General features: G+C 38.9%; 13 protein-coding genes and 2 long non-coding RNA genes across 21 annotated transcripts; 7 read left to right on the top strand and 8 right to left on the bottom strand.

Annotated features, from left to right (window-relative positions):
- The first annotated feature begins 198 nt into the window (after positions 1–198).
- LOC110062538 (uncharacterized) lies at positions 199–5,770 on the top strand. Its single transcript, XM_020769468.2, has 8 exons — positions 199–444; positions 671–725; positions 1,952–1,997; positions 2,432–2,481; positions 3,060–3,105; positions 3,216–3,298; positions 3,724–3,796; positions 4,506–5,770. Exons 1-8 carry the CDS (start codon positions 351–353, stop codon positions 4,983–4,985), a joined length of 927 nt encoding a protein of 308 aa, XP_020625127.1. The 5' UTR covers positions 199–350; the 3' UTR covers positions 4,986–5,770.
- LOC110062540 (uncharacterized) lies at positions 4,982–9,142 on the bottom strand. The gene is made up of 4 exons (XM_020769469.2): positions 8,644–9,142; positions 7,541–7,645; positions 6,162–6,389; positions 4,982–5,489 (listed from the first exon to the last, which is right to left on the bottom strand). Exons 1-4 carry the CDS (start codon positions 8,974–8,976, stop codon positions 5,268–5,270), a joined length of 888 nt encoding a protein of 295 aa, XP_020625128.1. The 5' UTR covers positions 8,977–9,142; the 3' UTR covers positions 4,982–5,267.
- A 1,788-nt stretch (positions 9,143–10,930) lies between these two features.
- Positions 10,931–14,951, top strand: LOC110062506 (ADP-ribosylation factor 1-like 2). Its single transcript, XM_020769431.2, has 5 exons — positions 10,931–11,082; positions 11,171–11,350; positions 11,466–11,576; positions 11,701–11,825; positions 13,469–14,951. The coding sequence occupies exons 2-5, from the start codon at positions 11,203–11,205 to the stop codon at positions 13,631–13,633; spliced, it is 549 nt and encodes a 182-aa protein (XP_020625090.2). The 5' UTR covers positions 10,931–11,082; positions 11,171–11,202; the 3' UTR covers positions 13,634–14,951.
- Positions 14,952–16,795: 1,844 nt separating this feature from the next.
- LOC110062461 (ADP-ribosylation factor 1) lies at positions 16,796–21,097 on the top strand. Its single transcript, XM_020769386.2, has 5 exons — positions 16,796–16,901; positions 16,997–17,167; positions 17,291–17,401; positions 17,527–17,651; positions 19,792–21,097. Exons 2-5 carry the CDS (start codon positions 17,020–17,022, stop codon positions 19,951–19,953), a joined length of 546 nt encoding a protein of 181 aa, XP_020625045.1. The 5' UTR covers positions 16,796–16,901; positions 16,997–17,019; the 3' UTR covers positions 19,954–21,097.
- Positions 21,098–21,421: 324 nt separating this feature from the next.
- Positions 21,422–25,165, bottom strand: LOC110062507 (kelch-like protein 18). Its single transcript, XM_089285454.1, has 4 exons — positions 24,211–25,165; positions 23,436–23,596; positions 22,701–22,950; positions 21,422–22,337 (listed from the first exon to the last, which is right to left on the bottom strand). The coding sequence occupies exons 1-4, from the start codon at positions 25,163–25,165 to the stop codon at positions 21,940–21,942; spliced, it is 1,764 nt and encodes a 587-aa protein (XP_089141580.1). The 3' UTR covers positions 21,422–21,939.
- A 1,297-nt stretch (positions 25,166–26,462) lies between these two features.
- LOC110062553 (uncharacterized) lies at positions 26,463–35,238 on the bottom strand. Its single transcript, XM_089285453.1, has 8 exons — positions 34,847–35,238; positions 31,730–31,776; positions 31,460–31,646; positions 31,227–31,282; positions 30,446–30,553; positions 29,273–29,610; positions 28,344–28,541; positions 26,463–27,621 (listed from the first exon to the last, which is right to left on the bottom strand). Exons 1-8 carry the CDS (start codon positions 35,005–35,007, stop codon positions 26,932–26,934), a joined length of 1,785 nt encoding a protein of 594 aa, XP_089141579.1. The 5' UTR covers positions 35,008–35,238; the 3' UTR covers positions 26,463–26,931.
- A 1,462-nt stretch (positions 35,239–36,700) lies between these two features.
- Positions 36,701–45,340, bottom strand: LOC110062444 (uncharacterized). The gene is made up of 8 exons (XM_089285452.1): positions 44,718–45,340; positions 41,534–41,598; positions 41,259–41,448; positions 41,045–41,100; positions 40,358–40,465; positions 39,650–39,987; positions 38,917–39,114; positions 36,701–38,385 (listed from the first exon to the last, which is right to left on the bottom strand). The coding sequence occupies exons 1-8, from the start codon at positions 44,882–44,884 to the stop codon at positions 37,714–37,716; spliced, it is 1,794 nt and encodes a 597-aa protein (XP_089141578.1). The 5' UTR covers positions 44,885–45,340; the 3' UTR covers positions 36,701–37,713.
- A 3,898-nt stretch (positions 45,341–49,238) lies between these two features.
- On the top strand, positions 49,239–53,304 carry LOC110062551 (metabotropic glutamate receptor 2-like). Its single transcript, XM_020769479.2, has one exon. The coding sequence runs from the start codon at positions 49,475–49,477 to the stop codon at positions 52,685–52,687; it is 3,213 nt and encodes a 1,070-aa protein (XP_020625138.2). The 5' UTR covers positions 49,239–49,474; the 3' UTR covers positions 52,688–53,304.
- Positions 53,305–56,479: 3,175 nt separating this feature from the next.
- LOC110062508 (uncharacterized) lies at positions 56,480–59,698 on the top strand. Its single transcript, XM_020769434.2, has 3 exons — positions 56,480–56,600; positions 58,665–58,892; positions 59,202–59,698. The coding sequence occupies exons 1-3, from the start codon at positions 56,534–56,536 to the stop codon at positions 59,603–59,605; spliced, it is 699 nt and encodes a 232-aa protein (XP_020625093.2). The 5' UTR covers positions 56,480–56,533; the 3' UTR covers positions 59,606–59,698.
- A 4,629-nt stretch (positions 59,699–64,327) lies between these two features.
- Positions 64,328–66,274, top strand: LOC110062462 (uncharacterized). Its single transcript, XR_002298088.2, has 2 exons — positions 64,328–64,465; positions 65,424–66,274. It is a non-coding gene; the product is annotated as an uncharacterized LOC110062462 (long non-coding RNA).
- Positions 66,108–69,976, bottom strand: LOC149115968 (uncharacterized). Its single transcript, XR_016206174.1, has 2 exons — positions 69,588–69,976; positions 66,108–68,424 (listed from the first exon to the last, which is right to left on the bottom strand). It is a non-coding gene; the product is annotated as an uncharacterized LOC149115968 (long non-coding RNA).
- Positions 69,977–73,572: 3,596 nt separating this feature from the next.
- LOC110062511 (uncharacterized) lies at positions 73,573–102,871 on the bottom strand. 7 transcript variants are annotated; one of them, XM_089285445.1, is made up of 30 exons: positions 102,676–102,871; positions 101,331–101,507; positions 99,590–99,679; positions 92,843–92,948; positions 91,504–91,564; positions 91,156–91,373; positions 90,373–90,502; positions 89,635–89,781; positions 88,858–88,982; positions 88,544–88,606; positions 87,751–87,805; positions 87,022–87,051; positions 86,538–86,670; positions 86,051–86,123; positions 85,403–85,462; positions 84,618–84,678; positions 84,205–84,339; positions 83,123–83,354; positions 82,424–82,674; positions 81,423–81,607; positions 80,707–80,862; positions 80,001–80,141; positions 79,314–79,500; positions 78,607–78,728; positions 78,038–78,240; positions 77,668–77,708; positions 76,850–76,946; positions 76,133–76,290; positions 75,890–75,987; positions 73,573–75,359 (listed from the first exon to the last, which is right to left on the bottom strand). In XM_089285445.1, exons 4-30 carry the CDS (start codon positions 92,939–92,941, stop codon positions 75,165–75,167), a joined length of 3,456 nt encoding a protein of 1,151 aa, XP_089141571.1. In that variant the 5' UTR covers positions 92,942–92,948; positions 99,590–99,679; positions 101,331–101,507; positions 102,676–102,871; the 3' UTR covers positions 73,573–75,164. The 7 variants fall into 7 exon arrangements, with proteins under 7 accessions (XP_089141571.1, XP_089141572.1, XP_089141577.1 ...); XM_089285446.1 differs by lacking the exon at positions 102,676–102,871 and adding an exon at positions 102,077–102,532; XM_089285451.1 differs by lacking the exon at positions 80,001–80,141 and having other exon boundaries at positions 102,676–102,868.
- A 6,716-nt stretch (positions 102,872–109,587) lies between these two features.
- LOC110062449 (serine/threonine-protein kinase tousled-like 2) lies at positions 109,588–127,308 on the bottom strand. Its single transcript, XM_020769370.2, has 28 exons — positions 126,319–127,308; positions 126,087–126,199; positions 124,924–124,992; positions 124,262–124,337; positions 124,019–124,077; positions 123,549–123,608; positions 123,005–123,130; positions 122,717–122,743; positions 122,525–122,599; positions 122,006–122,044; positions 121,426–121,497; positions 120,830–120,906; positions 119,923–119,982; positions 119,620–119,708; positions 119,208–119,280; positions 118,761–118,827; positions 117,744–117,841; positions 116,906–116,987; positions 115,983–116,074; positions 115,322–115,367; positions 115,150–115,193; positions 114,906–114,987; positions 114,329–114,349; positions 113,736–113,802; positions 113,143–113,330; positions 112,128–112,181; positions 111,753–111,860; positions 109,588–111,406 (listed from the first exon to the last, which is right to left on the bottom strand). Exons 1-28 carry the CDS (start codon positions 126,413–126,415, stop codon positions 111,275–111,277), a joined length of 2,193 nt encoding a protein of 730 aa, XP_020625029.1. The 5' UTR covers positions 126,416–127,308; the 3' UTR covers positions 109,588–111,274.
- Positions 127,309–127,443: 135 nt separating this feature from the next.
- On the bottom strand, positions 127,444–132,948 carry LOC110062451 (estradiol 17-beta-dehydrogenase 8-like). The gene is made up of 8 exons (XM_020769372.2): positions 132,856–132,948; positions 131,687–132,003; positions 131,174–131,269; positions 130,579–130,664; positions 130,408–130,492; positions 129,699–129,741; positions 128,801–128,875; positions 127,444–127,770 (listed from the first exon to the last, which is right to left on the bottom strand). The coding sequence occupies exons 1-8, from the start codon at positions 132,902–132,904 to the stop codon at positions 127,754–127,756; spliced, it is 768 nt and encodes a 255-aa protein (XP_020625031.2). The 5' UTR covers positions 132,905–132,948; the 3' UTR covers positions 127,444–127,753.
- A 92-nt stretch (positions 132,949–133,040) lies between these two features.
- LOC110062450 (tubulin alpha-1C chain-like) lies at positions 133,041–139,425 on the top strand. The gene is made up of 6 exons (XM_020769371.2): positions 133,041–133,247; positions 133,461–133,683; positions 135,377–135,525; positions 135,853–136,245; positions 138,313–138,600; positions 138,955–139,425. The coding sequence occupies exons 1-6, from the start codon at positions 133,080–133,082 to the stop codon at positions 139,246–139,248; spliced, it is 1,515 nt and encodes a 504-aa protein (XP_020625030.1). The 5' UTR covers positions 133,041–133,079; the 3' UTR covers positions 139,249–139,425.
- The last annotated feature ends 1,067 nt before the right edge of the window (positions 139,426–140,492 follow it).

The raw sequence follows: 140,492 nt of genomic DNA, 5'->3' as shown, positions 1-140,492 counted from the left end.
CATGGAGGTAGTTTAAGTGAAAATTCTCAATAAAAATGGCTTACCTTATTCCATACGTGTGTTCTTTGCTCCTGGTGTGGTTATTTTGCCGATTTAACTTGATTTAAACGACGTTTTTGAATTCCGCTTTTCCCTTCATAAAGAGAGGACTTGAGAGAGAGCTTGATAGAGAAGAGCCCAAAAAAACGGCGGGAGCCGAATTTTTTGGCCGAGGAAGCCCGGGTACTAGAAGATAGGACAAGATGGCGGCGGCCAAAACGGTTTCAAAACCTTGTAGTTGAACAATACTTTTTTACGTTTTTATTCGGAAAAAGTGCGTCGAATTTCCTTTGCAAAACAACATTAGCACAATGTACCATCCTTCAAGAGGCGGAGTTCGTGGAGGACAAGACCAGTTCGATTGGGAAGATGTGAAAGCTGATAAGTACAGAGAAAGTTATTTAGGTGAATTGAAGATTTAGGGCTTTAATTGCTATTCTTTATTCAGTTCAAATTCTTATTTAATTATGGAATCTCGGAAAAAAAAAATGAACTTAGAACCCTTGGTATTTTTTCAGACAACTTCACAGTGTTAAATTTATTTTAATGTGGCTCACATTTATTGGTATCACGGCATCAGTTAAATACGTTTTCTAAAACATTACAAAATTATATTTTTATCTCACAAAAGGTCATTCAGTGAAGGCTCCTGTGGGAAGGTGGCAAAAAGGAAAGGATCTTCACTGGTAATGAAAACTAGCAACAGTCATAGTTAGCCCCAGTTACTTTCCTGTGTTGATCTCAGTCAAGTGATCAAACAAAAAACCAGTTCGAATTCAAGCCGATATCAACACTGTGAAGGCACGATGGTCTCATGGTTAGTGTGCTCGACTCTGGATTGAGTGGTGCAGGTTTGAGCCTTGGCCTGAGGACGTTGTGTTGTGTTCTTGGGTAAGACACTATTGCTTACTCTCACAGTGCGTCTCTCCACCCAGGTGTGAGGTCAAGATGGCTGGATATTGGCCAAGTTTTTTTTTTTTGCGTGTTTATGGACGGAGTCGAGGTCCATAAACGTGCAAAAAAAGAGCGAGGCCAGTGTCCAGTGATCTTGACAGAAAAAGCTTGGTCAATAAAGGATTTATTATATGGTTTTTGGGGAAATTTTTCTTGCTGGACACAGAGGGTAGTCCCGAGCGGGCAAGATAGCTCCATCTTGCCCGCTCATGTAGCCAATCACAGCGCAGGATTTGATTCATCTTGCCCGCTCATGGAGCTGGCCATATAATAAGAATAAGTACTGGCAAATGTAATACCCTGTGATGGACTAGTATCCCATTCACACTCCTAGTCACCTCATGCGACAGAAACTGAAGATAAGCCTAGGCCTGAGGGGTTACCTGGTGCATATACAGACTTTACCTTTACCTACAATTTACACTGTATAATAGTTGTGTAATTGGGAAGGTTTTTGAAGTTGTGTTTTAAATTTCGTGTCAAGATTGCTTTGGACCACACAGAGAGAATACTGGGCCTGGGTCATTTCTGTACAGACCTCACTACACTTGATCCACTAGACATGGCTCTCACCTTTGGTTAATAATAAGATTTATATCTTGCCATAGAAAATAGAGCCAATCAGAATACAGGAAGACTGTTGTATACTCCACGGTATTATCCCCAACCTGCCAATCGTACCCTCTACATATGTGTTGGCCACTCTATTTTCTATTGCATGGTATAAAATAGTTATGTAATGCTTTCTTGTGGTATGTCATGGATTATCCCACTTGTCGCTTGTATTTTCTTGGTATACACACTTGCCTTATGGCTCATTTGTATACTGCGAAAGTACAAGTGACTTGTGCAACAATCCCTCATATACCACAAGAACGTGTTTTATAACTAGAATGTATAGCCATGTTGGATAGAGTACGTACTGTAAATCACATTTCACTTTTGTTAATTTCTCTAGGTACACAAAAAGTGGCAAAGGAAGTTCAACAGTGTCAAAGCAACAGGTAATTTACATACTTTATAGGTCGGTACAGTATATTCACCTCAGTGATATAGCATTTGTATCCATACTTACATTTCACAATTTTAAAAAGACTAATTTCTTAAAAGTGGGCAGTGACCTATTCCACATGTCAGCCACAAAGAAGCTATTAGCTATTTAAGAATACTATTTAACAACTCTGCAGATTGTGAGCATTCGGAGCCATGCTTTTGCTAGCCTGCTTATCAGGCGTATAAAGGGGAGGGGGTGGAGGAGAAGAAGAGATTTCCCCCCCCTCCTCTGTTTTTTTTTTCCCCGAATTCTCTTCCTCCTCCCCCACCCCCTCCCCTTTATACGCCTGCTACGCAGGCTATACTTTTGCAGTAAAAGTCACAGTTTTGAAAGTTGAGATGAAGAAATGTAATTCATATTTTTGATGTCAAATCTGGTCCATAGGAAAAAGATGCCATAAAGAAAATGGAGGCTGAAGCATTGGCAATAGCATTGTAAGACAAATAATATATTATTTAACACCATTCATGTATATAGCAATATTATTATTGTCTCCCTTCCAAGTCATAACTTTACATGTTCAAGACTGATAAAGAGGTGTCAGTAGTTTTTTGGATTATCAGACTGAAAGATGATTGCTTTTACATGACTATAAATAGACTGACCTAAACACAAACAAGCAAGCAAACAAACAAACAAACAAGCAAACAGCATGGTTGAGAAAACTAACCATTTGTATTCATACTTCTCATGATATTCTCAACAACAAGGTTACAAGGTTCTTGATAGTTGTGATGCTACAAATGATGAACAAATGAAGTTGCTAGCATTACCTTTTTTCATCAACTTTGGCATTTCCTTATATGTGTGCAAAAGAAAAGTCTTCTTTACATTGTGTTAATGCACAAGTTTAAGACAAAGCCATACCATTCGCTTGTGACACCCCTCTCAGGTGTTACAGCTTATTGGGTTCAACAAAAAATAGATTCCCACACTGTTTGATATTGATTGTTTGATCACTTCATTTTGATGAACATGTTTTCTTGCTAATGCCTCACTTGTGTTTTTGCAGAGGGAAGGGATCTGGCAAGAAAGTTGCAACTGGAGTTACAAAACAGGTCTTGATCTACACACTCTGACCTAGAGTAGATGTTTTTTTTTTTAAATCTTTTCCATCAGTAAGGAATCAGCATGTAAAGCTAATTTGTATTTGCAATTTACATGTAAGGAATTGGCTGAAGTTTGCCGTAAAGGCCAAGTTGAGCGTGACTCCATGGACATTGAAAGAGTGGAAGGCATGGGATTCGGAAGGTGCATAATAATATTTTAATGTGTTCATGATTTCATTTTAATGTTCCTAAGCTTAAAGCTACTAGTATGAAACATCTGTAAGTATTATGTCCATGATTCACTTGAAGTTTCTAAAATAGCCAAGGATGCTTCATGTTTTGATTGCAGAATAGCCACAACCTTACAATTTACATATTGTGCTATAAACCATAGACTTAAATGAATGCTCTATGGATTCATTACTGTTGTCTTTATTATATGTACATGTACATTACTGGGTTTGGAAGACATTGGAAAAGATGCCATACAAGAGGAATCCTATTTTATTTTACTGCAACCAAAATTATATGAACAAATTGATGACTAATTAGATAGTAGAAACTGTTTGATCTAAAGTAAATGCTGCAACACTGTTATCTTCGCATTAATTTCCTTTTTCTGAACAGCTCAAGAGCTCGTCTCATGGATGGGCTGTCTGTGCCGGTAAAGGAAACTCTTGGAGCCACAGGCCCACAGCAGGTCAGAGGGTTTGAAACTATTTTCATATTTTCAGTTATTACGTCCCCACACCCTGTACCAGTTATGTTATTTTAAATCTTGTTAGTAGTTGCGCAATTGTAATGCAGATGAATGTGAAGAGATATTTTATTAAAAGATAATCAAATTTTTTTGGGAGATGTGTAGGACCTCACCATCTTTAGTGTGGAAATATCTTTGACTGAGAGTTTACTTATTCAGGTTATTTTCTTATATTTTATATAAGATTACAATTCTGTGTGAAAATAGCCTGGAAATGTCCTTTGAAACTGATCACTTGCTCTTTTTGTTGCATGTGATTGTCAATATGATGTCATGTTTAAGAGTACATGTATTTGCTCATAGAAGGCTTGAGTCAGGTTAGGCCCAATTCCCAGCATTTTTGGGAGCTCAGTTGTCATCCTCTAAAAGAGCTTAAAATTGAGTATGAGTCAAATAACAGTCTAATAGCCCTAATTGTCTTGCAAATTTTACCACTAAGCCTAAATTTTATCATGCAACATCCCAAAGAGGCAACAATGAAAAGAATTTAAATTTGAGAACAACATGAAGGTGCCTGAGGTGTGAGAAACTTTAATGTAAGCAAGACTTTTTGCAATGGGTAATTTTTGTTCATGCGAGGTAATTATGCATAAGAATTTTTTGTCATTTATTAGTTTATTACTGATACAAAAAGTTCTAATCTTGATAGGAAGGTGATGCAGATCCTGTCACTAAAAGCTTTCAGAAGACTCAACAACTTGAAAGGAGTTGTACAGAAGATGATAATTCCAGGGAAAAAACAAAGAAAAAGAAAGCTAAAAAAGAAAAGAAATCCAAAAAAGAAAAGAAACACAAGAAAAAAAGCCATGCTGATGACAATTCAACTTCAAAGGAGAGCAAAAACAGGAAAAGAAGGCATTATCATGAAGAGACTGACATGAAGGAGTATGATAAGACTTCTACACACACAAGGAAAAGAAAAACTGATCTTGACTCCAAACTTGATAAGAATTCTAAACATAAGAGACATGATTCTTCCTCTGAGAGTGAATCATCTGATGAAAAAGAAAAACAGTCCAGAAGGCGTCATGACTCGTCTGATCTTGACAGCCCAAGGACATCAAAACACGGAGGCAGGATGGACAATGAAAGACCACGACAAAGAAGACAACGTCATGACACCGATTGAAGTTTATGCTGATAAATCCATTTATTATAACTGAGAATATGCATCAAACTACATTGTATAAATAACCTTTTTAAGTCAGGGAAGACTACTTAATCACCAATGTAAAAGACTGTGTTCAAATCCAGATACATGTATACCCCTTTTAATACAGGCGTGCGGAAACAAATAATAACAGAGCGCATATTTTGCCATTTGGACTAGATGTTTTCACCAAAGAGGTGGAGGTCTTGGATAGTCAGTCCCTGCTGTACCACTGTTACAGTCTTGAGGAAACACTTCTGTTCACTTGTTCAGTCTCCACACAATTGGAAAAGCATCACTTGTGTAGAAAGGTTCACCAGGTTTTAATCCTCCAGTATAGTTTGGTGACGGCTCCCAAGGCCTCTCTGCAAATGTTGCATCTTCTCCCAGCCAGCGTGTGGCGACCACTTGTCTGCCAGCTGTGTCTACACTCTGCTTTGCTCCATGAAGGGTTCGCATGTGGAATGCTATACAATCTCCAGGCTGTTAAATCAAGGCAAGAATGAAAATGTAAATGTAAATGTAAACTATGAGATAGTTACCTACAATAACACTAGAGAATGATGACAGATGCTAGGAGTTTTCAAAATGCAGTTTACAGAGTATCTCAAGCCTGATACAATTGATTAGAATTTATTTTAGTCAAACTTTTTAAACATCAAATTTGGTCCAATTTTTGTCACTTTAATTCATGTTACGATTAATATCCATTCTCTGAGGTGGAACTTTGTTTGACTCAGAAACATCACTATGGCCTCAGGGTGGGCTACCTTTTTTCTAAAGAAATGAAAAAAAAGAAAAAAAGAAGGAAAAAGGAAAGAAACTGAATGTGCTTTGTGTGACTGTTGCTTTACTACCTTCAGCTAGAAGACATTAATTGACATTTATTGTATTTACCCATGAGGTAACAACTTAAGCAATCACGATGGCCATGCTGAGGACAATGCAAACAAGGATTTTAAAATTTATATTTTCCTTATAATCTCAAGATTGGCTAAATCCATCAAGTGTGTTATCGGCGTCAGAACGTTCCTCGTCAACATTCAAATCCCAGATAGAAATGCGAAAAAATTGGCTAAATTGTTGTCCAAAAATATTTGTTTAGTAATTGTTCTCATTGCCAAGCCAACCTTCCTGTTTTAAGTTAGTCATTACCTCCAGATCCCAAGCAGACAGCTGATATTTTTCTGGATGGGCATCAATATCAGGGATGTCTTCAAAAGCCTTGTCAGTATTCTCAATGTTTGGGTCTGTGTACTTATAGTTATTTGATGATGCAAACTTTCTTGGAATAAACCATTTTCCCCACTTGTGTGATCCACCAACATATTTCAGACATGATGCTTTAGACACAGGTGTTACAGGTATCCATAAAGAACAGTTCTGTCAACAGGGAAATGATATTTTATTTTAGTATATACCACACGAGTGAATAGTACTTTTCACATGCTCTGATTGGTTAACTTGGAGGTGATTAGCAAGTACTATTCATCTCCGAGCAGCCGGCGTGAGAGATTTTGAAATTTCCGACCGCTTGTCACACATAAAATAACATTTTGGTCCGCTAATTATTCAGCTTGTGTGGTATATACTAAAACAATTATTCACCTCAGTGTCAGTGAAAGTGATGGATATTAACCTTGCTGCTTCGCGGCTCAGTAAATATCCACCACTATTCACCGTCCACTTCGGTGAATAATTGTTAATTTTTTAATTTTCTTAAACTGGCCAAAAATGATCCACCAAAAAAAAAAGAATGATGCCAGAACAATTCTGTTGTTGCATACTAGTATCTTAGTGGTCAAGTTGGATACCCTTATCTTTTTCAAAAGAAGAGAGATGAACCTTCAATATATCAGAAAACGAACTCTTAAAATAATTTTATTAAAGTTTTTACTAATTAACATATGGAATTTCAATGAATTTAAACTGCTCAGTTGTCATTACTAAGTTTTACAATTTTTGTTACTTTGCCTTTCAAAAACTAAAACCCAGAAATCCATAGCCCAGCCTTTGTTTTCCATTTATATACAGTCAAACCTCAACTAACGGCCACCTCTCTACAATGGCTGTGTTTTTTTGGTCAGGGTGGACAGTCCATACATTCACTCTTATTTTAACCTCTCTACAATGGCCATTGCTCTACAACAGCAACGGCCATTAAAATAAGTCCTGACTACCAAAATGACCTCTTGCCAAGGGCCAATTAACCATTGACTGTTTCTGTTTAGTTTAGTTTTAGTGACATATTTTGATTGTGCTATGAACAGTTTATATTCTAAAATGAGCATTTTTTAAATTTTTTAAAACAGGTGTCATGTTACACCCCTACTTCCTCAGAATGGCCACCCCTCTACAGCGGCCACTTTTCTCTGTCCCCAAGGTGGCTGTTGTGGAGAGGTTCGACTGTATGTAGTAAGACCATGTGCTGATCTGGAAATAATTGGATAAAAAAAAATTTGAGGACAGCCAAAAGCTCGCTTGATAAAATATACGTGTTAACTGGAGTTGCATGTCATTTCATTTGATGTTACCTTCCATCCATCCATGGGATAATAAGCCTGGTCATGGTGCCATGGTGTTGCCTTATTTGTACCAGGATCTTTAGTGAAGACGTGTTCATGATAAAATACTGCATACTGTCAAACAGATTACATGTGAGATTTCAGTTATACAATTTTTTGAACCTCCTTATTTTTCATTCCCCCCCTTGCAGTACTCCTACTTATATTTCTCTCAATATATTTTGTCATCTGTGGGAAATTTTCATATTCTTTAAGCCATACGTACAATTTATTTTGTGTGTTCTACGAATGTGTCTATAAATTAAACTTTTGTCCTATTTTCAAGGTTTGCCATCTCTTTACTTCCCATCAGATAATGACATCTGCCATGGTTGCCATGGAAACACCAAGGGGCCTAGGACAAATGAATGGCAAAAAACATTTGTTTTATTCAACCTAGATTTAGAGAAATTACTGATCGGCAGTTTAGAGCTATTCGCCAATATCCCCAGGGGGGTACTCGCAATATACATGACAGGGGGTCCAACGGAGCTTCATATTGTGAACCCAAATAAAATACATGAGCCTGAAATTTTACACCAAAAAAAACCTGGCATCAAAATTTCCCACCTAAAAAGATACAAGACTTAAATACCTCAATACTGATGTATTACATTAAACAGACTTTTCTAATGCATGATTTTGCATCAACGATTGAAATCAGTATGTCATTTCATTTCATTTCATTTCATGTCTCTTCATTCTCCCTTGTGCTCCACATTTACACACAGGTCCTCATTGATATCACTACATCAGCGTGCTACTTTCATCCATAACATTCTGTTCCACTGCTCACAACAAAAATCTCGCTCTTAGATATGTAACCTGCCCCCCCCCCCCCCGCACCCCCAACTCCAGAAAAAAAAAAATACGCGTATTTTTTTAAGACCTAAAAAGATACGTGACAGATTTCTTGACCCAAAAAAATGCCGAGGGTGTAAATTTTCAACCCCAAAAATACGTCGGAACCACCGTCACGTATACTACGAGTAGCCCCCACCCCCGGCCAAAATCGTCTACCCAGATCGTTTCAACATGCCTCATCTTTTGCCCGGAGCGGGGCAAAAACATACCTCGGCTTCCATCAACTTTCCAGCTATTTCCCCAGCCGGAGATTTGTATACGAATTCTCTAAACTCGGGAATCTGACGCCAGTTGAAGTAATCATTGAAGTAGAACGACTGCGTTGATCCCTCGGTGGTTAGTCTTTCACTGAATTTGCTTGGATTTGCCTGGTTTTTGGCGATGCCTGTGGCCAACTTCTCGATCCATTCTCCGAAAACACCCCGCAGACAAACAACTCCCTGTTTCTGGAATGTCTCCAGTTCTCGTGCTGTGACAATATGTCTTGAAAATCCACCGGAATATTTGAAACAACGAGCCTGAAAACGAAAAATACGCCACATATTCTTCAGGCTAGAGTAGAGGTTAACACCAAAATATGTTGATGTCAAGGAAAGGAACAGGTGGCGATGGAAGGAACTGATGGCGATGAGAAAGGTCGCTGCCTGCCGGGACAGAGCTTCGTATCCCGATTCGGCTGTAAACAGAGGCTAGAAACTGAGTAAACAAAACAGGGTACCCAAGGGAGTGCACCCTCAACAGGATGACCACAGTAAACAACACGCAGACGTATGGTCAAAAATAGTGCCCTTAATAATTTTATCCGTTCAGTTCAATTAGGTTAATTGACACAGGTCAGGAAATTGTCAATAAAAAAAATTCCTCAATGTCAGGGAAAGTCAGGGAATTTTATTTTGAGTCTGGGAAAACTGACATTTTGAAGAATACCAGGGAAAATTGAAATTATACCAGTTCGTGTTGAAAACTCGTCAGTCTGAAATGGAGGAGGCCGGAAGCCGCTACCATACCTCACATATCAGTATTTATGTGTTCAGGGAAATTTTATTCCCGGATTTTATTTTTATTCGGGGAAAAGTCTGGGAATTTGAAAAGTGATGTAGCCACTGCATCTACATCTATAAATTAAACTGGGGACGGAGCAAAGCAAGCTTCTCTTCTCAAATGTTTTGACTGCTATGTCGGTTTTTTTACAGCACTTCAGAAAACAACTCATCATAATTTTCTCTGCAACGAGCAACGAGCAAACACACAAAGAGAAAAACGTCCTCGATAAAACTAAAACTGTTTTGAGTTGTTCAGGTTTACAGTAATACACAGGAACATTCAAGACTACGGTATGAGACCTTGTTCTTTACCCCCCCCCGGGGGGGGGTTACTTCCAGAAAAATTAAGTGGGGGTGTGCGGCCCGCTTCCCAAAACCGTTACCCTATTTATGACCAAAATCTGCGATATTCCCTACTCTATTTATGACCTGGCCAAACATTCGAAACACTATTTATGACCTGACCCATCAAAACCTTGTTTCAGACCTGCGTTATGATTGGTTTCCTAGTTCAGACCAATGTTAAGTTACCGTAAACATAATTTGTGAAGGGCTTTTGTTGTTTTTCTCTTCGATAATGATGAAAAAGTGGCTTCTTCTTAAAAACTTACCCATATGAAAGCTAGAGTGCAAAAACCATACCCTATTTATGACCAAAATCAGCTAAAATCTATACCCTATTTATGACCAAAACGGCTGAAAAACCATACCCTTTGGGGCCGCACATACCAATATAGCCCATATAAGGGAGTACCCCTCCCCCAGGGTTCTTTACTCTCGAAAAAACTTCACTAATGCCGGACAAAGGGTCGATACGGTATCTACTAAATATCGAGAATATCGAAGCCCGTTTACACCGATTACAAACGCCCTCAAAGTCACAACTGTAGCTGGAACACACACGAGAATCAGCAGCAAATACTGCGTTAAGCAATATTTAACATCCGGTGCTTCTTCTCGAACCGTTTTAGGGCCCCGTCCACACGTATCCGGATATTTTTGAATCCGCAACTTTTTCTTTCCGGATACGGCCTCCGTCCACACGCATCCGGCGAATTCGGCAGCGAATCCGAATATTTTTGCTACGTGTGGACAGGCAAATTTTTGAATCCGGAAAGAAAAATTTGCGGATTCGAAAATACTCCGGATACGTGTAGACGGGGCCTTAGTCTTTTAGCCCCATCGGTATTTTGTGCGAAGTGATCGAACAACATACCAGTACCCCTGCCCCACCCCCCAAGCTCCCTCCCAGGTCAGTTTCCATCTCTGAGTCAGCCTGCGAGCAGGCTCTTCGCGGTGAAAGAAAGTAACATTTCCAACCCGCAACCAAAACGTTTCACTTAAAAAGATGGATTTTACTTTCGCCAGTACATTCTAATTCAGAGTTCCTGCAAAAATCTGGGGTCGCACTATATTAAATCAACGGGGAATACAACAAGCCCCCCATCCTAGACAATGACGTGGCACATGTGACGCGCCCAATAGTAACGAGTTTCCTTCTTCAACAAAGTTAACGACGTGGTCGAATTTTCGCCGGGCAAATTTGTTGTCAGCTTGTCTTCAAATAATCTACTTAAACTTTGTCAGACCCATAACATTTAAAGGGTAAATGACTATTCTTAGGGAATATTGCTAAGTCAATTTTCGGGCTGTTTCGGCTCACTATTGCTCAATACTTTTTTCGTGTTTTTAGCTTTGGTTTCGGTAAGCGATTGACTTTGAAAGATGGGAGGTATTTTCGGCAAACTATTCAGTGGACTCTTTGGGAAGAAGGAGATGAGAATTCTCATGGTTGGTCTTGATGCTGCTGGGAAAACGACAATACTGTACAAACTGAAGCTCGGAGAAATCGTTACAACGATCCCTACAATTGGTATGTACCAAGCGACTTTGGCGAACGCCGCCATGACAGTTTGTTCTGTCGCGTGCATTTTAGTCATTTCCTCAATCAAAACGTCTTTGACATAATTTCAAACTTGCGCCCCTAGGTTTTAACGTGGAAACAGTGGAATACAAGAACATAAGCTTTACAGTTTGGGATGTCGGCGGTCAGGACAAAATCAGGCCACTTTGGCGACATTACTTCCAAAATACACAAGGTATGGTTGCCGGTTTTTGAATTGGAAATGTTCCGCAACGGTCCAGTTATCCATCGTTGTGCATTTAACGTTGTTCTAATTTTACTAGAATTTGGATGAATTCTTCTGATGTATCTGTTGTCAGGTCTGATTTTCGTCGTGGATAGCAATGATCGCGAGCGTGCCGGTGAGGCAAGAGAAGAACTGAACCGGATGTTGGGTGAAGACGAACTTAGAGATGCAACTCTTCTCGTCTTTGCTAACAAACAGGTATGAAAGGAAAATGATGACGGAGAACTGTAATTCTATCTGTGCTGTACATGTGTTAGTGTTTTATTTGATATTAAGTTAGTGCTCACAAAATACTGCCGTGAAGTAAGTGTAGCCCTATAAATCGAGATTTGCAACCAAGCGAGACAATTTCCGCCAGTAAGGTTAGGCCTATTTTACCAAGTTTTATGACATGATTTGTCTCTAGCGGTGGAGTGTGACATGTGAGTCGCATCCACTGTTCTTCTTCTTCCTCTTTGATTTGCCAAGCGTAGCACGACGTCATTTGCAGAAAAAAATGCCCATCTTGTCGTTTGATTTGACAATCACTTGTTCTTTTGGAACGACTTAGCACATGGAGTTTTCATTAATTTAGACGACTTAATCAATCTGGTGGCCGCTGAATTATCCTTCAATAATTTGAAATGTAGTGAAAGTAAGCTTAGAATTTTGCTGTCCTATGAGATGTACCTCTGGCCAGAGGATGTGCAAGGTGTTTGTAGTGCGCATTGATCGTCATCGTCATCATTGTCGTCATCACGATCACCATTGTGCTCTTTTTCCCAACTGGGAAACAGGGTCTGTAACTCTATCTCTCTCTCCATGTTTCTTGATCCTTGGTTCTTGGTCTTGGTAGTAGGTATTGATCAGTTAGTTGAAAAAAGTGATTGCTTACATCACATTACTCGGGTAAAATACTGCAGCTACTGTAAGCTTCCGAAAGTAATGACCCCTGAAAGTAATGTCAAAAAATTGTGGCTGCAAACAAATCCTGAAAATGGTGACCCCCCCCCCCCCCCCCGAGAGAACAGAGAAGAAAACATGCTAAACAAGTGCTCAAAACAAGATTTGATTTCAATTATGTTTCTTGTTATAGTGGTACCGATACTCAAAGTAGTCAGGAATTTATTCCAAACTTTTCATTTAGATGGTTCTATAGGGTTCAGATTTAAAATGATTGTACGTGTGTAACCTAAAAACTGTTCATTGTTCTTTACCAAGTGATTGCTCGCCAAAATCCAGCCGGTGATCACCTTTTTCTCAGCCGGTGCTTAGAGACAACCCTGGAGTAACATAGATTTTAACTGGAACAAAAATTGTATCTCACATCTCGTATCTTGATAACTGCTTTTACGAATTTCGACTCTCGTGTCATAACAAAGCTTAGTCACACCAATTTTACATAATGCTTTTTGCTCCCCAAGAATAATGACCTTGAAAGTAACGAGCCCCAAAGGTTACTAATTCTGAAAGTAACAACCCTCATTATTTTCAGAAGTTTATGGTAGTCATAAGAAGGAGAAATTCTGTTCACAAACCTTCCTAGTTTTCTGAGATTGTCAAGGGTCCAAGCAAAGCTAACCTTGGTTATACCATATGGGTGTTGTTTTGCATTTTGTCTTAGACCTCAAAAGTTGTAACCCTGGGTTAATAGTCCTTCAAAAGGCAGCTAAATCTGAAAATTATGGGATCACTACTTTCTGAACTTACCAGAGTGGTGTAAAGAAAAGCTTTCTGGACTAGAAGCTGTTGTTGCTCTAAGTTAATTAAGTGTCTCTACATACTGATCCATGCTATAAAACATCTCGTAGTAGTGTAATTGTGTTACTCCTTTGTTCTAAACAGTTCTTGTTGTCTTCCAGGATTTGCCCAATGCAATGAATGCTGCTGAAATAACAGATAAGCTAGGCCTACACAGCTTAAGAAATCGCTCATGGTACATACAAGCTACATGTGCTACAAGTGGAGATGGTTTATATGAAGGACTTGACTGGCTATCAAACCAGCTTAAAAATAGTCAGAAATGATGTGGCAGAATGAATGAAAACTCTATCACTAATCACGCATGGCAAAGACATTGAAGTAGGGATAATGATGAACAATCCACTGGCTAATCTCCTTTGATTGCATATTCCTAGTGTACTGTTTCCCTGCTTTATTTTCATAGAGAATATTGTTTTTGTTGGTGTCTTGTGTTGTCAATGATAACGTAATTGAGAACACAAAACATGTCAACCTGTAAGAAATGTTCCTCACATCATTTGTTGGTTTCATTGTTGTATAATAGCATTGCCGAAGTACAGCTGGACCCCTCTAATTTGAACTTGGTTATTTTGAATTCCTCGTTATTTCAAACCCAAAACCATTTCCCTTGGATTGGCCCTTCACTCATTAAATTTCAGCTATTTCAAACTCGCACTATTGCAAGCTATTTTTTGTCTCCCCTGAGAGTTCGAAATAGCGGGATTCAACTGTAACGATGGTTTTACTTCTATGAAATCATGAACAGTTTTCCATTAGTCTCTTGGGCGAGCAAATCACATGCTTATGCCCAAGTAATTTTTCATGTAAGGCAAATAGTCAAAAAATATATAACTAAAATATCAATTATTTTGCATGTAATTATTTTGAAAGGTAGAAATTTCAATTTTTAACTTTCGTATTTTCTTGCTCTGATTCTGTCATAGTATTGCATTATTCAGGTTGAGACGCAGGTGATAATTTGGAGTCTAAATCTGATGACTACATTTTCTTAACAAGGTTCATCTTATGATAACCAGTAGTTAATTGTCTTGCTTAACATTAGCCATTTAGGTTTAACAGTAACCAGGAACAGTGTCAGTCCACTTCTGTACATATGTTATTGGTGTTCATTCTTCTGTTTGTTTGTTTTTTTTTTTAAGTAGTGAAGTTTATCTGATGAACTAACTAAAGTTATTGTGATGCAAATTTCTGAAGTAACTCACAGCAGTGAAAAGTGCATTGGAATAATTATTGAACTTGGCATGCTGCATGGGTGGAAGGCTTAGAAACCTGTAGCTTGAGGCTTGAAGTAACTCGTATGGAGCATGTCTTGCATGCCCTGTGGTCTAGTGAGTGATTTTGGCAATGTGTGGTAAAAGCAGTCGGTGCTATTGTCAACAGTCATTTGTGAAGAAGTCTTCACTGCAATAATTGCTTTCTGAAGTCTTTTGTAACTTGTTCTTTGACTTCATCAAAAGTGGTTTTCTTGTCATCAGATCATTTGAATCACATTATTGTGATACCTGACCCGGGTTGTGTCCTGCTGTAAAGACTATACACACTGTAAGTGAATTCACCAGGAATAAAATTTGTATTAATGTTCGCAGTGGCTGCTATTTATTTACTTATCATAGACCTATGCACATATACACGATTGGATTTAGACTTTCTAAAAGTCCTTTCCAATATTTCTTCCCTGGCCCGTTAAATAAGTCAAGGATTAAGAAAAGGTTGACTTGTGGCAAGTCTAGATTAGATTAAGTCCTGCATATATGCTTTTTGTGAACATAGCCCAAAATGATTTAGAAGTAGTTATGCGGAATAGAAACACTTTTTCAAGGATTAACCCGTCTTCAGTTGTAACTGCATTTATCACTGAAGATGGTGATGGCTATGTTATTTAACTGCACCTTTTAATAATGTGAAAAAACCTAATAATTATTGATTACTGTTTTTGGCAATGACGATGAACCATTAAAAACTGAGTTTTCTTGTTATTGAATGGTTCGGTAATGAGTTGCACAGCAAAAAGCATTGATGTGAGATATGTCATTGGGACTGGCATTTAAGTTCTGTTTGCAGCTGCATGGGCTGAAGTCATGCAATGCTCTGCTGTTCTACATGTGGCTACTTCAGCCAACATACCTTCCTTCCCCATTAGTTGCCATATTTGTACTCGGACCAAGCAGTACCCATTTATTGTGATATGCTGGACCATGACAGGGTAGCTTGCATGATAAAAAAAAACCTCTGACTGGCCATTGATTGGTAGACAGTTTTGGCAGAAATTGAAGCAGGACTGTGATTGGTTCATTGTTATAAGCAGTCGTGTGGGGACGGGGAACGTGACTGCGGCCCAAGTGGCTGTGAAGGAGAATGGTGACTAGCCCGACCAATGTTTGATGCTGGCCCATAAGGGTAACAAAACAAATGAAATCCACTATCCATAGAACAACAAAGTGATAGTATTTGCTTTCCGTAACCCTTAACAGGGTTGCTACGGATCCGGAAATGGTCAGGGAAAACAAGTTTTTCAAGGTCGGGAAAGTCATGGAATATTGGAATTTTGTACAAAAGTCGGAAAATTGCAATAATAACACTGCTGAATTTAATACCATAATTTGAAGGTCTTGAGAGACCTTTCAGGTTACTGTCATCTGGCCAAATGTCAGTGTTAAGATGAAAAAGATGGCTGTAAGGAGAGGTGGAAAGCTGCTGCTATATCTGGCATGTATTTTATCTGCTCTAGGAAATTTTATTTTCATTGGGGGTAGACTGCTTTGGTAGGGTCAACTACAAAAACCTCGTGTACAAACACCTCATCCTGTGCCCTGTTCTTTAATAAAAAAAAATATATTTATATCTATATAATATAGAAAGTGGGATGGTGACTCCATCACCATCACCCTTGGCGTTAATGAAGTGCAAATTATTGGTTGAGCATCCAAACCTCAGGGTTGGCTATTCAGTAGTTTTGAAGGGGGGGGGGGGGGGGGGGGCGTTGGGTGGGTAATTTTACTTGTGAGAGTTTTTCAACTCCAGCGAGTGCTTCTAGTTTGTCAATCTGAGGACACAAACACTAAAACTGCAAGGCCAAAAGCAAACTTATGTGGAAAGACTCCAGTACTAGGTTTCTTTCATACATATTTTAGGCGCACCTCACGTTGCTCAATTGTTTTTTGCTGTTGTTGCTATGAACCTGTGAAGGATTTTTGTCTGCCCTATTTCTGACCTGTAACCCCACCCCACCCCCTTCTCGATCTTCACCAAAAAAGTTCCAAATCAAAGACAAAAAACACACACACAAAAAAAGAGACACTCGAACTGGTAGGGAGAAACCCATTCGGCAATGAAAATCACAAAACCAACGACTTGAAACAAGTAGTAATATCAATTGCCCACATTTCTTTTGATGGTCTAGTTCCCAGTCCTCAAAGACTTTTTAAAAGACTCGGGCAGTCCTGGTAACGAGATTGGTGGACGACGTGTCGAGTTTTTTAGTGGGCAGATTTGTTGTAAAGTTTGCCATTTGGAAAGACCTTTATTTTTAAGGTAAACGAAACCGTTAGATAGGAAAGTCCTCGCATTATACTAAGCTCCTTTTTCGGCTCATTGTTTCCTAACATCTTCTGGTGTTTGCTTTCAAGGAGCAATTATAAAGTTCTGAAACATGGGAAGTGCGTTTGCCAAACTTTTCAGTGGACTCTTCGGTAAGAAGGAGATGAGAATTCTCATGGTTGGTCTTGATGCTGCTGGGAAAACGACAATTCTGTACAAGCTGAAGCTCGGAGAAATCGTTACAACCATCCCTACAATTGGTATGTACAAAGCGACGCGGCGATCCACTTGTTGAGACGCCATGACAGTTTGTTGTATCATGTGTGTTTCATTCTTGCCTAACATGAATAAACTTTGACATAATTTCAAACTTGCGCCCCTAGGTTTTAACGTGGAAACAGTGGAATACAAGAACATAAGCTTTACAGTTTGGGATGTCGGCGGTCAGGACAAAATCAGGCCACTTTGGCGACATTACTTTCAAAATACACAAGGTATGGTTGCCGGTTGTTGAATTCGAAATGTTGTGCAATATCGTCGGCGGACCTCTCTTCTCGAGTTTGTCTTCGTTTGATTCTTCTAAAATTTGCGTTTATTTTTCTCGTTTGTGTTTTGTTAGGTCTGATTTTCGTGGTGGATAGTAATGATCGCGAGCGTGTCGGTGAAGCAAGAGAAGAACTGAACCGGATGTTGAATGAAGATGAACTAAGGGATGCTATTCTCCTTGTCTTCGCCAACAAACAGGTATAAAATAATGAATGCCTAGATCGTACAATCATCATGAAGTACTTAAAAGCGATTTAAAACGTGCCAACATGGTAACAAGGGTACATGCAAATGTGTGAAGTTTGATGGTATATAGGGCTGTTACATGAAAAATCAAAATCCCCCCCCCCTCCCGAAGCAACACCCCTTGATGAGAGCTAATCGTTAAGCACGTAATGACTGGTCCCAAGGGAACCAGTGGGTGCTTTCCACTGCCAAAAATTCCTGAAATATTGGTTGGAGATCAAATGGAAAGGTCCTTTTCTGTCTGGTCCATCTGGAATATTCGGTAACACGTCTGGATGTGGTCCACTTTCACCGGTCAGACCGGTCAGACTGAAATTTGCCATTCCTTTTTGAAACCCGTTCATTGCCCTACTTCTCTTCAGTAGATTTCACTTATGTAGGGATTTCTGGAAAGGAATAAAAAATGGTAGATAACCATACAGAGATTCCAACCCCTTTTGAAGGAAAATAGGGACTCTTAGCGCTGAAGGCGCCAGCCTCTAGGGGGGTCCAGGGCCATGTCCACCAGGAAAAATGGAGTAAGACTGCTGGCCTGATGAGTCTGCACAACACGCAGTGAGAGACTGGATGAGATAATATGAGAAGAAAGTGTAATACATCGCAAAAAAATACTTAAGATCAGCATTTTCCCCTTGTTTTCACAATTTTAAGATAAATCAGGAGAATTTGATAAGAATCGGGAGAGCAGGAGGCAACGCATCAAATCGGGAGTTTCCCAATCAAAGCGGGAGGGTTGGAATCTTTGACCATAATCCCTCTTGGTTGGCCCGGTGTGATCGAAAAATGTTGTTCCATTTTCCTCGGGTAGTTCCACTGGTCTCCTACCTTCAAACTTCAAATAACAGCAACTTAGTTTTGGCATTTGTTTCGTACATGTATGGGGCATGTATCAGAATTGTTGGCCTGTGCACATTTTCCATGATGAAGCAGCGGACCTAACAGACTATGTTGTCTTTTATTGCCACTACTGAGAAGTCATCAAGGCAAACAAGTAAATAAATGTTATTTGCTGTTCCACTTTTTAAAGTGATGATGGACCAATCAACATACAACTCAGGTTATCTGACTACAAATTGGCATAGCCCTCTACAGACTAAACATGTTTGTGTGGAGAACACGAAGGAAGACGGTCTTCGTCATGAAATCTTGTTCATTAGGATCAAAACTACCCCAGATGTATTCTAAGGGACTGTTTGAAAGTTTGTCTTGACAATAAAACCCTTCAACAACGTAAGTCTTCAGAACTTGCAGACAAATGAAAAATCAAAAAATGGAGAGAGAAACAGCTCAATGTAAAACGCAGACCGTATATCACTTAAATAATGCTCCGTTTAGCATGTTTACAGTTTGTTCTCATTCCATTAAAAAGTCTAGTCTGCAGTCCACATTTTACCCTTAATGTACACTTTAGGCCCAGTCTGTAGTCTGCAGTCCTTACCTTACACTGACAGAGAGACGAACACCATTGCTGATTTTGTAGTGATACTTCATGTATGTGACAGGAAATATAACAGGAAATATATAGCCTCAATCCTTCTGATTCATCATGACCTGTAGCTCTTTTTCATTAAGATAACTAAAACGATATTGATATTTAAACTTTTTTCTTGAACTTGCATAATTGAAATAATAGCAATAAAACTACAGTTGATTTACATCACGACAGTTCAATTAAATAGAATTGCAAGGACAATGCAACAAGTACCAATGGTATAAAAAGCCTTCTGTAGTTCTGTATGAAGTGTATAGTAGCGTCCAAGTGTATAGTGGCCTATTGGGTGCTAAAAATGCACCTCGACACACACAGATTTTCAAAATTTTCCAAGGCAAACACCCCTCCTACCCCAAGTGACTTTGTTTAGAGTTGGTATCACGACCGGTAACTGGCTTCCCACATTGGCTTTTTAGTCATCTTATAAATGTTTTGCCACTGTATTAAAGTTAACAAAATCTTAAGACTGATGAGGTTGGGTTAAAACTGTTGATCTCAGGGAGGCATGTACATGTAGTTAGATCTGATGTACAGTAAGCAGGAAACAAATTGTACAATCTTGTTACTTCTTTGTTGTAAACAGTTCTTGTTGTTTTCCAGGATTTACCCAATGCAATGAATGCTGCTGAAATAACAGATAAGCTAGGCCTACACAGCTTAAGAAGTCGCCAATGGTACATACAGGCTACATGTGCAACAAGCGGAGATGGTTTATATGAAGGACTCGACTGGCTATCAAACCAACTTAAAAATTCAAAATGAGGTGGTTAACCAACTCTCATGCAATAAGTACTGTATGGGAAATACATTTAACAGGGATAATCCAGGAGCACTGGATTAATCCTGGTTTTATTTTCATAGACTTTAATGCTATTTTCGTTTAGTTTCCTGTGTTTAACTGCATTTTTGTTCCACTGCAAGACAATTTCAACAGTATAAAGCAGTAGCAGATGGGCCCAGGCCCCTACCTTTTCAGCAAAAATGTAACTTGTTTGCCAGTATGGATCTGCTGCTGATGTAGAAAAATTAATGATAGCATTTTTTAATAATTGTTATATTTACCTCTATTAAATTCCTAGCACGTATGTAGTGTAAGGTCTGTCGACTTGGCAAGTCACATATTACTGGCTATGAAAGTTTTGGTAGTTGTTTTGAAAGGTCACAGTTGCAATCTTGACCTCACTTTGATCGTATTTTCTAGTCTTGATTTAATCGTGGCAAGCAATAACAGGAAAACAATTTCTGCTGGTTTTGGTAACATAGCAGGTTGCAATGAAAAAAGATTGTACCATCTTTTGTAGCTGAGAAGGGAGTGAAGAAAATTTCAGGAAAGGGCAATCTTTCAATCTCTATCAAACTGTCTCTTCAGTTCAGGTTCCATTGACTGGAAGCTTAACTGGAGAAATGGAGAAGACATGTCTTTCTTTCTCCTGGCCACAGGAAATTATAAGATTACAAAAGTGACGTCAAGTTTCTTTCATCAATTGTACTATTTTCTTCAAATGATATGCACAAGTCTGTGACCATTGTTGGAACAAACACAAGCTTTAATTTTTAACTGGTGAAGTGCAATACGAAGTTGTATGAGTTGCAGTGGGTAGTTTAGTTTATGTAGGAGTGCTTTTCAAATTGCTTGTATAACTAGATTCAAATAATAAAACTTGTGATGAAGAGAACCTTGGAACTGACCACTGTTAATTAATAGTAGGGCTTTTGAACAAACAGAAATTTTACAAAAACTTGTGCTCATGTACAAGTATGTGTGTAACTAGTGAAAATTCACTTAGAAAACTCTTTATAGTTGCTGAATGAAATTGCTCCAGGCAGTAACTAAGACTTTGCTTGTAACCTTCCTTCTCTAAAGACTGGCATAAGTGAATTCTAATAAAATGTATTGTTCTCTTTAGCAGTAAGCATGTTTTTCTTGTAACAGTCAGGGACAAGTTTGGCAAACAATTCTTTAAATTACTTGTATTCAATAGAGTTGACTGTGTGAGCACTACATGCCATATTTCCATTTGTCTACAGTGTTAAATGCACTTGGACCAGGGGTGGAAGTCAACGACTGGAAAAGCAATTGATGTCAATTGATAATTAGTTAATTTCATTTTGTATCGAATGGTATTCCCACAAAAGGCCGTTCATAGATTGCTATCTTCTGGCAAAACAAGTCATACCCAGACTTCTCGACATGAAGCATTTGCCACGCTGCATGATCAAAGACAATAAGTTAGTAAGGTCTATTTTTAATGAGGGTAGCAGAAAATAGCATAAAACACTGATATACCAGTGGCCTTGCTAACATTACAGACCAGGTAAGAATAAATATAATATGGTGATGAAGACAATGTTTTGTCAGTTCATAAATAAATAGTAAATGGCCAGTCAGAACATTTTATATACTCTTAGTTTGGAGTAACATAAAATAATATTATGTCTATATCTTCATCAAATTAATATGATGTCTGTTTGCCTGTAGAAAGTTCAAAAGAATCTTCTCAAAAGTAATTTACAGATGTCACTGAACTGATAGCTTCATGGTTAGTGCACTTGACTCTGGATAAAGCGGTCCTGGTTTGAGCCCTGGCTGGGGACAATGTTGTGTTCCTGGGCAAGACACTGTACTCTCACAGTGCCTCTCTCCACCCAGACTGGCAAATTTAATTCAGGGGTAGCCTTGTGATGGACTAGCATCCCATCCAGGAGGGAGTAGTATAATTTAATCAAAATGAAATCATGTAATCTGAATCAGTAACAACAACCAAATCGCCGTCGATTTGTTTTCATACTTGTAGATGATGTCCATCTTTTTTTCTGTGGATGAAAAACCTCCACACTGTTCAGATAGTCCATTCCATTACAGCCACCAATGGCATACAAAAGGCCATCAATAACTGCCATGCCAACTCCACTACGAGGCACTTTCATTGGTGCATCTATTGTCCATACATTAGTTTCAGGATTGTACACCTCAACACTTTCTAAACTCTGACCATTACATCCACCAACAGCAAACAAATAACTGTTCAGTACTGTCACACCGACCATTGAGCGTGGAGTCTTCATAGCCGACACCAACTGCCACTGATCTGTCTGATTGTTGTAACGCTCCACAGAAGAGAGGTCTGATACACCATCATAACCACCTATAAAAGCAACATGATTTATATTCTTGTTACTGTAAAATATGGACCAAGATTTTCCCTGTCAATTATTTACAGTCCAAGCTTGTTTTAAAAAGCTGGGTTTATTTTCCGATACAACCATTCATTACTTACTGTTTTTACTCAATTAAGCGCCACCACCGAATAACTTAAACCCAGCTGGTTTAACAATAAGCTGTTATTTGGCGACAGTATTTGGGGAATTTTCAGTGCAAAAAAAAAGCAAAAATGCACCTGAAGAGGAAATGTGCCGCCACATGCACTTTAAAACATGCAAACCTGAAAAAAGAGCACTGCATATGGCGTGAGGGTTGGTTCCTTGCCTTTGACCTGTATTGTACTTACCAACTGCATAAAGGTGACCATTCAGTGATGCCACCCCAAGCATGCTTCGTGCTGTGGTCATTTCACAGATCATGGTCCACTCTTCGGTGCGTGGATTATACCTTTCGACTGTGTTGACAGTTGTCTGTCCATTATACCCACCCACAGCATACAGCAAGCCATTGAGGACACCTATGCCTACACTACTCCTGTGTTCAATCATGCTTGTGGTAGCAGTCCATGTGTCTGAACTAGGATCATACTGCTCTACCTACAAAAAAGGAAAGCCTCTTAGCAAGCTCAACTGGTTCACAGTTTCTGTAGCCTGCAGTGCAGAGTGTTTTAGTGGCAATTTTGCAAAATGTGCAGAGTGGGGATGAGTGAGAGAGGGTGGATGGGGGTGGAGCCAGAGGGGGTGGGGAAGAAGGAAAATTTACCTTTTCCTTTACCTTGGCATATGTTTCCCTCACCCCAACCCTGCACTGTTTACCGAAGTCAAGATGGAGGCCTACATGTAAACACTCTGTGCTGATATTCTCCCAATACAGCTCCTAGACACATAGATAGAACATGTAATGAGTAAGTAGATGGCTTTTCTGGTGAGGTAGACACTGGATAGGTATGTAGGTAGGGAAAGAGAGAGAGGAGTGAGGCAGTCATGAGTGTGTGAGACAGGAAATGAAGGTCCAGTGAGAAATTTGAGTGAACTGTGGCACATCCAAAAGAGGAGTACATACCAGAAACTAGTGAACCTACTCGATTTAAAGCAGCAATACCATCTGATCCACCCACGACATAAAGGATGCCTTCTAATATAGCTGCACCCAGACCTCGACATGGTGTCATCATGGGTGATACTTCACACCACGTGTCTGATGCAGGGTTGTATTTTTCCACAGTATTAACTGTACATCGACCTAAGGTAAGAAAATATTGGTAAATAATGCCTTGTTCAAGACAAGTTCCTTTTTTTTCCTTAAAAAACAAAGAAAAAAAAGAAGACCACTAGTGCCCTTACTGTGAGCCCTGTGTGCTTTCAGAATTCCAGTCCTTGGAGCCCCCCCCCCCCCCCCCCTTCAGAATTCTGAGATGCTGCATGCCAGATTGTGAGAAATACTACTACTTCAGCAGAGTTGAACAGTGACACAACGGAAACACTGTCACATCTCCATTCATGGATACTTGTTGTAAATAAAAAATGCAAAAAAAAACTATGTGTCATCTCAAATGAAAATTGATCAAACAAAACACAACCAGACCGCAACTGTTAACACTCAACAACACTTTAACCCAAGCAAAGGTGTTTGTGAACACAAATTAAAAACTTGTCTTTTTAGCCCCTAGCCATTAAGCCTCCACCCAGAAGTCAAAAACACGGTCTATTTCTTTGTTCTTTAATACCATGTGTGAATGGGGGCTAATGGACTTTTGGTTGGGGGCTAAACAGCTACAGGCTAATTGCCTTGGGGACTGAGCAACCAGTAACCCCACTTGTGTTAACTTGTGACTCTGTTCGGCCGCATTTTCTTACCAGGATTTGTCTCTCCACCCAGCACATATATCCACTCTGCTTGGCCGTACAGCTTCCGTGGCCTCAGTCGATTGCGCTGACTCATATTACTACGCAGCTGAGGAGACACGTGGTACATCCTGGCCTCTTCAAAGAGATGACAGCTCCCAGCATTACTTGTAATGAACCCATCATCCAAGACTTTTGTCACCAGAAATTCCCAGGCCATCAGGGGAAATCGAATTTGTTCCGCTAGCATGGGAACTGTTTTCATCCTGTCTTCCAAGCTGTACTTCATCCACCGCAAAGCAGCTTCATAAACCTCTTCTTCATGACGTACGTGTAACGCATCTTCATTTAACAGTTCAAGAACTTCTTCCAAAGGACACTGATAGAACTCTTCCAATTGTGTGACCTGATTAAAATTCCGTATTGCATAATCGTAAGCTATTGTACTGAGCTCGAGGCAACCGTGATTGTATGCAAAACGCCTTATTCCAAGACAATTAGAAGGATGCAGCTCGTGTTCTAAAAAGTAACAACATTTTTCCACCAGAGTCTCAACTTGCAGCAAACTGGCGACTGTCAACAGTGATTGTACATTGTCAACCGTAATGTTGACCCTCGCAACATAAGCAAACTCCACAACCATTTGAAAGGCCAAAGGATCCAAATAATTTAAATTGACGACTTCCTGTTTGCTCTCTGCGAGGTCACTCGTGAACATGGCATTGAAATATGGACTTACGGCAGCTAAAACAACACGGTGAGCCTTGATCTCTCTTTCTGCAACCTTCAAGACTACATCACAGAGCTCTTCACGTCTTCGTAGGTTTTCTAAAGCTGCAAGTACTGATTGAGCGTGCTGGACTCGCATCAAAAGACTTCCAGTCTCGCTGCTGTCCGTGACAGTCCTTGAGCCGAGGGCATCGTTAGCAGCGAGGAAAGATCGTTTGATTTTACGTTTTAAGTCCATTTTAGCAAGAGAAATTGGCCACTAAATTGAAGAACAGTACAGTCCCTGTTCAAGATGTTACCCATGAATCTTTGCCATATGCCACAGGCAACCCAAGCTCGAATGCGGACTCATCCTTTCTTAACGGTCAGCGTTTGTACGGTAGGTACGTCCTGTATGCGGATACATAGTGTACCGGCACGAATCCAGTGAAATATGCCGGGGGGTGGGGGAGGGGAGGGGTATTCCCAGAAAAATTGGGTCGGGGTGTGAGCGCCGCTTCCCAAAACCCTTACCTTATTTATGACCAAAATCTGCGAATTTCGCTACCCAATTTATGACCTGACCAAAAATTTTGATATCCTATTAATGATCGTTGCGGCTGGCACAGTTGTCCTAAACATAGTTTATGAAGGACTTTTGTTGATGGTCTTATCGATGATGATGAAAAAGAAGCTTCTTCTAAAAAAACATACCCAGTTCAAGACAAGAGTGCAAAAACCATACACTATTTATGATCAAAATGGCCAATTAAAATCGGTACCCTATTATTGTTGACCAAAACGGCTGAAAAACTATACCCTTTGGAACCGCACAAACCTATATAGCCCATATAAGGGAGCACCCATACCCCCGGAGAAATATGTGTAGAAGCTGTGGTATGTGTAGACGTAGTTAGCGTACGGGAAAGAGGGAGGCAGTTGCCCCCTCCCTTATCAAGAAAAATGATTTTTTTTAACTTTCTGGAGTGTCAAGTGTAGATAGTTCGAACTTTACTATGATTAGGCTAAGTTCACCTTTACAACTTGGTAAGTAAGTACTTATACTTTTTTCGGAACAATCTTAACTTGGAAATTTAAGATGAAATGATAAGAAATGTTTTGAACGAAAATACAGCTGAAGAGATCTTTTACATAGACTAATCCCGTTAGTTAGCGATACACGTTTAGTAAAGTAAAGCCGAGATATGTGTACATATATCAAGAAGTGTTTTGGTAGCCACGTAGCAATGTAATGTGTCTATTTCTCGTTCTAAGAACCTGAAAAGGAGAAAGATATTGTACAAACTGCGTAGCCGCGTATCCAGGTTTTTAACGGGTACAACTTCGAGTGGCCGGGTATTCTGCACTTACTCCAGATAATAAACTTCTTATTAACCTCGAACGTTCGGTTTTTACGGGACCATCTCAAACTTCGGCCTTGCCGTATTGACTTCGCTATCGCTCGGTCAATACGGCAAGCTCTCGGTCTGAGATTTTCCTGTAAAGACCTCACTCTCGGTTAATAAGTAGTAAGTAGCACTACTCTTCATACTTGCTTCATGTCTTAAGTTTTCATCTTTTAATTTCCTAAATTTTGATACACTTTATGTGAGAAATATAATCGGTTTGATCGCACTATAAATACATGTCATAATAAATAAGTAGGATTTTAAGTTTTCGAGCTAAAGAATGCGTCCCCACTTTGTCATGTTTGTCGTTTTGAAACTGTAATTTACCATTATACATAAGAATTTTCTTTGGTCATCGTTATCATCATTTTATAGTTATTATCAGTCACTGACTGGGAAAAAATTGAATTGCCGCTTTGATCAGGGTGACCGGTTACACAACACATTTACAAATTGCCTTTTTGCAATACAATGTACTGCATTGAAAATGTGAAATATAATTAATATCGCTATTATTTCCGAAACAACGAAAAAATTGTCTTATTTCCTCTAGTTTCATTTCAAGATGCCATTCCGAGCCTTCGATCTCAATATTTACAGCTGCATTTCTCATTTGCTACAACTTGGAAGAAATTTCCTCATAGTTTTCTTGAATGAAGTTGTCTGTTTCACTATTCGCATCTGAGTCCTCGCTGTTAGTACTTTTCGTGGTACTCAGTTCCTGCGCAAGTGGACTTAGCGAGGATGTGGAGGTAGAAGCTTTCCTCTGTTCAGCGGCTTCTTGTGTTTCTAATTCCTTTTGGAGAAACAATGGAACCGAGTTGCATCTCGACCGCCAAGCTGACCCCTGAGCATGCGCAGATGACCGAAGCTGAATCTCCGGATTTGTAACAGTCAACCGCTGATTCATAACCACAGGCAAACTTAGAGTAGAAGCTCTGGGTTTTTCCCCTTTTAATCTTGCCACGCTTTTATGCAATAAATAAGGTGGCTGTGCTTTTGTAGCTTGATGTTCTATTACTTGAACAGCACTCAGCTCCGATCCTCTGCGATCATAACTGATAACCGTGAGAGTTGAGGAACATCTTGAGTCTTTCATTTCCGTCCCAGCACGAAGCTCTTTCGGAGGTGGTTTGCACAAGTGAAGAAACTTTTTGCACTTCGCGAAACATCCTGTCCATATCTGACGGCATTCTTTGTTCATCAATAAAAGGAAGAAGAACACAAGACAGAGGAAGCCAGGGGCTACAACATTGGTCAATGGCAGAATGGTGTTGTATCTCGGTGACTTGCAGTTCGTCGATGTCTAAAATTATGAATTAAAATTGAATAAGCGCAGGAAATGTCATCAGTGGCTGACCAATATGTGCTCGTTAGGGATGGGGGGAAGGAGGATCATTTACCTCAAAGTCCGTCATTGGCGACTGTAAAAATACAAGCAACTTTGCTAAGGTTAACGAAGTTGGACATGCACTCCCATGCACTCCCAAGGAGCTGGAAGCGGAGCCTACTTTGGCATTGGCTATCACAGATTTACTGGTAGCATTTACATCAAAACTGTACCGGTTATGGTATTTTACCCATTCAGCCACATTCATTCACTTTCAAAATAAGCTCCTGTTCCAGGTGATACGGTGTTCTGCTTTGCGTTTATCCAAGCTAGAAAAGCAGCGTACGTAGCTGGTGTAGATAGCAAAAGGCAGGGCGTAAAGGGAAATTTGGGCGTGAAACGCCAATTAATCATTTTCGCACTCTCGTTTTGGGCTGGAACTAGCTAGTTTGCAACTGGGCTAATGAGTGGAGGGGCCAATTCGTGGAGTCTTTTCAAACGCAAATAACATTCATCTCTTTTTCATGATATTCTACTCCATGAGCCTCCATTGCAAGCTAGTTCCAGTTCATTATCGAGAATACGAATATGGCCTAATGACCGACCGACTTCTATGTTTACCACGCAGGCTACTGTTGAATCGCAACTTTCATTATCAACAGAATTTTTTACGCTGATCTGTTTTAGAGTAATCTCACCTGTAGACAATAAAAGTAAACTTCAGCGTCATGCACAAACTGCCTGACACGGTATATCATCGTAGTGTTGACTGTCAAGACCACTCCCACCAACATCAACATTACAACAGCCATGCTCAAGAACTGTCGCTCAATTCGCCGCAAGGAAACTCTCTCCTCTCTGGCGCGGATTACACGTTTACTGTTGTTTAAACGAGCCTGTTGAAAATAAGTGATTAATAAACTGGTATTTTGAAAAAATCGATCAGCACATTGATCCTACCAAAGCTTGATGTACACATAATCACATTCAGTGCAAGCATAAGTACAAGAAACGTTCGTGTATAAATTAATTAGAACTGAGACGAGGTATAAGCGCATATACAGGGAAACGCATACATGAAGGCACAACAACAGCCAATCGTTTCTTTTTAAATTGTGCCAGCGTTCCTCCCTGTGTCGTTACTTTGCCCGTGTAAAACGGGAAATTCCACTGCAAAGACAGTCTTTTATCACGCCTTTCCCGTAACTCCTTAAGGATGGTTTACTCGTAGAACGCAAGCATAACTGAAATAATGATTACCTTGTACTAAAAAATTTTTGCACGTGTGAACATCTACGCGTACGTTGTAAACCAGCCTGGTTAGCTAATAATAAACGTGCACATTTTTTCTTAAGTTTTAATAACTGATTACAAACAGCCACTCAAAATCTTGACAAAGGATTCTAACTTGTAATGGCGACGAGCTGTTGCTGTGTTCTTTTATGGGGTCGCCGTGTATAATCAGCGTCAATGTGTTTGTGTCGTTCTATCGACTCATGTGTTAGGATATGACAGCGATGACCGGTGAGGGAAGGAAACGAAAAAGGCGTGTAAAAAGATCTATGCTGTGGAGGCTTGTGAACATGTTATCCAGGTATGTAGTTTAAAAACTATACTATTTTAATACCTTTCTAATATTCCACACAATAGACCACAACAAGCACAGTGACACTCCAAGCGAGATCTGCATGGGTAGCGTGACAGCAAAGTAAGCCATTTGAAGGCTTCCAGAACCTGCAGCCAAGTGATCTACAAAGAGAAACTTGTACCCAGGAGGCGCGATAAAGCGACAGCCAACCACAATGATTGCGGGCGCCAACCAGCACAGAACAGACTGTAAAAGGTGAAATTTGATTGGGTGTTTGAAGACGGCTCGTTTGTTGAGAACGATAACTGCATAAGTGTTGGCTATGAAACACATTGCCCAGAGAGAATTCGCCAGTCCAAAATAGTGAGACGTCGCACCTGTTGAAACAAAATATGTACTCGTCAATGCGTGGTGATTGTTTGAGAAAAGGTCACAAAACAGTGGCGTCGATCACTTTTTACATTTCGCCTCATTGGCATACGACTTAACACAGAAATGACATAATGCTAGATATGAACTGATTCCAAACAGTTGAAGAGCTTGTGAAACTTGCTACATGGTGATATGATTTACTCTTTGGTTTAAATATTAAAGAAGATAACCTCAAAATGTTTTGTGGCAAAAGCGATGAGTCCCAACATTCTTTGTAAAGTTTTGAGATTTTAAACCCACATCGTACAAATAGTATTGAATACATCGGGCTTCAACTTCTTGGGACAATTAAATGTGCTATGCCCTTTCAGTACTCAGAACTGATATTTTTGTAGCTCCATCAGAATTTTAATCACTTATGCTAATGAGGCAGATTTTGTAAACTTAGACTCCCTTGTACCCAGAGGTACTCAAAAAAGTTTTGATGGGGAGAAGATAACTAGGAGAGGGTGGTCGGGACGCATGGGACGCATTTAGGGTGGGCTATGGGAAAAGGGGCTCCCGATCCCAGATCCACCTCAGAAGGATCTAAGGAACCAAAATTGCTTAAATTTACGTTACGTTTATATATTGGTATGAGTGTACCTCCAATGTTGACCAAAAATTTGACTTACTTTAAAAGTGTGCTTTGTTTAAGTCAAAAACGCGATCAAGAAGAACCATCAAATGAGGTATACTGATATTTTGTAGACATGTTGCTATCCCATGAGATGCCCGTGTGGTCAGGGTTAATTCTAAACAAGTAGAACCGCTTGAAAACTGCAGTAAGTGTCACATTACCTTGCAGTACAGTCGCGAAAGAAGAATGACCTGTGGGTTGCCAATACAACTGTTTGCGACAGAAAACTTTGCCAAGTCCAATACGAACAGGAATCATCTTGCAGCAGGCTAAATGGAAGACAAATATTCGCACTTTAAAGTGAATTTTGTTCTTCACCTTCTTCATCTATTTTATATGTGCAAAGTGACACATAAGGTCTCTCCACTCTGCCGCCAACCGCTTCTGTCGACCGCTGCAATGCACACCTCGCTCCAGGCCTCCATCCAGCTATGTCATTCTCTTTTCCTTCTTTTGAAGGATTACTCTACATCTTGAGTCACGTTGGAGATTTCTCAGTCTACGGTTGACGTTTCAAGAGCTAGGTAGTGGAAGGCAACCCCGGCTCTCTAGTTTGCTCAATCTCTTGCTCTCACTAAGTTAGTAAGGAGCCAATTGTTTTCAATTTATTCATCTACATGCCAGTTGTACATTTGCAAAAGGTAGAGTTTTTATCCTAGTGACGTTAAAATCTGTTTGAGTATAAAAATAGCTATTACTAATTACTGCAGACTAATGTTTAAAGATAATTCAGCTTTTAAAACTGCCCAACGTCTCTTCCCAAAAAGGTAAGTAAGTAAGACTTTATTTTACGAGGGTAACATTTAACAGTAATAAAACTGGTAACCTAATGGCCCTCAAAAGTAAAAATTTGAAAAAGAAAGAAATAGTCACAATCGTAACAATATCGCTGTGTAGGCGTTCTCCACCTCAAACTTCAATAACAATGTAGTTCATACTCACCAAGGCAAATGCAGCAGACCATGATGTGAAAACGCAAAACGTGGGGAAACGCGCGGCTGTAAAGATAAGAAAAATATCAAACAGGTTGTAACTTAGTTAAATGAAATTCGGAGCGTCTCCGGGAATTTTCAATTTATTGGGTAGTCTTCGGAAAACTTCGCTAGATGTTCGTTTTGTTTAGCACGTGTGAGCTATCAAAAAATACTCTTCATATATTGAATAGCAACACTTACAGGTTTTTAATGTTTGCCCACGTGATAAATGTTATGATTGTAGCGATTAGCGCCAACCACAAACCAACCACAACTGTGCCATAGTAGATCTTTTGTGTCAAAGCAGACTGTGTGGTCCAGGAACACGGCGGCAGACATTGGCCGGTTTCGTTATTGGGGACTAGGGGAGAGTTACACTCGAGTGTGGCTGTTGACAAAAAGGAAAGTCTAGAATACTGATCATTTTATTTCATCTTATCAAATCATATGGCAAAACTGAACAAAACTGACCTTTATTTGTACTGCTGAATGTCAGATTTGTTCTTGTGGAAGTGGTTCTGCAGGAAAAAAAAAAAAAAAAACATTAAAAAAGAGGATTCACCCACTCTATTCCACCCACTTCAGCAATTCGTTTTCCTTATTTGCAGAAGGGGCGTTTCCGGGGATGGAGAATAGGAAACACGAGCAAAACGTCCTCCATACGCCTCTTTGATCCTATGCCTGCCACATGCAAGCATGAACTATTGTGTCACAGAACGCAAAATAACCTAAAATAGCTGTTCCGTCACGCATGTTACGAGACAGGCGGATTAACTAGCGTGAAATCCTCTGCGCAAAGGGATTGTTCGGTTTTTTTTTTATTTGAAGCTACCTTGAATATAAAATGAAGCAGCTTTTACGCACAACAGCCTGATGTTGGTGACATGATGATCTCATTTTCAAAGTATTTGTGAACAATAATTTTAACACCGGTAACCGGTGCGTCCGGTTTACTGAGATCACGCACGCGCAGCACGGATACACGTAGGCGAGTGGAATCATTCAAAGTGACCACGTTTTCTCTCCCCCACTTCCTAAAAATATACCTAGTTATAGACTACTGGACAGCCGCCAAAAACAATGGACAAAACACGATCAACAACAACAACAAAAAGAATTCTGCCAGCATATAACTAACTAGTGAAGTGTCCTTCGCAAACTGAGCTAGGATTCACAGTTGGGCAGTATAAAAATACCTCAAAAGAAGCCCACGTAGGCGAGTGGAATTAATCAACGTGATCGCTGTTTTGGCAGGGTTTTCGTTTCCTCTGCTCGTGTCCTTTAATAGACGGCTGAATTTAGACCATGTTTCTTAATTTAGAGTTCGCCATAAACGTGCAATAAAACGTTTTTGGATTGTCCAAGATAAATTATTGAATATTACTCATATTCTGAAACGCCAGACGAGTACGAATAGGACGCGAAACAAATTCAGAAAGACTATAAATCAAGGCAACACTCCGCAAAACCGTCTTATTATATTTTGCCTTCGAAGCTTGGCCAGTTATGAAATAAATCCCCATATCTATAGCGGAAGTCAATAAGACTTATCCCTCGTCTTTATATCGTAGACAAAATGTGTTTGCTTTTCATATAAGCGTATATTTCCTCAGACGTACAGTAAATACAAATCAAGAAATTAAACAGCAAGATGAGAAGATCTTTGGATTGGCCGAAACTGACAGAAAATTTGCACCCTTTAAATGCGATATTAAATGGTTTACAACAAAACTTTGCGTGTTGGTTTCGTTTATTTTGCTCACACGAAATAAAATCCGCTTGCTCAACCTCGCTAAAAGAACGGAGCTAGAAAGAGTGATCTATATAAGCTTATTCCAGACTCTAAGCTTCTGGCGAACGAAGGCAGGAGTTAAAAACAAGACAGCTAAGAGAGAAATCTTTATCTACGGTGAGACGATATTATCTTTCTCGTTTGCACCCTTTGGCCTTTTCGAGCTTTGTTTATTAGAATCATGATAAACGTGATAGAGGGAGGTCTTACTAATTAAGAATATAAATTTGCCGTGGCTTTGTTCGGAAGCTTCATAAAAACCCATAGCGGAAGTCAGTAAGACTTATTCCTCGTTTCATCGTAGAAAAAATGTGTTTGCTTTTCATATAACGATAAAACGTATATTTCCTGAGACAATCGCTAAGCGGAGTAAAGCAAAACCAAAGCAAAGAGAAAACCTCTCCAATACATTTCTGTTGCCTTGAAATTAGCACAAAAAAGGGAGTGAATTTTCAGAAATAGCTCTGTTTATGCAATCCCTTGCAGCAATAACAGTTACCCCAAACATTCAGAGCTCTACACCTCAATTTTTTTTTAACAAAATCCGATATTTTAGCAGTGTACACTTTCAATATGATATTCCTGACGTAAACTGTTGCTGTACATTCATGGGAGTTCTCCGCCCCTATCCAACCCTCCAACCCTCCAACCCCGCGAAAAAAGAACAAAATACTCAGGAAGTTATGTCTCAGTAGTAGTCTACACGTAGTACAGGCTTTATCAAGACAGGATGGTAGATCATCCTCTCTTGGGGCTTCATGTAGACTCCGCTACTGAAGCACCGCGGAAAACAGTGAACAAAACTCGAGCAAATTGCTATTTTTTTCCAGTCTGCTCGCATGATAGTGTAATTAGCAAAGCTAACATTCAATTTCGTCACTTTCTAAAAATACCTCAAAAGGTAGCCCTAAAAATTTAAAAGAACTTGAAAATATTTGTAGATAATATCGTTAATCGATTTCGAAGCAGACATGTCGGCTTCAACCGAGTAAACAGAGATGGGCCAAAATTGATCTGGTTTCTGTTTCATCCCTATGTCAATTTTTATTCTCTCATATGTCGAACTCTCGATCTTCCGATGCCTCGTCCGGTTTGGACCAAAAAAAGAAAAAAATATCATTAAAACGGCATGTCGTCTATATTCCTTATAACGGTATGCAAAAGCTTCAAGTATACAACATTCATTAATGCATGTAGTAGCTTCACACGCAAGAGTTTTAACTTTTTAAAAAGCTTCGATCATTAAACTTGAAATAATCAATTGTAATTGGACCGAGTGGAGTTCAATTCGGCCTGTAATCTTACACTTGTGCTAACTAAAATCAATCGAGCATAGAACTCAGTATGGGTAATCACTGAACGAATTGGACGACACTGAATAGATGTCTCTGATCTCCCTTATCTGCTCCAGGCTCTCAGACTGCAGTAACAAACGGGCTCCAACATGAACAAGGAAACCGTGCCTCGACAGATAAATAAAAAGTTTACGAAGTTTCATACGTGACCAACATCACAGCATGCGGTGTCGATATTGAACAAGAGATCGATGAGAGCGTCCGTAAAATGGCGCACATTCTGTGAGCCTGAACCAACAGGCTTTCGATTTTCACCCATCCTCAACACTTTTGCCTTGGGAGAGTACTAAATAAATTGACCGTAACGATAAAGCCATACAAATTCCAAAAAACCATTTCAAAACAATAAATATAGACAAACAGTGACTTCGGCATTAGGAACGCCAGCTATGCAAGGATGATATGTGTACGTAAACCGAAGGATTTTGTTCGTTTACTTACTCATTTAAGTTGGTGTGTGGAGGATGATCCGGCTGAAGAATGTAAAATATCGTTGGCAGTGATACGGTGGTTACAACAACCAAATGTCCGACGTAGTAGAGCAATTTTCTCCGGGAAAGCGTCACTGGTTTACAGTACGTTCCTTTCTCATTCGATTCCATGTTAATCAACGGATCAGAAGCCGCTACTGCTGTCAAATCTGCTTCTAAATTACGAGAGTATACGAAGACAAGACGGAGATGTTTTAGACGTAAAGGTCAAGTGTGAAATACGTGAAACTAAAGATGTTGACGACCTGATCATGACTGCCTATGTAATCTTATCCTATTTTTGATGACACATTTACACAAAGGTGTTCTGTTTAGACAGGGATGTCTGTTTTTGACAAGTAATGACAAGACATCCCGTGTGGCAAAAATTAAAGAGGAAACACTAGACTGAATCCTTACAAAGTTGTGACGCCAATCGACGAGAGAAAGACGAAATATATTGAATCAAAATGGAAAAGCGTTTATCAAAAATATTTTTACGGACAGGGTACTTCCGGTAAACCATTATCGTGCTAACCTTTTCGCGCGTACAAACACACACGCTTGCAATATCCCTTCCCCTGGACTCCCCAAGCAACTTGGTCAATCACTTCTTTTTCGACTGAATGATATCAGCCTTTTCTTAAAAGCAAGTAAACATTCTCTTGTACGGTCATTTACATGTTTAATTTGACCCGGTTTCAGTGTACACAGTTTGACTGAGAAATCATGTTATATCTGATCTGAAATAAGCCTGGCATTTTAATACACACGACACGGGGTGTAGTACATTTGTAATTCAGAACTTCTGTTTATACAATACTAGATGAATTCTCAGTGGTTTTCACTGATAAGAATTTTTTATTACTTTCTCTTAACTGGCAATAAGAAGAACAAATAAGAAGATTATCATTATCTTACGAAAATATGAATAAGAAATTAAGGAGGCTTGCATCTTCGAAAAGCACCATTTCACCCTAGTAACTTCATTTTCGTTTGACTTAAAAACCGCCCGGTAGATTTTTTTAAAATGGGTTTCTACAAGCAGCCAAACTACCATACTTCAAAATGCTATCCACACTACATGTACTAAAGCTGATGAAAATATTCTGATCAGATTCCGAGAAATGAAATCAGCTGCATCTCACTAAGCGTTGTTGAACTTTCCGGATGGCAAAAATCGAAGGTTCCCTCTGATCAAATTGTTGTTTTCAAAACTCTCATCTCAAGTATAGAAAACTACAGTAATCTCCTGAAGATCTTGATATGCCAAAGAAATACTTTGAATGCCATTAAAACCACAATACATTGGACCTTTCTTCGCTAGCTCGTGATCTTAGCTTGTTCCAACATTGCATGCTGAAATCATTTTAAATACACAATGCAAAGTGACTTTTGTCAGACATGTAACACTGAATTTGTCATTCAGTTTTAAAAGAACTGAAATTGTCCTCCATATAAAAATGATTTTTTCGCTAAAACTCGTTAACAAAGAGATTTCTGCCCAACTTTAGATTTTCCCTTGCGGTGGTTGACTCGATCGGGAGTCACGGTTTCTTGTTTGCAACGTGTCTAGACAAAGAAGAGGAAACGTTTCTTAGGCCACTGTACTTAGCCTGTGTTGTAAGGGTAAACGGAGAACGGGTTCTCCCTCTCTTCATCACTGCTCTCCCTCCCAGTGATCCCCCGTTATACGCTAACTGTACTCGGATGGTGCAGCCAAAGCTAACTTATAGTCTCGCTGTCCCGTTATATTATTTCTTTCTCCCGAGGAGCTTTCCCTAACTGCTTTCCTGTAGTAGAAGATAAGTGGAAGCTAACTAGATCGCGGTAGCATAGCGGACCCATTTTATTTTCTCAGTTATTGGTGTCACTGTCATTACAACGTATATACATAAGAACTTAAATGGTTGTACCAAAACGAACTGCAGGCTCCATTCGGCATGCATTATTTTCAGGAATCCTTAGTTATCGTTGTATAAGTATAAATCAAAATAACTTATTCACAAATGATGCAGTCGATACGACCTGATGAGTCTGTCATTTAACACGAAGGGTATCCGAGAACACGGGGGAAGGGTAAAATAAACACGAATCCTCACTAAGATAACCGAAGTTCGATACGGTATCATCGTAATAGTGAATGGTTGTTACGTATTTACATTCTTCATAACACAAACAAGCTTTCGTCTAGATTTTTGCACGTGGTTAACAATAAATTATCAGTTTTCTACGTTTTGCACTTTGATAAAACATGTTACTTTGGCCTATTGGACACTCACGGTTCTCAGACTGCGTTAAAATATTAAAAATATTATCAGCTACTTTGACCTTCGTACATTATCACATTACCCACTTTCATACGCGATAATACGAAGCAAATTTCACATATTCTTAAAGACAAAACTTCAATTTGTCCAACAAGGAAAGGTAGAAACTACAATTGTCCCGTCTTGTTAATCATTTTCCTTTCTTCACTTGACTCTCTCTGTAATTGGTGTCAGAGACAAAATCAACGAGATTTTACAATGTTCATAGTTACAGAAATATGTATTTTAAATATTGCTTAACGTCGTCAAGAAGACCATAAATAAACAATATGTTTCTTTAAGAATCAATGTGATTTCTCTCTGCACCGGCTTTTCTATCGATTACAAGATCGCACCCCTGCTTATCTATCGTCGCTTCATTAAAGTTTGTCTTCAGCACATCTCGTTTTCCACTCGAAAACCCTGTCTTCTTTTCTTGTTTCTAGTCAAACCTCCTTCCACTGAGGCACATTATATATTTCAGCGCCAGCGATCGTCGTTTTTACGTTTCAGCGGTGTATGCCACTAGCTACAGTTTGGTGGAATATCCTGAGATTTCCCGGATGTAGCTCACCCCATCCAGCCGTGATTCACTATAAACGTCCGAATCCTCTTCGCTGTAGTTGCTTCCAAAAGAACCAAACTCCTCTGGAACAAAGACTGGAAGTGTAGCCACCCATGTATTCACTTTGTTTTGATCATTCCTTTGTGGCATTGGCTCATTGAGAAGGAAAACAGGAACGGAATGGCATCTTCCTCGTGGATTGAAATCATTTGGAGGAGGTGTTACTAAAATTTCAATGTCTAAATTCGAGACGGTTATTGTCTGTTTTTTGACTGGTAAATTCAAAGTGGAAGCTCTAGGTCTCGTTGGTTTGACATCTAGATCCAATAGTGGACTATCATTTGGAAATAGAATGGATTGCCTTGGAAACAGCTCCGAATCTCGCCGATGATCAGACAGAACAGTCAGCGTCGAAGAACATCGTGAGCGGCTCGTGTCGGCCCGAATCTTCATTGGAGCAGGTTTGCAGAACTCAAATAGCTTGGTAAATTTACGGAAGCATCCAATCCAGATGTTACGGCAATCCTTGTTCATCAGTAAAAGGAAGAAGAATACAAGACAGACGATTGCTGGGGCTATGATCCTTATTAATGAACGCACTGTGTTGTATGTAGGAGGCTTGCAGTCCGTTGAGGCCTAAAAATGCAAAATAAGCTCACATCAATTAAGAACGTAGCTTCGAGAACCACATACTAGCCCTCTGTTGGCAAGAACCAAAATATCATAAAGTTTTTATCTATGATACCACGACGGCAACGGTAACGGGAACGTCCCTAAATGAAAGGTTTAATGAGCAGATCAATGGCTGTGCACGTGCGTTATAATTCTTGGTACATTAATTTCTTTGCCGTCCTCTGCAAAACAACAACGTGAAATGACCACATTCTGCATTGTCTAGAGAGCGTGAACCCCCGAAAGCTAAATTTTCAAATTTTTATTTCAAATTTATCGCTGTGTCCCAGACTCAGTTGCCTTTAACCTTAAGACTTCTGGGATCATTTGGCCACAAGAGAGAGATGTAATTGGTCGGTGGTTAGTTTTTAGTAACATGTCAAGATCCTGATGAGCTTTGGGGGAAAAAATCGAACGAGTGTGAAATCAATTCAGGATTAAACAGTCAAACTCTGCTAATTGAACTAAACGTAAAATCTTTTAGAGCTGTCTCACCTTCAGACAGTTAAAGTAGACTTCCGCATCGTGCACAAAATTCTTGACGCGATACAGTGTCACGGTGTTGATTGACAAGCCCACCCCCACCACCAGCAGTATTATAACAGCCATGCTCAAAAACTGCCGCTCAACTCGCCGCATGGAAATCCTCTCTTCCCTGGCTCGGATAACTCGTTTAGTGGAGTCTAAGCGAGCCTGTGCAGAGAAGAAGCGAAAAATTAGCTTAATCATATTCTGCAAAAGAGACTAATCCTGTATTGCTAAAAACTAACAGCTTAAGAGAAGGCTTGATTCTTCACACTGATAAGGACTTTTTTTAGCGCTCTTGGATTGTGGAGAAGGAAGAGAAAGGATGCGCGGCAAACTAAATTTATTCTCTGCTAACTAAAGGATTGTCATCGGTTTCATTATCGTGAAGCAACAAGGAGCATTTCGACTCCACCCTGGAAGGGATATTAGTCTATCCCACAAACGGAAATATTTTTCTTTTATCCCTTTTCTGCCTTTTGCTCCTTTTCTTTCGATACTGAGACTGGAAAAAGCTAGAAGCGCTACGTGGATTTGAATGGAACTAGTCTTTAGATCTTTTCATATTGTTGGGATATTATAGTATACTGACAAGTCATCCTCGATATCATCTCGAGCGCTCTGATTCATTGATTGGCTGTTTGCTGATTAATAGTTTACAGTATCCACCTTCACCATGGTAGGTGTACCATACAATTTGTACCTTTCTGAGGTACCACACAATCGACCAGAGCAAACACAGTGAAATCCCAAGCGTGACCTGCACTGGTAGAGTGACAGCAAAGTAACCCATTCGAATGCTTCCGACACCAGCCATCATAAGATCCACAAAGAGAAACTTGTATCCCGGTGGAGCGATGTAAAGACAGCTGGCCACGATGACTGCGGGCCCACACCAGCACAACACGGACTGCATCAAGTGAAATTTGATTGGGTGTTTGAAGACCGATCGGTTGTCATAAATGATAACTGCATATGTGTTCGCTATAAAACACATTGCCCAGAAGGAATGGGCCAGTCCAAAATAGTGAGACATCGCACCTGACATAAAAACAAATCCAAAAATTTGTCATACAGATTACAGTAAAACCCTGCGTGTAAGAACCTGCATTTTTTTTAAGTCTGGCAAAATAGGTTCTTGCATTTTGGGGTAGATATTGGCAATTCAGGTTAACTAGTTTCTTAATTGCTTGCTCAATTTTCTTTGAAGGATGTACAGTTGTTGATTCCCAGAAAAATAAATAAACTTGGGTTTGGTCCTTTAAATGTACAGTATTTATTCATAACTGTGTTGTGACAAGCCTAACACAACTGATTACAGAAAGTATATGTAGTGTGGTCTCTATAACAAGAGTTCACATTCTATTAGAAAATTGTTACTGAACATATTACCAGTGATTGTTAGAGTTACCTTGAATGATAGAAGCTAATGAAGAGGAACCGGTCGGTTGCCAAAACTTTTGACCACGACAAAAAGTCTTTTCAGGTCCCATGTGTATGGGGAGCATCCTGCAGTTGGCTATAAGACAAGAAAAGAAGATCTAAGTTTTTTTTCTTACTCTTTGTGTAATGTTTTCTAGTTCCCTGTACAAAGTGAGGGTTAAGGGGGTGGGGGAGGGCGGGGGGGGGGGGGGGGAGAGGAGAAGTGTGGACGAATTTGTAAAATCGTTTGAAGCTGCCTCACGCTTTTTTCATGTGCGCGTTTGTTTCAAAATCGTGTCGTTCCTTTCTGTGCCTGCCACGCTGGTCATTATGTATGAAAACTGTACGTAGTTACTGAGACTGATATGTTAAGCTAAGATTACCGGGAATAGGATGGCCAAAAACCACAATTAAAACGATTACAATGGATAGGCGATACAGCGACGTAAACGGCCAAGAAATCGACGAAAACTCACAGCAAAGAAGCCCCATGTGCGGGAAAACGCGCTTAAATTCCATGTATAGAAAAAAGAAAGCAAAACGAAAACAATTACTTTCGAAACTCAACTCTAACAATCAAGCACAGATAGAAGAATCAAGGTCAGAACATCAAATAACACTAGAAGCAATAGCGTAATAAACCCTAAGGGGTAAAGTGAAATGAAAAAAACCTTACCAAGGATAATGCAGCAGAAAATGATGTAAAAACGCAGAACATGTGGAAACTTGCGGCTGAAGAGGAACGAAAACAAAACAGAGAAAGTTTATATCGAGAAACAAGTGTTCGGAGATCTTCGGAAACTTCTCAAAGCTTACATGAGTCTTCGGAAAATCTCCGTGAAACTTTAATGTGCAATGAAATTTGATGAACATTACTTGGCGGTACTTACAGATTTTTAATGCTGGCCCAAGTGATGAACGTGATCACTGTTGCAATGAGGGCCATCCACAAACCAACCACAATAATATTGAAGTACACCCTCTGCCGCAAAGGTGACTGTATCGTCCAGGAACATGGCGGCCGACATTGGCCGGTTTCGTTATCGGGGACTAGGGGCGAGTTACACTTGATCGGAAAATCTGTTTTTGTGAAGAGGAAAAATGAGATTATAATCTTTATAGCATCAATTGATTAGATTCAGGGAGAAGTGATAGTGACGTTTACCGTTAATAGTAGCAGTCAGGTTTCTTCTCCTCCACGGATTAGACGAGTTGACAGATACTTCACTTCTGTAAAAGAAATCAACGCCAATAAAATTGTTCAGTATCAACAGAAACACGTATCAACTGGTCAGTTTGCTCCACCCCGCCCCCATTGTTGCTAAAGTTCTCTTCAACTCGGTCTTCACTACCAGATAGTATTACACAAAAGTATTGCTTAGGAACGTTCCCTTGAATCGTCGCACACTAGTGTTAAAAGTCTGCACCACATTGTACAGCATAATAAACAGTACCACACGAAAGTACTGCCCAGCAGCTTTTATTTGAATGGTCACACACTAGGGTTTCATCCACACACTTAAAAGTTGGAACCACCTTGTACAGCATAATAAACAGTACCACATGAAAATACTGCCCAGTAGCTTTCATTTGAATGGTCATACACTAGGATTTAATTTACACGGCAGGCTTAAAGTTAACACCACTTTGTACAGCATAATAATCAAGACCACATGAAAGTATTGCTCAATAGCTTTCATTTGAATTGTTACACCCTGGGGTTTAATTCACAGGCATAACCGTTGGAACCACCTTACACAGCACGATAATCGGTACCACATGAAAATACTGCTCAATAGCTTTCATCACACACTACGTCGCCGCATTTTAGACTCCAGGGGTGAAGACAATCGTTGTTATTGTTTTCCCAAAGGAAAGCCTAACTGATCCAAAGCTTAAAGGATATATAGATAACTTCTCCATGAATTTTACATGAAAAAATTCCGTTTTCGTTTTATTGTCATTAATTAAGTAACTTTCTCTTTAGTTTTTCCGGATGCCTTGACAACTTTATTTTTCGCCCGGTCATACATGACGCACATCCTGGAATACATGCCGGCATGATGTTTTTGGCAGATTTTCCTTCCCATTGGGTTTCTTTGACTTTACCGATAAACACAAAACGGAGATTGCTATCGTAAGGGATTACAAAGATAAACCCTGGATTAGTTGGTTTATTATGTTTGTTTTTTACGTTAACTAATATCGCAAAATTCGCATAACGAAATATTTATCCTAAGGAAGTCTGAATTACTGCATGTATACAAGTATCTGATCGGAAAAAAGTCATTTAAAAGACAGCTCAAGTAAATTTAATTTAATTCAAGTGAGAGAATATGAACGGAAACGCATCAGCTGATGCTTGATTGGTCAAGAGCTGTTATCTACAGATACAGGCAAACTCAAAAAGAAAAAAACACTAGCATTTGAAAAGAAGGAAAACCGACTTTGTAAATTTTTTATCTTTGATCTTAAGCCTGATGTAAAACAGTCCTTTCCATTGTGTTCTGAGCTGAGTCAGCCTTGCGCGAGAAGCCTCACGCGGGAAGTCTCGTGCAAAATTAAGAGCTCACCCCCCCTTTTTGATACATTATGTAATATGTTACGATTGGCTTCTTTCGTGTCGACATGGTATGCATTGATAAGAGAGAAACATTCAGTTAGCCAGTTATCCAGTATTGTTGCTAAATCTGTAAACTTTTGGCAGAAGTTATGAAAACGTTCGTGATTTATCAGACGTATGTGACCCGATTCGAAAAGTCTGGAAAAAATCGGACAATTAGTTCTGACACTAGACGTTTAGCTGCGCCCTCGGTAATGTCATTATCTAGTTAGGTCGTGCGTATGAAGCCTGGACCCAGCTGGGGTCACGTTCACGAGTTGACACCAATTGCTGAAAACGAGGTTTTAAGGTGGCACTATTCCAGGTTATGGAATATTGTGAAAAAGAAGTGAAATTCAAAACTATCTTTGCCTGAAGAGTGACGCGAAAGCTTTAACATATCCTCGAGAAAGCTAATACGACTAGGATAACTGTTTTTATTTACTTTGCCTTTTTGTTTGGTTATATTTTTTTACAATTATGCTTATAAAACGTTAATGAATTTTATTGTTACGTTGGATCATTACACTGATATAAAAACTACGTATTTTTTTCTCAGGAATTCAAACAAATTGACATTTGGTCACTAAGCTTAGTTTCCATACCGCGGAGCAAAGGTTGCCTTATTAAAGTCACAACTGTGGTTTTGTTTGAGGCTTACGGAGAGATTATGGCTCATCACCTGCTAAAAATACCCTTTTAACGATCTTTAAACAATAAAACAAACATTTGTAGATAACTAAGTCTACCAGCCGAGACTTGAATCACATTGCAGCAATATTTTTGTCATGTTATAAGGATCATAACGGTGTTTTACCCTTGCGGTCGTGAGTAGCTCACCGTGCGCCTTTCCACTATGCCACCCACTTGTCTCGGTTTAGCAACAAATTAGACAAAAGAAACTTCTTCAAAATTGTTCCCTAACTGATTTCTAATCTCTCAATCCCAGTAGCTTATAGCTGAAGAAATAGCGGACTTCTTGAAATGCAAGCTAAGATCCTGACATCTCTTTAAGTTGAAAAGCACGATGATTGTCATCGCATAATAAATTTAGTTGCCATGAGCTAATGCTTTCAGTACATTTTGTCTCATATTTTTAACAGAGGCCTCTCTTTCCTCCTGCATAATAAGCGTTTATAAAAGCCAATAAGGCTGTAACGGGGAAGGCTGTAACGCACTCTAGCAAATTCTCTCTGACATTCATAAACTCTTCTACCCTTATTTTACTTTTCAACCGAATAAGAAATTAAAAAGTCAATTAAAAAAGCTAAAGATATTCCCTCAAAAATCCCTCTGGTTATTAATAGTAGCCGCTTATGGAGTAGATATTTCTCTGGATGAAAGTGTCGAGTCCTATAGTAAAGCCGCAGAGGGTGCCCTCTATACACTCGTAGTCTGTAAGTAGGCTCTTCGCGAGAAAAGAAAGTAGGAAAAGATAAAGAATTCCCCTTTCCTCTCCTTGTTTCTTGCCAAGCGAAGAGCCAGCTTGGAGGCAATAAACACGGCACTCACAAGCCAGAGAGCCATATCATTGTGATGTAATCTTGCACCGGAGCTCTAGTTAGTGTAAAAAGCTGTTAAAGTTCTCATATCTTGTGGATAAACGGACTGACGGCAGTAAAAAGAGGGCAAATCCGCCCCATGTCATTCGTGCAGCCATATTCGGAGCAGAGTTTCCTAAAAACCTGGTGTTAGATGACAAACTGTTGCATTTTGAAAGGAATTAATTCTTTGTTCGTTTACTTACTCATTGAAGTTGGTGTGTGGAGGATGATCCGGCTGAAGAACGTAAAATATCGTTGGCAAAGTCACGGCTATTACAACAACCAAGTGTCCGACATAATAGAAGATTTTGCTTCGGGAAACCTTCAGAGGTTTACAGTACGTTTGCTTCTCCGTTGAGTTGGATTCCATGACGATCGCAATCAGTAGTGTTAGGTAACTGTTATTGTCTTGGCTCAGATACACTGCTTATAAATTTAGTGTGGCGCGCGGAGAGATTACAAACAAAGGTCAAGTATAAATACACGTTATGAAAACTATTTATAATAAACGAAAGCAGTGACCTCTGTGGCTACAAGTGAATGTAATTCTACTCCGCCATCCTTTGACATGTTGACTCAGGGTGTCTTATTAGATATGGGTGGGTTTGTGACAAATCATGACATAAGACATTTATTTTGCCTCCCGCTACCGAAAGAAAGAAACTCGTAGCAAATGGCAAATTTTCGGAGAGTTTTCAAACAGCAGCTCAAACTCAATCTTATTTTCATGTTCCCAAGTCGTAAATTAAGAGTATAAAAACATAGAGAGTAAGAAAAAAAGAAAAAAACCTTATTGACACCCCACTTCCGGCAAACCATTGTAGTGCTATTTTGAACAGTAATTGATACTAATTGGAGCAAAACGTCACTCACGCACGCTCTGCTCCGTTCCAGTCCACCCCACTCCTGAAGATATTTTGTAATGCTGTCAATTTGCTTTGAAATAAGCAAACTTAGAGCTCGATTTAAAGATTTCTCGGCATTTCATGTTTAAAAATAGTAATCTGCTTAGTGAGTAAACATCCTTTGGTTTCGACATTTGATTGTTGATGTTTTTCGCTTTGTCACGGCGTCCGCTCACTTCATGTGTACACAATCCATTTGATCAACACACGATGACGTAAGAATTATCTAAAACCCGGATGCTGGGATGAGCTACAATTGTAGCTCTCGGATCACGTACCACATTAAAATCACGTAAATAATGAATTAGGCTTTTAGTCTGAATTCCATCCACTCTCAAATAGCCACTTTTGACAAGATTCAGTGCACTCTCACTGAAAGATTTCGCTGTTAAAATGTGTGACTGACCGTTAATAAAGTATTTTCAAATGCAGTCATTTCCTGTTTGGGCGGGCAGGTTATTTCCTTCGCAAAAATTACATTGTGGCCGTGTTTTCATAATAAATTGTTGAAATTTTTTGTAGAACAAAAGAACTATTTTCTTAAAGTAAACGGATGATACTGCGAGTCACAACAATTTGCCAAAGTCAATAAACAAGTCAATTTGCCATTATATTGTTAATGAGGGAAATTTTCTTATTTCCGAAAACGCTTATACCACAAGATTACTTGAACCTCAAAGACGAAAACAACTTCAGAAACCTTTTCAGTCTCGATCAAAGCTCGACACATGTTTTTGTCACCTTTTTTTATAGCATAAATTAAAAAAAAAAAAAAATAGCGAACTACTAACGTTATTACTAAAAATAACGGACACGCACAATGCAACTAGCAGTAAGAACTGACGTTAATACATTACATTGCTAAAGCTTTGAAGCTACTCTACACAAAGGAAAAAGAATTACAACATGAAGTATAGAAACTGGAAAAAAAAATAAACGTGGAACCTCCGCTTTCACATAAATTCTGTTAGTTGATTGCCCCTCATTTTAATTTGAGCTCCTACAGTAGCGCAGCCTGAACATGAGAAACTGAACAATGAAGCTTCGCACTCTCATTTCACCGCCTTGGCGCCCGCACCTTTCACATAAGCACATATTACTAGGAGAAAATAGTTACTGATCATTTTTGAGAAAGGTTTTGGGAGGTTTACAATGTGTGCAAGGGAAGGCTAAGGACCCACATGGCTGTTATTTTGGAGAGTAGTGGAAAATGCGAACGATCGGGTTGTCTATGCCTGATCTCCTCCCCTGAACAAGAAAGCTAAAAGATAAAAAACCGTCGACAACGTCAAGTTTCAGTGTCGATCGACCACTTTGTCATATCACATTTAGAAATAAAAACAAAATGTTGCTGTGTAGAACTTTGAATTTAATTGCATTTGATAAAGTTTACAAAAAGTGCTCATGTGTGGTGTTTTTCCTAGGCGTTTCAGGAAAAACCCCTTCATCAGTCGCAAATATTAAGCGTTAGATAAAAACAGAACCATTTTCATCGATCACTTTGTTGAAATTAGCAATTTTTGAATCCAAATATTTGCAGCTTCAAACCATTTTTTTTTCGCACAAGCTGAGCTTGGCTTATAATAATTATGGAATCAAGGGGCCTTAAGCCGGTTCAATCAGGGTATGAATGGATGGTATCGGTATGCGATGCAGGAAATTGTTATTTGGCAACAACAGCGCACAGCAATACCAATTACCAACACAAAGCACCGCTCATTGAATAGTTCCCGGTAGTGGGACACCAAATGATCATATTGCTGACGTAAATCAAACATTTTTACGGAAATATAAGAATTTCACATGAAAAAAATAACTTGAGACAGTTTGTTTTTCACGGGCAACTGGCGTTGAAAATGGTGGTCACTTCAACAATGTCAGAGAGGGAAAATAGGTTAACGCCCGTTTGTGTTCTATGTTTGGGTCGCGGGTGAAATAAATTCAGATGAGTCTATTTTGAAAACACAAATTAATTTCCAGCGCGCTTCGTTTTTCTATCTTTTATTAGTATAAATCTACTGGCGTTCTTTCACTTGTGTCCGCAAGTCATTGTTCTCAGAAATGTTTAATACGGTTACCACTATCTGTAAAGCGAAATATAAAAATCTAAACTACACTGTTAACTACAAATGACACTCATTGTCCACTGCTTTCGGTGATTTTGTAAAACTTTACTCCTCTTTGCTGAAAAATTCCACATATTATGGCCCTGGGCTCAGACGTCTGAAAATCCACTTATCTGGATTTTGTGGTTTGTGCGTAGCACTGTTCACGGGGTGTAATTCATGAATGCAAAGTTTCTTATTCTTTAATTTATTGGGACTATTATTCTGTGAAATCTCTTTCATGCAATCTAAAAATAGCCCGAGAAAGAGATGGTGGAAATATACAGAACAAAAATGTATGAAGACTTATTGAAATATGAAAGTTATTAAAATTTAGAATAAGAGACTTCAGTAAACAATTGGTAGATAACAGCGAAATAGAGTGCTTTCATACAGCACATGGTTTTCTCCTTTTGTGGTGGTCTCAATCTGGTGGTGTAGATTAATTCCTTGTTAGTAAAATGGCCGCAAGATAGTGAAATAGCTCGTTTCCTTTCGCTTTTTTTTCGTTAATCGTCGCCGCTCTTCTGGGCTTGGTAAAGGATGATCTCCTTACCAGAAAAGGGAACGGTCGACGGCTAACACCGAAGGTATTCAAGATTTATTTTCCGCAGAAAACAGAAAAAAAAAACTTCAAAACACCGCACGAGTAAAAATAAAGTAAAATAAAGTTCAAATGCACGGACTGGAATGAAAATATGTCCACCAGATTATTCCCTATAACAAAGCAGTCGAAACCAATTAACAATATAGCGAGAAAGGCTTATTGTTTGCCATCCCATACATTACTTTTTAAAGTCGTTTTGTTTTCGACCAAACGGGAGTGAAACGGGCGCTGCATGTGTTATCTTCATGCTGTTTGCTACAATTACTCATTATTAGGTTTGCTGTCAAAATATAACCTGTTCTCAGTCGGTTTGAAAGAAAGATACTTATCAAGAACTGTCGCATGTTATCCATGGTTACTATCATAGAATTAAACGTGGTTTCTGTTCTTTTTTCTCTAATATAGATTACATCTTGCCTGAGATAAAAACACCTGTATAGAGAAGTCCCGGAGAAATTATTCTCTCATTCGTTAATTTAGCTGGCAACTAGCTTATCAAAGGGAACTTCAAAACAACTTTAACCTTTGTTAAATTTTTCATTGTGTACAAAATATAAATATTATAGGCGATCGGACTATTTTTGTTTTCCAATATGTCGAAACGCGGTCGGTTGGTTCAACTTAATTATTGGAAAAAGAAATCTGGCCTCCTTGCTGACTTGGGGCAGGTTTTTCATTGGCACGGAACCAAATTTCTGACCATTACTAAAACAGATTTCCTTTTTAATTGTAAATAATAAATTCGATTTTTTATTATTGAAATATTCTGATTGTTTGTATCCGCCTAACTATCTGTTTCTCTCATTATTTGGTGCCCGAATTTCAATCAGTTTTATTTACCTAGTAAGTGAATATTTCCACGAAGCGACGCGCTTTGTAGCAAATCAATGCGGCGTGGCGAGCAGCGACTGACAGATTGTTTGCCATTTGGAGTACTTAAAGAACTGTTTAAAACATGGTTCTTTTCCAACTGGAGAGTTCGCTGCGGGGCTGGTTTAATTAAACCACAACTTTGAAGTTTTAATTTACACATGAATACAGTAAAGTCGGGGCATTGTGAATGGCCTATCTTTGGAATCTTTTCCGACTTTGTTTCGAATTTGGACGTTCTCAGAACTGCACCAAGACATGAAAAAACAACACTAGATCATACTTCTTGTAGCTCATCGAACCCAAGTCTATCTCGATAAAGGAAATGATCTAAATGGCCGCTTCTACGGTTTGCTTAAGAAGTCCTTCATGATGCCAGGATTGATTTCTCGGAGTTGGTATCTGCAATCGCCTTCATTCTAAATTGTAAATTGAAAATCAATTTCCTCCTCCGTGCTACTCCAAGCAGTATCATGCGTCACTTGAATATTTTATTTAGTTTCGCCGATCTTCACACTTTTTATTATTTGGTAATCTTGACGCACCTGTTTGGGCGACCTCAACAAGTTGCAGGCTCGAAGCAAGCCAGGGTTTTCAAACCTGCAGACATACTGTTGGGTGGCCTCTTTCCAGTTCACAAGTCAGCTGTAAACGATGACTCTTGTGCACCGCTATTCAAGGAAGGCGTCGTTTTAACCGAAGCAATGATCTACGCTGTAAAGTATGTCAACGAAAACAAGCTACTCCCTCACGATATCTCTATGGGCTACGATATTCGCGACACTTGTAGCAAAGTGTTAACTGCCTTGAAAACATCTCTGTATTTTGTTAACGGAAGGAAAGTCTTGAGTGAACAAAACTGGAATTCCACAACCGGGAATATGATGATGCCGACAGCTGCGAATAAACAACCGATTACAGTTTTGGGCGCTGGAAACAGTGTCATCTCATCGGCAGTTAATAACATTCTAAGTATTTTTAGGGTGCCACAAATCGGCTATGCTTCGACTTCGCGACTTCTGAGCAACAAAAATCGTTATCCAACCTTTTTAAGAACGGTCCCCCCGGATTCGCATCAAGGAAGAGCGATAGCGAGGATCGTGTCACACTTTGGGTGGAATTATGTAGCCTTGTTAGCCTCAGACGACATTTACGGTCGGCCTTTGGCAGAGACATTCAAAACCGAAGCTAAAAAGTTTGGAGTTTGTTTGGCAGTTGATATTTTAATACCTTATGACCCGAGCGAGGAGACCATAAGGAAAACAGTGGGAAAACTTCGCCAGAACAAAAGTATTGAAGTTATTTTACTCTTTACTTCTGAACGTGAAGCTGGTGAAATACTTTACCAGGCTGCACAACAGGATGTTACTCAAAAGATATGGATCGGAAGTGATTCTTGGGCTGACTCGCCGAAAATTGCCGAAGATAACGCGGACATTGTCGAAGGCATGTTCCGAATAATCAATCAGCCGACGGTTGTACCTGATTTTATGGAATATTTTTACCAGCTTAACCCGTTCAACAATGATCATAGTTCTTGGTTTCTTGAGTTCTGGCAGGAAATATTTCAGTGTAACATGTCCGAGAAGAATTTTACCTCCCCGAACGGAGATCGCGCTCCGTTTATAGCGAAAACCTGCAGCGGAGAAGAACGACTTGCTGAAAAGCTCATCAAAACAGATGCAGTTTTTTCTCGCGTATCCTACGTGTTAGATGCAGTGCTCTCAGTTGTTTATTCGGTTCGAAAAATATGTGGCTCTGACTTTGCAACCAGAACGAATGGAGACATGTCACGCAGGGAAACTTGCATTAACAGAGTCACGCCTTCCTCAGTTTTGTCACAAATCTTTAACATTACGTTCACCAGCGTGACCAATAGAACTGTATCATTCGACAAAAATGGCGACGGTGTTGGACGCTATGACATCATTAACCTTCAAGGAAAAAATCGACATAACGCAACCTTTCTGAAGATTGGCGAATATGACGGCAAAACAGGGTTGTTAAAAATAGATAGTAACAGAATCCACTGGCCTGGAGGCGTCACGTCTCCTCCCATAGGCCGCTGCAGCTTGGAATGTCCACCTGGTACTTTTAAGATAGTTATGAAACCCCTATGTTGCTGGCAATGCAAGGTATGTCCAAGTGGTAGCATCAGCAATGCGTCAGGCGTCTCCACTTGTACCCAGTGCCACGCGGACACAATTCCAAACGACAATAAAACCAAGTGTATTTCTGTTCCAACAAGGTTTCTTCGCTGGGACAGCGTGTGGGCCTGGGTTCTGAGCGGTACAACGATTCTTTGCGTGCTGGCGTGTGTTTTCACTGCTGGTGTATTTCTTCGCCACAAAGAAACTCCCATTGTAAAGGCGGCCAACAGAGAAATAAGTTTTCTGTTACTGTTTGGGTTAATGATAGGATTTTTGGTTTCTTTTGCGTACATCGGGAAACCGACGGACACCAGTTGCAAAATACAGATTATTCTGTTCGGAGCGAGTTTTGCATTTTCGCTGTCGATAGTGTTAGCTAGAATTAACCGAACTATTGTCGTATTCAGATATAGTAAAGTCACACCAAAGAGTCAATCAAAATTTTTGAAGAAATACTTGAGTATGTTTCTATACAACAGAACCCAAATAATGCTTGCATTGTTTTTCACTGTTATCGAACTTCTACTATGTGTCGCATGGTTATTGTCAAGTCCACCGCGGATCACTGCTCGCCGGCTCACTCTGACAGAGAGACTGTTGATGTGTGAGACGAGGACAAGCTTTGGGCAAATCATCTCAAATGCGTTCATCATCTTCCTCAGCCTGCTTTGCACGTTTGTGGCTTTCAAGTCGAGGAAACTGCCTCAGAATTATAACGAAGCGAAGTTTATTAGTTTCGCCATGTTCGTATTTAACTTCATTTGGTTGACGTTTGTTGGTGCATTCTACGGAACTCCTGATGGCCATCACAATGTTATTATCAGCTGCTTTGCAATTCTAGCATCCAACTTTGCCATTTTGGCCCTGATATTTGGCCCCAAGCTGCACATTATTCTTTTTCGCCCAGCGTTGAACCAAATGACCGTATTTAGAGCTCTTACTGCGCAGTATACTTTCAGATCAAGCCGCAGAAGTTCAGCCATTACTTCCGATATGATGGGAAGCTCTTGCGTTCAGAAAGAAAATAAATGTGTGCAGACGTCTGTTACAATGACAGAGGAACATGCCAGCGAAAAAGTTGTCAATGGCCTTGCAATAGGTCGAGCTGATGCGTGCAAAGGGACTACTCTTAGGAGGGTAATGAGACCAGAAACTATAGAAAACAAAGCAGACTACACGGCGCGGTCTAAATGGGGAAAGGTTGGAGGTCTTATCGCGAAGACTGTGTCAGACTCCGCTCTTAATAAATTGGGGGAGAAAGCTAAAGCGCCAGGCTTAGACATCGAAAGAACCAGAAGAGCATCGACTATTGAAGAAACGAGCAAATTACTGACTGGAAAAGTAGAGAGAGAAAAAGGCTCACTAATTCGAAACTCAAGTTTGAATCACTTAAAATGCCGCCCGTTAACGCCTATAGAGGAATCAAAGGCCGTCCCAGAATGTGCGCTTTCTTCACAAATGAAAAATTCACTCACTCAGAGGACAGAACAGAATAATTTTCTATCCAAAGGCCAAAAACTGGAAAGCGAAGTTTAAGCGGAATATACCACTGTTAGGTAAAATGGATATTCAGAACTCGTTCTTTCTAAAATGTAATTGCGTCCAAGCGCTGTTTCCCGAGTGCTTGACAGGTTCACTTGCTCCTATTGATTGAAATTATGGAATGTTTGCTTTCATTGGTTCAAGCTGTTCAAGTGGTACAAGATTAATAACTTAACCACAGGCAGTTCTAATGAAAGAAAACTCAAACCAAATACCAATTATTTCTTTTGACTTTTTCTCGATGTATTATAAAGGGCCGACAGAAACGAAAATCGAAATGGTCAAGCTGTTCTCAGTGCTGTCAATTTTCTCTAGAGCCCAGTCCACGCCAGGGATCTAGAGGTGATATTTCAGATAAGTGTAAAGGGACTATCGGAGTACTAAGTTTTTGGATTCTATCATGTTACCCCGCGACATAAATCATAATTTTATTTATTTAATTTAAATTATTCAATTTTCACTGCGATTATATAACAAAGAAAAAAAATCATAAACGATATTACAAAATAATGATAATATTAATAATAATTGTAATAATCACATTAATAAAAAAATTATGCTCTGTTAATTAATAAATGAAATTGTAAATAAATCGAGCGACTTTAAACTGATCTTTTTTGTGTCCTTTTAGTAGCTAAGAGGACTCTAGGTCGTACAGAAAGCATATACTAACAATAATAAACAAACTCAGGTTGTAAGAACGAGCGCCAACTCAGGGGGAGGTCGGGAGCATTTTCTTAAAGAAAACGTTGACAAGTACAAATACCGTCTTATGGGGGAAGGGGGGGGGGGGTGGCTTGGAGATAACTACGTTAGTCAAGCACGAGTATAAAAGCATGTTGACTACATGAAGTGCTGTTACCAACTAATCGCAATGATAGTTAGAGCACAAGTACCATAAAAAGTTTGAGTTTTTGTAAATTAAAAAACAACAGTCGAGTCAGTGTTTTTCGAGTTCCATGAAGAAAGGAACCTAACGAAGTGCAGTTGTCCGATGCGCGCAAATGACAGGCATAATGTGTTAACTGTCCAATGAACGCTTTGAAATAGGGCCTGCTGATAACCAATCGGAATCGTAAATTTTGCGGCCCGGTAAGATTAATAGAGTTGATATACCCGGAATTAAAATATTTTTTGTTTACCACTTCCATGCATGTCGCAACTCAGTACGTGTAAATATTATGTTTCCTAGTTGTAACAATTACGAATTAACTGGAAAACTTCGTATCTAATTTGGATTCTTCCCTATTTTTAAATGCCCGTAGATATTTCCGTGTGATGTCTTAAACTGATGTTGGCTTAGGTTTTAATTACCCTGTATAAAAAAGGAAGAAAGAATATTGAATATTATATTATATATTGTAATGTGAAATATTAAGTAACTAATGTCGATAAACAATGGCGTACAGAGCACAAAGGATTCTGGGGACTCGGTGCGCTGAGAGGAACGATGTTACGACTGGTGGTTAGAATCTCTTTGCTTGTTTCCATGTACCTTGACTCAAAGAGGCATATATCTTAAAAAAGTTCCTAACTCAGTTGTTTTTCATCCCACACATGTGATCAGATGGAATACCAACACTTTGATGGTTTATTTTATTACGATTTATTTTATCAGACAGCTCGATCAATGCCGCTTTATTGTATTTATTTCGCCGGCATCACAGAGATTCTAAATTCTTTCATATTTTGAGTCCCGAGTTCTCGAACCTCATCAGATATTACACTGACTTTTCCATATTTAGTCCTACTTAAAATATTATTTGAATTCATCTCAGTTACTAAGCCTGGTCATGACTAATTACAGCGTGGGCTTCGGAAATTTTAAGTCAATTTCAATTACTAGCTACTAGTTTGAGGTTTTCATGTAAGTGTTGCTTGATAGTAACTTGATTGGTAACAAACACTGCAAAAGACGGTGAATATTTAACTGCGGTTTGAAAACCTGCTAAGATTTAAATAATACCTTTTGTTCGTTTGGAACCAACTTGACCCAAAAACAATACTGATATGAGAAGGTCATTATTTCCCTTGTTTTCGGGGTAACTTTAGCTCTAAAATCATTTTTTAGTCAGTACTGAAGTTTAGAGAGATAAATAATGATTCTAACACCGCTTAGGAAACTGAGCTTTGCAGTGTGCCAATTTTGAACTGAATTCATTAGTCAGCGAAGTGGGTCGCGAAAGATCGAAGTTAATGACACATTGGTGAAAATTCGCCACATTTGCACTGTTTTCTCTGTTTCATTCATCATGCCAAATTGGACAATATATAAGTTTTGAAAAAAGCTTCGCCTGCTTAAATCTGCGCAAAGTTATTCTCGTTCATTTGAATACAAAATATGAGATCCAAGGTACAAAAATATCATTTGCTTTTTGTTAAGGAAGCTTGATTTTAAGTAGTTAGGCAAGGCGTCTCTGAAAAAAGTGCATTACAACATTTCCGGGCGACAGTATTTCAGACGGGGATTATACAAAAATTAAATCGGAAGTATTCGTTAAGAAATATAGCTTTTAAAGGTATTGTTAAGTAAACGTAAATAGGTCTTCAAAATGTTTAAAATGTTACAATTTCAATGACAAAAATATCCATTTAAAAACCATCGAAGAACTTCTAGAAAGGTAGAAGTTGGAACGGACAACGAACAACAATTAAACCTTTCTCGGATGTTATACATTCGAAATTGTAAACAAACCTTGTCACGTGGCATTTTTTTAATGACCAATTAGGTTCTCTCGGTGTTTCGATAAAAAAATCATTCATCTGAATATCTCAGTCATTGGTCAAGCTGGCACGCTCAACAGACTCTTTTGGCTAATTTCAGTGCTTTCCTTGTAGCCGCGAGCGCTGTCACTATAATTGGCGCCAAGGAGACAATTTTCCCGCCTAAATCACACGCGTATGTCAGTTGAGGCAGCAAGCAGGCGACACCGGCGCCCTTTGTTGAAGATAAAAAGAATAAATAAAACTCGTCAAATAACTGCCTTTTTTCCCTTTTACCGCGTACGTTTGAAAATCATTCCTTAAGCAGTCGTTTTTAAAATGCTGTTTTTATTTGGAAAATTAAAACATGAATATAATATTTCCAATGGGAATTTTTACAAGTGCGTGGGCACTCGCACAGCAACAACTCGCTGACTGAAAGGGCTGGCATGTGTATTAATGCTAAAATATACATGAAAACCCGTCGACTTTCTTCGAAATTATAACCGCTATTTCGTCAGTGGGCTATTAGTAAAGTAGCTCGACGAAACGACTTCAAAGAAAATTAAATTATCGTCCAAAGGAAGTAATATAATTTTCAACCACCTCTAGGTACTCCCTGCTTGACGCCAGCTCCACAAGCTACTCTGTATTCGTGGAAAAGGTTTAATATTTATCTTTTTCCTGAAAGAAAAATTAATTATCCTTCCTCTATTAAATGTCTCTTTGCAAAAGGCGCCGGGCGGGCTGACTCAGAGCGACAAAAACACGTGTCGTCATCTTAACACTTTGTTGGAGTTTGGGTTAAATTATCACGTGGGCTGCATACAAACCATAACAACAGTGCTACCTACAGAAACTGGAGGCACTTTAGGTTCCTCGCTGGAGCTTTGGCTGTTCGGTTTCAGGCACGTTCCTGCTATTTTTCCAACTTGCGTCGTATCCTTTCTGAAACAGAGCTTGAAATTCGTTCGCGGACAAACACAGCCATCCTGACCCAATCATTGAGGAGTTCTATAATCTCGCATTTACGTAATTCAAAACTGTGATCACGTTTCACACGTTCTAGAATTTTCCCAGCGCAGCGCAGAGAAGGAAGTATTGTTTGCGGTCGTGTGTTATTGTTGGAACTGAAGAATGCGGGCACGAGGGTTCAACTGTAGAATCTTTTGGCTGCCGATAATAATGCTCCCCAGTGTGACAGGTTAGTGAACAATTAACTGCAAATTTTCTCACCTAGCTGGGAAGAGTGTCATAAAGAGGTTTTTACACTCAAATGAAATATTCAAATAGTTAATACTGATATTCAGTACAATTTCGCTTTCTTTAACTGACTTTGCGGTGACCGAGTAATAGTTTTCCCGGGAGCTTTTGACTCTATGACTCAGCCGATATATAAAATATACAGTTTATCTTTAATCAAGCGGTCTGTTTAGAATTTCTGTTTGTTTAGCCCAGTTAACTGAGCGGAATTACAAGGAATATAATCAAAACAAGATTATGAGTTTTTGAAGTGAAGAGTGCACCTCTCGAATTATGAATACCAACAACCGAGCCCTTTTCTTTATACTTATTCTGTCAGCCTGTAAGAGATGGGAGTTTGTGGTCACTCTTTCACACGGCCGAGCCTGTTGAATGCTTAAAAGATGCACTGTTAAATAGTATTTAAACAGTTGCCGCTTTTTTTATCAGAACCCGCATATTCATTGGTTAAATCAAACAATTCTGAGTGTAAGTAGTTCGTCAGTTTTTCAAAACCTGACCAGTAGTGTAGAAAAAGCCTGTAAAATTAATGTTCTGAACCTTGCCATCAATGGCTACCGCCTGACCAATCTGAATTGCTGATAGTTTTATTTAAGCTATGGTAACCACTTTTTCGTGACTGCCAGAGTCAACAATGACCCGTGTTACCGCCAAAAATACTACAACAAACAAAGAAGGATCGATGCCGTGACATTTTCCCTACCTCCTAATGCACAATGGCGACTTAACATTACTATCGGTTAGCAAAAATATTAAATTTCTGTTTTCCCATGTTAAATTCTGTTTTGTCTGTTAGAAAAAAAGTATTCAGATAAAGGCCAGAGAGAGCGATGCAGACGGACAGCTGCCAGCTCAAATTCTGCTCTCATGAAAGCAACCTGACAGAAATGGGATTTGTTTTTCCATTTAATAGCTTCCCTGCAGAAACCCTTCATGTTTTTATAAGTGCCATTTATAATTCTAGAGGGTCAGAAAACCTTTTAGCGTTTATCTTAACTAATATTTATCATTTTTATATTGTTTTTTATAAGTATTTCACCATGCTGTACACGTGCATTTTCATTAACATTGATACAAAAATAAACACTTTTATTACTGCTTTGAAGTCCTTCATTGATAATGTTAGTTGAAGCTGCCATTTTGATTCTACTTCAGTTGGTCAGCTTTCTTTCCAGTGAATTTAATTTCCGCAACAACCACGACTTTCTGCAGCTTGCAAAAAAACACTCTTTGTTTTACAAGAATCTTTTTTATAACAATATTGAGGCTAAATTTAGAACAAGGCTGAAATTTTGTTAAACTCAAGGGTATTTTTTACATACAATAAAATCGCGTATTTTTTGTTTTAAATGAACTGTTTATTTTACCATTGAAAAGCATGGTGCACAATGCTACACAATACGTGCAACATACAGTTTTTTTTCGATAGTTAAATTGCTGGTCAAATCCGTTTTATTTAACTAAAATACAAGTATTATGCTCGGTAATCTAAGAATGTACACAAGAACTATATTTTCAGCTTTAAGTCGGAAGAAAAATATGAATATTCAGCCTGAGCAGGAAAAATATACATTCTTATAAGAAAGAAAGAAATACATAAAGGCAAAACGGCTGGATCAGTGACAGAATTGAAAACATGGAAAATGAAAACTACACATTCGCGAACTGTTTGTATTTGGGCGTCTTCATAATTGAATTAGATTACAATCTAAGTTAGTCACGAAAGAACTTAAAGAGACTGCGCTTATGTTGGGCAACAATTCGTAGGCATATTTTACGTCCCAGGATAACAAAATGTTAAGAAAAGGAATTTTTCTATTGAAGTAAAAGTAACTAGTATCTTGATTTGCCTTTTTTCTTTTTGTTACACTCACTGCTGCTGGAATTTAAGTAAATAAGTAAGTAAGTTTAATTTTTAGGACACCGCTAACCCATTGGTCGAGCGACTGTTCGTAAAGTAAATTTGCTCTTGACTGTGACATATTTTGTTATTTCACTTCACTAGCTCACATATTATGTTTCTGCAACTCTCCGTCGTGCCCACAAGCTGTTTGTAAATCAAGTCAGCGGTGTTTCACCAAACTATTAAGAAAAGCAAGTGCCGATGGGAAAGTTTCGACCAGCGTTATATACGGTTGCAGTGAGGCGCTGAATTCAAGTGACGTGTGTTTGGAGTCTTCTCCAATGATATGCTGTGATAGGGAGCTGTGTAATATGCCTAACATGTTAAGAAGTAAGTATAGCTCGATAAAAATTGCACCAGTCTGAATCCACTATTATATTCTTTTAAAATACGGAGTTGACATTTGACGGAAGAAAATACCATAAGACTTCTTATAAGCCCTGGGCTTATTCCACTTCGTGGACCTTTAAACCTAGAGGCATTCTAAAAATTCATTTCTCCCAAAATTATTCCAAATAGATAAAAAAAAGTCCTTATTTTTTAACTCCTGAATAACTCCGAACCTGGAATATGCATAAAGAGTCTATAAATAACCCTCAATACTTAATGCATGGTGTTATGTTTTTTCTTCTATCCCAGAGGCCATCAAAACACATCAGCAAAGAACTCAAGTACATGCTACAGAGCATGCGCCAAAAGTTGACGAAAACGGCACCAAATGTACATTGTCGATGCCTGCGATGCGGGTGGCCAGCGTTGTTGCACCTAGTGTGTTGATTCTGACGGTAGTCTTCCTATCATTAGGAATGTGTTACAAAATGTCACGCTACGAGAAGATGAGAATCACGAAGATGGAAAACGGTGTTAAAACCAAGTCGCCAAGTGATAAGTTATTCCAAAAAGTACGAGAGTTGAAGGGGTGCGGGTTATTAGCGGGACATTCAGTGGAATCGAATGCTTCAAAAGTCCGCAGTACAGAAGTCGGCATCAACAGAAATTGTCCTGATTACCGCGGGTTACTTTCCAGTCCCCGCAGCGTGTGAAACGAACAGGGAGGCCTGGGTTCAAGTTTTGAAAATTATATCTATGCGGCTATAGCAAAACAATTACTGAAAAAAAAAAAAGAGAAATAAAAACATGGAAAATAAGACGCCATGTCTAAGGACGTCGGAAGAGTCAGATTGATAGGAGTAAGTCATCACTTCAATTCTTATTTATCGGTTTATAGCGCCGAATTGAGAACATAGTATTTATATTATGAAAAGTGCAGATATAAATTACGATTGAGAACATAGTATTTATATTATGAAAAGTGCAGATATAAATTACGGGTTCCAGTTACCAGTAAGACAATAACCAAGTTACGATGGCCTAAGAACAGGAGTTTATAAGACAATGATACAGTTACATAAGAATTGCGGAATAAGAACGCTATAAATATATTTGAATATGAACAGTCAAATTTATGTCACAAAATTGTAATTTTAATAAACTGAAGTAGGCTTGGAACGAAGACAAAATAAAAAAAATGCTTCTTTTACAAACACAGTTTGAACGATGTTTTGCTGTCATGCATGCTTGCAGAAATGTTTCCAAAATTAATTGACCACGAGCTTCCTGCAAAGATTCTTGGCATTTACAATGGAGCGTCCACACTACGCTGGAGAAATTTGAAAACGCAGCTTTATTTCTACTGTTAGGTCTACCGTTCACACATCTCCGTCACGGAAACGAAGGCTTCAAACCGGAGGAATTTGAAAACGCAGCTTTATTTCTACTGTTAGGTCTACCGTTCGCACTAATCCGTCACGGAAACGAAGGCTTCAAACCGGAGAAATTTGAAAACGCAGCTTTATTTCTACTGTTAGGTCTACCGTTCGCACTAATCCGTCACGGAAACGAAGGCTTCAAACCGGAAGAATTTGAAAACGCAGCTTTATTTCTACTGTTAGGTCTACCGTTCGCACTAATCCGTCACGGAAACGAAGGCTTCAAACCGGAGAAATTTGAAAACGCAACTTTATTTCTACTGTTAGGTCTACCGTTCGCACTAATCCGTCACGGAAACGAAGGCTTCAAACCGGAGGAATTTGAAAACGCCGGCTTTTATGTCCGTGTGGATGAAAAACTTGAAACTGGCGGAGCTTTTCGAAAACGATGGCTTCACGATAATTATGTGATTAATCCCAGGATCAATATTTTCCTGCCCGAGTTTTCCCGCAAACTGACAAATCCAAATATGACCGGTGGCTGTTGCGTTTTTAAATTCCTCCCGCGTAGTGTGGACGGGAAACATTTGATGCGTTTTCAGACTAAACCCTCCGTTTTCAAAGTTCTCTGGAGTAGTGAAGACGGGGCCTAAGGGAGCCACGAAGGAATTTCCGATAACATCAGACGCGTAATACGGAGGAAAACTCAAATACCAGTTTAGAAATAGAAAAACAAAAAACAAAAAACGTGCGGGGGCACCTGAAAGGAACAAGGATGGCTAAGATTTTGAAAGATTCAGACGGAACCTTAAAAAAAATTAGAAATCCAGAATGTGCCACGCATGCGCCGGGCAGTAGGTCATAAGAAGTTGCCACATTTTTGCTTTAATAAACTTGCGAAAATTTAACAGTGAAGACCGTCATATGGTCTCCAAATCGTTTGAATCGTCGAAGTCTTCCAAGTTCTAGCTCAAGAAATCTTAGAAGATCTTAAAACGCTGAAATGCGGATTCCCAAACCTCTAGGCTTCCAATTTACTGCCCACCGTGGCAAGATTTTTCCTATTGACCTTTGCGGTTCACTGATTGAAGTCAATTCTGAAGTAACTGTTAATTACCAAGGACCCAACAAGCGAGAAAACCAAACAATAACGGTAAATTTAGTAAAACGAAACGAGCATTACAAAGAAACACATTAATTTTAAATTCGGCTGAACTGTTTCTACTCTCTGGCGGGTATATTGGGTGAGTTGCGAAAAAAAAAAAAAATTGAAATAATACTGTTAAGTCGGCGAGAAGAGATTCCCTTCGTTCAGTGGTTGTAAAGAGTGTGTACAAGAGTTTTGACCGACCCCCACCTCTCTTAGTTTGTGACACATGCGATCACTACCAAATAAGGTAATGAACACGTGCGAGCGGGATGAGACAATCGGGACCTGACAAAATAGCGAGTGTTCTTTAGTTTGTTGTGAGTTAGAAGTCCTTTCAGTGAGTTGTTGTGCGGTGAATAAACCAGAAAACAAAGAAGAAGCTGTGAGTTCTGTGTACCTTTGGGAGAACGGCTCAAGTGTTTGACAATTTTCGTGATGTATGAACGGAGCTTTGAAAACACCACCACCAGTGACTAAGGTAAATAACGTAACGTAATTTTCGGAAGATATTAAACGGTTGCTATTCAATCACTGAAATGCTTAACTCAGCGTTCTTAGTTACAAACGCGCGGTAACTGATGACAATAATATTTTCGTATTAAGAATTTTTACATTTAGGACATTAGATGATTATCAATTCTCGAATAATTTACGCGGTATAGTTACAAACGGATCGCGCAAGGACTTGCTTTGATACATCGGGAAAAATGGATTTCCCTTTAGTTTTACCAAAATAATGGCTATTTTTTCTAAATGAAACAATCGTTAAATTACTTGAAGTTTAAAAGGAGGATTACAAGCTGACAACTCGCTCAATTAATAACCACAGGATATTTATAGTCCATTTCAGTTTTGCAGTCCTGGCTCTGTTTGACGAGGCTCCCAAGAGTAGAATCAGTTTTTCTAACGGATTATTTTAAAAAGGCTGTATCTACATTAAATTTATGCTTTTAAAGAAAAAACGTAACAATCGTAATGCAAAAATACCTGACGAATCTGCAGAATTCCGAAGTGAGGATTGATTTATTGTTTAGCTCTTATTAACCGAGCTGGAGGTCTGTATGGGAGAATCTTGACCGAGGTCTGTACACACGACAGAGGTCAAGATTCTCCCATACAGACCGACTTAGCTCGGTTAATAAGATGTTTATTATATGGCAAAGAAGAAAACTTTAATTCGTTTAATGTAACTGGTTTATACTAGCTGACATTTTGCTTGCGAACGGCGATGAGCTTAACTTAAACCTGCCGAAATTTGCTCGTCCTCTTTACTTTTGGCACTTCCATAAATGATTGAGAAGAAAATAAAAGAAAATGATGAACATTTTTGTATTTTATGTGTACCAATGTATTTGTTGTGCCTCTTTCCTGACTCTTACATTTTTAATTATTATAATTACGGTCACCCAACTAGTTTAGCTTTTTAGTTATTTTGGGTGTCCCACTACTGTATGTACTGTACTGTTTATTTATATATTTATAATTATAATCTTGTAAATTCTTTTAGTTGTTTACAGTAGTAGAAATAAACTGTTGTTGTTGTTCTCAAACCGGTCTAGATTCCGGTCTAGATGGGAAAATCTAGACCGCGGTCAATATCGATTTCAGCCAATCAAATTCGTGAATTCGGTAGTTCCCAGTCCTTGTGAGACACAGCCATGTATATATTATTTTTCATTACGCCTACGAACGAAATCTTTTATAAATGTTTTTGGGAAGGAAATCGAAATATAAAATATAACAGCTTGTTTTAAGAACATATTTAAGCTCTGTGTTCCCTGCTTCTTTTGACCAAAATCTCTCTCTAATAACCGTTAACACACGCGTTTCGTTATTAAATTTCACAGAGATTTTGTATACAAATTCGAACCCGTTCACACATTGAAGTTGCTCATCAACACCTTAATTGGAAACCTGTGCAATGAACTGTAAAAAGAGTGGATAGAATGTACCTATCGAACTGATCTCGCTCCCATAAAGACGACTGAAAAATAAGTCTGGGTGCATATAATGTCTAGCTATGTCCTCCATCTTGGCACCAAGCGCTGACATCCTGTGTTAATAACTCGTGACGTCAAATAAAGGTAAGAAAACAAATCAGTGGGAAATATAAATATTTTGCCTTCTCTGTCTATGAATGATTGAGAACGTTTTCTTGCTATTCGGACCGCAGTTAAAATCGACGCTTAACTATGCCCACCGATTCTAACATGTGGAATGTTTTATTCCCTTATTTTTCGAATCTTGCATCAAAGCTAGAAACATTTTAAACATCGCACGTTGCTTTGTAAGATTCACTAAGAAACTTCTTACGGTAATTGTAATTTCATTTTTATATTGAAAAGTTCAGTTTTTGGCAATCAAGTAGGAGAAAACACTTGCCATATTCCTACTGAATAACACATGATAGTTTATTTTCCGTCGACCCAACGAATATAATGTAACCTAAGAAATCTCATTAATGCACGTCAAAAAGATTATTTGACAATTCTATTCACAATTCAACTTCAAAGTGAATATAAAACATGCAATTAGAAATTAGTTTCCATTTGCAAATGCTTCCTAACATGGGAGACTTACGCTTTGATTTTTTTTCATCACGAGTGTCATGAAAAAAATGTTAACGACTTAAATAAAAGAAGAAATACTTGAAAGAATATTTTAGATCTAAAACAAAAAAGATAATTTTTGGTTTTTCTCAACAATAGGTCTTTTAAAATTAATTTATGTATGCGCGACCGTGAGGCGGTAAAAACCAGAGTCTTGCCGTCTGTTTTCATTATTGACTATTGGGATCTACGGTTACCTAGTACTTGTGAGATCCACCCCATGACGTCGCAAAACGTCACAAATGGTGAAATCTAATTGGTGTAGACTTGTGTTTCCACGTTGTTCTCAATAAGGACACCCGCATAGAGCTTAACTCTCATGCAAATCACACGCTTTGTATAAAACTCTTTCGGACGAACAGATATTAAAGCCAGATTTCTATCCGCGCATTGAAGAACGAAACATTTGTAGCGTTGACGTGAAAGACCGGAACGGTTGGTATATATTTTACTTGTAACATTACTTACCTAATATTTCAATATGCATTCAGAATGAGTAGAATTTCGTGGAAATCGTCCTTAACGAGGGAATGATAAGTGTTTCGTATTTGCAAATTTTATTTAACGTGACAACAGTGCTGTCAAATCAAGTTAAGAGCCGTGTCTATAAAGAAGGGCTGAAAATCGTGCATAAACATGAAATTTGAAAATCATTGAAATCGTCTAACTTTGAATATTCCGACGGACATCCTTAACCGCGTTATTGGTTAAGTAGCCACTTTGCCCTTAACGTGCTTATTTTCAAAATGAAAATTTAACTGAGGAAGAAGGAAAAAAAAGGAATATTTAAAAGGCATTTTTATTGATACTACTCAAGGACTGCACGAGTTAAGTTTTAAGCAGAGTAATGCGTGAAATATTATTAGAACGTCACGGAGCAATACGGTATGAAATGTATATATCTCAGTGAAATATTGACGGAGAAATAGACAATAATGGAAACTTATTTCATTTTGATGTTTACTATATGTTCATAAATACAAAGAAATACGATAATATTGTCTGGAGCGGCAATTCTTTGTTTTTGATGTTTACGAATGTGAATTCTTCAACCTACTAGGGTTCTTTTAATAACGCCTTAAATTGAAATCCAGCACCATACACTGCTGTTCTAAATTTAAATTTTTTTATGCCGTGAATTCCTTCCCTCACTGCATGTTTCAGTTTTGCAATCATCTTGTTTTGGGCAGCTGCTTGCACCTGTTGTTAAAACTTTCAAAGGCAAAGCGGATTTAACTACAATAGTCACATAATTCAAACAAAGGCAAACTAGGGTTGTTATCATAAGTGATTTATGAAGATTCTGGCATTAAAACAAAGCTAACGGTCTGTCAGTTTGCATTTTTGAAAAAAATTTTTACCTACAACCTTTGTTGTTCTTTTTCACTTTTAGATTCAAGCTCCTTGAAGAATTTAAGAGGCTCAAATTCAAACACAGTCTTCGCGATTTTCGCGGTCATACGGGGAATACTGGAGCCTGGGGCGACGGTCAAGATTTTATCGTTAGGTCTGGGGTTTGGAGTATTTTCTGTTGTCATGGTGATTGCAGTGGCGGTTCACCTGCTGTACTATGGAGAACAGAAATCAAAAGTAAGAGCTGTTTTACAAAGACACAGGAAACCTGCCAACATCGATTACCGTTTAGTTTGAAAGCTGGTCTCCGCACATCTAGATCTCGGGACTGTACATGCACATGTGCTAGTAGCAACATGAGCTAACATGCTTATCAGTATCTCAAAGGAACATGACTATAGTGCAGTGTGATAACTGAGTCACGTCTTAGTTAAGATAAGAAAGAACTATAGTTAACGATTAGCCTGTGAACAGGCTCCCGGTGAGTCCCCGCCCCGATCGCTTTGCTCTCCGAATTCTTCTGTTTCGCGCTCGCCGAAATTTTTTTCCATCCTTCCCGGGAGCCTGTTCGCCGGCTAGTGAAAGATCAACTGCTCGTATTTTCTCCTTAGAACAGTCAGTACATTGTCAGGAAGACAAGTGATGAGAACTAAGAAAACCATCAACTAGGGGATATTAGGGTGTTTAAGCAACCACGATGGCGACGTAGAGAACAACCTAAGCTGAGAAATGAATTTATATTTAGCCTATGAATCTCAAGATACTCTAGAGACATTCAGTTTGTGCATATAACTGTTAGAACTGTCTCAAAACTGAACACTGTGTAAGGACGTAAAAGGTATTCATATCGTCAAGTGAAGAAATAGAAAATAAAAATACACTGTGTGAGGCTGTCTGTAGTTGCTCTTGTTCTCTAGGCTACGCAGAATTTGATCTTGATCAGTTCACGTTGTTTTGCATAGAACGACAAATGAAATTATCAAAAATTATAACGCTCGAGCACAGCTACTGTTCTGTCGATTAAACCTTTTGTTTTGGGACGTTTTCGCTGTTGTGGCCACTGTGGTTTGCTTCACTAAACCATCAGCACTATTATGAAGAGAAATTTGTTAAGGCTTTCCTGGATAGACAGTTCAATTTGTTGTCTGAATGGACCTTTTAATCGAAGCCATGCTTTTTCGATTCTTTCATTCAAATAAAGAATAATCCGCTCAATTTAACAAGCTAAATTTAGTAAATATGCAAAATTTTATAAGAATTCGTTGGACACTCTTAAAAATATGGATAGCCAGACTTACTCATTTTTACAAAGAAATGTATGTGAGAAGCAATGCGTTGTAAAACATAAAGCTGTAAAATAATATAATCATGGTAAGAAAGTTTACATACACGTTTGGCATTGAGAAAAATATTGTCACTCAACAACGTTACTTCTTAGGACCGACTAAGGGTTCAACCCGGGGGGGGGACTCCCATATCAAAAGCACGGGGGTGCTCGTCGAAAATTTTGAAAAGAACCCCTAAGAGGTGCCAAGATCCTGTTTAGTGGGCGTGGCTTGAAATTTTTTTCACTCCTAAGAGATACCAATTCTAAAACAACACTTATAATCTGTCATATTTTTTCGGCTCAAAATCCTAACAGATACCGAAAAGCTCCCGCTGTGGAGTTTGAGGCTTAACACCCTAACAGGTACCAAAACTACTTTTTAACCCCTAAAAGGTCCGACGAGCACCCCCCGTCTTTATTATATGGGAACCTCCCCCCCCCCCAATTTAGTGCGTGCGACTAGTTTTCGCGAAGTGTACGACACGAATTGCTTCTTGTAAATCAAACTTAAAACTTTCTTACGAAGTTGTAGGTTTGATTTGCGGCGCAAAACAATTCGTGTCCATAAACTTGTAGTTTAAGCTCGTCGCATGCAGGAAAGCTGTATCATCGATCTAACAGTCAGTCCTTCCAAAAATGTAAAGGAGTTCCACGGAAAAACTTTGAAGTTATTTACATGAGGTCATGTAAACGCGGTTAGAAGGTAACTTCGGACGGCAATTCACATTCCGATTAAATTTTTTATCAGGAATTTCTCCTGATTTTATTACGAAAAAGATAACAGTGGCTTACATACGTAGCTGGGAGAATCAGAAGTATTCAAACCCTAAAGAACACGCTACAGAAATCTCGTCCTGGTTTGAGACAACTTGCCAGACTTGCTTGTTTCGACCTATGTGAATGCCGTGGTTTTTCTAGTTCTCACAGCTGACAAAGATGAACTTGTCGTCCTGTTTCTGCTGCAAAACGCGCAGTAACCATGATTGGTTCCATCCAATATGAAAAATGTTTGGACTTGTTACAAAAATATTCAATGTTAGCAAGAAGCAAGAACTAATGCAGCTTCCTTTCACAGTCTGCCATGGCTTCTAACCATGAGGCAGGAAAAACGGGTTTGAAAACCCTGAGATCCGCCAGTTTTCAACTCAGGTTAGGTTCTCAGAATATTCCCTTGTTTTACGTCTTAACTCCATGAAGAATATTTTTACCAATCCATTGGCAGAATAGTTATCGTTTTTGTGATCTTTACTTTTCATTTCGATGATGTTTCAAGACGCAAGCTCAAGGCTAAACTTCAGTCAGTTCTCTTAAGCTTGATAAGTGCAAAACCGCTTTATGTTTAGACTCAGCAAAGCAATTCAATAGTTTTTCCTTTCAGCCATGTTCACTGCGAAATAGCACGTTTTGGAAAGTGGCGTTTCAATTGCTCTAGGATTATCCCTCGCGGCAACGTAATGTTTGATGATTCCCGCTGTCAGACTAAATTGCAATCGGTGTTTGCAATTCTACTTTTCCTTTGTAAAACAGCTCTCACTGTCGAGTCTTTTTCTTCAAAATAGAGTAGATGAATTGCCACTGCAATCACCATGACAACAGAAAAGACTCCACACGCCAGAACCAATGACAAAATCTTAACAGTCGCCTCAGACTCCAGTGTTCCAAGGTTTATTGGGAGAGACTGGTCTCAAATAAACGCAAATGTCCCGTCAGCGTCCTGCGTGTAGGAAATAAAAATGAATCATTAAAACGGTGACAAAGAAGGTCAAAATGCATACTGTGTTTCCTTTTCTCGCGATATTGTATAAGTTATGAATTATGTACGAGAAAATCTTGAATGTGAACATTGTTTGATTTGTATGTGACTTCAAAGTCTTCAAATTAGAATGTTGAATTTGTTTTACACAAAGAACGTCAAAATCTGCGGAAGAAGCAATTGTAATTATAATTATATCATTCAACATATCGTGTATTAACGAGAAATTTGAGAAATTCAAATTTACAAAAGACAGGGCTGAATACCAGCTAAATTCTGCTTGAAGTGTCACTGGAAAGAATTTCCTTTTGCTCCTAAAATAGCGCAATTGTCTTTTAATAACAATATTGCGTGCAACCTGTTATTGCTAACAAAGTAAACACAAAAGAAATATGTGTTCATGATTTTCTATAACCTTGCGCGATGCAAATTTATTTCTGACACATTTCTGTTCTGAAAGTTCTAGCACTTTTTAGTGTATATGTTAATGTCGATCGCTTTCAAGATTTTTATGACTAAAAATGTGACAAACATGTAAATATTCCTTTTAGCTATAACCTATTTCAGTTTCTTTCCAAACGTTTGCCACTTGACGTATCGAAAAGACTTCAAAATTAAAAATGAAATGGGTAGAAATGATGTTGAATAATATTCTTGGCAAAATTGGTCAATACACAATCTCTCGCGATCGTTACAATTGGAAAACACCGTCAGGCAAACAGTACCATGATATTTAGGAGTTATTTACTAATCTCAGCATACTACGAAATACTAGAAATTCATAAAAGAGAATTAAAAATATTGAGAAATCTCTGGGTACGGAGAATTTTAAAAATACTTCTGATCAAATAACATGAGTAAAGGACAGTCAACCACTTTAAGATGGCGGCTTTAACACGTATTTGGTACACAAATCTCAGTTTTGGTGTAACACGTAAGGCTTTAATATTTTAATTTCCTCATGCTTTTTTTAATCTGAATTTCGTGAACAAGATCGGCGTCAAAAGCTGAAAAATCAGTTACTCAAAGATTTTCTAGGGGGATTCATTTTGTATCACTCCATTCAATTCGAAAAACGCAACTTAATTTTATATTTCTCGTAAATACAGTTTGAACTGACCCACCTTTCTTTCTTTTATACGGCGATGGCTCGATTTTGAAATGTTTTTCAGAGTAGTACGAACCTTCTTCTTTCTTCTCTTTCGCAGTCCCTATTATAATTTATAAAAGGCCAAGAATTTAAGGTTGATTTTACAAAATACCGCCTCAGTGTTTAAAGTGCGGTCACTCTCTGCCGCTACCCTCGAAAAGAAAACCTCCGGATGCAATAACGCCAAATAATCCGCCTTTTGCAATAGCTAGCTTTTTATGACGTCAAGGCTGAGTGTTATTTATTAAGATGCCCAGAGGTACCATGTTAAGTCTGAATGCACAGGGAAGCCACTTCAAGCTCTACGTTTATGTCAATGCTTCCATGATGCTAGCTCAATTTCTTTCATGAACCTCTCATGTACACTATGTTTAAATTTGTATCAGACATTAAAGAGACCTACAGCTCTGTAGCGAGATCAGAGCCCTAAGGACACGAGATAAAGAAATTAAAAAGTTAATGTTAGTCATTGTGGTTTCGGCGAAAACTGAATTTACTACTGAAAGTAGCGTGCCACGTGATCACCACTGCTAAAAACTTGAGAATTCTAAGATTCATGCACTTAAAAGGATTTAGTCTACGAGGTGTTAGTTTAGTCTTGCTGAGAGGAGAAGAAATGCGGTTTCCTTCATGATCCGAAAAATATTGCTTTTTTTTCTTTTTAAGAGGAATCAATTAAAGAGATTTGTATCAGGAAAAAAATCAATTTAAAAGCTTTTCACCCGGATTGAAGTTATTGCTGAAGGCGCCGCCATCGCACAATATTATTGCGAAATAAATTATTTTATCCCTGTGCTACTGCTTATTTTTTTAATGGTACGGTAGAACATTTTTAATCACCTTAAAATTGAATACAATAAAGGAATATTATCCAGTTGCCCATACCGAAACTAAAATTAATTTATTAATATCTTCCGACCTATTTTTGTTTTAGGTAATGGTTTTAGAAGATAGAAATTTTCAAGTTGATTTTCTGAAATCAAAGACGAGCAATTCATTAGATATCTTTTACTGAGTACTTTTCGTATTTTTGTCGTCCAAGGGCTGAACTCAGTGCAAGAATAGTTTATTCTTAGGAGAAAAAGTCCATTGTGAATATTTTTGCGTGTGAAACACCGGACGAGATGCCAACTGCATGTGTATTCCAATGTTTGATTTTCTTGCACTTGTGCAAAGATTTGTCTCAGAGATAGAGAAAATGATTCCCCTCTTGACGTGCTTTATTAAAAGTTCAAGATTAAACGCTTACGTAAAGAGCAATTATTTTTTTCTTCTGTTGACACGCAAGTTGACTCTCTTGACCCAAATTATTGATTTTCAAACGCTTTTTTGGGAATTGGTCGCGCACTGAGATGGAGAGAAAATTATTGTCCACCTCAAATACTGCCTGACAAAAACTTGTAAACGAAAATAAAAGATCTTCACCCAAGAAAGCTTAACTTAATTATTTCAAATTCATGGGTTGAAATTTTTTCAAATTTTGGTGACCGAAGGGAGAATATGGAATGTACACGAACACGGCATAATTTTCAAAACTAGAAAGGTCGCAGATTTAGTTACACTTTACATAAGTATTGAGTTTGATTCTGAGATAAGTTATCGAAAAACCATTTAAGTGCAGGTCCATCTAAATATTTATTTTTAAGAACCTAAGTTTCTATTAACATTGAATAATGTAAGAAATGCTTAAAAACAATTCAACACAGTTTGGCTTCAACGCAACCCAACTTGCGCTCTGCAGATAAACCTCTGTTTGGCGTTGTTCTTCGTTTTCAGTCCTGTTTTTTGTAAACTCCGACGTCAGCTTTGCCCTCTTCAATAAAATGAACTATAACATGCTGTTTTGTTGTACCACATAAATAATCCGTTAAACTGTGATGCTTCTTTCCTAGTCGTGTTGTATTTAGAATACCTTTGAAGGCAACGAAAGATGCTAGACATTTCTGGGATAAATCATGATTTTAAGTCACGATTTTGAACTCTCCAGAGCTATATGAAGTACGTGTTTTTGACGGTCTTCAAACGATACAACGCGAGCGTTTTTAAAAGAGAGATTTGTTCTTTGCGAGCACTGACAATATTATTGATCAACTTACCCCTTGAGTATTATGCCAGTCTTCTAAGGTGTTTAGGTACAGAACAAAAACTAAACCTACCTCAGCTTCAAATGTTTCTAAGCCGTGTCTCGATCCGCTATAAACAATTGCTCAACAACTCTAAATGTACAAGCGGCTCAAATTTTGTTTTCAAGAAGAACTCCGATGATTCAGTTCCTAAAGGGTTTGAATTGCTGTTTTGTTTTTCTATTTTGTCTCTCTTTGAGTGCCGCTGAAAACAATTTTAAAATGCATTCTTTATTCGCCTTATTACAGGTGCTCAAGACCGCCGTTAATAAATCCAACCAATACTAGAATTCTCCATGTTGTGTTGTTATTGTATATGGCGGCAAAGCTTTTAATAATATCACGAAGCTTTTAATAATATCTCAGCCCAACTTTGAATGTTTGCCCAACCGATATCGATCTACGATGAATCGCGTTTTCGCCTAGATATATTTAAATTTTCAAATCACATGTCCCATCTAAAGTCCTCAATTTTAAATAGTGAAGTTTTTTCTTTTCAATTCGTGGCGTCAGTAGGTGTCAAAGAAGTGTCAAGAGAAGAGACAAGATAAGGAAGTCTTTTATTTTACCGTATATTCATTATGTTATATTTGTTTAAGTTATGTTTTTTTGATTTGTATCATGTATGATTTCAAGCCCAGTTCAGTTCACAGAAATCTCCTCTTAATGAAAAACAGCGGAGTCCAAGGGTTCCGATGCCTTTATTTTGTTTCAATTTGTTATTAGTTGTTGCAATTGAAGCACATGACGCTAATAAGAGATTCTTTTTTTGGACAAGTTTCCCATTGTCTCTATTGTTTTAGATCGACATCGAACTTGAATCTTAAATTTTGATTTGAGGCCATCTACACCTGGCTGTTAATGAACTGCTGAGGAGCTGTTCCAACACAAATCCACTGATTTATTTCACAATCAAAACAAATATAGCCGCTCCAAAAACCTTCCTAAATTGTAGCATGCTACCGAACTCAGTAGCAACCTACGTTGTCGGATTTATTTTAAGAAAAATACTTTTGTTTTCTCAAATTGTGAAGTTCCAGTGTGTACTTTCTTCGTCTGCTGAAGAAACGATTACAAGTTTATTTCACTCTTTTCAAGCCTACTAATCTAGTCCGAAAAGCCTTTCTTGCAATCTTACAATTTTCCTGGCTTCCCGATGAGGAGGGAAACGAGTGAATGGGACACAGTGGAGAGGACTGTTCGATCTTCTGTAATTTTGTGAGTAATTCATAAAGGACTCATTCAAGCCCAATCGTAGGTTTTGTTGTGAAACCAAAATCAAAGTTTGTCAATCTGTCCACTGATCAGGAGAAACTCAAAGAAGCGAACGAACGAATAACTTGAATGAATTGCGAACGAGCGAAGCGTGAGACAACAGGTCAGGTCGGTTGGGTTTGATCCTGTTTGGTGAATGATGGGATGAAGCAGAGCTTTCCGAAAGCGATGGCGTCACGATAATTATGTGATTTCCCTGAACGAGTTTCCCTCAAACACAAATCCAAAAAGACCGGTGATTGTTGCGTTTTTGAATTCCTCCGGCGTAGTGTGGACGGAAAACATTTGATGCGTTTTCAGAGTGAAACTTCCGCTTTCAAATTCCTCCGGCGTGGTGTGAATGGGGCCTGAGACTATGATAGGGTAAATTCTCTGAACAGGAGGAGTTTATTACAACTTTAAGTTTCTGGGAGGCCTATTTTCAATTGTGAAGTGTTTCCTTATTGGCATGGAAGATATGCGTGTATTTATGGGTTTTACAACACTGATACATTTATTCCATATAGGAAACCCTTAACCTTCACGTCCCCGTTAATTTTCAACCATAAGAAGACATGAAAGTGAAAGTGAATTTAATTTTAATCTAGCTTCACTGAGAAACATGGTCATTAATAATCGTACACATAATCATCTCTTATACAGCGTTCTAATCTATAAATCAATAAATAACTAACCTTAAATAGTTGTATCGTTCATTTTATATCATACATCTTTGATACAAATAAAAAAAGACCCGACAGTTCTAAGTTAATGCATTCTTCACCCAAGATCTTCACTTTTTTGAGCAAAAGACGACAGCTCTAAGGACGTGAATAGCCTTAGGTTAAGAACGCATTCTTTCAGTTTAGTGTATATCGCCGAACACTGTTCGTCTCGTCCTGGAGGTACAGTCTAACTTCCACTAATATAACGACCACCTCCCTACAACGGCCGCCTTTTTTTTGTCCCGGCGAACAGTCCATATCCTCACTCTTATTTTAACCTCTCTACAACGGCCAACTCTCCACAACGGGAACGGCCACTAACGTGCGTCCCAACTGCCAAAATAGGCCTCTCGACAGCGGCATGTTAATCAACGACTGACGAACGGTGTATTGAAAACCTAATATTTTGTTTTGTAAAAGGACACCAAACTTGATCCGTACCGCGCGTCCGTGCTAAATAAAGCATTAAAAAAAAAAAAAAGAAATGCACCCCTCGAAAAAAAACCAGGTGTCATTACACCCCTGCCTCCACATAACGGCCACCTCTCTACAACGGCCACTATCCTCTGTAGCCAAGGTGGCCGTTGTGGAGAGGTTCGACTGTAAACATAATCCACAATTGTAAATGTCGACGCTTAATCTAACTCTAGGTCAGGGATATTAATGTCACTCCTTCTGGATTAGTTTCCTTCGCAGTCAATTTTCGGACTACTGCAGGATGAAATACTCTTGCGTATCTCCTACACTGCTCTAAGAATTTGCCAACACACGACCCAATTTACATGCACACTTTGGTGGATATCGAGTGGGCGTCTTCATTTCTCCGCACACTGATAAAATCCGACGTAACTCTCTAATCATTTTACACCACACACACAAAAAAGCCGGGCAGTTGTAAATGAAGACACACAATTTATGATAAAGATGGAATGTTGCCACGAGCAAAGGACCAAGAAAAAAATCTGAGTCCCCAACAGGATTCGAGCCCATGACCTCCCAGATACCGGTTGCTGATCCTAATAGTTGCAGAACGCGTGCCACATACGAACCTAGTAAAATGGCCTAGTTCACAGTGAGGCTCTCTGTAGCTCAGTAGTTACGGCACCTAACCGGTATCTGGGAGGGCAACATTTCATCTTTATCATTTATTCATCGAGTTGCAAATTTGCTATCTCACATTTATCACACACATTTTACAACGACTTTAAGCCTATAACACATGAAGAAAGTGACCCTCCGCATGTGATTAGTGCATCATAAGCTGATCGTCCTGACCAGCAACTGCTGAACACTAGCCCTGCATGATTAGCCTTGTAATTCTCCACTTTCTATCTTATATAATCTGTAACATTTTGTTTTATGTACTGATATGCACAACCTAACAAACTCGCGGATAAGCGCAATAAAAGTTCTAAATAAAACTAAACAAAAAAGTGATTAGTCTTTCGTTTAAACCATCAATATGAAGTTGGTATCGTTAATGTCAACCGGCTTTTCTTTTTGTAGAGAAGGGCCGATCTCAATGTCAGCAGTATTTTCAAACGAGGCTGACAGATCTTCTGATTCATTGGAGCTTTCGTAACCAGCGTTTTCTTTTTCTCTGGAAGGTGGTAGCTCATTTTGTAGCGACATTTTTCCAGGGCTCTGCCGTAAAAAATAAACAGAAATATGTTTACTGGAAGCCACTAGGTGGATTTTTGCCTCCGTCAGCCGGTCATGCAGCCCTATTAGTGATTTGGATCCCTAGGTAAATTTACTTGACTACTGAATAATAAGGTAAAACCAGGTAAGATCTGCGTCCGGCCAAACGGCCCACACATTCCGCCGGAGCTTATCCCTGAATATTCCTTTTCCCCTTGGATGGGATGCTAGTTCATCAGAGGGTTAACCCCAGCATTTAATTCGCCGGTACCCATTTATACACCCGGGTGGAGTGAGGCACTGTGAGAGTAGTGTGTTACACAAGAATACAACAAAATGAGCCAGCCTGGGCTTGAACCCAGACCAGTCGATCCGGAGTCCAGCGCTGTGCCTCCACAGTGTTCACCGGGTGCTAGATAAAAATTGTACATTTAACAGTAAAGATATTTCTGTCAAAGATTGCGACACTACGTATCGGGACGATTCCGTTATCGTTAGGGCTCAGGTGCCGTTAGCACGGAGATTACACTTACCAACTTTTTTGGAAGCTCCTCCATTTCTACTTCGTCATGATCAGCGGTCTCCCCACTGAACGTGCCGTCACTGAAAGCAATAAGGTTTCCGACGGTGTCTGAAATGAAAAGAAAAAAAGGTTTGTGAACACGGTATAACAAGTGCCACCTGGAGTCTAGACGATTTTTCTCCAAAAATGCACGTTACATTTGATACATATAATGGTCGATCTCGACATTATATTTGTAGCTTTTGTCTCATACCTCGGCCAGCTGTTGGCGGCAAGATGAGGGCCTGACTGGGATCTACATTCACATAAGGTTGTTCTTCCTTCTGCAGGTCGAATAACTCTTCCCTCAGGGTCTGGAACGAGGGGCGCTCCTCACATTCACGTGACCAGCAGGCGAGCATGATCTGGTAACTAGGGAAGGATCCAGTGAAAACTTATCAGGAGAACGTATATGCTTTACCAGTTCTATCTCAGTTTCAGGTAAAGCAATGATTATTATAAACATTATTATGTTATATCAGGCTATAAACTCGTTTATCAGGCCGAAGACCATTTGAACCTTGCCTACAAATTATTATTTTATAAGCTAATCAACTCAAGGCAGAAGCCAGCGCCAAGCGCGGGAAATCATGTAACGAGCGGCAAGCGCGGGAAATCATGCAACCGACACCAAGCGCGGGAAATCATGTAACGGGCGGCAAGCGCGGGAAATCATGTAACCGACGGCAAGCGCGGGAAATATCTTGTGTACCAAACTCATTTGCGCCTTAGAATCGAGACGAAAACTGGCTTGTGGGACCGTTATTAGAGACAAAACAAAAGATGAGAAGTCATAACGGTACCACAAGGAACTGCGAGACGCGACTCGCCTCAGATTTCTTCTCATTTTCAAAGTGGCTAATTGAAAAGCTTTCATCAAGATAAACTAGAAATAATTAATACTGATTCACAAAGTAGCAACTGAACGTACATTTCATCGGAGCAGTTGTTCGGTTTCTCCATCCGATTTCCTTCCAGAAGAAAGTTTAACAAGTTCATATCGCTAATTGTTGGATAAGGAAATCCACCTTGAAAGAACAGAAAAAGCGGAAGGCAGTTTTAACTGTTGTCCCAACATTAGGTAAAGTCTGCGCACGAGCCAAGTGGCCCATCAGGCCGGAGCTTATCCCGGTTTCTGTAGCATGAAGCGACTAGGAGTATCTATACTCCCCCCTGGATGGGATGCTAGTCCATCGCAGGGTTACCTCCAGCATGAAGTTCGCCGGTACCCATTTATACACCTGGGTGGAGAGAGGCACTGTGAGAGTAAAGTGTCTTGCCCAAGAACACAACACAATGTCTCCGGCCAGGGCTCGAACCCGGACCGCTAGATCCGGAGTCGAGCACACTAACCACGAGGCCACCGCGCCTCCCTGTCCCAACATTAGGAGACACATAATTAACTGATGGCCGACATACGGAACCAGCTAAAATAACACCGTTTAAAAATTGCGTTTTCTGCATCCAGATTAAATAGGTATTAGACCACTAGGTGAAACCTATGAGAGGTTAAAAAGTTGTCAGGTTTTCGTTGTGAAATGAGATGTACACATTTATGAGGACTTAGTTTCTGAAAATTCACAGAAATCCTATTTTACTGCTATGTAGGTTATGTTTCATTCTCCGGTAATGATAGCAGAAAACAAATTACAAAGAAAATTAAAAGCTCGGGGCCGGAAAGCTCAGAACTCTAGCGAACGACTCTGGTTTTTGTGACTTATAACAATACCTGTTACAACTAAATCTCACCTAGCGTGCAAATCTCCCACAAAACAATGCCAAATGCCCATCTGCAACAAACCAAAGAATATAAAAGCGTCAATAGATGCTCAATGTAAACGAGCATGTTAAAAATATCGCGAAACATGGAAAACGAATAGGCCATTTTTGAATTAACTTTAGCCTCTTTCTCAAAGGGAGTCTTGGTGCCAACCTTTCATATAAAATGAGATTTCATTCACATACAAATTTAACTTATTTTCATATGAATGGTTGTGCGCCAGGCCTCGCTTTGACAGAGAGGCTTCTCGGAAAATGGGCTATTCTTATATGATCTTAGATCAGTAATCTTGGCTCATAAGAGAAACACAACGAATAGAAAGATGAGAGATGTACTCACATATCGCTAGCAGTAGAATAGATTCGATCTCGCATAGCCTCCACAGACAACCAGCGTAAGGGAATTTTACCCGTGCTTCTCTTCACATAGATTCCTTCTCTTGAGAGACCGAAGTCAGAAATTTTAAGCACTTTCTCGTCCCCAACGAGAATATTCCTTGCGGCCAAATCTCGGTGAACTATTCCTTTTCCGGAGAGATACGCCTAAAATAAAAACAAACTTCGTTCATTCGGGGAAACAAGTAGATCGAAGAAAACAGAAAAACATACAAACAAAAAAACAAACAAACAACAACAAAAAACTATTGTAAAAAAAGCTCGCTGTTTGCACGAGTGTGTAAGCTTTATTTTAGTTGACAGATCGACACAAGTAACTGGGAAATTCGTTCTTATGTTTTCCAGCGTTCCTCTCGTTTTGTTGTAATAATATTTTAAGGGTGACCTAGTTTTCCGTCAAATTTCATGATAGATCCACATTTCTTCGTGGTCTACCCGGCTTGGCATTTTGTTAGTTGGCAGAGTTAGATCTGAACGATAAAGTAAATGTACAGTAACAGGGATGCTCTTTACCATTCCGTTCGCAATCTGAAAAGCGAAGGACTGGAGCTCAGAAGAGTCCAGTGCGCCATCTAGACTCAGTGCCCGCGTGGGAGAAGCAGTTTGGGCCTTAGAGGCCGCTTTGGAGTCTAACACTGAAAGGAAGAAAACATAAAGGCGGAAATTCATTTTTGGAATAAAAGTCAGAATCAAACAGAATATAAAACTCACAACATTTCTTTGTGTCAAGATCACTAATGGCCCAAGCGTAATTAGCTAATTGGATGATTTAGCTCAGCTAAACATTTTCAGTTTCCTGCTCAATGTTACAATGTGCGCCTACATCCATCGATTCTGTACATCTTGGAATTAGTTGGTGTTAAAAACAGAGAACTAAGAGAGAGTAATATAATCCCACGCAAGAAATACGACTGCCAAATAAGATTAAAATGGAATTTTTGAATGTGAAATTAAGTATCAAGCTACATTTCGTCTTAGTGATCAAAGAACCCTACCGGAATAATCCACCGAAATCCGGCTCGCTATTCCCTGGACGTATTAATTATTTTTTATGAGTCCAGTCAGAGGTCCAATAAATTTTCCCTCCTTTTTAGCGAAGATTTTCTCAATTCGTGTTTACGATACAAAAGAACAAACTCACGTTTAGCTTGCTGTTGAGCAAACTGGTGAAAAAAAGTGTTATATGTACTTGAGAAGATTAGACCGGTGAGAACTCATACCTAGTGTTGTCTGTGTATTGTTCGATTCATCCGTGGTACCCCTTGCTGTATATTGCGCCACTGGAGACTCTGAATATCTCCTGACGGTGCTCAAGGTTTTAAGGCCCTTAATGCTTCCGGATGAGTGTGATCTGTTAAACTTGCAATTGGCCTTCTCGCTGGGTTCAAGAAACCTCTCGTATTTTTTCTGAAAGCAAATGTTAAGAAAATGCGATTTTACAGGAAGGAAAGAGCACACTCACTCTCAAAGCATCAGGTTAAATTCAGGGTTTTGTATTCGGACCTTTACTCTCTGGAAAACATAGCGACGAGTTCTGTTGTTGTTGTTTAAGTGAGTAATGAAAACTAAACTGGTGTACATGAATAATGTTGCTCATTTACTGAAGTTGCCTGAGATTAAAGGTTTAGAGGCTTGGTAAACGAACAACAAAAAATATAAACTGGAGAAAAACAAGACTAAATAACAAAACGAACAACGTTCATTCAGTTAAACGCGCGCAAATGCTTTTATAACGTTATTGATTAATGGAAAAGCGTAGAAACAGAAGAGTTCACCCAAAAAATTTACTGTTACTGTATTTAACATTTTAAGAATAAATTCTTAATAATTTATTATTTATAAAACGAGTAATCGATTGAGTTTTTAAAATGTTATGAGTTTATCAGTTAAAACAAGTTTATTCTTACAATCCAGTTGCTGATAGTGAGTTGTTTGCCCTCCGATTTACATTGTCTTAAAAGTCGACGTTGAATATTAGGCTTGGAGGGGCTTGGTTGTGTGTTCGGTTGCTGCGGCGTTTTCTGGAGCTGGTTAGCAGCCGAGACGGCCTGGAAACGATATGAAATAACACTGATGTTTATCTTGATTGTATATGAACTTAAGCCGTCGTAATTTGTGTTAAATCATCCAACTCGTTAAATGCTATGTGAAACGTTATGTGAAACGGTAAGTGAGACGTTATATGAAACGTTATGTGAAACGGTTTGTGAAAGATTATGTGAAACGAAATGTGAAACGTTATGTGAACCGTTGTGTGAAACGTTATGTGAAACTGGGATAAACATTTAACTCTCTTGTGGAATTAATCATTAATGTCACTAACTAGTTTATTAACCTATCAAGCATAAAGACTCTGCTGGTGAAAAGAAATAGCTCTAAAATTAATTTTAAATTTATTAAAAAGAAATTGTAAATGATTGTTCTAGAAGTTTGTCAGTACATTAAGATTCACTCAGACAATCGTAAATTGTACCATATATTTCAATGCTTGTTACTACTGTAGTTCCTCTGTGCTCAGGATTAGCTGAAATAAGTATCTATAATCCGGCATGTGGTTACGCCGGACCCCACCCCTCTTGGGATTGTTGTTGAATGTTATTACCCAGTACTTACCGTGTCACTAACCGAGGGTACCAGAGGACGATGGGAAGTACTTCCTGGGTAAGTCGTTTCTGAGCCCTCTGTCCGTGATTGAGAGCAGCTAGAATTTTCATGGTTCTTTAAACTTGTTATATCTTCTCCTTGTAGTATACGATATTGTTTCTCAAACTAAAAAAGTAAAGCCCCAAAATATTATTGCAGATCGAATACAAATTGGAACTTGGAGACAGTTTTAAAAGTGTTTTTTTTTGAGCTTAAAGGGTCCGCCACGGGGAATTCGAGTCAGACACTTTCATGAATTACCCAACAATATTATTTCATGAATTGCTCAACACCCCTCTTGAAAATAAAGCTTAATTGGAATTAAATTTTCTTTAATGAATTGCCCAACATCCCTCTTAAAAGCAAAGCTTATATTGCACGTTTGATTCACGAATGCAATCCAATCAGGACAAAGTATGACGCAGTAGTTACCTTAGCCTGGTTTTATAAACTAAGCTCGAGCGACGTCCGTGATCGACCTTAAAATATTCCGCGAAACTGATGATGTAGCTCTTAAAAGATCTTGGTAGCGTCAATAGGTTGGTTTTTTGTTGTCTCTGATTGGCTGTTGCCTTCGCGCGAAAATTTCATAGCGTGCAACAAGCTTTTCAACATCCACACATAATTTTCCTACGTCGAGCGCGGGAAGAATAAGGTTCGCGTGGGAAACTGTGGCGAGTCATTACCGCTTTCCTGAGGTCCCTGAGGTAGTGCAGAAGATCTCCATGTGGGACATACTCCACCACGAGACACAGCGGAGGGTACAGAGTACAGCAACCTAACATGGTCACCACGTTCTCGTGAAGACCAATGGTCTTCATGAAATTGATTTCCATCTTGAAATCCTCGACTTCATCTTCATTAGCTTTATCTAAAGAAAGACAAGAGAGATACAAGATGCGATTGTGTTTGATTTTACAGTTGTTTAGTAGCCTATTTTGAATGTTTTTTCTTCTTGTTTTTATGAGGTAGTCGCATTTCTGCCTATGCACCAACTTAGCGCCAGGGGACAGGTGAAGTCGCATTTCTGCGTAAGTGATCTCTGTATTAGACATAAGCGGGAGAGTGAGTTTTCTGTTCTGGAACGTTTCTATAAAGGGTTAGAGACTGTGTTTTGGATCTAGGAATATTTTTTAAGTTCTCAAATTAAGCTATAAACGATGACTAAATTTTATCTACTTGGAGCAGAAATTTCGCTGCTCAGTGTATTGGAATGATGGAGATTCTCCTGCTTCCAGAACACGCCAAAACGACAGTCGTACGTTTCGCCATATTCATCACGGCTTGCAAGAGAGAAAGCTCCTGTCTTTCGAGTTGTCAATCTGCTCCTCTCATAAGAACACTCGCAGTCACACGATGGCCAACTCCCAATGTGGAGACAGCGTGACTAAGTGGTTAGGGCGCCGGACTTGAAATCCGGAGTTAGCGGGTTCAAGTCCCGCTCTGATCACTATTGAAGCTGGAATTGTTTCTCGGTAGACCCTAATACAACTCCTCGGTCATGCTTGTGATGACCAACTGGTCTGCCTCCCGCCAGTTGAGAATTTTAAGCCTATTTTGTTTATTTGAGATATTTTTTTTCAGTTTAAGTGGTATGCCTCAAAACTAGCTAGGTAAACGTATTTAACACGGTAAAAATTTCTGAAACATTCAACGTTGAACGTTTTTAGCATTTAACATAACTAACCATTGAGTACTTTGACGGCCACAAGGCTTGTATCTTGATCAGTGTCACCCATACCGTAAGCTTCTGCTAAGAAAACTTTACCGAAAGCTCCTTTACCGAGCACTCGCTTGAGCTCCAGCCTGTGAAAACCAAACTCAAACTCGTCCGCCTCCCCTGTCTCCACTGCTTCCTGGATGCGCTGCTCGACATAAGCTGGATTTAGTTCCAGGCCTCCTTCGGACTTGGGGGGTAGGTTCACCGCAAGATTAAACCTGAAAAAAAAAGAGCTCTTCGTTATTGATAGATTCCTTTTACAAAACCAAAGAGAAAATATGTTTGCAATTCACAAGGACAAATTGAACCAAATGGGCATTATGTCAAAAGGGCAAAGTGACATGGGTACATGAAAATGACAGTTTGCGCAATATAAATGTTCTGACTGTGCTTTTTTGCCACCTCGCCCGGAAAGGAAGCCATTTCATCGCAGGTTTGCGCTAAGCATGTCAGGTAGCCCTAGCAATACGCCCGAACACACCTGTAGGATGGGTTTACCATAATCTTTTTAATAAACAGTAGCACTTAAAACCCAGTAAAAGATTCGAATTTCCACAGAGTGAGGTAAAATTCCATTCTATAGCTACTCGACAGAAGTATAAAAAAAATTCAATTTCCCAGAATTGTGTAGGTAGAAACAATGAGAAATGGTAAAATGTCTGTTACCTGTCATAACCATTAGCATACGGGCTTGACGAAACATCGCTAAGATTTCCTCTATAATTATTGCGGTCGTCCAAGTGGTCTGCGAGGCGCTGAAGCCCTGTGGGGGCCCTGTGCAGACGAGAGGGCATCTTGTGCTTACGGTAGTACCACAGGAAACCTAGCAGCAGCAGTCCTACCATCAAAAATAGGACAATTGGTACGGTGATGGCCGCGACAGTGGCCGACGACATTCCTGTTTCAGTCAAGATGACCGTGCAAAGAAAGATAGGCAGAGGGATAAAGATTGGTGATTAGTATACGTAATAGCAATTAAGGATTTACAGTGTGAGTGATGTTTGTAAATCTTTAATTCCTCGAGCACTTCCTACGATTACTCGATTATTATATTATTTGACTGAGAAAATTTTTACGAACATGCGCGCGTTAATTTGCACTGCACTAAATATTAACAATCCGCCTGCTTTCAGCCAATCACAATGAAGTAATTTTCTTGATCATATAATAAATGAAGTAACAGACCAATTCAACCCGCTTCAGTCAGTTTTCCCCTCCTCCGTTTTTGAACAAGTCAAATCATTGCTCGAAATTCAGTGTTTGTATTGTAATCCGATACGTGCAAGTAAGTTTTGAGCAAAATTTTGGGAAAATGTATTGAAATATTGAAGTTTAACTACAGAAATAAAACAAGTAATATACAGTACACCTTGAGATATTTGGAAAAGAAAAATGTTCGATTAAGCTTTCAAGACAATGGAGATTCACTGGAAAGAGCAGTGATGTTGCCTTTTCTGTTTCCCATATATTTTTCTGTACATTAGCAGATGAAGTTTGACTTGCTCTTACAGAGAAATGCCTGTATATGGCCTTGGCAACATTACGAGTAAGAGGGTAGAAAACGCGCAAGCCTGGGCATCAGGCTGTGGGAACTCCATAATGGAGACGAAAGCTTCGGAGAAAATCAAATTGGAGCATGCACTCTCCCTTTGCAACTTAGTGGCTCACTTCGTTCCGTCATTCCAGTCATAAGTATTTTTTCCCCCAGATTTTTACGTTATTTTTTCACGAAATACAAAAATACATACCTCTTCCTGTGGCACTAAGGACGGTCGGGACAGTCGTCGGGACAGTCGTCGGGACAGTTGTCGGAACTGTAGTCGGGACAGTCATCGGGACCGTGATCGGGACGGTGGTCGGGACGGTGGTCGGGATAATGCGGGCTGTATAGATATTCGAAACAATAAGTTCTTTGAAATTGATTTCGCGATAAAAGCTAACGCTGTATGTTAATTGGTCGAAGCGTCGTTCTTTTATAGCTTTATTTTTTTGTCACGAAATGTATAGAAAAGTTCTAAGATGACTTCTCAAAATAAAATGGATTCCACAGAAGTTAAACTTTGCCGGAAAACTCTTCTTTGTTATAACGATCTCACTGTTGGAAACTCTTAGCTAATGGTACTTAGCAAGATCGATATTTTTGCGCAATTAATGATCTTACCATAAAATTCTTGCCACTCTCTAGGTGATAGTTCACACCCACTGCTGTCAAATGCGGAAACCTATGTGAAACACAAACAAATGAGTCTGCCTGTATTAGCATGGTTGACCTTTATAACCAATTTAGAGCTGGTGATGTAAAATTAACCACCATTCATTATTTCAAAAAAAAAAAAAAATGCATCGATCTTTAGCTGACGCTCGCAAGTTCTGTGACTTGGTACAACGGTTTTAAAAAATAATTTCCCGACCAAGCACCAGTACAAAATCAAGACTAGCAAGTTTCGAGATGATTCCTCACTGCCCACGGAGAGTACCACATGAAAGGACTGCTCAATAGCTTTTATTTGAATGGTCTCACAGTAGGGTTTCATCCATAGACTTAAAAGTTAGAACCACCTTGTACAGCATAATAAACAGTACCACATGAAAGGACTGCTCAATAGCTTTTATTTGAATGGTCACACACTAGGGTTTCATCCATGGACTTAAAAGTTGGAACCACCTTGTACAGCATAATAAACAGTAGCACATGAAAGGACTGCTCGATAGCTTTGTTTTGAATGGTCACCCTGGAAGGATTTATCCACGACAAACTTAAAAGCTAGCGCTAGTGCTACTTTTTTAAAAATTTAGATTTATATTTTACAGCATAACAAGCAGTATGAACGAACGAACGAACTGCTCCAACGTTAACTTATAACTGAAACAGACGTGTTATATTTCAGTAAAACTTCTAAAAACTGCAGGAGGGTTGACTCTGGAGTGAACATCTTAAGTACTTACACTAACATGGTGTTTCCTGTCTTTAGTCAGGTTTTGAAAGGGAAAGCTGTAGGTGGTTTTCTGAAAGCCAAGAAAGCAAATAAAGCCTATCATGAACTTTGAGTGAAATGTTTAAATACGAATTTATAAAACTGATTTCGAGAATCATCTTTGGACGACTGCGATAAATCTTGCCCTTAGTTCGTATTGCTTGTAGCCTTTTGAAGGATGAGGCGCGCAGGGAGTGGTGGTGGGGGGGGGGGGGGGAGTGGGAAGTGGGCGTAAAGTGCTAATCATATCATATGGCTTCGTGAAACGAGATAAAAGTTACGATCGATTGGCATCTGCTGCTCATCAGAAAGAGACAAGACTCGAGAGAGCAATGGAACTCAAGCATCGATAGAAAAAGGTTTCTTCGGCATGAAAATAATCCCCAGAGTATATGCCGGAATAATATACCCTCCTTCCAGTTAGCTCTCCCACTTCAGCTAAGTAAACGAACTTCAGCTTCAACTTGCTGGTCATTGTAGATCTTCTGATTGCGGTGTATATTTTGTAGCTGTTATTGAGTATCGATAATGATCCCTTATGAAGCCTATATATGTCTCATTTTGAACAGACTTTTAAGATGACTATTCGGGGGCACCAAAATAAATTAACAAATCTTACCACTCCATTAGCAAGAACTATCTCTTTTCGCAGACCGACTATAGAAGGACAATCAACACATGATATGACAAGCCTGAAGAAAATAAATGAGTTAAAAACTTTTAACAATTTACTCGCGTTTCCTCTCCGGGGAGAAAACTCCCAAATAAAAAGGACGGGGGAGCTCATCGTACCATTTAGGGGGAGAAAAATCGCTTTTGGTCCCCCATGGGGTGTTCAGCCTCAAAAGGTCCGAAGTAGGAGCTTTCGCAGTACCTTTTAGGGTATTGAGCCGAAAAATTATGACAGGAGATAATGTGTTGTTTTAGAATTGGTACCACTTAGCGGCGAAAACATTTCAAGCCACGCCCACAAAATAGGATCTTGATAGCCCTTGTGGATTTTTTTCAAAACTTCCAGCGAGCAACCTCGTCCTTTTTATATGAGCGTACCCCCCGGGAAATTTTCTCGTAAAACCTAATCACCTAATAATAAGAGCTCAACTCACTTGAAGAATGCAGGTTGCTTTTTCCATGCCTGAATACTCCAGGTCACGTTAACCGTTGTCCTATTAATGCCGCTTTGTTCTCTAACATGAGTATCAATGTATTTAGACTTCTCCAGTGATGGTCTTGAGCGTTCTAAAAAAATATATCAGTAAAAGATCATCAGAATATAAAATGCAATTGCTACCATGAGAAGAACTGCATTTGCTTTGGATGCATTTATTTCTGTAACAATGATCAATACAAGCTAGAAGCTAAGCTGACTCATGCTCAGTCGTCTCTCGACGGGTCAGCGGCGACAGTCGAGAAAGTCGGGATGAAACTCCTCGCGCTCGCGCTTCCTTCGTTAACATTCAATAAACTCAAGAGAGACTGGGAACGAGTGAGAGTTAGAGGAGTCAAGGAGAACATGCGTGAGTTAATCTAACCCTGTTTCTGAAAATGTTTAGATGGAACATGACGTTATGGACCGTTGTAGATACTTACCATCACAGCCGCAAAACCCGTGGATACATTCTGAAATGAAATCAAAGTTTAAATCGTGTCACAGCTCATTTTAATTCTGAATAACGTGAGGCCGGTTACGGTGATTCAAATAGCAATTTTGTAGTTAAAGAAAAATTTCGCGCCTTAAACACTAGCTACCCTTATTTTCGACTAAAAACAAACGTTATGCCGAAAACCGAAAGCATAATGTTATTTAATCGCGAGGCATTTCCTATGTCTTATCAGTTTACGGGTTGTGCTCTAATCTGGTAACAATGGAAGTCTCCTGTCCAATGAAAAATGGGCGCGTGACACAGTAAGGTACAAAAGGTTGGTTATCTCGTACACGCGGCCCCCTTCTACTATTGCCATCATCGCAAGAAGAACTTTTCTGCCATTTAGCTTTCAGACGTATTTATTCTTTTTCCCTCCTCTTCACCGGTCACCGACCCGCAGACTGTCAACATATCTTATGTAGTATTTTATTTTAGTTTTAACTGGTGGCGAAAGTTTTAACCCCACCTTTCCTGAGGAGATTTTAATCTTTGTTTGTAACCTTAGCTTCAATTAAACTCGTCACATTTGTGGCCATTTATCCCGAACGATTTGTTTCTATGGTCGTCTACCCATCTCTTCAGCAAACTAGTGCGACGCCTTGCGGAGCTCTCGATGTCTTAATGTTTGCAAATGACTCAAGATAAAAAGTAATCAACAAAAAAGTGTACGTACTTGGGATGTTAAAAGTTGTCAAAGTTGTGAACGTATCCACAAATTGTAAATATAACTGTAAAACAAGAGAGAAGATCAAGAATAAACGTTTAATCGCGCACTGATCGAATTTGCCAAGCTTGAGTTGTCATCCATGCCGGGATGGTAGCGGACCAAGGTTGAAGGGGGAGGGGGGGGGGGGGGGAGACTCCAGTATGAAAAAGTCGGAGATGTTCCTCGAAAAATTTGAATTAAACCCCTAAAAGAGATCAATCTGGGCGTGGCTAAGGCTTTATTTGACTCCCTAAAGGTACTACTTAAAACGGAATAGGCTCAATTATCAGCCGCTGTCATCATCATCATCATTTTATTTCTTGATCAAATCTACATTTTACAGTTGGACTGGCCCGCGAATAGCTATGCTAGTCTAGCCAGCTGTTCAAGAAAGGGGCCCGCTGCAGAAATCGATCTAGCGTAAAAACGCAAATAATAGCGTTTTTTATTATCATTTCTTCGAGTGCATCCTAAAAGAAATAGTGGCATTTCGTCACCAACACCCGAAGTGAGACCAAAATCCTTGATTTCCACCCCTAAGCGAGATGACGAGCATCCTCGACCTTTTCATATGAGAGCCCCACCCCCCCCCCCCCCCACCCCCCGCACCCGGAACTACGCTATGGATAGGGAATTCGTATGCACACTTTGATACACTAGGTTAAGAAGAGCCTGTTGGAGCTGGATTCACTCATGTCCAAACACAACATTAAAAACGATTTTAAGACTGGTAATGATCTTTGCAACAAATGACACTAACCTTTACTTCGTAACGACATCCAAAATAAAACCCGTTTTCCAACGGCTCATCGTAACTGGTAGCCTTTAGAATGCGTGTGAGAAGACAAAAAACCTCAGTTAATCAAAATAAAAGCAACTTATTCAAAGTTCTGAAATCTGCTAACGTACCAACACAAATACTGCCATCCTATTGGTATTTATCCTGAGATTCCCATACAAACGCTGTAGTTTCGCGCGTTGCCTACCTGTCAAGATGGCTTCCAAAACCGTGATAAGGTCCATTACTTTTTTCCCTTTTTTAAAATAATAATAAGAAAACTCTCTTGAAATTACCGGATGTTCAGGATAAGTATCAATGAAATAGTCCCGAAGACCAAAGATGAAGCAGTACTGCGGCTGATCATTAGGAAGCGTGATCTCAAGGGTGATGAAGTCTTTCTCTAGGTGGGTGTGTACGTCTGCGAGGGTATAAGAAGAAAAAATTACATGACACGATTTGATACGACATGACATGACATGACGTGATGCGACATGACATGGCATGGTATGGCATAATATGACGTGATGTGATGGCATGACATGACATGACGTGACTCAGTGATGTGGTGGGACGTGACGTGATGTGAAACGAGATGAAATGAACTGCAACGTGACGGAACGTGAACTATCACAATTATACAACCAAACTCAGGGCAGGCTTTGATTGTAAAATGAAAATCAAAACTTCATGGTCACATCTGGCAAATTGCAGCAAACGTAAACAATGAAAAACACTAATCCGAAGTCAAAGAGAAAGCATGCGTGCTGCCGGCGTGCTGCCTAACGCCTGCGCATAATGCGCGCCACACAGTTACTGACTTCATCAATTTTAATTTCATCTCGATTCCTGATTAGTTAAAAAATGTTTTCTCTAATTGGATAGAAGAGGATTTATTACTTTTTAACCAATCATAGCTGCGTATGCTTATTACTGTGAAGTTACGTAACGCAACACAATGCAAAGTAACGCAAAGTAACGCAACGTGACGCAAAGTAACACCGGAAAGACATTTCACGACATGCTCTAATCTTAACCCACGACAGAGTATACCATGATAACATTTAACGTACCGTGAGGTAAATCCCAGTGAATGATGGTTGAAATGTTGGGTTTTTCAAGTCGGATCGGCGACACTCTAAAGCTGACGCGAACGTTAAACACTGGGCACGGATTTAACAAGCTCTTATTATGATAGTTTTCCGTTCTTTCACAAGAACCTGTCGAAAATTTAAAAGAAAATAATAAATGAGTAAGTGAAAGAGTTTGGGATGTGTTAGACGCGCGTTAGGCTCGATTACCAGCCGCTGTCCGGATAAGGAGCCTGCACTCCTCCTTCTCCGCCTCGGACCGGACTCCAGAGTCTATCTCCTCCGCAGAGGCTCAAAGGGCCTTTTTCGGGTGGGAAGAATCCGCTGAGCGCTGTGAATGCAGGCCCAGGGCTACGTGAAGGGCGACTGTCAGATCCATTGGATTGTGCGCCTGCACTCAGCGGATTTCCAGAACGAACCTACTGAAAGAACTTTCGAACCTCTACGTAGCAGAGAGGGGACGCGTACCAGGCCTCTGAGAAAGAATTCGCTTTGCAGCTTTAGCCTGGCATGAGCTCACGATCCGGTCCCAGTGTGCTCAGCGTCAAAGTCAATGTTTAACTTTCCAATTAAATTCCCTTGCCCCAGGATTTAAATCATCCGGCTACACATTTCCGTTAGCAGGCCTGAAAGATCATGTAAAAACAGTCCTTTGCAAGAAATGAATTTCTAGTTACATGGGTATCTGTAAACGCAAATTTTATGAGGCTCAGAACTTACTGTTTGTTGTATATAGAGGACTTGGTGATGAGAAGTTCGAAGTCCCTTGGAGTGCAACCACTGCCAAACGGAACGAGAAGTTTGTCTTGGTGACGAATTCTTCCGGGATGGTGAAATTCGTGTTTGTCGTCTGGAAGGTGATCAAAGTTGACAATATGTGAGTAAATTTAGTTTACAATTTATGTCGTCTAGTAAATATGTCCAATCCGAGATTCGCAATAGGGTTCACTGATAAAAATATTGCATGTTTGTTATATGTCGTGAGTGACAAAATCTGAGTTCCGGCAGGATTCGAACCCGTGACCTCCCCGCCAGGGCTCTCAGACCAGTGATCTACAGAGAGACTCGCGATGAACTATGATCAACTTCGCAAGAATTCAAAACTAGCCATGGAGTCTAACTCGGCCAGGTGTTTTTAGAGTTTTCTGTATGGAACGTAACCTAGTTCAAGCTGCAATACTTCCAGTGGCCTCCACTAAAGGTAAATGGCCGTAAACAACTTCTCTTAGGATCGAAAATCACAGGAATTCTACGTTTCGTCATGGCGGAAAGATACAGGTAGTTTTTACCCTTTTTGCCTATTTCCATAAGTCCTTTCTAAAAATCATTTTCAATGCTCTCCAACCTGTGATGGTGATTACTCCAGAAGCTGATCTAATTTGTTAAAACCGGGTTCTTTTTCAGGCATTTTGAAATCAAAGGGGCAAGGATTTGTAAAGATTGTTTATGTACTATACCAAAAACAGAGAAAAAGCTCTAGTAAAAGATAAAAAAATAGATTACCGTGTGATATTTCTGTATGAGGGGCAAGATGACAAATGGGTCAGTGATGTTCTCATGGCGAGTAACTTCCAGAACATAAACAACTGGCGAAGCGTTGTATTTGATTTCATTGTAATTTCTCCAGTCCAGGGTGAATGTAAAGTACCCGGATGAAAGCAACACAGGTTCATCTGGTGTCGGCGGTGATACAGTGATGACGTTGGTAGTGATGTTGTTGCCTACAGAAGGTTCAAAGCAAAGTTTTAAAACTAACGTAAACACATGTATCTTGAGACTGACAAATGTGCTTTGGTCTTCATCTTCATCGTTGAGTTTACAATCTTCTCGGTAGACTTTGTACTCACTAACCTGAGTATATATTTAGCAACTGAAGACAAGTGTCATTACAAAGCTGAGGTTCGTCTGGAATCTGAAGAAGACAAAAGATAGGACAACAATAAGTCTAGCAATAAGAATATTAAAATTTTTGTTTCTCCTTGTTTGAGTCGGATGTACTGCCGTCACTGCCCTCCGGTGCAAGAGAACAAAAATACTATCTTTTCTTTTGCCTGCTTTTTTGCTTGCACCAGTGCTTGGGTCGTCCTGGTTTCCAAGACTTTAGAACGCAGAGTTAAACTTAGGCTTTTCAAAAAGGGGTTACTGATCTTTCTTTGTGTGTGCGCGGCGTTGCATTTCGTCAAAGGTAATTTGTTTAAAAACGTAATTTAGTTACTGATCTAATTTACATAACCATGTCAATCATGAACAACGATGTCCATTATTGTCAATTATACCTAGGGACACGACATCAACTGGTATCGATGGAAAGCATATTAGACGAGAACTTTGAAATCTTAGTAGACTTAAAGACCGTCTTGGACAAGTTTTATAGTTCCCAGGTGTTAAAAATGATATTTTCCTGTAAAATATATCAAATATTTTCACTGAAATCCATGTCATGGTCACTGGACATGACGATATTAAACAAATTCCATGTTATTTTTTGATGGGTTCCAATTCTGAAAATCGTGATAACAACGAAAGATTTTTGGGTTCTCAATGCAAGACAAGTTTTTTCACTTCTAAGGAACAATTCAAGAAACTGGTAGTCATTGTGTTTTTGAGAATTTTTGAATCATATGCCTGTACACAGACCGAAGTTTACATGTACCCTTTACATAGTTGATGTAGTATATTTTAGGTGCGCAAACTATAGTCGCTAAACCGGGCTGACTAAATTCGCCGCGTACAATTTTTACAGAAATGGATAATCGCTTTTAATACTTTTGCATATTGTTCTACGCTGAAGTCTTCAAAACAAGCGTGATTTTGCTAATTTTTGTATGCGCGTTGCAGAAATATCGGAACATCCTTTAGCAAGTTTGAAAATGTCTGCTGGGTTCCAGTCACGGTTTAATACTTTTGCATATTGTTCTACATTAAAGTCTTCAAAACAAGCGTGATTTTGCTAATTTTCATTATATGTGCGTAGTAGCAATATCGGAATGTGCCTTAACAAGTTTGAAAATATTTGCTAGGTTTGAGTCATGGCAGCAAGACCAGGTTACTTAAGATTGGCTAATTCGCAAGACAAGAGTTTCAAAATGTTCAAATGTCGAGATTTAATTTCAATCAATTTGCCCGTTCTGGTACAGTTAGCATACACATATAAGACATTTCATTTACTTTCAAGACAGTGACCGCATACCTTAGAAACACAGCTCTCGAAACATTGCGTTGATCTTTCACAAGATCCGCATCCAAACGCGGTGATGAACAATAAAACCAAGCAAATCACCGCTGCCATGACTTCCCTGTGCGAGAAAAGAAAACAGAAACGATTAGGTAACAATGAATTGAAAATTTGAAAGCGTTTCAGGTTTACATTGTTTACCCAATGCGTGCCACGGTGAAGTATATGTTAGTGACCTATCCTTGACCATCCATGTTACGGCTAGAAAACTTTTAGTCGCGTGAGTCCAAACCACAAGAGCTAACCACTTCTCTGAATATCGTTTTCAGACATGCTCTGTAGCGAAGTTTCACTTGACTAAAAAGTGGCGAATAATTCGCGCATCAATCAAAACAGATATTTATCCAAAGTCAATAACATCAATACTACAATTGCGTCTACTAAATTTTGGATTAAAAGATCTTTACCAGCGGCGAGTACGAGGAAGACCTAATGAAGGTCTCTCTCAGCTATAGCTTGTGACACGAAATGTTCACGGAACAATCGATGGCGGACGTGGAGTAGTTGACGAACAGCGCAAGTGTGTCACGTATTCGTGGTGAATAGAAAATTAGCTCTTCGTATTCAATAAGTTCTGTTCCAGTGACTTTCAGGAATTTTGTGGTGTTATGAGCTTCCGCCCCTCCAAAATATTACCCCCCTTCGCTCTACCCCACCCCAGTCCACTTACAAAATACGCGCGAAAATCCTGAACGCGGCCACTTGGAATGAGAAGTTTACGCAAACTGAAGATGCGATAATTTTTATGGCTATCGGTGACATGGAAAAAAAGTTTCAGTCTTGGTCAAACCAAGAAAATTTTAAGAGAATCTTATAATACTATTAATGAAAATTTTTAGGTAGAGTTAATACAGTGTCCCCAGTTAGCCCACATGGGCTAAATACATTGACACTTAAATTTTGCCGTTCAATATTCCCTACTGACATAAACTATTTTTGCAAGACTATGACTAAATAAAACATAGCTGGCATAATTTACCCACGCAGCGCAATATCGTTGCGTTCTCATGAAAACATTGTCATCAACAAGGGATATCAATACCGAATTAAACAAGCTAGAGGACAACACATTCGGCTGATAACCAACGAGCTGAACGTGGCCAACAAAATCACGCAGTACGGTGGTTTAATCATGCGCTTTATACAGCTTGATACATTTCTTTGCCAAGCGGGTTGCAGACCAGCAATGTGAAATAACCAAATTTTGTCTTATTTATCGTGAGAACGTGCAAAACGCACGTCTTTCAAGGCTGTGGTCTTTACATATTATACTACAACTGAGAAATCTGAAAACAAACTGAATTCATAAACGCAAGGTGGTTAAGCGGAATATTTTGAAAACTCTTTTCTAATTGACGTTTCTGTCAACGTTGTTAGCTGCTTCACTCCCTAATGTTTAGTCTCGGTTCTTTTTTCTTTTTTTACTAAATGTCCTGTGTTTAACGCCCAGCTCAAAACGTCACTTGAAATTCTCACAGCGTGGAATGCATCAAAAGACGCACGCAAAGCTGTATCTAATATTTTCATTGAATGCAAGGATTTATTTTTCCCAACATTAGCTGTTAGACTTATACAAAACCTTGACAATGTAATGCATGACTCTCTAAATATTTGACTCCGTACAAGGTAAATGGCGGGGTCTTTGAAGTGATGTAAAATGCGCGAAGAGCACATTTCTTGGTTTACTTAAATTAGAAGGTTGAAAATTTCTTTAGTTTCGACTGGATATTACGAAACGTTCAAACTATGCTGACTAATGTAATATATACCATCACTTAACGTCAGTTTAACTCGTAGCTTTTTCACAATAGGTTCGGTCGGAAAATTATTCGCTCGCCAGCAAATACGGCTATACAATAAATGTTGCAAACATGCCTTACCTAGCTTAGGTAACAAATATGGAAGTTGCCAAATCGACGGAGTCTTTGGCCCCGTGTCTGTGTCAGCCTTAGCTCGGATTTTCCGCGTTTTTGAAATGCGATCCAAAACACTTTAAGGAAATTTTGAAACATTTACACAAACTATATAAGGTAATTGACACATCTGTGACGTCACAAGTTAAACCCACGCAGTCACTGTTTTCCGCTCTCAAACAAGGTTTTAATGTGACTGAGCCTTTTGACTGAAACAAAGCAAAATGTCTAGACCTAACGACCACTTTTTTTTTTGATCTCTGAATAAGTTGTTTTGATTTATAAATAGTTCTTGAGCTCGAGGGAGCCTAGCAAAGTCGATTTGGTTTTTCATTATCACTGACTTTAAACTACCACTTGTCAAACCAATGGCCTCTTTTATACTGTATCGTCGTATCTAGTCACTGTAACCTAGCAACCATTTTTCTCTTCTCACTCGCTTCAACCTCGCCGAATAACTTGGAAAATTAGAAGGCGAGGGAAAGAGCTAGAGTTTACGGCCTACATGAGTAAACATATTAAGATGCTAACATGCTAGCAGATATAAATAAAACAACAAGGCGTTTTCTCTCCTTTAATATTAAACACAGTTTAAATTTCCATATAGATATAAGAAGCGTGTCAGGGTCCACGCAGACTAGAGAAGTGTTTCCGTTTTAAAATAAGTCTGTGATGTTAAACATGAAAGCATATACAGCCTAGAACGAATAATCGATAAGAGGAAAAAACTCCAATTTGCTCAACTCTGTTAACACGGTCGAAGGGGAACCTTTCATTCCTTATCTCACCATGCAAATAAAATGCTTCTATTGTTTTCTTGTATAAACAGTCTCCATTCGGGAATTACCAGTTTGAAAATCATTGATTTGTTGACTAGCGTATTTCAAAGTTATAAGCATGTAATTGATTTTGGTAGAGCGTTGGTCTTTCTGCCGTTGTTGAATGACGTAAAATCCTCTCTAAACTGTCATTAAATGTAATAAATCACGCGGAAAGGCCATTAACATTGGCTTGTTTGAGATATATTGGTCCCCGTTTTGAAATAATCCTGAATAATCGTTTATTATTCAATTTAGTCATGAACGGCTCCTTCATGATCTGTTGAAAGAAGTAATCAGTAATCGTTTTCTTCAACATTTTCTCAAACTGGAGCTCCGTTTTTTAAGATCGTACAATGGTTGGTTATAAAAGCCGATGTTCTGTCCCCTACTCTAAATACACTTTATTGTTTTGGAAGATGAAAGATGCTTAATTTGAAAGTTCCAATTATTCTTTGTATATGTGGCGGAGAGAAACATTAATTGTATACGTCCTTATTTCTAGACTTTGTTGAAAAGAAACTTTAAAAATTGGGCAGGTTAGAAATGACGAAGATGTGTGAGAAGTCTTCCATGAATTTCAGGGATCAGTGTTACGCTGTTATAACTGAGAATGACAGCATTAACATTGATTTTGAAAAATAGCTTTCAAGAAAACTTATCGCTTCACCTTGGCTGCCTAACAAACCGACACGCGTAATTCGTGAATGTTATTAACACTTACAGGAAGGGTCGTGTCAGGAGCAACAATTTCGCTTTAAAAATTGCTAGTAAGGACATTCTCGACTAACCTCGACTTTCGGGTTGTTGTCAGAAGAGTGATTTTCTCTTCTCGCTTATTTTCATGGCATCATCTTTACATCAAGGAAGTCTTTATGCAGTCAGTGCATTAACAAGTGCGATTTCAGTTCACATCACATCACCAACCGTGAACTTTACTACACTTAAAACGTCACCCTTGCATTTGCATTCATGATAATATGTTTAAATTTGTATATTCTATGTTATGACCTTTAGTTTCTTTTTCCTTTCTCATTATTAATATGTATTAAAAATGCTCGCTTTGTTTTACGTACTGGTTAAAATGGTCTCTTTGAATTATTTTCATTGACATCCCTTAATTGCTTTAAGCGAATCTTGGCTAAAAAAAAATTGTTCCAAATCACAAGTTAGGGTTTGTGTTAAACGGTTTCAGCGATTTGAAGTCGATAATTCTGTAACTGTAAACTATTGGGCGCTTCACTCCGCTAGTTTAAGATTTCAAATTTTCCACGCGCCGATATGTTTATTTTTGCAAAACTTGATGGGAAATTATGAGGTCATTGTGTGGTTGGACGTTTTTCTAATACAGCATTGAGTGATTCTAGAGATAAAACATTTGCTTGTAATCGTTTATAATTAATGTTCCGGTTGAACATGTATAGTTCAAACGAGAAATCGTCTTCTGTAGGCTCCACATTGAGATCTCTGACCACGCAGTGACGTCATAAATTACCAGAATGTAAACATAGCAACGCCCAGGTAATTCGAACTGAAAACCAAACACTTCTCATTCGAACAACTTGCAGACAGTATCACTTAGAACCAGAAGATATACTTTGGATCTGAAGTTGCTCTTCAGCCAAGATTCCCTATTAATACTCAAGTCCTGGTTATGTGATCAGCAAGAAAAGCACATTACGGCACTTCATCCTGCGATCTGTTCCTCATTCAATTTTAATCATTCTTTAAAGTGATAACACTTATTTCCCTGGCACACATAGACACCCAATAAGTGCAAGACTGAGTGCAAAGGACAACGACTACAATGCTCTTTTTTGCACGCATTGCGTATCTACGGCCGCCATTTTGAACATTGTGGCAAATCCCCCCTACCCTGTTCCCCTTATTTGTCATGATTTTCATAATGTTCCTCTTCCGATCGAGTGGCCATCAACTGAAAATCTCATAGAATAACAGTCTTTGTACAACGTCTAGTGACGAATTGAACAAAGTACAAACTAAAGGAACACAAGAAAATAAAGAAGGCCTGAACGAGTCAATAGACGGATGTAAGGCGACACAATAATTCGTAGCTCGTGTCAAGTTTGATAGAGACAGCTTTTCCTAGGGTGCTTACCATTTAGCAAAAAAATCTGGAAATTTCGGTTGTAAGTCAAATGGAACAGCAATTTTCTAGAAAATCCGTTCGGAAATTGTAGACTACCTCCAGAGGTAGTCCTCTCTTCCCGTTCGGAACGGAACGGCGGAAATTTCCTTAACTTTTACTAAATTTTCCAGTTTCCAGTTTCCAGTCTCTCATCAGCCGAAAACAATTACGAGAAATCGAATTGCAAATGGTAAGCGCCATCTCGTTCGGTTGGTTTGCTGATTTTGGAAAAACCCTTACCATTATTCAACGGTCATCCCAACAGGTTTACTCTGACAAATGGTAAGCCCCCCCCCCCCCCCCCCCCCACTTTCCGAGAACGTTTTTCGCTGTAGTTATATTTGTCAAGGGCTTTTCAAACAATCAAATAAAAATACTTGCAGATATTGTTTACGATCTCTGCTCGGTCTCAAACTTCAAGGCGGAAAAGAAATCAGTTATTTGAGAGTTAAAGAAAACTTTCTAAAACAAATTGATCGAGTTTGCTTTTGTTTGCCATTATAGAGTTTTCTTCTTATCATTATTGTTTGAGTTTTAGTGGGCATAGCATGATACTTTTAAAAGTGCTTATTTGTAATTTATTCGATTTTATTCGTAACAATTATTTTTTCACCGCTGATGTATAATGTTTTAAATTTAAAACCAAGAGGATACAATCGTACAATCAACCGGAAGAAACATAAAAGTCAAAAGTGCCTTGACCACACTCGGGTGTTTAGACCACGAAAATCTTATCTGAACTTCTGACTTTGAAGTGCACGAAGATCTTTAATGGCAGTCTAAGGCGCCGCTTATGTGTTTAGCTCATCTAGGTTTCATGTCTAAATGTACCCTGTTTACGTGCTATGACGTAACCAGTGACGTAACTTGCTGTCAATTCAGTCCGTAGACAAGGGACCTGTTTTAGTGAAATCAATCAAAATACCATGCAATCGGTATTTACGTGGGACGAATTGCAAAAAAGGTTTACTGTCAATTGTCAAATGATGACAGTGTTTGTCAGATCTGTGATCTTGTTATTTGGTTGCGGTAACTTTCAGACAGTCTTTACTTCCGCAGTTTTGAGTGCTGGCAAGTGCAGGTCAAAATGCCAAACTCCAGACGATTGTCATCGTTGTGATTTGTTGTAATGTCATTCACCAGGCAACAGATCATTGTAAAATCTCTTTTTACTCAATGGCAACTTCAGCAAGTTTTTTCCTTGTGGCTAAATCATGTCAAAAGTTCACAATTGAAACATTTCATCTTTCAGTCAAGAGAAGACACGAAACCGCCTACTTAGAATATTAAACTTGATCTTTCAGAATATGAATTTCAATCAAGCTAAGCCTTGACCTACAAGCCGCAGTTGTTTACAGAGGCGACTAAGTTTCATATAACTTCAAAGTTTTCTTGCCCGCTGCTGTGAGTAATATTCAGTAGTAATTCATCAGCGGTGTAATTTATTTAGAAGCCGTTTAATACAGCTCTTTCTCTCATGGCGTCATAAATACTTTCCTATCGTTGAGAACCTATTTTGAAAAGTGAAGCTAGGTCTTTTGTCCAAGAGGCGAAAGGCCACGAACGAATCTCGGCTTTAATTTGCAATTATCCTGAGATCAGTTGAGATACTCAAACTACAAAGGAAAGCTTTCTCTACTCCTTCTAAATCTCATTTATAAAATTGGAAATGAGTTCAAATGGTGTGGCTTGCTCGAATCCGTGAACAGCTCTTACACTGGATGCTTTATGTCTTCTCTTGGCTTGAATTATCTGAGACAGGGTCACCAAATGAATTTTATTGTGGCAGTATACTGAATAATAACGAATTATCACAACTTACCGCTTCGAGTACAGTCGTCTTCAGAGCACTGCAGGCCAGCACTTCACTAGTACACCCGTCAGCACAGGTCCGCCAAAATCCAAGCAGATTCTAGTATTAACAAAAACCTTTCAATGTCGAGCTATAAGTTCGTACGTGCACTGTCAGTGAGAGAACAAGTTTAGATGTACACAGAAAAACACCATGTAATTATATAAAAACACGTCTATCACGTCCGTTCCTTGCTATTACATCCGCTGCTGACATTTCAATGTTTGATGAAATTAATTACGGTTGGAGTTTTAAGGAGGGTCGCATGTTTCGGTCTTCTTTGACTTCGTTTCTTCAACTTTCTTGACGTGGAAGCGTCGCATACACTAATTAAGGAGGCGGGAGAGAAAAACAATTGAAAAAGAGGAAAAAGAGTCAAAGTTCAAACGCTAACTTTTGGTTACAAAACAGATTCAGTTTCTGCCCGTTGAAAACAATAATGACATCTCATTGTACTGATATATTGTTGTTTTCAGTCGTATATGTTGTTTGATTATTTCTGTGGAAGTTCTATTGTCTAATTCCAAAACATATTTTTTAATCATCTTTCTTAATAACGTCTCTTTCTCTGTTATTCGACGAAAAGCCACTGTTGCTATGGTGACCTGTCTGATGCTTTTCAGTGTCAGCGTACCGCTGGAGTCGATAGCTAATTATCAGCCAATGAAAACGCAGAGAACATACTCGTATATTTTGAAAGCACATTGCTTTTTTTTCGGCAGGAGGGTGGAGGGTGGTCGATAAACTAGTAAATCAACGTCAGTTGCTAAAAGCTCCACTCTTGCAGTTAATCGCCTTGCTCGGCGCACACCTCACTTGGTTGGCATATTTCTAACGTTACGTAACGTTATTCGTTACGTTACGTCACGTTTACAGGTAGACTCAAAACACGTGGATTACTGAGCAGGGAGTCGTTATAGAAATGTAACCATAGAAACCTCGTCTGTGAAAAGTTATTTTTACTGCATGAGGAGAAATATCTGACAGGAACTTACGTACGTTTGGGTTTTAATCCAGTTTCCGAATTCTCAAAACAATATAGTTTTCTCGTCTGATGTTCTGCAGAATCATTCAATTATTCCAGTATTTTTCCAACGCATGACGAATCTTTTTTAATTTTGCTGTTAAAATAGGCTTAAAAATGCAGCTATTAATTTTTCAAGGCGCAGATTAAGGTTCAGAACAGTTTTATCCTTACAGGGACATATATTCTGACAGTTGAACGTTTAATACGAGACTGAAACCTATATTGCATCAACGAGGCCGATTCGTCTCGTTATGAAATTAATTCGCCTATATGCATTGGGTACATAACACATATTTCAGCCGGTTCCAAGAGACACTACGAAGTAACTTTACTGATATAAAGTGTTCTGTTATTTGTTGAAAAGGAGCTAAGGATTTTACTTTAATTTACTTTAAGAAGAATAACGAATACTGAACTCTGAATAACATCATAAAGGAAAGCGAAATTATATCGCGAACAGAATATTTCGTGTAACTTTCTAATCCACCATAATGAGTACTTGTTACAGAAATATTGCTAACTTGATGTATATTAATTGAACAGATTGAAAACTCGGGAATAATGTACCTCGAAGAGTGAATACAGTCATGGAAAAGTGCTTTGCTTTGCGACAAGCTCTTGAAATATGGCCCTCGCATTAATTTTAAATGTAACGTTGTAATCATTATCAAAATCTCTACTTACTTTTCAGAGGTTTCCTCAAGAGAGCTCTTGAATTGAAGATCAGCTGAGCAATTCGATTCTGAATCGTTTAAAATCACTGAAAAGTGGCCAACACTGTCTAGCTGCCGCGATGTTCACCCAGGGACTCCTGAAGCGAAGTCATCAAACTGACTCCGAATGAACGCAAGCGCTAAACATCTGTCACAAAGAAATTTAGTTTCAGTTGTAATGTACGTCAAGTTTCGTGCGACTAGTGGTCTTTGTTTATTCAAGCAAAGGAAACCCTGACATTTCATTCAAAAGAAATAAACATCTTATTTTCCTTTTTAAGTGCCAGGCATGATATGATTGTTTTGAATAGTATTTGATTAGTGCTTCAGTAGTCTAGCAAAGCAAAAATGTCGTTTTAACGGAAAGTGCCGAACTTAACCTTTGACTTATCACTCTATTACAAATAGAGTGTAATTCCCTGTCGTCACGAATATAGTACTCATAAAAACTTCTCACGGTAACGTGTATAACTGATACATTGCAGGGCTGTAACCAGAAAAAAAATTATGACTGAGGCAATGTCTATCAGTGAAACAATTATGACTGAGGCAATGTCTATGAAAAAATATGATTGAGCCAATGTCCAAGAAAAAATTATGACTGAAGCGATGTCTAAGAGAAAATTATGACTGAGGCAATGTCCATGGTTAAATTCTCTTCCTAGGTATTTAGGATGGTTATGATGATTATAAACAACAAAAACGAAAAAAAATTACCTAGGCAAGTGCCTCGGTTTGTCTGTTGCTAGCTACGGCCTTGTATTGTCTGGTTGTCGTAGTGGAATGAAGATGGCGCAACTGTACGAACCGCGGTAATCGTTGTTAAAAGTAACCCGTTGTAGTTGTTGTAATTATATAAGTTCCTTTATATCGGTTGCGCTTTTCCTGTTGTTCTGGCTTTAAGATGGCAGTTCCTGACCGGCTCATGTGTGGTGTATATAGTGCATTGAACTAAGTTTAGAATAAAGTCGTCCCTATGGTTTGCATATACTTCCTGTATTATGCAAAATCTGTAGCGAGTTCTTGTTGTCCCGGTGACCCGGTACTTCTTGTAATTCCAGAAGTCCATACAGTTTATCGACATTCTTTTTGCTACATTTCGCCTTATTCGTCCAAGGATTAACTCGAATACTGTATTTAACTGGGTGCAAAATGACCGAATCGTTTTAAACTTATTGTTTTAAACTTTGCCTCTCTTTTGAAATTCTAGTCAGTGGCTGCCCACTCAACATCCTTTATATAACACGATACTAAGGCAACTACCCCATGCAAGCATGTAAAGGAGACCTATAAAAACATATACAATCGCTTCTTACGTCATGGTGAAGGAAGACTCCTTAAGTTGACCGCAGCAAGCACAAAATTATTTATCATGAAGTCAGTTATTCATCGTACGTGCTTTAGTTAGTTGTCTTGATGTAAATATTGTCAAGTGCCGATGACATCATGAATTGTGAAAGTCCATGACCTCGAGTTTTCTCCCATTCAAATCAGTGGGCATGTCCGAATGCCAAAATATACTGCCGATAAAAAACGCAAAAAAAATAAGGCGCCAATAACCTCTTGATCAAATGGAGAGGAGAAATCGATGTGAGTTGATTGTAAAACCAAACATTACTAACTTTTCCTCAAATTGTGACAGATCATGACCTGTGTTTTCTTTCATTCAACCGAGTACCAAAATATACTGCCGATAAAATCGCAAGAGATAAGGCTCCAATAACCACTTGATCAAACGGAGAGGAGAAATTGATGTGAGTTGATTGTAAAGCCAAACATGTAAGTATAGTCTGTTTACTGAGTTGAGAATTCGTTAAATTATGAAGGCAAACTGAAAGATTAATTATAATTTAAAATGTTGGTTTCCCTGACTGACCGACACTCCACAATAAAAGCTTAGTCCACCGGCTGATATAAAGATTTTTTTTTTCCTATTGTCTGATAGGATTTCCTTCTTACGTAGACATGGAATTGACGTATTTCCTTTCAGGTTTGTGGCCGTAGGCAGCTCCTCGAATTGATGGTGCGTGTAAACAAAACTATCCAATAAGATTCATTTGTGAGCCAGCACCGGACTGAAATCACACGGTATTTCAACTGATTCGCCTGATTTCAATGCACGGTTCTTATCATCAAATGTAACAAGGAATTATATACTCATTGTAACTGTTACGGCAATCTCCCACACGATAGATTGTGTAATTACATACAGATAATGACTGATAAAATCATCTCTTGGACGGTAAGAAACATAGCTAAACATGTTTTGACCGCTGTGAACCAATTTTTCAAGGAAAACAGAGTGACATACGTTTAATACAGTGTTCGGAATGTTCACATAAACCGTGTTTGCGCGCAAGATTCTCTACAAGCAACTGCGATAGGTGTTCACACAGAGGCTATCATGATATCTGTTTTCGACTAGCTTATTTCTTTTTACACAGTCTTCCAGTCAGACAGTCAACAACTGGGGTGTGACAACATAAATAATTAATTCATTATTTTGACTCTGACGTATTTTCTTCATAGCAACCGTCCTATGTTTATGTTGATTTATTTTTAATTAGTTACCAAGTGTAGGGGTTTCTAAATGTGTTTTGACTTGGTCTTTACCAAGTTTAAAATGAAAAATAAACATGTTCAGGGCTGAAACCGACATTAGTCGTTCCGCACAGGGAAAGTTATTTTCTTTTCTTGACTGAGAGGAGAACAAGTGGGTAGAGCTCTGCCAGCAGCGAAACATGACATTCTCCCCTTTTTTTTACGCAAGCCTGAATGATATTGCAAGCTAGTGGCCCGCTCACTAAGAAAAATATGCTGAAAAATACAACTCAGATCTTCACATAAAAGAGACCAGAAGGTTTAAAGGCGAATGTGATTCTCATTAGCAACAATACAAACTGAACTTTGAACTTTATTCTTTCAATCACTTTTTAATCAGCCGAGGTACTGATTAAGTTTACTGAAATTGTTTTATATAGTCCCCCTAGAGCTGCTTTTTGCCTCCATGGCAGTTCTTAGCTCTGACCAGTTTTCATTAACAAAGACTAGTATAACTTGTTAAATTTATCAGCGAGAGTCTTTTCCATTCCTCGACAAGGAATTTGAGTTGTCGTCTCTTTCACTAGCACATTGATCATAAATTTGTTCGTTATTTTTTTTCTAATTAAACTGTAATTGAAAAACTTTCCTTATCCATTATTCCAAGTCTAATAAGACAGGCAATGTTAAGGAAATCAAACAAGGAAGATTTTTTTTCAGTTGATCAAATTTCATTCATTAAAATCGGTAGTGAAAACTTGCATCCTGAACATGTGTGCCGCGAGATGATGAGAACTTCATTTGATTGGCGAAAAATTTCCTAGCAGTATAACCGAGATCCAGGCGCAGCTTGTGAACAGCTTTTTAAAAGCCAAGGAAATTGGAAAAGAGACTAACTGATGTGATAACATAATATCTTTTGTGCCGAAATTACTTCGTACAGAGAGATAGAAATTTTAGCCTTCGAGGTACCTCGAAAATACAGTGTGCCAAAACCTTGCCATTAAGTGAATTTTAATTTTGACTCTTAAAATTGTTGCTTTCCTTGTGACAAACACACTGCTAGCACGGTATTATCACGTACAAAAAAAATAATTGAAACCAAATCTAGGAAAATTTGAATTGTCTTGATTAAAACAACAGTTTTCGATCGAACTATGCCTCGTTTCATGAGCAAGCAAACGATAGCAATTAAGTCTATTTTTGCATTCATTATGTAAAGTAATTAAAAGCAAATTAAATTTACGTAATATTTTGTGTTCAATGTTTTGTATATTTTTTGCTTCACAAAAGGCAAACTCCTTATTCCGTAGTTCATGTCCTCGTCATTATAGAAAACTATAAACAGATTGATATGTGCGACAGATGGCTTGCCAAGGGCCCGCATGAAACCGATTAGCAATATGTGTTCGCATGTTCATCACGGATAGAGGTAGATCTCTGTGATAAAGTCACCCTAACGACTTCTGTCATTGATCCATCGCTTGACTACCTTATAACAAAATTACAACAAATTCACACCTCTTTAATTTGTTTTTTTGCTTTGCTTACAAGGATACGGACAATGGTCGAAAAAAAAAAAAACATTGACTGAATCCTTTTTTTTTGTTTTAGTAACGCGTCCGGCACCGAGGTATTTTTTGACCGATCTGAGGAAAAGCGGAAAAAAATCATACCCGCTATTTTTTTTTTGTTTGAGCCCAGTTTTTATCATCAATTGAGGGAAACTATTTCACCATGTTAAATTACTGCGCATATTATTCATATTAGAAGTGAATTCGGCTGCCTGAAAAACGCTAGTTCGCCATTTCAACTATTTTGCAGCTAGCTAGTTTCAGGAAATGTTTAACGAGCTAAGTTAGGACTGCCATCGCTGATAAATTATATATAAATTCCAAAGAGGTATATTAACTTTAAGAGTAAAATAATTCTATGGAGAAAATTGCAATTAAATGGAGATTCCATCGGCCTTCTTCAATTTACCGATACGCGCTGTTTTTGCACAAGGAAACTCGTTATCGCAAAAATGGTTTTTTTTATGATCTTGTCATCGATTCTTTTTCCATTGTGATTAGTGTCTAAACTAAATCAATGTTCCGAAAAAGTCGAAAGTACCTTACCTCTACTCTGAACAGTCAAATTCCTTCCTTGAACGACAAAACTCATTAGGCATTAGGTGCACTAAATAGCTTTTTGAATAAATTAAAAGCTCTTTAAGTGATCAATAACATGTTCCCAGCTTGCATAATTATTTTGATGTCCCGCGGCAAGTCCATTAAATTCACTCCTACACTGTCAAGTGCACTCAAACTCACTTTTACAATTTCTACCCGTTTTTTGCTGACCTACAAGAGTCAAATCAAACAGAATTTAAGTCTCGTTAACTGGGGATTTGGAAAATTATTTGAGTAAAACTGATTGACATTGAAATGAGATAGACCATAATAGAAGCCACAATATAACTCGTAGATGCTAATTTTTTTTAGTGAATTAACCATTTATAGATCAATTTTAAATTCATGAGATTATGAGGCCTGTGTACTGCTATCATGTCATGAAAACATTACGGTCATTTACGGAAGATTGATAAAAGCTAATAAGAAAAAAATACACTGAAATGAGATAAGCCTCAGTGCAGAGTCACAGAAGAACAGAAGCCTCAATTTAACTGATGCACGCTAATTCTTTTTTCAGTCAGAATTAACCATTAATAATAGATCAATTTTAAATTCATGAGATTATGAAGGCTGTTTCTTGCTACACGTCATGAAAGTATTATGTTCACTTCTGGAAGATTGATGAAAGCTATAGTCAAAAAGAAAAACATACAATGTGTCCCGAATGATGTCGTATCATCTTGCATTTGTGGCCTTCGCCTTTCTCAACGCTAAATTAGATGTCTAACCGCACAATGTAGTATACATGTCAGTTTTGCAAATACACTCTGAATTGACATAGAAAATTCATTGTTACGAGATTATCAAGTAGATACCTATTAAGAAATACGTGACTATGAGCGTTTTACTGAACAATAAATTCAATATTAAGAATTGATATCAAGATATTAAGATATTGCATTGCATTTTGTGGGGGAAACCGCGAAAACGGTTGCAGTCGAGAGGATGAAAAAAATGCGAGCTGTGGAACACGCTTCTTACGGTTCTCCTCGTCCGCCCCTAGCTTTCTTCCATTTTCTCGATCGTTGTCTTTCGCCTTTCGTAATCTAAGAGCCTCGGGAACAACCGTGACTGATATCAAGAAAAGTAAACAAGATCCGGGTTTATTTGTATCGAACTTGATAATTATAACATTAATGTCTTCAGGTTAGATTGCGTGAGAATTTCCTCCACAGTCCGTCACTGTTAGCATTCAAGTGAAAGAAACAAGTTATAGCCGGCACTTAGGTAGCCTTTAGAACATGAACTGTCCTGCTAAACCGCCCGTCCTAGACCTAGAATTGCAAGCTAGCACTTGTGCTTTCGACAGCTGTTGTGAGAAATGCTATGAAGAGCTATGAAGGGCAAGAGTTTGCGGAAATGGGTTTCTGTTGCCTACGTAACGACGAAACTTTCAGTAAATATATATTGTTAGTCCCTTTTATCTTCATTAGTCCCGTAGAATGATCATATGCACGATTCAAATATAGCCTAGTGAACTGTAAAAGTTAAATTTAGAAGGAGAACTTTTACAAAGATGAGTGTTTCTCGATCGTGAAAGTTGTGCGCTTTTGAAAGCTTGTCGGACACGGAATCGTCAGTGGATTGAAGATAATTCCAAATGCAGCCTGCCCAGTTCTCAGAATAACTCCTGACGTCAACTAATATATGCCAGGTGTGTGGACCCTACAGCTTAGCTTGGGCTCCTGCAAGATTTAATCTCGACTTTGTTTATGGAAGAAGGGGAGGGAGTAGGCTCAATTTCCAGCCGTGGGTGTTTCAGTGCGCCTGCGATCCTCTCCTGGAGACTCAACCTAGGGAGAGGGGAGTTCTTCAGAATGTTTCTTATTACTCATAACCTACAATCATTTTTTCAAGGTAGCATTTTAGACGTTAAGGCTAGCAATTTCTGAACCAAACTGGCGCAAAACTTTCAAGAAAGACTGGCAAGCCGATAAACCAAGCGAACTACAACAAATCTATTTGTTTGAGATGTCGTTTTCTTCCCCGCGAAATATTTTGATAAAAAAACACTTCGACTTTAAGGTATTTTACTGTGCATTGATTCTCTTTGCGATAAAAAACCTGACCATGCCATCATTATCCCAGTTCACAACATTCTACCATGAACATCTACATTGCTGCACCGTAGATACCGAAGATAAAAATTTATCAAAACGCGTCATCGCAAATTTTACTGTCATCTTAACAGTTTTCTATTTTCTATTTTCTCAGAAACCTGAATGGCCTATCCAGTTACAGTTGGTGGTTAGGCCTTACCGACTTTGGGCGGAAAATATTTTTATTTCTTTAAATAAACACGAGTATTTTAATAGAAATATAACATTTACACGTCGTACGAACCTACATCCGGGTTCCGAGTGAAGTATTTTTCATATCCTCAATGGTAAAGATATCAATGACGTCATTTTCCGCTTTTCACAATTGCTTGTGCAAAGTCAGTTTATCTATATAATAAAGAAAATTACATGGTGGCTTGAAGATATGAATTTTATTTTATCGTTTAAAAAGCAATATCTTACTCACTCGCTGCGCTCGTTTGTAAAGATGTTTCTTTTATCAGTCGAAAGTAAAGTTCATATCTCCGTGTAAAATCTTCCATGTACATTCTTAGATTACAGAGTATATGTATCTCAGTCAATTAAAACATATGTTACCAGGAATTGAACTATCATATGGACCTATCTGGTGTCTGTCATGTGACCTATTTGTGTGTTCTTCCCGGCCCAAAATTATCAACTTGTCAATAAATAACACGCTTGACTGGTCTTTGTAACATTGAAAACCTCACTGAACAACAGCGATACGATTGTTGGGTTTTTCTGGATGCGGATTGGCTAAACAGAGGGTTGCCTCGCTGCACGTTGTCATAAACAGGAACACGCCATATAACTTGCTGTGCGTCACACCTGCAGGTGCACGTGACGGAGCAGTTTTCTCTTCCACAACAGGTTGAGAGCTTGTTTGTTGATTTTTTAGCCAGCGGTTACCATGGAAAATTAACAGCACCTTACTGCGCCTGTATGTTACTTATGCTTGTGCGCCAGTGAAATCAGCCTTAACAACGACTAAATTGGCCACTCATAACTTAACAAAGACTCAATTGGCCACCAGCCATTCATAAATGATAATAAACAACTTTGCATGATATTGCGTTACGCATTTCATAGTAGCTGAAGGTTTCGCCCCCAAGGGCGATTTCGCACCGACATCGACTAAACTTGATCGAAAAAGGTGGGGGGAACTCGATCGAAGTAGATAGTTTATAGTGAGTTTAGATAGGTGCTGACTCAGTAGCTGCGAACTCGGTTGGCTGCGAAACAGGTAGAGAGGAATAGTGACTAAATCAACTACTCATATTGCTCAATCATGATTGTCTGTACGAGCGTCGCTGGCTTCGTCCTCGGGACGACATTGTCTCGGTCGCCCTTGGTTGATAAGATATATGAATATTTCGCGCTCATTGGTGGAAAACTATAATGAAATAGAATACAATCGAAGCCCAGAAAATCATTTGAAAACATTTCATAAGTTAAGATACAACCAGTCATTTTTACAATAACAGTGAAGAAAGTTACTTATTTACATATAATTTGTTATTTCTTTTGATAAACGTACTGCTTAAAATGCTTTACGGAGACGTTTCAACCACATAACAACTGTATGGCTTTGATCTGTCGAGGGGAAAACAATAACGAAACATATCGACCCGTACGTCGGCGAGATAGCCATACTAATCAGTCTACTACACTCCACACTGTTCTACCGAGAAGCTTAAGACCCGTTTGTCGACAAGTGAAACTTGTCTTTTTAAGAGCTCGGTCAATGTAGTTTCAGTAATTTTGGCCACGTTCAAAATTACCTTCAAATTCAAGAAACCTGAAAATAGTAGTTAACTAAGATAGGAACCAAAGAGACAATAATATACCGTTAAGGAACAAGGACAGTTAAGGATGGAGAAGATTACCACGGATTACAAACGACGAACTTGAAGAATTTAGGCTAAACTTTTCAAGATGCGCAAACGGTAGCTCCTTTAAGATTGGCGCAGCCATTGTTCAGTTGTGTCCTGGTGTACCGGTACACAGAGGGAACAACCCTTGCACTCCTTTCTTTACGAACCTTTGTTTAGCTGTTGAACATTGTTGGGTCTTTTGTATCGGTTCTTGTGAACCGGTACACTAGGACAGAACCCATTGTTCCCACACCGTCGCCTAACTCTTTTTTTATGCTCGCCGGCTCGCTACGCTAGCTGAATTTTTTTCTCGCCCTCACCGGAAGCTTGGTCGCACGCTTTTATTTTCGTCATGTGTGGGAGGAGCAAGATAACGCCCGAGAAGAGACTGGGACCAACACAGAACTTTCCTTCCTGTTGAAGGCAAGAGTAAACCCTTCCCTCCCACCTGGATATGTAACAAATCCCCTATTACTAATGACCTTCAATTTTAACTATATTTACTACAAAACGACTTCAACGGGAACGTTCAACTCAGCAGCGGAAAATAGGACGGAGGTCGTTGGAGAAGACAGAAACAATGTTCTTAGGGAAAAGTTCCTGAGAACGAGGTTGGTTCTTAGCGATCTAAAGAACATAACAGATATGACTAATGGACTAGTCCTTAACTAGTTCGCCTGAAATTAAGATAATTCCTAAGGGATGTGTTTCAAGTTTACTTCCAAATCCAATTTCAATCAACTCTGAGAAAACGGACCAATCAGAAGCAAGGTACTAAAGCAAGCCCTGTCACTGTTAACCGATCAAAATTTCAGAAAGTAATTCGACACTCAGACCTGCTAAACTGAGCATATAACTCTTTTACCTAAACTGAACATGGCTGGCATTACAAGAGAAAAATAAACGCTATGGTCGAGATAAACAAAAACCTCGAAAACCTTGGCATCCATTTTGCAAGGTTAGCTCTAAAATATATTAACAGAATCGACCAATCTGTACTATCACGACTTTCTGCGCTTTGCAGTTTCACTAGTGGCCCTTCATGGGGACATTTTCCTGTTCACCTCCATGCTTTATGCTGCAACTGTTCGTCAATTTTGTAGCCTGATTTTACTTCTTTGAACTCCAAACTCCTCGAAGGATTGAAGTAATCCTGACATGGCCTGATCGTTGCTTGCGTTACGTCACGCTCGACTTAACGTTACGTCCACTGCGTTACATCGAGGCTAACATTGCGTTACGTCACGTCTGGGAATTGACAACAGTGGATGTGTTTTTTCTGTTCACTGGTGGCTTAAGATAGGGATCTTCACACAACGTCAGTACATCTGCTCGCTCTTCCTTCCGGTATACAAGGCAACGGCGTATGAAATTCTGCGGAAAGGTGAACACGAATAAAGACCGCTTAGTATTTCTCAAGCTGTGTCGTGTACAGCGTGACGGCGGCGATCTCTTGTGACTGATCGGTCAGTAGATTACTTTCATATTTCCCAAATCAAATTAAAACTGGCTTGGGATGGGAGGGGGGTGGGGCTGCGGAGGTGTATAATAAACTAACATGTTCTATGGAATGCTATCTTCGATTGGAACGAGTAATCGTCACCAAGGCAATCTCTTCGCTCCTTTTGGACTCGGTACATGAACGAAAAGCCCGACATCTCGCCAACAACAAAACGCTTGCTTCGTTTCATATCTAAATCTTCTTTGCTACTGTACCAACCTTTGCCTCGTTACTAACGGCAGGTTTAGCGGGGAAATCCACCTCTCTCGCCTTTAGAATCGTGTTATTTTCCAAGATGGCTGCTTGAGTCTGGTTGTGACCAAACGGCTGAAAAAAATAAAATTGCAGACTTTTGCTCCATAGCAGTTTTTAACACGTGATAACGGCATAACCAGGCCGGTACTCACACTGAAATGTGTAGAATAGCGCTCCAAATAAATGATTTGAATTCGTTCAATCGGGATTCCCTGTACATCTACTTCACAGTCAACGTTGTATTTTTATCAAAAAATGTAAAAGAAATTTTATAACAACTAAAATCAACAAAACAAAATCAGTTGTACAGTACTAAATTTCACGTCACTCTCGTCTTACCTTTTTGCCATAGAGCATTTGAAAAAATATAACACCCACCGACCACACATCTACCTGAAAACAAAACCATTCATTTCTTACTGATCGCCAAGTTTTTCACTGTCCACAAGTAATTGTCAATACATGGCATTATAGACGATTTTTTTCCTTCTTGCTGACTAATGTATTGAATGCAATGAAAAGTGAAACAGATCGATTCTTCCCACAGAAAAATTAAAAACAAAATAGAACACTTAAGGCGGGGGTACACATGAATTTAAGTGAAATTTTAGGAAGTTTAAAGAGGGATTAAAAGGATAAAAAGGGGTTTGGAACACCACCAGACAGTTGATTGCCCCCAAAAGGGCACCCCGGGTTGGTGGGAACTGTTTGGTGTACGTCTACCAATTTCTAACTTCAATTTCTAATTTTAAAACAACATCAAATTTTCAAAATTTCCTATTTCCATAAATTTTACTAATCCTTTGAGAAAAACTATTTATCCCCAAATCTACCCAAAAATTACCAAAAAATTTACAAAACAGCCCAAAACGTAGCTATGTGAAATGAGCAGAGAGATTTTCCACTGCTTGAAACGTGAACGAGATATTTGCATTCAAACCATAATACCCAGCAAAAATATGGCCTTCTTGTTAACCCCCGCCTTAACACCAACGGGTATCACATTCTCATTTTTACCCAGATCGTAACTTGAACGCCTACGAGAGGCTATCATTAAAGGGAAATGGTTGAGCTTAATTCCGTTCCGTATTTTCTACAATAAAACTACGCAGTCAATGGAAACGCTTAAACACTCAATACCTGAACTATAGAGCGTTTTTACGTGACGTCACGGCAGCCATATTGGTGTTCCAAAACAATGAAACGGCGGCCATGTTGGTGTACCAAACCAATCCTGTGGGAGTTGAACTCTTTTCTCATGTTAAAACTTTCTTTTGTTTCAATTAATTTGCATGGCTGCTGGCTACGTGAGTGAGAACGTTCTGTTTAAATTTTCTAACTGACATTCCAATACCTTTGAAGATATTTTTGGCGGCTCCTTCCCGACAACAAAACACTCAGGGGGGAGGTACCAGTAAGTACCGGCTCCTTGAGAAGTAAGGTCCATACTGTCGTCACTACTATCCATGACTTTACTGAGACCAAAATCTGTGACCTTCACCTCCCCACTGAGTGCACCTGTGCCCACTAGGAGAATGTTACCTGTGCAGCAAGACATATGAACACTTTTAACAAAGTTTCGATAATCTGGCCTCTCGGTGCCTACACTCAACGGACTCATCGGTACAAAATAAGTCATTCTCAATGGCCGCCAAGCTATGCATTGTGACATTGGAAGGAGCTAGGTCAAGGTTTGCACATCTTGAAAAGTTTAGCCTAAATTTTTCAAGTTTGTCGTTTGTAATCCGTGTTAATCTTCTCCATCCTTAACCATCCTTGGTCCTTTATGATTTAATATTATCTCTTTGGTGTTTTTCTATCTTAGATAACTACTATTTTCAGGTTTCCTTTAATTTAAAGGTAATTTTGTATGTGGCCGAAATAACTCAGGTCCTTTGATCTGACAAGCCGCGCCGCAGTCCGGCGCTACAAAGAATATTCACTTACCTGGCTTTAAATCGTAGTGAATGACTGGTGGTTTTATTTCGTTCAAATACTTGAGGGCACTCACGGTCTGCAAACAATAAGACGAAAGCTGATGAGAAAAAGTTTCTTCGTTTCAGTCGCTGATACGAGCATACGGCTTCTTCCAGAAAGATCGCACTTATTCCTTACACCGCTTAACAAGGTTTATATGAGACAAAACACTTTTGTAGACAATGTGCAGACAGACAGACAGACAGACAGACAGACACTTTATATAGCCTTTATTTAAATACCAAAATTGTTAAAATTTGAAATACAATAATTATGAAAATTTAAAATTACGATAAATATCAATTGAAAGTACATACTGTTAAAAAACTGATAAAACCAAGAATGTTCCTCTTGAATCATTTATCTTGTTACAACTTCTCAAGGCCTCTGGGAAGGAATTCCACAGTTTTGCACTTAGGTGCAAAAATCTGTGCAAATAGATACTTCATGAAAACTACAAAAGCGCGTTTGTTTCCTTCTCTCTACGATTATATTTGGTGATTACGAAAAGAAGAGACAAACAAACAGCAGGGAGTGAGAGAAACAAAAATACGAACATATACCTGCATAACGATAGACTTCGCCTGCCAAGAGGAAAAAAATACACGTCTGTTAGGTTTCTGACATAGCACGTGGAGACCAGTAATGTCATGTGGCATATAAAAGGCTTGAGTTGCAGGAGAGGGTGTACATACTGTAAATAATTAAGATATGTGGTATTTAACTCTCCGAATAATCGCCGCTGAAAGCCTAGTAGAGATTGTACTCATTCTTTAACGAACTACGTCACGGTTTGCACATCTTGAAAAGTTTAGCCTACAGTTCGTCGTTTGTAATCCGAGTTAATCTTCTCCATCGTTGTTCCTTAATGGTTTATTATTATCTCTTTTGGTGTTTTTCTATCTTAGTAAGCTACCATTTTCAGGTTTCCTTTAATTTAAAGGTAATTTTGAACGTGGCCAAAATTACTGGAAATACCATGACTGAGCTCTTATAAAGACAAGTTTCACTCTCCAGCGGACGGGTTGTTAGCTTGTCGGTAGAACAGTGTGGAGTGTAGTAGTGTTTTTCAGCCACTTTTCAGTTTATGCTGACTGCATAACATCAAAATCCAGAGAATACTCAAGGCATAAAACTTACTTCTCTCTCTGGCACTGTTTTATGTTGTTTCAGTAAGAAATCCAAGTCATTGCCATCACAGTACTCAAGAACTGTACAGAACCTAAAGATATTCACAAAACAACTCAAAAACGACTATAAAACCTGAATGTTCCCTAGCAAAAAGGCAACAGAAGAAGTCTAATAATGCAAATGTATGCTAATTATTACCATTATTACAATAAAATATTACAATTATTACAACGTCACTACATTGATAACTTACGAGTGTTGACCAATCTCAAAGACATCGTAAAGGCGAACAATCCTCTAGAAAAGAAAACAAACATACGCAGAGCTAAGGCGCGACTTTTGATGGTCCGACACAGCAAAAATGGAACAATGCTAATTAAAAATCAACCAAACTTTGAAGCAAGACAGTAATTGTATCAACTTACTGGATGATCTAGTGACTTATGAATATTGTACTCTCGTAACGCGTGTCTGCAAATGTGATAAAAGAAGCCTGTGTCAAGTTCAGTGAAACACCTTATGAGTCATAATGAAACAAGTCAGGATTAGACTTTGATAAGTAAATATATAATAAGGGAAAAAAGATATCATAAACTGAGGAATTAAATTTACAGTTTTGTTAACAATATTTATCGATCAAGGTTAGTACGTTTTTTGAGGTTTTAAAATTCCATGACTTTCCATGACCTTTCCGAGTTTTTCACGACCTATGCTAAGTAGTTGTTCTCAAAGTATTGTCAAAACAACCTGTTATGTAAGGTTATTTCCCACATTATGATGCATAGAATGCGTGCTAGTGTTTCAATTTTACAGGAATTAAAACCGGTTTTCTGACTCGTCTGATCATTTTCCCTTTTTTTTCTCAGAAAGTATACTACTTTACCATGACTTTCCATGACCCACACTTCCATTTCAAGACTTTCCAGGCCTGGAAAATGAAATTAAAAATTCCGACTTTCCAGGTTTTCCATGACCCATACGAACTCTATAATGATACACTATAGACAATAAAACAGCCTTAACTTCCAACCCAAAGACTACATCAGACAACACAATTCAGTCAAGTTCCATAGCAGACAGACTTACTTAATATAGTTTGTTTTCTTATCTTCTTTCCAGTCATTAAATAATTGATGTATTTTGCAGGCGACGTATCTGTGTTCCTTGAGATCATATCCCTGAAAAATTACCAATGAAAGTCAAACAATAAATCTAGTATCTTCACAGTTAAACAATAAATCCAGTACCTGATGTGAAGTATATATGAAATAATTCATATTTGAACTGCAGTTGTAGATGAAAGTGAAGAATGATCATGGCAGTAAATTTTCCAATTTAAGCAATTAGAAAGAAGCAGCCTGAAAAAAAATCAGGGCTTCAACGGGATTTGAACCTGTGACCTTCGTGATACCTGTGTGATGCTCTACCAACTGAGCTATGAAGCCACACATCGGGAGCGAGGTCAATTAATTGAGTTCATATCTTCCCGTGAGGAGTGAAATGATGTGAAGTATATATGAAATAATTCATATTTGAACTGCTGTTGTAGATAAAAGTGAAGAATGATCATTGCAGTAAATTTTCCAATTTAAGCAATTTTTCCAATTTTTGCTTAAATTGGAAAATTTACTGCGATGATCATTCTTCACTTAAATCCAGTATTTTTACAGGCAAACAATAAATCCAGTATCTCCACAGTCAAACAATAAATCTAGTAGTTCTATAAAATGATCGCCTGGGTAAGGGTATACTTCTGAAAAGAACTGTTGTTGGTGACTGACGTTTCGACAACCTGTGCGAAAGTCACCTTCAGAGTCATTATATCTCCATTTCACTTGATCCAACAAGTATGCAGTACGCTACTTCAAGTCAGGACAAAGCTCAGGAAATACATTTCCTCAGAGAATAACTATCCATACCTCACATTTCCCAGGCAACAAAGTATCCTGCATTAAGTACTGAAAATTAAGTTAAAGCACCCTTAAAAATAAATTTTTCAACAATCTCACCTTATAAACTTCACTGAAGCCTCCTTTACCTAATAAATTTAGCAATAAGTATCTACTGTTTAGAGTTGGATGATCCTTAAATCTGCAGAAATAAAGTGTTAGAATAGATCAATGATGGAATTATGACAGCACTGAAAAGTACTTGTAATTACTGTCAACTTGTACTTTAGCTTTGGTTGCCAAAAATCAAAGTTAATATACTAAGCACTTTGGAAACATTGCAGATGCCGGGGTTCCAATAAGGGCTGAGCACCAGTCAAATTGACTGGCCGTGAGGAAGATTTTGCCTGCCTGGTTTGACCACCTAGCTAAAGGAATATTGTTTTTCAGAGAAGCATTTTGCCTGGCTCCTGACCAGTTGTCTTCCTGCTGAAAACGTTAATGAAACCCCTTGGATGTTTCAAAGGAAATTTGTAACCTCCTACAAAGACATTCTTTTGTCTTGTCACACAATCCTTCCAGAGAAGTACATGATAAGCCAAAAGAAAGACTGCAGAGGCTCCAAAATTTTGCTAAACAGACAAATCCTGTAGGTCTGCAGTGCATACAGAGAGCTATAGACACAGGAACGCAGATTACCTCAAGACAGGAGCACAGGTATATCAAGAGTGATTACTTGATAACCCTTTTTAAAATCTCAGTAGTGATCAATCTCTAATTTCTCAATTTAATACCAATACATTATCAAGCAAACAAACAAGGAGACTATGGAAAATCAACAACTAAGTTATAGCCTTGATGTACTGCCAAATTCTCTGAACTGACATAAAGAGCTGTATGGATATCAGTACTGAGAATAACCATTTTGAACTTGGAACTGAAAGGGTTGAGCACTTACTTTGAATTATCTTCATTGTGTATTCTTTTTGACTCTCGTATATGGAGGTTTCTTTCTCTATCCAGTTTTTCTAACTCCATTTGGAGATCTGTCTCTTCCTGGTGAGAATAATGTCAAAAAGCCAACATTGCATTACATGACAAAGAAATGGTAATCTATTGGCAGCATCATTTAAAAAAAACCAATCATCTGGGACCCAATCCTCAAGAATCTCTTTAATATACATGTATGCAGAGGAAAAATAAAATGACTTGTTTATTGATAATATATGGTAAGCTCTGAAGTTAATGAATTGTTGTTAGCCAAGATATCAAGTGGAGGGCCTCGGTGAAAACATGTGGACAACTTAGGCATTAAGATTTAAGATAATAAGAAAAAAAAATACACATATGTGAAAGAATATTATCACTAAGGAAATGACAACTGTTTGCACAAGTACAGCTTCCCAAGGACCACAAAAAAAGACCTTGTTACATACACTGATCATGAGACTTGTCTGTAAAGACAGCGCAACATGTCAGTTGATTAACAAGTGCAATTAATCTAGCATGGTGTCTGGGCTCATGAAAAACAACTAGCAAAGTAAAGCTACCTTCACAAGCAATTCAAGCCATGCTGGTTTTCCTTAATTTAATCTATTTACAGATAGGTATCACAGGGCCCGAAAAAAAACTTGAATTCCAGCTTCCCCTTGGGACAAGCATCTCTCAAATATTGCTTGCCCTGGGCAAGTCTTAGTTTGTTCTTTTAATGATTTAGTTAGCAGATGACTTGCAAGGTCCCAGTTTCCCATCGTGCAAGTGAGAGGGAAAAGGTACCTGCTCAGAAGGAGAATCTCCTTGTCCCCGACCACAAGACAGCACTTTTTTCGAGCCCTGTTACCATACATTGAAATTGGTGTTTAAATATCAGGCCAGCTAAGCCTTAACTGCAGAGTGGTGATTGAAGATGGTTCTTTCAGTAGGTTATTCATATTTTATTGTAGCAGTCTTGTCACTACACATAGAATTTAATTACCTTTTTAAGTGCCATAGCTCTGAGTTTTAAAATTTCCTCTCTCTCATGGTACTCCATTGGTGAAAGCCTATCAACAAGAACAAAATCGGATCAACAACAGTAATTAGATGCTGAGAGAAAATACTTCCAGTATTAAGGTTAGTTAACATGATTTGTAACTATGGTGTACTAGTCTGAAAATCATTCTCACTAGCCCTCAAAAAAGTTTTTCTCTGACATTACTTCATCTGTAATCTGAATTTCCTCAAACATTTTCCCACAAAACTTCACTTGTCCATTGTACAAGTGAAGTGTCTTGTCATCGGTTTGATGGCCAGAATCCACTACAGTGTGACAGCCAGAATTCATTAGCCAGGATGGATAATCCTCTAACCCTGGGCTATCGGACAGGACTTTCTTTGTGCACTGAGATGTTTTAGGTACACTGTACACCATTCATCTACTTACACTGGTGATGTTGGCCTTGCAAACTGATCACTATCTGAACTGGACGTCTTTGAAAGTCTTTTTTCTTTCACATCTGGAAATGAAAAGCAGTGTTAATTTTGACAAAAACAGCGACTAAAGAATTAAAATTTTAATTAAAAATACAAAACAACAATATCCAGCATTGTTTAGTTCCAGAAAATATCCATACCTCCCCCACGGAAGGGATTTTTTCTAGCACCTCCCCACCCCTCTGGAAATTCCAGTTAAGCTTCATACATTTCATAAAATTTTTTTGGTCTTCCAGAACCCCCCACCCCCCAGGAAATTCCAATCCCTTCTGTGGGGGGAATATGGATATTTTCTGGAACTGCACATTCAATAAAAAGAAGTTGGATATAAGTATCTACAAAATCGACAATCTAAAACTGACTTGCGGTATTAGAAGGCGGCTTTTTCTTTGCCAAGGCTTTCTTCTGTTTTTCTAATTCCTCCCTTTGCTGATTTATTCTTTCTTGTTGCCTGAAAATAAGATTGCTGTTGTTACGTCAGCTATTTTCCTGCCAGCAATCAGTAAAAGATAATTAAGGGGTGCTAGGGAGTGACTGACATCAGGAAATAATTTTATCTCTAAGGCAACATATGTGTACTGAAGGTCAGCAATCCATGCACAGAGCTACGTACATGTGTATTTAGTATGTAATAAAATAAACCATCAATTAAATCAGAGAATTACCCTGCCAGCTCTTTGAAGGCATGTCCATCTACCCATGTCTCTACAAATGACACTCCTTGTCTATGTAAAGAAATTTTTAAAAAGGAACATTTAGAATTAAAAACATTTGCTTTGTCAGCAGACCAACAGTCATACTTGAAATCTATCTGAAACTTCTCAGTCTTCACAAAATGTGCATCACTGATGATAAGTGGACATCAAAAATTTTCTATGGAGCCTAAGATACCACCCTCTTGAAGAGCTCTGGGGCAAAATTTAGCCATACCTGTGTATTTCTCCACCAGTTTTGAATGCAAAGTGGTTGGTCCAAATTTGCCAACAAGTAACAATACTTTAAATCCAGCAATTACTATTCATATAAATTTTCTTGACAAGAAGTGGGCATCCACAGGGTGCCTGGACACTATTAAACTGAAAACCTGTACAGAGGGGTACACAGGGTTTGTACCCTTTTTCAGAAACAAATTTCCAGGACTTTTCCAGGACTTTCCCAGGACTCAGATTGATTTTTCCAGGACTCTAAAATTTACATTAACCCTTTCACTCCCAAGATCTCAATTTTAATTCTCCTTGTTGTGTGCCATACATTTCATATTTTTTACTTGAGTTTAACAGATTTCCAACACTTTCCAGGACCAGTAGCCCTTTTCCAGGACTTTCCAGTCCTGGAAAATGCACAGTAAAATTCCAGGACTTTCCAGGTTTTCCAGGACCTGTACGAACCCTGGGTACAGAAGGGTACAGAAGAGTATAGTACGTCCGGAATAACAACAGTGTCATAATCAAACAACATAAAATTTCTGTACATCCTACATTTTTGGGACACTTGCCAACTTTGCAAATTACAGAGAAATGAAATCCACTTCAATGTAAATCTGGTCTGTCAGAAATCAACACTAACATTTACCTGACAGGGACAAACTGACCCAGTCGTAATCTGTTCTTCATGCAAGTTTCTCTGCCAGCTTTCTTTTCGAGGGTGGACTGTTTAAAAAAAAAAAAAATTGCCATGGGTATATAATTCTTTAAAGAAATCCGAATAAGTTGATGTAAGTAACTTTTTTTTTAGTCCATTTATGTATGATTGTCCTAATTAGGGTTACTGATGTTTCACATAACAGACAAGAATTCCATTCAGGTTGTTGAAATGTTGGTCACCAAGAACAGTCCTTGTAAGAACTACCCTCACCCATATGATCACGCAAGACTTAGAGCTAAATACTCCTATGTTTAAACCATTAACTTCACATTGGTGTTTCTGTCTGTCTGTCTGTTTGTCTGACTGTCTGTTTGTCTCTGTCTGTTTGCCTGTTATCGCTGTAACAGCAGTAACCCTGTCTCTCTCTTGATCACAAATTTAAGTTATCCTCCAGGAAGTACACTAGCCTCATGGTTGGTTAATGGTTAGGTTTAAAGGCTGTAAGCATGTTGTACTCCATATCAAGAGGTCTACGTTTAGCTCATTGGCCAGGATTTTTTGTCCAGACTTACACAGGTACTTACAGCAGTAATAAGCAGTTTCTTGTTGATAGCTAAACACTTCTCCAGACTTTCTTTTGCCTTAGCAGCAGCTTTCTACAGGGTTAGAAAATACAAGCGATTTTAATTTTGGGTTCAAGAACTGATCATCCACAGTACATGTGGGGGTCGACACATTGATTTAATTTTGACAGGTTATTATTCTGCAACCAATCAGATAGTAGAACACACAAGAGGGATAAGCAACTCCTTAATTAGGGTTTTGGGTTTACATATAATCATCTAACATATCTCTCTTCTTCTCTTCTTTGCATGCCAGATGAACTGAGTGTACAGTTTAAAGGATCTCATTTGTCATAATAAAATCTTGCTAGGTTCAAACATTGTGTGGCTCCAGAAAATATCCATACCCCCAATGCGAGGAGGGTCAGTTTTGGAAATTCTAGGGGAAAGGGAGATCTCAAGAGCCAAGAACTTTTTGAAAGAAAAAGGGGGGATGTTGCTGTACGTGAGGGGGGGGGGGGAGGGGTTTCAAACCAAAAATCCCTCTATGGGAGGGGTATGAATATTTTCTGGAACAACAACGTCATTTAAAACTGAGTACCTGTTGAATATCAAGCTGGTTTTTGTAGTCCTCAACAAGCTTTAGGAAATTTTAAAAACAGAAAAAACCAACACAGGTAATATTTAGTAGCTTAAATTACCAAGGAATTGATAAATAAATGTGTTTGCTAATAAGTGTCAAATCTATACACATGTACATGTATATTGTATGTACATCTATTGTTGTACTAGTATTACATGAAAAATGGAAAAAATGTTGATTGCTAACTAAAATTACTGGTAATATTGATGGTAAAAGGGTCAAACTGACATAATTGTGTACTGTATGTACAATCATGTGTTTTTTAAGGACTAAAATTGCAAAACAATGCCAAAACCTTAAGATGAATTTTATTTGAAATATCTGGCTATTAAATATCTCTTTTACTGTCCCCTTGTTTATAGATCGTCTTCATTTGCATACTAGGGGCTTTTTTTTTCTATCTACATTATTTAATCTTGTAACGTCGCTTAATTAATTCATTTATTGTTAGTATTGATAGACTATGATTCATATTACCCTTTCAAGATCTTCAATCTTGCTTTCCTTTTCTTGGGAAGAAGCCACTCCTGATGAAAAGAATGTCTCCATTTCCTGTTCACAATAATTTAAGAAATTAATATTTAGGTTTAGTTTACATGCAAATTTTATTGGTTCTGAATCTCATTACAGTTGATCAAGAGAAATATTCAATTCTAGTAGAGTTTATACCCTTAGGCTGTCAGTTGTCAGGATTGTCTGTAAAAAATAAGACAGAAGACAAATTGAATTAATTATTTGTCATAAAAAACAAAACACATTGAAAGGTTTGACTTTAGTGCAGTAGTGTCCGTTTTCAATCCACTACACACCTGGGACATACCTTCTCGTCATGAAATCAGAAGGCCATAAGCAATCATGTGGTACAAGAGATAGGTTTCCCCTGATACATGTTATCATTAATTAATGTACATCTATTTGAGAATCTTGAAAATGAATTGTGCAGCCTGGGAAACAAACCTGTGTTGATTCGTGAACAAATATTCCAGCAGAATCAATCCCATCAGATCCGTCTGACTCAGATTCAGGTGGACAAGCTTTGATTTTTAATGGACAGGGCAATGTAGAGCTACTATCTGCTTGGAACTGAAAGTGGAAGAGTTCCGAATTTCACTTAATAACCAGAACTGAGCTACACTTAACAAGCAATCACAGTTTACGATTTAAGTTACTGGTGTTAATTAGAAGAGTCCTAGGATGCACAATGGTTGCCCTCTCTTGGAGAAAGTCAGCAAAACAAAAGCTCTTGTTCTGAGCTACATTGCATTGTGAAAAACAGCATTAAAGTGGCTAGAAAAACATCCTCTCCACTTGTCAAGGACTGCCAATTAGATTTTTCTGTGGGTGGGTTAGTCAACTTTCCCTGCTAACTGGTATGATGGGCAAAGGTGAAGGCAAGCAATCTGGCAATTAATTAATTAATTAATTAATTAAGCTTACGTAAGCACTACATTACAGTATTCCAAACAGTGTGAAGAGAAATAAAATTAAAAAATACATGTACCTGAGATGTAAATGATGGTAAGAGATTCTGTGGACTTCGACGTGCAGGGGAACTTTCATTCTGTGATAAGCGACAAAAATATTAGCTTATGTATCTATAGACTTATTAGATAAAATAAATTAATTATGTCAAAGTAAATAAATAAAAAAATATAGATAAATAGATTGGAATTTGGTAGTGGCACATTCTGCATCTTCGTCCTGACACTGTTTCTGGGTCAAACTGGTATTTGGAATATTGGTTTTCGTGGAGAAAGAAATTTAATAAGAGAAGTTCTCAGAGAGAAACCCTCAGGGCAAAGTGAGAATCAACAACAAATTCAACCACTTGCCCTGTGACCCTAGATCCAGGATTAACATGCTAGTGGGCCATATCAGTGGGAGGTCAGCGCTCTATTACCACTACGTCATCCTTGCCACAAAAGAAACATGTCATATTCTTATAGAACAAAAACATACAATACAAAATACCTTGAAATACTCAGTGATTTTATTGCTCGCTTCTGAGCGTCCACTTTTACTGAGAATACCTTCAAAAGAAAAGCAACTCCACATTTCAAACTCTTAACAGGTGACCATTTCAATGGAAGCTATCACTGACATGTAACTACATTTGCTACTTTTCTGTGGTGTCTAATTATCATTTTTATTAATCGATTTCAGAATTTTGTCGCCATCTTCTTTTTTGTGGTTAAAGGATGTAAAGTTCTTTACCAGGAGAGTCTCCATCCACAGCTGCTTTTCGTTTCCTTCCAGAATGCTTCTCTGTTCTCTGGCCAGGTGTAGTGCTCTGTGAAACAAAACAAAAAAGAAAAAAAAACTAGTTTGTTACCTCAGCAAGGAGAGTGCCAGTCTGATAAGCAGGAGGAGATGTGAGGGAATGGTTCAAATCCAGTACAAACCAATGACATTCATATCAATCTGGGCTAACATGTAAGTGACAGATGGCCTCTTCATACGAAGTTGGTAGCTACATGTGCTGGCCCCATTGGTGGACAAAATTAATTTTGTCCTTCTGTTCTCCATCCCACCTGGCGATGAACGGCAGACAAAGAGATGAGGGCAGACAGAGTGAGCTGACCTGGAAGAGCTAATGAGGAAAGTGAAAGGCAGGCAGCAGTGGTCTCTGGTAGTGACTGTACAAGCCCAAGGGCATGAAGAGGATTGGGTATTGAGTGAGTTCTCCATAACTGAAATTGGTTCGCATGCAGAAGAATCTCTTTCTACATCTGCAGAACTGTATCCAACAATTTCAGGAGTGGACACATGAGTGAGAAGTGTTGTACAAAATTCTCTACTGTTTGTCCAGAGTTTTAGGCAAGTTAGTGTGTTATGAAAGTGAAATTTGAAATGCTTTGAATACTTTCAATTGATACCTCAAATTCTTTATCACTTCCCACAGAGGAGATACTGGCATTGCTCTGTTGAGAATCTTGATTGATACTCTAAAAGAAAATATCAAAAATAAAGAATGGTAATCTTTCATGCAAGGAATTAAACTAAACCGTACCAACAACAAGAATACAGTATAGATAAATAATAAAATCTACAGCAGCCTTGAGTGTTATTGACTGTAATAGTCCCTATATATGGTTTGCAGAAGAGGTGCACCATATGATTTTACGATAACTGCAACAATTCTTGCGTGTTCATTGGCTAATTTTCATTGTCAATAAGCGAACAGACACATGAATTTATAATTTATGCGATGTAGCAACGAGCAAGAGCAGACACTCAAATAGTTTGTTATTGTAAAAAACAAATTGGTGTCCATTTTTCATGCCTCTGTCCTGTTATTGACAAAGTAGTCTGCAGATCTACTTGGCTATCGCCTCGTGGATCCACAGCTACTTTGACATTATTATGACAAAATTCATGATCAATGACAGGACAGATATGCATGAAAAACTGATGTCAATTTGTTACTTTGAATACAGATTCTTATCAAAGCTTTTTTCTAAATGAGATTCTTTGTTCTTTTTGTGTACATTCCTTAACAGGGATGACCTGGATCAGGATGAGTGATCCAAGATCACTTGGATCATGGTGCATCAAAAGGGTCGATGACTCCACTCTGAGGGTGGTCGAGGGTTTAATTGGCTCCTTTTGATGCACCATGATCCAAGTGATCTTGAATCACTGATCCTGACCTGGATCAATGAACACACCCCTGACAATCCCCTGAAAAAATTGAGTTTTTTTGAAAATGGTTTTCTGTAAGGATCTTTTAGACAAGATCAACAAAGAGATAAATTAACAATCGTTGGTCATGAGTAATCAAGACCTTCTTTGCCTCTCACACCCACGATATATAAACTAATAAATAAGCGTATAAAATTTACATATAATGACTGCAAGGTCTGCTAAGTTGAGACAAAATTGAGTTTTACACTTTAATTAATAGTTTGAAAACGGCAAATAAATTTGTTAAAAACTGGAGATTTTAGCTAAATTAAAAATGACCGCCCAACATATTTGATTGATTACTAGTAAACACAATATCGGAAGTCGCATATTAATACGTGAATTCTGCACAAACCCGTGGAGTGGAGAATCTTGCTTCCAACAACTCTCGCTTTTGCGGGTCCAAAGCTTCAAGCCGCGAAAAATGGATTTCGCCCTCAACGTTCCGCGCTTCACTGGCTGTTGCCACTAAAAGGAAATATCGAACATAAGAATGCAAAGGCTTCTAGCATTTCCTGCTCTCAAATTGATCACAACCAAGAAATACGTGTAGTTCCCTGAGCACACGAGTTTAACACCGCACTCACTTGAATTTTTCTGACTCATCTGCGAGGAAGTCGTGCTGTGTTCGAGCTGCAACTGAAACCCAGGGCTAGCTATTTCAGGGCCGCAAGGCTCATCCATACTTCAGACTACTATTCAATGTACAAAGACGAACAAAAATCATGGTGTGATAGTTCGAATTTGGCTACGAATTCATCATTTGTGTTGTGGATCTCCCTCGAGGCACCGAAAGACACTTGAACAGAGGCCTGGCTACCAAGTCTAATCGGTATCAGAGGGTAGTACAGAGGAATGTGCACCAATGGGGAAGGAACTGAAATACAGTTGGCTAGCCTGAGGATGAGGCAGATGGCGATTAGCTACACTAATTTGTACTGTGCGACGGATAATTCTGCGTTATTCACAAACTGGCACTAAAATAAGATGCCCTCTCTATCTTTTCTCTCCTCGGCAACAGTTAAGAAATTTAAGGTTCGTAGGGTGTTTCACCTTTTACCATAATAAAGGACTTATTAAAACAACTGGGATGTAGTCTTTGAATTGTAATGAATACAAAATGAGACCTAAAAAACAGCTGAATCAAAAGGCCAGTAGGGGAGAGGTTCTCTTGAATAAATTTTATTGTATAGGCTTGACAATGGCTTGGAGAAGGAAATGGATCCAAAAATGAAAAGAGAAAAGGAAGAGAAAAACTATACAAAGAGCTGAAATGGATATTGCTGTGCTACAGCATTGTCAGAATGGAAAAGGGAATAGTTAAGACCAAGGCAAAATGGTTAAAGGCATCACTCAACGGGTCAAAAAACTAAAGAACAAAATGAGTTCATTTAATAATCCAGTTATCCAGTTAAGAAAGCCGATGTAGTGCATTTAAACAAACAAAGGCTCCTAACAAATTTTGACCGGTCACATATTAACCCATAAGTACATTTTCAAAACAATTGCATAAGGGGATCAAACCAGACGTTTTGTTTAATGGTAGGGATCTGCCTTGTCCAAAAGTGCAGGCAACAGGAAGGTGCAGCAGTGCCACACGCACTGCGGTGTAAGATTCCTGTAAACCCTGGCAGCGAGTCAGTGAAATACCGTGTGCACAGCTAGTCTGTCGATATAGCTCTCTTAGTGGCAAATAAATGCTGGTGACAGCATTTTAAATATAACTTTTATTTAGTGCTTTTAAAAACTACTTTATCTACAGTTGCTACTGAACATTACAAGCAGGAGCAGAGCTTAGCAGGGTGTGGCAGGGGGGGTCAGGAATGGTGTTCTCCTTAAAGCTGCTTATTGAATGAACCTCCCTTCCTTGAAGACACAGGGTTGGTAAACTCAAGAGTAGATGGCATTTGCAGTTTCGTTCAATGAACAAGGGAAGCACAAGAATTCTCCATGCAGGCTATAGACTGCCATTACCATGTCCTGGTGGTTTTGTAAACAGTCGAATCTCAAACTGTACTGTCACTACATGAAAAGACCACCTAGAAACAAAGAAAAACAAACATGTTTTAGTTGTTTACTTAATGTACATGTACAATAATTACTTTGGTTTATTGCTGTTTGAGCTCTGGCCAAATCATCATCATCAACATTGTCATCATCAGCATCATTGTTTTACTTAGTACTGCAAGTTACAAAATTGGCAGCCAATGAGGCTGATGTGGACCTTCAATTAACTAACAAAATGTAATATAATAAATAAAATAATATACCCTATAATATTGAAAATGGAGACACAACAACCTGCAAGCCTTCAACTTATATGCCAACTTCAATTTGTTTGGTCAGGACTCCGAGTGTGGTGTGATTTTAGTTGCGGAAAATTAACTAATGAGACAAATGCCCTCTGTTCTTATCTGAGTTCACTACGATCAAGATCAAATTTGTGTGCAACATGACACAAGTTTTTACTGTTTAGCCACGCAATATACACTGTATGCAAGTCAACTGCTAGAAATTTGAGAGAGGGAAGCGTGGAACTTCAAAGATTATGACACAGCAACTTTCACTTGAAAACATCAGCCGGGGAACTTTGTTATTACCCAATTCCAAAACAGAACAAGAAGTCAGGAGCACACTGAATTATGACATGTTACTCTGTCACCAGCAAAACAAATGCTGTTGCTGGTCACCAATCTCAGTTTCAGTGTTTCAAAGTAAAAATGTCCTTGTCTGTCTGAGTAAACTGCTTATTTCACAGACGTGTGACATTGTAATGCAATAGGCCTGAATCTTGATGTCTTTAAATATTTTTCTAACATGGTGCCAAGGCTTAGGGAACTCACACTCAATGTGACCTCTTTTGGTTTAGTCTCCTAAGCCTAGGAGTATACCACACTAAAATTGGCCTATTTGCACAAATTCTTAAATTGCTATTGAGTAGCTCAAATGGTAAGAGAATTTCCTCACTGTCACTGAGTAGTTCATATCAGAATTCAATCATAAAATGCCACTTGTCAAACTGATCAAACTTATCCAACATTTTTTCGGGACTTGCTAACAGTAACATACCTGTGACCTCAATGCTTATGCCTGTGATATAACTACTTCTATCAGAAGCAAGGAATGTTATCACGTCAGCTATATCTGAAAGATATGTTAGTTATGATAGAGTTGTTGTCAGCCAGTGAAAAGAAAGACAACTTTTGGCACAAGACAGAGTGTAATTACCTTGTATTCACTTAACTCCAGATGTTTTGTTACACTCTGTCAGTGTGGTAAGTAAAATGCACCCAGCATTACAACTTCATACTTATTTTTGTTTTATCTTTGTCAGACATAAAATATAAATTGAAAGTGTGCTTGTTTAATTTGTTATTACTGGTAATATGAAGTGTACTTAAATGGCCTATTTTTCTTTATGGAAAAATGCTCACAAATAAACAGCTAAAAAGTAAAACTGTATCTTAATAGACCACTCATCCAGTGGTGTATTTCGGGGCCAATGATTCCAGATGATGAAACAAATAATGCAAATGAACATAACATGGTTAAAAATCCCAACTGCCAAGGAGTTGAACTAGGGTCTACCAAGAAACAACTCCAGCTTAGTGGTAGGAGCAGGACTTGAACCCACGACCTCCAGATTTCAAGTCTGGCGCCCTAACCACTCAGCCGCGCTGGCTCCTCACAACAAACAGTTGATGCAGGCAGAAAAAGTGTTTTCTAAATTTATGCAGTGTCAAGCAGAAAAAACGTGAAAACACATGTCATGTCATTTTTACTTTCAAGTGGTGAGTACAGTGCACAAGTTGGATGCAATGAAAAGAGCAATCACTCTGTGTCACGCTCCACAGTCCCCACTTTTGCGTCGCTTTAGATGCTCCTAACAAGTAAACTGCCCCTTCTGTGAGCTATTTAACAGAGAGTCTGTCGACAGGCTATATGCACTCCACTACTGAAACTTTACCTGATGGTTGGCCAAATCTCGCAAGGGGAATTTGCTTCTTTAACTGTCACAGAGAAAGAACAAAACAAGAGCATTACTAACAACAAAATGGTAGTTTAATGTAGGGTAATCCTATTAGAAAACTATATTGGGTGGTGTTTGCCAGATTCTTTCTGTACAGATTGTGCTTACACCCTTAAGGCTGGTTTTCACTTACAATGGAGTCATAGTTGGAGTTGTAATCAGAAGCGTAAAGCGATACAGTCTGGTGAAAATCAAACTGATGGAGTTGGAACACTGATCCCACTTATGACTCCATCACTTACGATCTAGTGAAAACTGCATTGTGGGAGTCGCAAGCAGAAGCACAAGAATAACCCAATCACAATGTTCAATTCCAGGCCTCTTGATTGGTTGATTCTTCTGCTTCTGCTTCTGACTCCAACACCTAGTTTTCACTGGTTCATAAGCAATGGAGACGTAAACAGAATAGGAAGAAATGAAAATGTTCTGATTCTTCTGACTCCAATTCTGTCAAGCTTATGACTCCACTTACAGCTCTGTTTTTTGATTTTCACTTGGTGGTAAGCACTCTTATAACTCCGACTATGATTCCAACTCCAACTCCGTCGCTAGTGAAAGCCAGCCTTCAATGATTCCAGAATACCTACATGTACAGTCTATTATGCAGTTACCATGCAGTTATAGCAAAGCCTAGTTTATTTCTTGCCTTTTCTAAAACTTTTTCTGGAACATGGTCCGTCATTGGAGTGTGAATGAAGCCTGGCAAAATTGCATTGCATCTCACACCAAATCTACATGCATAAAAATTAACACATTAGAATGGTAAATTTTTAAGTGCTGATAACAGAATGTCAAAAAATAACAACAAATGACACACCTTCCAAGCTCCTTCGCACAGGTCCTTGTCAAACCTTCCACACCAGCTTTAGAGGCAGCATAATTTGCCTGACCAAGATTTCCCATCTGGTAATTCAAAATTGATAAAGATATTAATTTCATATGAATATTTCAAACTTTATCATTACTAACCTTATATATTTCACTTAATGAATGAAGGTACATGTAGGAGGAATATGCCTGTATGTCCCAGCCAGGACAAAGACTATGAGTGAGTCACTGTGTGCTGGAGGCACACTGACCAAATTGTAAGTAGGTAACTTGTTCATGTGTAATGTTCAAAGTTCTACAGCTCTACTCTGGTCATGTGTGCATTACATGCAGGCATCCATGCATCCATTCCCACCTCTGCATCCTCCTCTAGAGGAAGCAAGGATTGTTCTGTGGTGATGAACCCTTCCCTCAGTGCATGGGTCAGGTAGCAGCTCTCGTAAGGTCTCACATAAATGGCTCGAAACCCTTTAAGGGAACAATTAGAACAAACAATAGAAACAATGCCCCAAGCCCTAAAACAATAACAGGTGCTACAATAATTAAACAATAAAAGCTTGCGAGAGCTATAAAATAACATGTACCTTGCCTACAATACTGGCTAGATTAATAACAGAGCCATTTGTAACTTTTTCGCTGACCATCATTTTGGCTACTGCTTGGGTCACAAGAAATGTTCCCTGAAATACAATGAAATATTACAAAACGATTTTCACTTTTTCAGTTATGTATTTTTTATTCATATATTATACCATGCTCTACAAATATAGGAAGTGTACACATGATTTTTGGGGCATTTTAGTTTTCTTTGTTTTGGGGGCATTTGTAATAAAACAATAATTTCACTCACGCTTATTGGATATGACATGGCTATAGCCTACCGAGTCCTATGCATCTTGTTGGTTATCTAGCTTCCATTTCATATCCAATGCATGCTCAAGGAATAATAATTGTAAAAAAATTCTGTGGGTACTTTATTATACACTATATGCAATCATCTGGTCGACCAAGAACGTATCATATACATCTGACCATGACCACTCTGCTGAAGGGAGTTGGATAACAATAGTTTTGCTCACAATGCTTCTGACTTTTACCTTGAGATTCACTTCAATAACTTTGTCAAACTTTTCTTCATCCATCTTCAACAGGAAATCATCACTAGTGATACCAGCAGAGTTGACTAAAATACACGGTGGCTTCCTGTACTCACTGATAATACACTCCAGCACCTTTTGTACTTCCTCTCCCCTTGCCACATCTAATGAATAGTTGAGGTGCTTGTTGTCAGCATGTTTTGATAAGCTCTCAGTGGTTTCCTGTGCCCCTTGGTTGTTGAGATCTGTCACAACAATACTTGCTCCTTCTGCTGCTAATGCCTGGCACACAGCCCGGCCAATGCCGCTAGCACCACCTAGAATAATGTCAAGAGGATTCAACAATGGCTCAGATAGGATAGAAATATTAACAATTCTTTTTTAAATTAAGCCCCCGCCCCCCGCCCCTGGGGGACTCCCATATAAAAAGGACAGGCTGTGGTGCTCGTTGGAAATTTTGAAAAGGGTCCCTAAGAGGTACCAAGACTTTGTTTTTGTGACTTGAATTTTTTTTCACCCCTATGAGGTACCAATTCTAAAACAGCACATTAACTCCTGTCATAATTTTTTTGGCTAAATATCCTAAAAGGTATCTCAAAAGCTCCTGCATTGAACTTTTGGAGGCTTAACAACCTAAGAGATACCAAAAGCTCTTTTTTAACCGCTAAAAGGTACGACAAGCACCCCTGTTCTTTATATGTGGGAATCCCCCTATCCCCCTGGTTACCCCCCTTGTAATATGAAATTGTTATTTATAAATCCTACGATTTCATTTAAATGAACTTTTGGTCGAGGTTTGACAAAACCTAAACATCTACTAATAAAATGTAATGTTAAAGAAATGGTTAAAAATCTCATATGCTAATTTTCCTCAAAAATTTCTTCAGAGGAGGTTCAAGGACGTTCTTCAGATGTTAAGCTTGCATACAAGAACAGTTGCACATACAGGAGAAACTTACTCAATATTCTGTAAATGTATTAATTTGAAATAGTTTATGAAGAAGGTTGGATTTTCAACGATATTGAATGCCACTTGGGAGAAGGATCCCAGGATCAAAATATATTAATCTGTACTGTAAGCATATGAGCCCCGATTACCACAATTGTCCTATATATGAAAAAATTCTATCTGCTCAGTGTTATCCTAGATAGATCCTCTTAGCTCTTACCAGTAACCAACGCTAAGCGCCCAGCTAAAAGTTTTCCTGTGGCCGCCATCTTTGGTGATTCCCAAGGTCGAGGCTTGGTGGCATAGTTTCCCTGTCATGTAAAAATCACTGCAATGTCTCTCATTTGCAGTTGCGGAAGTTGCTTTTGTTTGCAGAAAACTTTGACACGTCAAGCACATCAGGGCAAAAGGGTTTCTCTGTGATTGGCTAAATCCGTTCATTGCATGCTAATTTTGAATACAATATTAGAAACTATAATCGAAAGACTTTCCCTAGGCATTCGACAGTCAGCTGACGCGAACCAAAGGGAGATCGTCACCTACCTACCTTTAGTGTTCATTTCTTCAACTTCGCAAAAGATCTTATACCAGTCCAGGGATAGTTCCATTATGGTATTTACATTTTTTTGTGCTATTTTTCTATTACGGCAGATCAGGAACTCCGTTAATCTTTTTTGCGACTTGGAAAGCGTGATGAACTGACCAAGCGGTTTCACTCGTGCGCCCATGTTTGATTTTACATGGACAGTATATAGTAATGTTATATCTATACCTGATTTTGCGCTCGCTTATTTTTCATCCGATTTTCATTTTGTTAAACCTCAGCGTGAATGTATATCTATACACGTCGGCCAGGCAGGATGTCAGATCGGCAACTCTTGCTGGGAGCTGTATTGTTTGGAGCATGGTATCCAGCCAGATGGACTGATGCCAAGCGATAAAACTCTAGGCTATGGGGATGATTCTTTCAACACGTTCTTCAGTGAAACTGGATCAGGAAAACACGTCCCTCGGGCAATCTTTGTTGACCTAGAGCCTACTGTTATAGGTGGGTCTACATGTAATTTTGCTTTCGTTCTTTCGAGCTGCGAACCTATTTTATTATAATTTCCTCATTACGACTGAAGCCAAAAACTGTCTGTCAAATTTGTCATTTCAATTTCGTGCCGTTCAACAGAAAGAACTGAAGGCCATGACTTTTTTCAACCCAGATAGCAAACCTTTCATATTTCTGTTTTATTGAAAACGTTTTAGTCAATTCTGTATTTATTATGCATAGGAGCCCACAATGTATGATTAAACTAAAAACGATGCCCCTTCTCTTAAAAATAAGACAAGCTTTCTGCTACACACTTGAAAGTAATTTTAATGTAAAAATTCCCGATTTTATTTGAATATGATGAAATAATTATTTTTACACATGCTCTCACTATATGCGCTCACTGAAATGTGTTGCAAAGGCCATATTTTGTGTCAAGAGGTTCTTCACAATATTCCTTACCGTATTTATAATACAGTTCTGTTCAACTTTGCTTCAATGTCGCGCATACGTCAATTAATGACAATCCGCGATTTGATGTGCTTCTAGCTAGTTCGAGAAATGAACCATGCAATAAATATTCTAACATTTGGTGCTAAGCAGAGTTTAAATCTCGATAAGCTGTTTTTGGCTAGTATGTGTAATTATATATTTGTTCTGACTTAAATTTAAAAAAATATTCAAAATTCGAAAAACCTAAACAACTTTATTAGAATATCGCCTCAAGGAACAATAACCGAAGTTTCCATGGAAGCCTATCTTTCACCAAAAAATTTTGCATTTGTAATTGAATATCAATTTCTTGAAAAAGAAGTGCCATACGCAACAAAATGTTTTGATTCAGTATACTAACGTTATCTTTATTTCTGTCTATTCTAAACTTTTGTGATCAAACATTAAAACACTTTTCAGCCACAATGATTTGAAAATGAAGCTCAGTACCCACTAAATCACACACACGAAGAACAAATGGGTAACAAAAGAAGTTCTATAAAACCAAACGCTAGACAGTAGTAACTTTGGATCATAGATGAACCCTTACCCGTCTTACCCCTTGCTCCAGCTAGGAGCTCTTAGGCAGGCCGTTTGACCACGCCCGACAACGTATGAGTTTTATTTATTCAGATCCCGTATGAGGATAATGATTTCTTGATCCATATTGTCCAAACAAGAAGCGATAAAGCTTGGATTTCACACTGTTACGTGATTATTTACAATGCCGTATTTCTCTTTTCCGTATTGTGAGAAATTTAAGTTGCACAAAAATATCATAGCAAGACAAATGAGTATAGCTCTAGATATGAAACGCTGCATGCTACATGCACTAACGCGCGCGTTAGTGCATTTATGCCTCACTGTCTATAGAGTGCGCTTTTTATGAACTGCCCATATGTGATAATGTAAGATCAGCTTACAGCAAGTCCAGCCGAGTTAAATCTTCACACCAGAAAGTTTGACTGGCTATGCGAACCCTGTTGATTCAATTCATGAGACGTCCTGAAAACAATTAACATGCTATTGATAGTAGATCTGTTAGAAAAGTCCACAGGGGCGGCTTTGAAAGGAAAGGAAACGCGAAAAATCAAGCATTTTCCTTGTTTTCCTCCGCCTTATTCGTTACAATAATCTGGGGAAATGAGTCTAAAGTTTGGCTTGGCGCTAGAACCTAGTCTCCTGTTCACCTTTTTTGTTCGGTTTGTAGATGAAGTTCGCACTGGGACCTATCGACAGTTATTCCACCCTGACCAGCTGTTTACAGGCAAGGAAGACGCTGCTAATAACTATGCTCGTGGCCACTACACTGTCGGCAAGGAACACATCGACAATGTGTTGGATAAAACCAGGAAAATGGTAAATCTGTTTTCTGTTTAATTTTGTAATTTTTGTTCTTACTGTCACCTCTTCCTCCTTTCCGGTTTCGTCAGTCTTCTTTGTCTTCTCTGAGCGGCAAGACCCTAATTTCTGTTCGCTTTTGAGATCAGACTTGGTTGGGCGAGCGTCCCACCACGCCCTACTTCGTCGATATATTTGCTCTCGCTCCAATTTGCGCGCGGCCAGAATGCTGCAAAAGCTGTACGTTCGATTCGTACGGTAACAATTGCTACTGAGGTTACTCAGTTTTATGATATGTACGGTCAGAATTCTGGTTTTTATCATCTTTTTCGTTTGTTCCTTCAGGCCGACCAGTGCAGTGGCCTTCAAGGCTTCTTGATCTTTCATTCCTTTGGGGGTGGTACAGGATCTGGCTTCACCTCCCTCCTCATGGAGCGCCTTTCTGTTGACTACGGCAAGAAGTCCAAACTTCAATTTGCCATCTACCCAGCACCTCAGGTCTCTACAGCTGTGGTTGAGCCCTACAACTCCATCCTGACTACCCACACCACCCTGGAGCATTCCGACTGCGCATTCATGGTTGATAACGAGGCTATTTATGACATCTGTCGTCGGAACCTCGATATCGAGCGGCCGACGTACACCAATCTGAACCGCCTGATTGGTCAGATTGTGTCGTCAATCACTGCCTCGCTTCGGTTTGATGGTGCCTTGAATGTGGACCTCACGGAATTTCAGGTTGGTTCACGTATTCAGTGACACGTAGACAAAGAAATAGCTAACATTCGCTCTCAATTGCGTAAGAATAAATGGCCTACATCGGCTTGTCTTTATTCATTTACAGTTTACCAACGGCGCGGTCCACACTACACCGGAGGATCAATTTGAAAACGGAGGTTTCACTCCCGGGTTTCATTCCGAAAACGCATCAAATGTTTTCCGTCCACACTACGCCGGAGGAATTAAAAAAAAACCGCAACAATCACCGGTCTTTTTGCATTTGTGTTTGGGCAAAACTTGGTCAGGAAAATCACATGACTATCGTGACTACATCTTTTTCGAAAAGCTCCGTTTTCAAAAAGGTTTTCTGTCCGGACACAAAAATGGCGTTTCAAATTCCTCCGGTTTGAAGCGCGTTTTCGAAAAGCTCAATTTTCGTGACGGATTATTGTGGACGGTAGGCCAAACTGTAGAAATATAAAGCTTCGCTTTAAAATTTCTCCGGCGTAGTGGGGACGCTGCCAAAAAACTGGGGCGAGACGCGACTAGATTTCACGCTAAGCCATTCACGTTGTTTAAAAACTTAAAATTCGCGGTCGCATTCTAGTGAACGGAGACGATATGAGAGTTTTGGAGATCAAACTATATTTTACTTTGGGTAATTGTGATAGTTTAGATGTTTATCTCAACGGGTAGAGTGAAAGATATATTTTTTTTACAGTTTTAGATACTCACCGAGAACAGATGTTTTTGTCGCGTAGCATTGATGGCCAACTGGCGACTAATCTTTTTAAAAGAAATTTTCGTTAAGTCTATCCCATTAAAATGCCATTTGCTCAATGGGAATTTAAGAAGTATGAGATAGCCGTTGGCGAGCTTTTAAGACTAAGGGACATGCTTATTTTAAATCCAGTAAAATTTGGCTTTTAACACTGATGTAATCGGCAGATACTTAGCAATTGATAGATAAATATCAGCATTAGGCCTTAATTCTCATCTACTTCAATTTTTTCCATCACACTCATATATGAAATGAAATACATTTTGTGTTTCGAAATAACGTTGTTGCGTGTAATATATTCAGGCGGAGTTTTAATCTGCGAGCAGCCTGTTATGCCAGACAAAAATCAAATGAAAATAACGCAGACAATACAGTTATAGCCCACATATAAGAAACTGGGTTTTAAGAACCTGTAAGGCTAAAATTTTCATTTTAAGCCCCCTCCACATAAGAACCTATTGAGGCTAAAATTTTAAGTTAGGTTCTTATCAGTGGAGCTGCTGTAAAGGTGTGTAGGTAGAAACTGCTGAATTAAGATCATCATCTTTTTAAAAGTAACTTGACATAACTTTTTTTTTCTTTCAAGTTCATTGCTTGAACTTGTTATGAATTTGGTATCAACATGAGTTTCTTTCTTATGTTTTGTTTAAGACATATACTGTACGTACATGCATTGAGCTGCCTATAGGCATTGCTCTATGGTACAAATAAATGATTTATACTGTATTATGAGATGATATTTATAATACATATATATAGTATATTCAGATGAAATTCATATGAAAATATAAGAACCTCTTTTAAGAACCTTGGTAGCCTAAATTTGCTTTAAGTACCTGTTAAGAGGACAGTTCCGAAGTGGCGTGATGCGCGAATATATAGCGCGCGCGCGCACGGAAACATTTTAAATTTAAGTTAAGCGTACGTTAATTGCGCGTACGAATTTAAGTTGCGTGGACGTTTATCGGCAGAGTTTTAGACAGTTTTCAATGAGCAGTTAGGCTAAATTGAAAAATTCAGGTTCTTATACGTGGGCTACTGCTGTATTATTGTATCCTTGAATCCCTGATTCGCGAAAACTGATGATTTCTGCCGTTTCCAATATTGTATACAAGCTACCCGAAGAAAAATTGAAACACTTTATTCAAGTATCGAAATTTTTAGCACTGCTGTGCTAATTTGGGACACTGAACTAAGGAAACAAATATTGAAAATAGAAGATTATTATCGAGTAATGAACAATTATAACTACCTTTATGTGTTCTTTGAATGAAAAAGAAATGTATTTGTTTTTTTCAATTTAGACCAACTTGGTACCGTATCCTCGAATTCACTTCCCTCTCGCTACATACGCCCCTGTCATCTCCGCCGAGAAAGCTTACCACGAGCAACTGAGCGTTGCTGAGATCACGAGTGCATGCTTTGAACCAGCCAATCAGATGGTAAAATGCGATCCACGTCACGGCAAATACATGGCTTGTTGTCTGTTGTTCCGCGGGGACGTGGTACCGAAGGATGTGAACGCCGCTATTGCTAGCATCAAGACGAAAAGGACAATTCAGTTTGTCGATTGGTGTCCCACTGGATTCAAGGTAATGAATTATTTCATTCGTCCTGTTGTTGGTACTCGATTCTGTAAGGGTGGGTTAAGTGTACATCGGGAAAAAGTGAGGGCATACCGCGCCGGAGCTTATCATAGTCTCTGGAGTGTGAATCGACTAGGGGTATTTCTACTCACTCCCCCTGGGATGGAATGCTAGTCCATCGTAGGTTTTTTCCCCCGCATAAAATTTGCTACTTTCCCTTTATAATTAATGCATCTGCGCTGTAGCGTAGAGTCTTGTCGAAGAACAAAACAGTCACTCCAGCCAGGTAACCAAGAGGCCCCCCTGCCCTACTTTCTACCGCTAACAAGTCTTCTTTCTTTCTAAAACAAAATAAAACAGGTTGGAATCAACTACCAGCCTCCCACAGTTGTTCCTGGCGGTGACCTGGCCAAGGTTCAACGTGCTGTGTGTATGTTGAGTAACACCACAGCCATTGCTGAGGCCTGGGCCCGTCTGGATCACAAGTTTGATCTGATGTACGCCAAGCGTGCTTTTGTCCACTGGTATGTGGGTGAGGGCATGGAGGAAGGAGAGTTCTCTGAGGCTCGTGAAGATTTGGCTGCCCTGGAGAAGGATTATGAAGAAGTTGGCGTGGATTCGCAGGAAGATGACGAAGAAGGAGACGAATATTAAACACTGGAATGAAGCGAACTGTGTCTTAGCGAGGGGAAGAAAATTTTCTTAGTTAGTACATCAATGCTAGTTAATATAACAAAGAATAGATTCAGTAACATGCATTTGCATTGAAATAAAGAAATGAAAACATGTTTTGTGTCCCACGTTGCACACAATAAAAACGAATTGATTTAATTTGTCACGGTTTTTCTCGTTATAGGGTGTCCAATCTTATTAAGTTTGGCTTGTGCTACTGATGGCCGCTTAAAACGTTTGACAATTTTCTTTTCCGGGGGGGGAAGGGCCCTTAAGACTAACTTTTTAATTTTTTCAACGCACTTGGAGATTGGCGCAACCTCGTTCCCAAGGCTTTTCTCATTTTCTACGGAAACGCGGCCTTGGGAATCAGGTTGAGAGGGGGGCTGGGTTCAACGCATAGACCTCTGCAACTTGAAAACCCAATAGTCACAAAAGATGACACGCTATGGATCAGCGATCTATATGACATTTTTTAGAAAACGTTTTAGCTGAAATCTTTCTGATGGTGGAAACCGGCCGTAAGAAATACACGTTTTACCAAAAAACACAGATATTTCAGGTAGTAACTTTTACCGCACCCATATTTCGAATTAGCCCAAACAGAGCCGTGTCTACTGTAGGCTGCGATATCAAATTACTGATCATGACCTGATATGGCTACCCTTTGATGGACATTTGGCTGAATTTGGGAACGGTAAATATCCAATCGTTTTTTTTTTTGATAAGCTTCAGAGGCATATCAGGTTCGTTTGGTCTCGCCGTGGATATTTTGGCTTGACTACGTCTCGTCAAAATATCCCCCGGGGTATACTCTCAGAACAATTTGTGGGGGTGTGCGGCCCGCTTCCCAAAACCATCACTCTATTTATGACCAAAGTCTATGATTTTTTTCCCCTACCCTATTTATGACCTGACCAAGAATTCGATACCATATTTATGACCGTTGCAGCTGGCACAGTTGCCCTATAAACATATTTTTTGAAGGGCTTTTGTTGATGGTCTTATCGGCAATGACGAAAAGTAGCATCTTCTAAACAACATACCCAATTCAAGACTAGAGCACAAACGCCATACCCTATTTAAGACCAAAATGGCCAAAATCGATACCCTATTTATGACCAAAACGGCTGAAAAACCATACCCTTTGGGGCCGCACATACCTATATATAGCCAAATAAGGGCGCTCCCCCGCCTCGGGTAAAATACGAAGCGTGGCTCGACCA

This window comes from Orbicella faveolata, unplaced genomic scaffold (assembly GCF_042242905.1).
Source record: "Orbicella faveolata isolate gen_17 unplaced genomic scaffold, um_ofav_v1 contig_13, whole genome shotgun sequence".
Classification (NCBI taxonomy): domain Eukaryota; kingdom Metazoa; phylum Cnidaria; class Anthozoa; order Scleractinia; family Merulinidae; genus Orbicella; species Orbicella faveolata.
The sequence above is the reverse complement of the archived record's forward strand: the minus strand, read 5'-3'. Positions and strand labels throughout refer to the sequence as shown.

Bases quoted from the DNA above. Each gene is read 5' to 3' on its own strand.
- LOC110062508 (XM_020769434.2), top strand. From the start codon at position 56,534: ATGCGGGCACGAGGGTTCAACTGTAGAATCTTTTGGCTGCCGATAATA. The intron at 56,601-58,664 runs GTTAGTGAACAA...TCACTTCACTAG, and splicing joins AATGCTCCCCAGTGTGACAG to CTCACATATTATGTTTCTGC. The intron at 58,893-59,201 runs GTAAGTATAGCT...CTTCTATCCCAG, and splicing joins TATGCCTAACATGTTAAGAA to AGGCCATCAAAACACATCAG.
- LOC110062540 (XM_020769469.2), bottom strand. From the start codon at position 8,976: ATGTGGCGTATTTTTCGTTTTCAGGCTCGTTGTTTCAAATATTCCGGT. The intron at 6,390-7,540 runs GTAACATCAAAT...CCCTGTTGACAG, and splicing joins ATCCCATGGATGGATGGAAG to AACTGTTCTTTATGGATACC. The intron at 5,490-6,161 runs GTAATGACTAAC...TTGATTTAACAG, and splicing joins TGTCTGCTTGGGATCTGGAG to CCTGGAGATTGTATAGCATT.
- LOC110062450 (XM_020769371.2), top strand. From the start codon at position 133,080: ATGCTAATTTTGAATACAATATTAGAAACTATAATCGAAAGACTTTCC. The intron at 133,684-135,376 runs GTGGGTCTACAT...TTCGGTTTGTAG, and splicing joins CCTAGAGCCTACTGTTATAG to ATGAAGTTCGCACTGGGACC. The intron at 135,526-135,852 runs GTAAATCTGTTT...TTGTTCCTTCAG, and splicing joins TGGATAAAACCAGGAAAATG to GCCGACCAGTGCAGTGGCCT.
- LOC110062553 (XM_089285453.1), bottom strand. From the start codon at position 35,007: ATGGAATCGAATGAGAAAGGAACGTACTGTAAACCAGTGACGCTTTCC. The intron at 31,647-31,729 runs GTCAGTTTTGTT...TTTTGTCAACAG, and splicing joins ATTCAGCAGTACAAATAAAG to CCACACTCGAGTGTAACTCT. The intron at 31,283-31,459 runs GTAAGTGTTGCT...TTATCTTTACAG, and splicing joins TGGGCAAACATTAAAAACCT to CCGCGCGTTTCCCCACGTTT.
- LOC110062538 (XM_020769468.2), top strand. From the start codon at position 351: ATGTACCATCCTTCAAGAGGCGGAGTTCGTGGAGGACAAGACCAGTTC. The intron at 1,998-2,431 runs GTAATTTACATA...TCTGGTCCATAG, and splicing joins CAACAGTGTCAAAGCAACAG to GAAAAAGATGCCATAAAGAA. The intron at 3,106-3,215 runs GTCTTGATCTAC...TTTACATGTAAG, and splicing joins CAACTGGAGTTACAAAACAG to GAATTGGCTGAAGTTTGCCG.
- LOC110062506 (XM_020769431.2), top strand. From the start codon at position 11,203: ATGGGAGGTATTTTCGGCAAACTATTCAGTGGACTCTTTGGGAAGAAG. The intron at 11,351-11,465 runs GTATGTACCAAG...TTGCGCCCCTAG, and splicing joins TACAACGATCCCTACAATTG to GTTTTAACGTGGAAACAGTG. The intron at 11,577-11,700 runs GTATGGTTGCCG...ATCTGTTGTCAG, and splicing joins TTACTTCCAAAATACACAAG to GTCTGATTTTCGTCGTGGAT.
- LOC110062449 (XM_020769370.2), bottom strand. From the start codon at position 126,415: ATGGATGAGCCTTGCGGCCCTGAAATAGCTAGCCCTGGGTTTCAGTTG. The intron at 122,744-123,004 runs GTTTGTTTCCCA...TATTTTTTACAG, and splicing joins TTGTTCACGAATCAACACAG to ACAATCCTGACAACTGACAG. The intron at 119,709-119,922 runs GTAATTCTCTGA...TCTTATTTTCAG, and splicing joins GCCTTCAAAGAGCTGGCAGG to GCAACAAGAAAGAATAAATC.
- LOC110062511 (XM_089285445.1), bottom strand. From the start codon at position 92,941: ATGGCAGCGGTGATTTGCTTGGTTTTATTGTTCATCACCGCGTTTGGA. The intron at 90,503-91,155 runs GTAATCTATTTT...ATCACCTTCCAG, and splicing joins TCATACAGAAATATCACACG to ACGACAAACACGAATTTCAC. The intron at 89,782-90,372 runs GTAAGTTCTGAG...AATTTTCGACAG, and splicing joins TCCTCTATATACAACAAACA to GTTCTTGTGAAAGAACGGAA.
- LOC110062444 (XM_089285452.1), bottom strand. From the start codon at position 44,884: ATGGAATCCAACTCAACGGAGAAGCAAACGTACTGTAAACCTCTGAAG. The intron at 40,466-41,044 runs GTAAGGTTTTTT...CTTGTCTTATAG, and splicing joins TTTCTGCTGCATTATCCTTG to CCAACTGCAGGATGCTCCCC. The intron at 38,386-38,916 runs GTGAGACAGCTC...TTGCATTTTTAG, and splicing joins TCTACTTTAACTGTCTGAAG to GCCTCAACGGACTGCAAGCC.
- LOC110062461 (XM_020769386.2), top strand. From the start codon at position 17,020: ATGGGAAGTGCGTTTGCCAAACTTTTCAGTGGACTCTTCGGTAAGAAG. The intron at 17,402-17,526 runs GTATGGTTGCCG...GTGTTTTGTTAG, and splicing joins TTACTTTCAAAATACACAAG to GTCTGATTTTCGTGGTGGAT. The intron at 17,652-19,791 runs GTATAAAATAAT...GTTGTTTTCCAG, and splicing joins TTGTCTTCGCCAACAAACAG to GATTTACCCAATGCAATGAA.
- LOC110062551 (XM_020769479.2), top strand. From the start codon at position 49,475: ATGCGTCACTTGAATATTTTATTTAGTTTCGCCGATCTTCACACTTTT.
- LOC110062451 (XM_020769372.2), bottom strand. From the start codon at position 132,904: ATGGCGGCCACAGGAAAACTTTTAGCTGGGCGCTTAGCGTTGGTTACT. The intron at 130,665-131,173 runs GTACATGTTATT...TTGAATTACCAG, and splicing joins TAGCCAGTATTGTAGGCAAG to ATGGGAAATCTTGGTCAGGC. The intron at 129,742-130,407 runs GCAAGAAATAAA...TCTCTGTGACAG, and splicing joins CAGAAAAAGTTTTAGAAAAG to TTAAAGAAGCAAATTCCCCT.
- LOC110062507 (XM_089285454.1), bottom strand. From the start codon at position 25,165: ATGGACTTAAAACGTAAAATCAAACGATCTTTCCTCGCTGCTAACGAT. The intron at 23,597-24,210 runs GTAAGAAAATGC...TTCTTACCTTAG, and splicing joins GGGTGGAGAGACAAATCCTG to GTCGATGTACAGTTAATACT. The intron at 22,338-22,700 runs GTAAGTACAATA...TTGCTTTTATAG, and splicing joins TGGTCACCTTTATGCAGTTG to GTGGTTATGATGGTGTATCA.